We start from the raw sequence: 144,179 nt of genomic DNA, 5'->3' as shown, positions 1-144,179 counted from the left end.
ATCCTCCTTTAGCAATCACATCTTTCCTTTATCACCCAATGGTTTAATTGCCTCACTCGGTTGGTTACCACATAATGTATTTAAAGAAACATTTGGATTTTTTTAAAGGAATCAGTGAAGAGAATGTTTGCACTCCAGCTCCTTGACATCCTGCACTTTCTGATGTATAAATAGTTTACCTGCCTGTATTTTTCAAGGTTTGAGAAAAACAGAACGTAAATATTTCTGACTTACAACTCAGAGTTCCACTCTAGCAGCTGTCTTCAAATGCTTGTGCTCTTTCAATAAACATTTCAGCTGGTCAAAGAGTTACACGAGTTACAAAGGAATTCTTTATATTAAAAAAACTAAAAAGACAAGCCTCAGTTGTAGCTTGTTACAGCTTGTACAAGGCATATCACTGTGTTTACCAAGTTCTTAGGAGAGGAACACCAAACCTGTCTATTTTAAAAGAACCTTAATCACCAGTGCACCACCCCAAAGAGGTTTCCATCATTCTTCTCTCCTCCAGTTTATCCTCACAGCAACCCTGGGAGGTGAGTCGAACTGAGTGTGTGTGACTGGCCCAAGGTCACCAAGCAAGGTTCTGTGGCAAAATAGAGATTCAAACCAGGGTCTCCTATACCCTAGTCCAACACTCCAACTATTACATCATGTGGGACACGTTTTATTCTTGGATAATACTATAAGCAGTCACACCCTTCTCTCACATTTGAAGGGCAGTTTATGGATATAGAATATCATAACCCTCTTGCCAGCAATTCCAGACACTGTCCATCAAGGCAGCATGGATGCCAAGTGGCCTGGAGACTGGAAAGTTACCAAGTTACAAGTCATAGGAAGATTACTGACTAAATGGCCCTACACCCTAGAGGACAACAGAGATAATGAGGCTTCCTAAGAAAACTCCCTGCCTAATCCAGTCAACACCTTTCCTCTCCCACTTACCTAATCAAGGTTATTCAACACATTCGATAGCCTCCCTATTACCAGGTCATCAAGCAATATTTTTATCTATAGTTCAGCCCAAGATAATCATATTACACTTATTCCAACTTATTGTCTTACCTTCGGACAGCAATCAAGCCATTGGCCTGGAGGCAAGACACCAGTCTTGCTCCAGGGTACATTTTATACTACAACTGGGCTGTTCAGTCCCATGCACAGTGTGTGTGTCCCTTGGTACCCATCCACATGCCCTCAAGTTCATTTGAGCCTCCTTCTCACTGTGAACTGCAGGTCTCTTTGCTCCTCCTCTGCAGATCTCCTCCTCCTTCTCTCCGAGATCCCAACTATTCTCTCTCCCATTTTCTTCCCAGATTTCTTAGTTAGATCCGTGTGTGTGTTTTCTGTGTGTTTGCCTTTTATTGCTGTGTTAATAAAGAACCCTTTCCTGTTGTACACCTGCCTGTTTATTTCAGCATTCTCTACAGGAAAGATCCTGGTATACATTGGTAGAAATCCCTAGTTACCCCCCTCTCACTGCATCTCCTTAATGCTAATTCTCCCAACTCACAAGGAGACCCCTCCATTTGGGTAACAATACAACTTACTTTACTGCCAGTTTTCTATCTGACTTTATAGAAGATGTTGATTTATAGATAATCAAAAATTATCAGGATCCACGAGTCACATTTTTGAAAAAATATTTTATTGCATTCTCTCATCTACTCTTCACATACTAGGTATCTTCTACCTATAAGTAGTTCCCTAGATTGGCATCAGAATTATAAAGCCTTTGTCTGTTGAAATTTCAACACACTCGTGCATGCTAAGAATCACAAATTATGCCAGAAATTGACGGTTATAAATGTTCTCTGTTTGCTGTAACTCAACGGTACAAGGCCGTGTCAATCCATATGAACAGGTAGTGTCAGGAAAGGCATTACCTTCTGGATTTCAGCCTAGCATTTAATTTATTTACTGACCACATTTATTTCCCCCTTTTCCCCAGTGGGAACCCAAAGCAGCTTAAATCATTCTCCTCTCCTCCATATTATCCTGACAACAACCCTGTAAGCTAGCTTCAGCTAAGGGCGTGTGTCAGGTCCAAGGAAGCTTTCTGGCAGAGCAGGGCTTCAAACCTGCATCTCCCATATGTTCATCCAACGTTCTTTTTTTTAAATGTGTGTGTCCCATCCTATAGGAGCAAAACCATTCTGGTTGGCAGTCAGTTCTCCCCCTGAAACAGCTGCTGCTACGGGGACCAGAGGATAGGTAAACAGCAAACTTAGTGCTAGGGATGGAGCTGAAGGGGTCATCCACTCCAACAAACCCCAACCCTTTCCTACAGCCTTTGTGGATGAGTTCCAGCACAGGGGCAGCTGCCAGAGAGCAAGCTGGCTGTAGAGAAGAGAGAGTACAATCACCACCATGGCAGCTACCCCAGAAAACAGCTAACTATCCACAGTGGGGTGGTAGTAGGTTTACCTCTCATTCCCTATGACCAACCAGCTTGCTCTCCTCTGCGTTCCTTGTCCCTCATTGAAGGCAGTGATACTCACTCAGAGGCTCAACAGCCACCTGTGGGGTTCTTCTGCACGCTGCTCTCCAATATGTCACCTGCCCCATGTTTCAGGAAAGTTGGCAAGGTCCTTGCCTTGTGGTTAGCAGGTGGTCCCCACCTTGAAACAGTTGCCATCAGATGAATAAGTAAGTGGTGAGCCTCTCTGAGGTGCCGGCTTTCTGCCAGGGATGGAAGTAAATGTGGCCGTGTTGGTTGAAGGCTCTCCAAGTTGATGACGGATATGACTCTGCACAAGCCACAGTATCATATCTTTTGTTCTCAAAGTGTGTCAGGGCTTGCCGTCGCTGCCGCTGGGCGTGGCACTGGGCGGTCTGCTCCTGACGTCACAGGGGGGCCAGGGAATCTGCAGGACCCTGCTCTGTGGAAGGAGGGGCGGTATACCTCACCCAGACTCCCTCTCAGTCCACTCGCTGGCCTGCTCAACCTGGCCTGCTTACCCTCTGCGCCCTCCTTCATCTTCTCCTTCCAGGACTCTCCTCCAAGCCTCCACCCTTGCATCTTACTGCTCTCACTCCACATCATCACTCCTCACTCACACCCACCACCACAGGGCTCTTCCCAGCCAGCTTTTATAGGGCTTCCTCCTACTGCCCCACCCCTCTTCCAGCCTGGCCTTTGGCTGCACCAAGCAGTTGCAGCTGGGGTAGCTGATCTGGCCCCACTGACCAGCACCAGCTGTGCCTTGTTCTCTGGCTGCCCAGCCTCCCTGCCTTGGCTGATTGCTGAAGGCATGTCCAGCTGCAGTCCCCTGGCTAGCAGCCCAGCCTCCCTGGCTGAGCTGATGGCTGAAGGTGGGTCCAGCTGTGGCTCCTTGGCTGGTTGCCCAGGGCTTCCTGCAGAGTGCCTCCAATAGCCCCACCTGGAGTGGCTTGGTTTTTGGCAACTCCTGGGCCAGGCTACTATTTTCTAGCTGGGGCGTGGCTTTGGGTTGTTGGGGCTGCTGCTGCTTCTCCTCCTCAGGTAAGGTCTTTGGGTGGGTGACTGCTGAGCTTCCAATCCCTCTGCCCTTGCCCCCTTCCACCTTGCTTAGTCCCCTTTCCTTCCCCAGGGGAGAGGGACTCGCTGGCCTCTCTCTGTCTCCCCCTGTCTCCTGAGGCCCTGGGCCTTTGCCCCTTGTCTCTGGCACTGACAGGTTCTGGCCCCATTTGCCCATGGGAGGGGTTGGCCTGCTGTCCCCCGGCTGCCCCCTCTGCCTGCCAGTCAGACCGGTTGACCTGCTGTCAGCTGGCCGACCAGTTGACCTGCTGTCAGCTGGCTGACCAGTTGGCCTGCTGTCTGCTGGCTGCCCCCTCTGTTTGCCCATCAGCCCGGCTGACCTGCTGTTCCCTCCTACCAAGTCTGGGGGCTGGGACCCAGACCCCGGACAAGTGTCCAGAATAATTCCTGTTCCGTTCATGCAAAGCCTTTAAATACAATCTATTAAGCATAATTAAAACTGCTGAGTCTTTGATAGACTACCAAGGAGGAAGTTGTGCAGATTTCCATAAACTGGCATTTCAGTTTCGTGTTCCATGCAATCCAGACATAGACATTGGCTGCAATTCCATTTTAACTATTTCAGAACCACAGGTCAGATTTTTTTAAAATTGGGCAAATGGCTTCTTTTAATGTATACTAGTTCCACCCTCCCTCCCAAATTTATTTTTGATCCTTCCAAATAACCTGGGTGGGTACTTTGATATTTCCACAGTACATGTTTAGCAAGAGACAACTTGCCTTTCACAATTCCATATTGATGTTCCCTTTTAGCATAACTTCAGAAAGATGCTGACATGGACACACCCGGCCAATGTATGGGCGGATAATTAAGAAACAACAACAAAAATTCTGGTGATGTTCTGTTCATACATGCCTTTGCTATAAAAAAAAATCAAGTCCAAGATTTCCATAGAATATCAAAAGTGTTTTTTAAAGGTATTATTTGCTGTAAATGGTTCTGCTTCAGTTTTAACACACTAGTGAATGAAATGGACTTCAAGGAATACGTAGTATTTCTTTCAAAGCATTTCTTATGGGAAAAAATATATACCAGAAGGGTAGTCTGTCGAAGTTATCGAAGGTTATCCAAGGCTTGTGCTGCAGTAGAACTGTATGGTCTTGGTGGTGGTGCTGGACTCTTTTTGATTTTGCTACTACAGACTAACACGGCAAACTCCTTTGAACCTTTACACAAGCAAACTGATCCCCACATCAAAAGGAGCTGTTTGCATCTCCATATCAAAGGAGTTGTTTACATCCCTCCTCTCCTCCTCCCCTCCCCTCTCCTCCTCTATATTTGACCAGTTTCTTTCTGCCCTCCATGCATCTGACGAAGAGAGCTGTGGTTCTCGAAAGCTTATGCTACAATAAAATTGGTTAGTCTTAAAGGTGCTACTGGACTCTTTTTGATTTTTCATGACCAGAGCTCACTTTTCCAGGTGCAAAATTGTAGCCGAGTTCTGCTAGAATAAAAACTGTGTTTGTCTTTAAGATGTTGCACGATGGCTGTTTTTGCTCATGAAAGAGCAGCAAATATTAGCAACTTTTAAATCAATATGGACAAATCTGACAAACTGGGTGTTTAGCATTGCCCTTGAGTTCAGTTTATTGCAGCTGGTGTCTACAAGCCCCTCAGGGGCGTTCTGTTCTCATTCCAGGGCAGTTCTAGTACAAACAGGCAGCTCTGCTGAGTGTAAATCTCCATAAAGGATTAGAACAAAGGGCTGCAGGCCATGAAGCTGCTGGAGAAAGCCGTATGGGGAGCAATAATTTCAGCACACCAGTTGACTAATTATTGTTGTGAACTTGTGGGCAGTGCATTGTTAGAAGTATTTAGAAGATGGTGCGGGAGACTTTGCAGACCGTGGTAAGTGGGAAAGCAGGTGAGATAGCTAACATTCAGCTGATATTATTTCTTTGCTGTCTCAAGGAACCGGTCCAGTCAAGGTCCACTTCTCTGCAGGACTCATAACGTTTAAATCAAATAATTGGCTATCCTGAGAATCCTGCACAAAAGTCCGGAGACTTTTGCTGCAGTAACAGAAAAGAGTCCAGTTGCACCTTTAAGACCAACCAACTTTACTGTGGCGTAAGCTTTTGAGAATCACAGTTCTCTTCTTCAGCTGCAGTGGCTCCTTTCTGAAACTCAGATGTCCCTAAGGATGTCTTCGATCAAGTGTCTCTGAGAGGGGCTCAGGGCAACATTGGTGATAGAAGGTGCCAAATCACAGGTGTCTCACAGCAACCGCTGCACAGTTTTCAAAGCAAAGAGACTAACAGAGTGCCTGCCTCAGCGTAAGAAGTCTGGACTCCCTTGGTGAGCTCCCATCCAAGTAGTTATCAGGGCTGACCCTGCTTGGCTTCCAAGAGCAGGCTAGCCAAGGCCATCACATCATTAACTGTAAGCAAATCATATGTTCATTTTAAGAACAGGAGGCTGGCTTTCATACAATGCGTACCATCTTGGCCATCAATCAAGGTAAGAGGGCTCACCTGTGCTCATGTTCTCCTCTTACCCAGCCAACCTGCTATGGTTGCCAATCTTCAAGTACAGCCTGGAGATCCCCCAGAATCACAACTGATCACCAGACTACGTCATAACCTGTTGATGTCCTTCTGTTGGACTAAGCAATGCCAGGTGCGCTTAAGAAGAGAAGATGGCCCTGCATGGGGAAGCAGAAGAAAAAGCCTGTCAGATAAGAAAGTGGGATCGGTACCTTCTTCTATTGATAGTGCCATTCCTTGTCTGTCTCCAGCTTGTTACCCTTAGGTCCAGGGCTTTTTTTCAGGGGGAACGCGGGGGAAAGGAGTTCTGGAACCTCTTGAAAATGGTCACATGGCTGGTGGCCCTGCCCCCTGATCTCCAGACAGAGGGGAGTTTAGATTGCCCTCCATGCCGGGCAATCTCAACTTCCCTCTGTCTGGAGATCAGGGGGCGGGGCCACCAGCCATGTGACCATTTTCTCTGAGGGCAACCCACTGAGTTCCACCACCTCTTTTCCCAGAAAAAAAAGCCCTGCTTAGGTCTGTATCCAACTTCTTCTCGGAACTTCAACAGAACTCTCTCTTGTTTTATCCGCAAGGTAGCTAGGACCCTAGTTCTGACTCTCTTTTTTACTATCAAGTTCCTGAATAAAACTTTCTTTGCTGTTTAATCAGTTTGCATGATCATTCTGCTAAGGTTATTGGGCTCCAAAGCATGTGCATATAGGGAGATTGATGGAAAAGTTGGTCTGTTAACATTTATATATAGAAAGATTGATGTAATTATCATATATTTATTCTTGCTTTGAGGAAGGGGAATCCGGAAACGGGAACCTCTTGCTGGTGAACCCGTCAGCAGTTACACTTTTAATTTTTATATGAAAATAATTTTGCCATGAAAGTATTCTTTGTATTGGGTAACACTTCGTATAGTGTACCTGTATGTGCAATGAGCAAGTCTGTCAGGAACTCATTGATGTAAACCCCCTTCAGTTGGGGCTTTATATATTTGTTGATTGTATTCACACCTTTTGTAATATACTTTGTCAAATTTGTTTGCCATTGGGCACATGTATATCGTTTGGTTTTGACTCTGGGGGCAAAACAACTAGCACAGGGACCTCCGCGGACTTCTCCTCCCCTGGGTGGGGAGCTGCGGAGGTTCCGTTTGTGCTTTTGAGCCTTTACAAGCCGTTTGCTTCACTAGGAGTTTTGTTTAAATAAATTTCACTGTACATTTGATATACTTTTATTTTTTCACATATTCTTTAGTTAGTAGGTCACGGTTTTTTGTTTTTTGAAGTGTTTTCCGTGTCCCTCTCTTTGGTTGGTTCTCTACATGAGACATCTGAGATGTGAAGAACATGTGTTGGGAGATGCAATGGTAGCCAGGAATGGTAGTTTAAAAAGACAGAGCCAGCGGCAGGGCAAAGCTTTGCTATACACTGGAACTGTGTGAAGGGGCTGTGAAATGCCAGAAGGGAAACTTCAGCCTATTATAACATCTCCAGGACCAAGCCCGGCTCTGGAAGGCAGCTCCAGCCCATTTCCATTCCTCGCTGCCCTCTGGTTGCACCACAGTTTTGGACTGGACAGGTGAAATTAACACTTTGGGGAGGTGAAGGTGAAATTAACAAACCCTCTGAGGAGCAATCTCTGCAGGCTCTGTCTTTTTTAAACTATGCTTCCTGGCTAACAGACTCTGAGAAAAAGAGTGAGACAAGAGCAAAGAATCAAAGACAGCAGCTGCCTGTAGAGCACAGTATGGCCATGGGATAATAATACCTGTGATTATACACTGTTCTTCTAGAAAGATTAGCGGTGAACAAAGTCAGTGTTATTATTATCCCCACAGTACAGCTAGGGAACTGGGGTTGAGAGGAGCGGCTCATCCAAGGCCGCCTGCTAAGCTCATGACAGTCACAGCATTCGAAACAGCAGGATGTTCATTTGCAGTCCAACCACCGAACCCCTCTGCTGCAGCAGGCTCGGCTCATGGGTCATAATGATCAAATCTGAAGTGAAAGAACCCATTTAAAGCAAAGAGCTCTGCGGGGTGCCACGCGGACTGGGAGACCTTCAGCTGGCTAAGTGCACAGTGGCTAAAAGTGGGATCGAGCCAGCCGTGAGGCACATTCTGCTACTGTCTCAGCCCTAACAGATACTTCCAGCCAAGCTACAAGTGACAAATGACACTTGAACGGCAAGTGAACAGACTCACGTGTATTCCTCCCTGTTCGCTTGAATGGCACTTGGCCCTTAGCTATTAAGGCTTCTTGATATGCAAGCGGCTATGGAAGTGTGGGAGGGATTACCGAGTCCACATGTGGAAATCCTCTTTGAAATGCTAAATGTATATTCAGAAATGCTTGTTCAGATTAAGAATGAACATAACCAGGGCTTTTTTTCAGGGGGAACGCGGGGGAATGGAGTTCCGGAACCTCTTGAAAATGGTCACATGGCTGGTGGCCCCGCCTCCTGATCTCCAGACAGAGGGGAGCTTAGATTGACCTCTGTGGAGTTCCGGAACCCCTTGAAAATGATCACATGGCTAGTGGCCCTGCCCCCTGATCTCCAGACAGAGGGGAGTTTAGATTGACCTCTGCGCCAATCTCAACTCCCCTCCGTCTGGAGATCAGGGCACGGGGCCACCGGCCATGTGACCATTTTCGCCGAGGGCAACCCACTGAGTTCCACCACCTCTTTTCCCAGAAAAAAAAGCCCTGAACATAACAATGACACTTGGGGACGAAATCCTGAATTTAGCCAAAAGCTCCAGGAAAGAAAGTCCCAGATCTCGGTATGATTTTTTTTAGAAATTATAAACCTGCTAGAATCTTTCGAAAATGCGATTCATGTAATAGAATCTAGAGATCATCTGTCCCTAAGGGGGGTTTATTGGTCAACTAGAAGAGGAACAAGCAGGCAGAGACCACGAAAGAACCAAGGCAGGTCACTCAGCTACGAATGTGAATAACATTCGTTATTCTTGCGGGATACAAGAATCAGATGAAATTCCTCTTCAAGTAATTGCCAAATTAAACCCTTTCCCAAGCAGCAAGGGAAACAAAAGAGCTCCATTTAAAGCTAAAGGAGTCCAGTAGCACCTTTAAGACTAACCAATTTTATTGTAGCATAAGCTTTCGAGAATCACAGCTCTCTTTGTCAGATGCATCTGACGAAGAGAACTGTGATTCTCGAAAGCTTATGCTACAATAAAATTGGTTAGTCTTAAAGGTGCTACTGGACTCTTTTTGATTTTGCTACTACAGACTAACACGGCTAACTCCTCTGGATCTATGACCATTTAAAGCTAACGAGCAGTCAACAAAGAAAAACCAGATATTGTCACAAGGGAATAAAACTTAAAAGACAGTCATTGACACATTGATTTGGGAGCAACTGCACATATGTGTAATGACCAAAGCTTCTTTGAAAAGTTAGACAAGGAAAAGAAAGAAAAATTGTATTTAGCAGATGTGAAAATCCTTCTCTGAAGGCATTGGATCTGGGACATTGTATTGCAAACTTCCAACAGGTGGCACCAGAGAAGTGTTTGGAACCAACTTGTTTTCTATCTGGAGAAAAATCTTTTTTCTGTAAGAACATTGGGGTAAAGGGGGGTAAGGCAAATTTTGATGGAAAGAGATGTTTTATCAGAGAGGTAATTGCAAAAGGTAACGTGAGTGATGATTTGTATAGACTTAAATGTCACAAGAAGAAAGGAAATTTCCCATACAGCAGTACAAGAACTGCACCAAATGGTGGCAAAGATCCCCAGAACACAGAGAAAATGATGCAGTACAGCAATTGGAAATGAAGAACTTAACAAAAGGCATGCAGAGAAGTGTATGCGCTGTAATAAAGCAAAGGGTTCCAGACCAAGTTTTAACAGACGTGGTACAAGTGAAACTAAGCACCCCTAGAGCTGATACACTGTGATATCTACAGACCCATTGCCAAGTGGAAATAAATACGTGCTAACCTTCATTGATGATTATTCAAAATTCACTGTGATCTATTATAACCAGCTACAAATTAATATGCGGAGCTTTTCATCTTTGCACTTGGATGATAAGGAAGCATTGGTGGTAAGTAAGAACTGGAAACATACCACAGTTAGATTAGTTTGCTGTGATACTGTTTTCTAATGTTGCCAACTTCCTGGTGGGAGTAACTAAACAGTACAATGTATCCAAATGAAGCAATAAACAAATAATAAAGAAAACAATCTTATACGGTGTAAGACATATATTGTGGCTCCCAAACTCTGAGGCTAAAGTACAGCAAGAAAGGTCAAAAGCTTATATAACTATCCTGTGCAAATACAATAATAAAGTGCAAATGCTTCAAGTACAATCAATATCAATAAATATAAGCTGGGAAGTCATCAATGCTTACAGATATAAAGTGACAGTGCCTCGAATTATACCAAAAACAATGAGAGTTGAATGTCTTCAGAAGAAAATGTCCATCACATTTAAAGGAGGAAATGTTCCAAAGTTGAGGTGTGACTGCAACGGGGGTACTAGTGTTGCCTTCCCATTTCTGTATTCCTTCTTCTGGCAGTTACCATTGTTGGAATATATGTGTGTTGCAAGGTCTGAGATTCAGTCATTATGGGGTTAATGTATTTACCTACCATGCTATTGTTTAGATTGACCTGGAAAGGGAACCTGGCTCAAAGCCAATAATCTGCAAGCCCGGGAAACTTGAGAGTGTTTGTAAACTGTTATTGGTCAACAGGTCAGGTGACTGTCCTTTCAGGGTCAAGAAGAAGGAGGAAGAAGAAGATTCTCCACTTCCATTATCCCAGCTCTTTGTTGTAAACAGTAGTGAGAAATGTAGCTCCAGGTGTTTTTGTTTTGTAGGCAACCTGTGACCCTTTTCCCTTTAGAAGTAAATGTTTTTTAAAAGCTAAACTCGTGTGCTGACTCTCTATTGATTCAAGATCCATTGCACCTATGATTTAAAGCTATTTTTAACCTTTTTTCCCAACAAAGTGGTAGCAGAGAGGATGGTTGATTTTGGCGATTTTGTTTTTTTTTTTGAAAAATTTTTTATTGGGTTAGAATCCATTATTTTTACATTTACATTCAATTTTCCCCAATTTTTTCATCTCTAACCCCCTCCCTTTCCCCCCCTTTTTGTTGACTTCCAACAGCTTTCCAACCCTTTGTCCCCTTTCCCTTACTTTTATTAGCTTCCTCTATCTAAAACAAATATATATTCTCCGTTATTCTAAGCAGTACATCCTTAACTATTTTTAACATTGTATGCCCAAACTGTAAGTCTTTGTTTCCATCTTAGATAAACAATTTATCCCATTTTTCAATTTCAAATGATTTTGGCGATTTTGGTTGGTGATTTTGTTATGGTGGTTTGTTTTGCCAAACAAGCAAACAATTTTGAAATGGATCTTTAAAGAGAGACTAAGCTAGATAGGCACAAAGGCTCAGATTTTTTCTCTACCAAACCTTTTGCTGCATTCAGTTGTAACTGGGAAAAGGAGACTATTTTAAAGATCTTGTTGTCTTTAAAAGTTTCTTAAAACCGGTCTGCACTGAGGAAACTGCAGCTGAGAACTATTTGGAAGTTTTTCTTTACCCTCGGAGCGGAGCAGAGATGGCAGAGAGAACAAAGGAGATCGTTAACTCCACGTGTGCCTGAATCTTCACAGCTGAAAAATGAGTTCCTCTGACCAGGGAGTCGTGAGTAATCCAAAGCCATTTCAAATTAGCCAAGGAAATTTCAATATGCCCCTTTTAAATAAAAACAACTTTACTTCGTGGCTGGCATTATTAAAAAGCCAACTTGAAATGCATAATGCTGAGGACATTCTAACTGCAAACGTACCAGATGATCCTCAAATAAAGCTTGAATTTACCAGGAAAAATGCTCTAGCCAAAACATTAATTATGACCTCAGTATCTCATTATGAAGTCCAGGACTTGCATACCTTTGATACTGCAAAAGAGATGCTTGAAGCTTTAAAGAAGCGTTTTGAAAAACAGACATGCACCAAAATAATCTATCTTAAAACAGAATTGTTTGATTTTAAAATTAAAGAAGGGGATTCCATACCAGCCCAATTGCAAAGATTTATGAAATTGTATAGAGAGTTGGAAGAACTCGGAGAGGCTCCAAAAGAGCGGGATGTTGTTGTTGCCTTGCTGAAAAGTTTACCAAGTAGCTATGAAAATTTAGCACTTCTCTTGAGACATAAAGAGAATTTAACACTGGAGCAATTGTTGACAAGTTTAAGAGAGGAACTGGATTCAAGAGAGGGAAGGAATTTGCAGGCTGTGTCTGATGGAATGACTGTTTTGAATTTGGGAAATGGATATAGAGGCAGACAGACTAACTGCTTTTCTTGTGGTGGAAGGAGCCACATGGCCAGAGACTGTGCATTAAACCGAATGAATAATGGAGTGGCCATTGCTAGCCAATCAAATGCACGTTACCCTAGTACAGAGACTCATGTTGAAAGAGCGTCTTCTCGTGGCAGAAGAGATTATAGCAGAAAAGGGAATTTCAGAGCCAGAAGCAGAGGGAGTGTGTCTAGAGGCAGATTTCAGAGAAATGGCAGGAGCGATTGTACACAAAGAGTTTTTGATGATGAAGATATTCAGGATAGGAAATTATTCCTCATCGATTCAGGAAGCTGCTGGCATATCTGCAAATATCGTGAATTGTTTTCTGAAATTGATACTGATGATAAACCCAGACTGTTCCAAGCAAATAAACAACCACTTAATGTGCTAGGAACTGGAAAGGTGCCAATTAAGCTATGCACAACAAGAGGGGAAATAGTAAATGTTACCCTTCAGGATGTGGCACTTGTTCCTGAAGCAGCAGAGAATTTAATCTCAACTAAGAAACTTGTGGAAAAGGACTGTGTGGTGGTTCTTCAGAAGATAATGGGTAGTAGAAGTGTAATTGTTGAAAAGAAATCTGGAGTTAAGTTTGCTGTTGAAGAGAGAAATGGACTGCATTATTTTGTGGATGTTAGTGAAAGACTAGAAGTTGCTGATGCTGGTGAAGGACAGATTTATCAAACTAGCCAAGGTGCTTGTGATCATAGGAAATGTTTACATTCATGGCATGTAAGAACAGGCCATAGAGGCATACAAAGTGTTGAAAAGTTGTTAAAGGACTGTGAAATTTTTGTTCCTGTTTGTGACAAAGCAAGAGAGAAATGCGAAACCTGTCTTAAAGCAAAGGGAACTAGCCCAAGCTACACAGGAAAGTCCACTACTCATAATGAGGAACTTCTAGAGACTGTATACTCTGATCTTGTTGGTCCACTAGCGCCATCTCTTGGCGGCAACAGATATTTTGCAACTTTTACTGAAAGCAAAACGGGGTATAGCATTGTATATCTGATGAAGAGCAAAGATGAAACACTTGAGAAATTTAAATCTTTTGTTGCCACAGTTAAGAATAAGTTTGGAAAAGCTCCTCAAAGCCTACGTACTGATGGTGGTGGAGAATATTGCAATGCAGAATTTAAGAAATTTTTACAATTTGAAGGCATTGAACATAAAGTCACTATACATCACTCTCCACAACAAAATGGTTGTTCTGAGAGACTGAATCGGACTATACAGGAAATGTGCAGATCTATGCTTATACATTCTGGATTACCCAATGCATTATGGGCCGAAGCTGTGAACACAGCAGTTTATCTACACAACAGAGTATCTTCAAAGGTGACAGGCATTACTCCATTTGAAGCCTGGTTTGGCAAGAAGCCAGCTCTGAAGCACATCAAAGCATTTGGTTCCAAGGCCTATGCTTTTATACCAAAGGAAAGGAGAGGAAAGCTTGATCCTCGAGCTGAAGTTGGACTAATTGTAGGGTATGCCACTGGTGGAAGAGGATACAGAATTTACAATCCTCAAGAGCACAGAGTCAAAGAACAGAACGTGGTGTATGTGGATGAGAGCCATTTATTACATGCTTCTAATGCAACTGAATCCATAGTGACAACTGATCCAAGTGATACAGAAACTGCTCCTGTAGAATTGGTCGATTGGTTACCTGCAGTGACACCCGGGAAACCGGCAAGTCCACCTTCTCAAGAGATTACCCAAACAGAAGGGGAAGCAGGGACTGGACCAGAGGAGACAGAAGCAGCAACCACTGTGAGACGATCGGAAAGAAGCAACAAAGGAAACCCACCAAAGAAGTATGGATTCTGTGAAACTGTACAACTTATCCAAGAACCTAAGAACTGGAAAGATATATGCAAACTACCTGCAGATGAAAGAGACAAATGGATTGAAGCAATGGAAGAACTGCAATCCTTAAATACAAAACAAGTATGGACTCTCACAAATTTACCCCCAGACAGAAGACCTGTTGGATGCAAATGGGTGTTCAAAATCAAGCACAATGCTGATGGAACTGTTGAGAAATACAAAGCACGTTTAGTAGCTAAAGGATTCTCCCAGGAATATGGAACTGACTACTTTGAGACTTTTGCACCAGTTATCAACCATGCAACGTTCAGGACACTACTCAGCGTTGCAGCATCAAGAAACATGATAGTAGAGCATCTGGATATAAAGACAGCCTTTCTCAATGGAGAATTATCTGAGGAAATCTATATGGAGCAACCTGAAGGATTCCAGATCAAGGGAATGGAAGATCATGTGTACAAGCTCAACAAAGGTCTATATGGCTTAAAGCAAGCAGCAAAAGCCTGGTATGACAAAATATCAGGGCTACTACAAAAGCAAGGATTCAAGCAAGGAAAAGCTGAACCATGTCTGTACACCAGAGTTAAAAATGGACAATACCAGTACATTCTTGTTTATGTTGATGACTTGATAATATCTTGCCAAGACAGACAAGACATCAAAGAAATAGTTGATGGACTGAACAAAGAGGTAGAGGTGAAGCAACTTGGAGATGCACAACATTACCTCGGAATACAGCTAGAAAGACTTGAAGATGGAACCTTTCTTCTAAGACAGAAAAGAAAAACATTGGACTTTATAGAATCTATTGGCATGAAAAACTGCAATGCGACAAGTATACCACTTGAACATGATTACTTGAGAGAAAGAGATGGAAAACCACTTAGGAATATTGGTGAATACAGAGAAGCAATTGGAAAACTTCTGTACTTGAGCAAAACCACAAGACCTGATATAGCAGTAGCTGTTAGCATCTTATGCAGAAAAGTAAGTTCTCCTAATCATCATGACTGGAACGCGATAAAGAAAATAGCAAGATACCTGAAAGGAACAGCAGACCTAAAGCTGAGAATCTCGCCATCTGAGAAACCAAGACTGGTTGGATATATGGACGCCAATTGGGGAGAAGAATCAAGTGACTACAGATCAACCAGCGGATATCTATTCTTTTATGGAAATGGACTGATAGACTGGATTAGTAGAAAACAAACCATTGTAGCACAATCTACAGCAGAAGCTGAATGTGTGTCAGCGGCGAGTGCCTGCAGTGAACTAGAGTGGATCTTCAACCTGCTAAAAGACTTTGGAATAAATGAACCTATACCTGTAGTTATGTTTGAGGACAATCAAGCGTGTATTACTATATGCCAAGGAGAAAGTACTAAAGCAAGAAGCAGATCTATTGGACTTAAATGTGAACTTGTGAAAGATATGTACCAGAAGGGACTAATAGAAATTGAACATTGTCGTACTGAAGAAATGGTGGCTGATATTCTGACTAACCCATTGTCTAAAACTAAGTTTGAGTATCTTCATGAAATGTTGAATATGTTTGATCCTAATGCTGAAAGTTGAATGATGTTTGTTAAATATGAATGCATAATGACTTCCATGCTAGACCTTGAGAAGGGGTGTTGGAATATATGTGTGTTGCAAGGTCTGAGATTCAGTCATTATGGGGTTAATGTGTTTACCTACCATGCTATTGTTTAGATTGACCTGGAAAGGGAACCTGGCTCAAAGCCAATAATCTGCAAGCCCGGGAAACTTGAGAGTGTTTGTAAACTGTTATTGGTCAACAGGTCAGGTGACTGTCCTTTCAGGGTCAAGAAGAAGGAGGAAGAAGAAGATTCTCCACTTCCATTATCCCAGCTCTTTGTTGTAAACAGTAGTGAGAAAATGTAGCTCCAGGTGTTTTTGTTTTGTAGGCAACCTGTGACCCTTTTCCCTTTAGAAGTAAATGTTTTTAAAAAGCTAAACTCGTGTGCTGACTCTCTATTGATTCAAGATCCATTGCACCTATGATTTAAAGCTATTTTTAACCTTTTTTTCCCAACAACCATGAACAAATTCTCAATACAGAGAACATTTCCAGTACATCTCAGGCAGGGACCATTTTGTAGAAAAAGAGCTGGAGGAATTCATTAGCATAACATATTATCATATGCCACACCCCTTGACATCACCAGAAGTGTGTCATTGGCACAACTGATTTGCATATGCCACACCCCCTGACATCCCCTATCCTGTCTGTTTTGGACCCAATCCTGGCCATTCAGGGCTGAAATTGGGCCCAAAATGGCAAAAAGGGGCAGAAAATGTCCAAAAAGGGGCCCAAAATGGTCAGGATTGGTCTGCTGCTGAGCGGGAGAGTGATCCACCACCCGTCAGAGGCCTGATCTGGGCCGTTTCGGCCCCAATCCAAGCCAAAATGGGCCTAAATGGCCAAGAGTCAGGTGGGTGGGGCCACCTGACCTGTGGCCTCTTTGGGGAACTGCTGGAACTGCGTTCCTGCACGTTCCCCCTCAAAATGAGCCCTGATCTCAGGCAAAATTCATGGCAGCTAAACTGGTGGGGTTTTCATGACAAGAGACTAACGGAGATGGTAGGCCATTACCTGCCTCTGCAATCTCGGTCTTCACTGGAGGTCTCCCATCGAATTACTAACCAAGACTGACTGACCCTGCTTAGCGTCTGAGACCTGACGAGATCAGGCTCACCTGGGCTATCCGGGTCAGGGCTGTAACAGGAATGCACAGATTAAAATAATAATTTAGGGGGTCTTGCAACACCATTATAAAAATCACAGAGATAAGAGGCTAGAAAATATATTTATTATTTATTTACATGATTATACCTCACCTTTCTGCCCTCATCAGGGCCAATGAGTTCACCAACAGATTACAAGCATATGCAATAAAAAGGTAAGGTAAAGGTAGACCCCTGTGCAAGTACCAAGTCATTACTGACCCAAGGGGGGACGTCGCATCATGACATTTTTTTGGCAGACTTTTGTTACGGGGTGGTTTGCCATTGCCTTCCCCAGTCATCTACACTTTACTCCCAGGAACCTGGGTACTCATTTTACCGACCTCAGAAGGATGGAAGGCAGAGTCAACCTTGAGCCAGCTACCTGAACCCAGCTTCTGCTGAGATCGAACTCAGGTCGTGGGCAGAGCTTGGGCTGCAGTACTGCAGCTTACCACTCTGCGCCACAGGGCTCAATAAAAACATCTTAAAAACCCTTAAAACCAAACAAAAACTCGTAATTCCAACAAAACCAAGCTAAAACATTAAAATCAAGCTAAAACACACATGCAATACAATAAAATACACAAACAAAAACAATTAAAAACACAAGGGCTCATTAAGGGAATACCTGACAAAACAAAAATAGCTCACCTGTCAGTGGAAGATAGCAATGGAAGGAGGCAGGCAGGTCTTTGTGGGGAGAGAGTCCCAGAATGTCTGTGTTGCTACCAAGAAGGCATTCTCCCAGGTTGCCACTGGACTGCTATCAGGTGGGGATACCCAAACTAAGGCCGCAGAAGATGGCCGTAATGGCTGGGTAGGTTCGTAAGGGAGTCGGACACCCAAGTATCTCCTGCCAAAGCTGAGATGCTAAAGCTGCACAGATAATATTCAAGCAATGCCAAGTGCACACAGAACCCTAGTGGTGCTAGCAGCTTGGAATGCAACCAAAGGAGTGGTTGCGGTTCGGTGCCTGAGTGCCCGCCTTATAACCAAAGGGTTCAGTCCCATGCAGCTCCACTGAAAGGATCTTAGAGAGCACAAAGGCAAGCCCTTTCAAGTTTGAGCTTTGGGGATGGTGGGGAGGGGAGACCACACACTAGAGAAGACATCACATAGACAAAGACAGAGGTACAGGGCAGCTTCATATGTACAGCTCCAGATAGCAAGCTATTTACAAAGAGTGACTCTTTCCCCATACCTCTGCAAATCTTCATTTTTTTTGTTTCATAGGCCTTTGCAGGAAAGCTTGCCATGTTTACAGCTTCCACGCAGAGTATTTTAACAAGCAGCCTCAGGCTTGGGTGCAAAAAAAACTATAGGCAATAGGGGCAAGACAAAATATAATATTGCTGCTTTTCGGGTGCAAAGTCAATGTCTTCTTGAGCTGATGTGCAGAAAGTATTGAAATTTGATTGTCTTTGAACTTGGTGGTCATTGTAGTATCCCACAGGGTACCCATCTGCCAAAAACAGCCAGCCAGTGTGGCATAGTGGCGAGAATGACTGGCTAAGATCTGGCGACCCCAGGTTCAAGTCCCCACTCTGCCAAAGATGGTCACGGGGTGACCTTGGACCAGTTGCACTCTCTCGGCCTAACTTACCTCACAGGGTTTTTGTGAAAAGGGAGGAGAGTGATGTACGCCACCTTGGGGAGAAAGACAGGGTATTAATGAAGAAAAATAAAACTTTAAAAATTAAATTACTCATTGCAACCTGTGAGGAAGATTCACAGAGGGGGGCACACAGGCCGATGAAGCAGAGTTACAGAGACAGCACAGAAATAGATTTTAATGCCCCCGGGGCTAAAATTCTCTTCATGGATATACATTATCCATCAGAGAGAGATTGGATAACTGTGCGGTACAGCAAATGTGATGTGCATAAAACTCCAGCCAGTTGTCCAGGTGTAGGAGCTTGTGTTGGCACAAGGAAAGCCAGGTAGGCAGGCTGCAGGACAGAGCAGGCACTTGGCTGCCCCATAAAAGCAAGCAGCTGAGTTTGAAGCAGTAGAATACAACCCCCTGCCTATGTCTCAATTGTTCAGTAGTGCTACCCATACATTTTGAACCTGCATTTGAGATGGACACGAACTGTGCTGTTCGTGGTTTGTCACCATTTCATGAACTACGAACTTTCATGGCCTCCAGTTATGGCCTCCAGTTATGGTATTTCCCCAAAAATGAAAATTCCGAACTGTGCTGTTCGTGGTTCGTCATGTTTCATGAACCATGAACTTTCATGAACTTGCTCCAGTTCATGAACTGGTTTGTTTGGTTCATAAAAATTTCACTTCCTGGTCAGCAGAAGGTCTGCAGAGAGGCCATCCCCCCCCCCCCCGTTGCCTAGGAAACTGATTGATCGGCACCAGGCTGTCTGCAGAGACGAACCAAAATATGAACCAAACAAACCGGTCTAAAGTTCGTGGCGGTTTGTCAGAAATGGGCCCTGAAGAACCAGCAGCCCGCGAACTATGAACTGGCCTGGTTTGTGATGAACTTTGGTTTGTATTTCGGTTCATACCTGCCTCTAGCCTGCATACATTCCTGCCTGCCGTGGAAAAGGATTTTAGGCCAAGCCTTTAAACTTGCTGTATATCCTTAACAGATATAAATGCTACTGTCCAGAACATGAGAGTTTTACCAATTCAAAAAGAATACTTCTTGCACAGCAGCTCAAGAAGTAGGTCAGGGATCTTATGAAAAGCATGCAGGATTGCTTCGTTTCTGCCCACTAATATGAGTGCCTGAACTGAAAGTACTCAATAAACTTGCTGTACACTAATTAACTAACCTGTCACCACCTTTGCTTAAGGCGTATTCATTGCAAATCAAGTAGAAATCATTTCAGAGAGGGCTCCTGGAAGGCAGCCCTCTCGATTGGGCCACAGTTGAGTTCAAAGATGGTGAGATTGTTTCTTGGGCAGGGTTCCAAATCGTAATACCTGTAACTCGAGGTTAACACTTTCCAACCTGAGGAGAAAGTACATTCTGGCAGCCTGGGAGGTGCTATTGTAAAGCCAAACCAGACAAGACACTAAAAGCTCTTCAATTGGAGCTCCCAGGATTTTAAAGTGGGGCTCAGGGCAGAGAGCTGCCAGGGCCCCCCTCCCTCCTCTGTCCAACTCCACCCCCCCCCACACACACTCATGCCCTTTCCCTCCTACTCCCGAGAAATCTATCATAGAATCATAGGATCATCTAGTCTAACCCCTTGCACGATGCAGGAAATTCACAAATACCTCCCCTCCACACACACACCCAGTGACCCCTGCTCCATGGCCATAAGATGGCAAAACACCATCAGGATCCCTAGCCAAACGGGCCTGTGGAAAATTGCTACCTGACCCCAAGGACGCAATTGGCAGTACCCTGGCATGTAAGGAGGGGCCACGAGAACTAAGTGCTGAACTTTCCCTGGTCTGCTTGTGAGCTCTCCCATCACATACGTTAACAGCTGCCTGCAGCCCTTTCCCTGGGGGCACAAGCAGTGCATGCAGTTGGGAGCATGGGTGGTGGCGTGCTAGCAATTGTGTATTTGGAGAGGTCAGCGACAGAAGCCCTGAGGTCTGACCATTCTCCTCCTCAAGGCATGTTGATGCCGGTCTTGGCTGGGATGCAGAAACTTTGCCTGCGAAAAAACCTGAGAGCTCTGATCACACAGTCCCCAGCATCTGCTTTGGCCTCCAGTTATGGTATTTCCCCAAGATTTAATACTTTCAAGTGCCAAAATGATTTCTAGATCTTATTTTTCCCTAGTACCTGAGGACTACATCATATTTATTTATCTGGCTCTGAGCAAGCGGGCTCAGAGCAGGTTACAACTGGTATAAATACATTTTTAAATCACAATTAAAACCACATCATAGTTTTCATAAAATACAGTTCCCAAGGTAGCAACAAATACAACCCATCCCTGCCAATAGTGCACAGGGCAGGGGGAGGAGAGGGAATAGTCGTTGCTGTCCACACTGTGACCCATGTGGGGGGCTGAGATGACTATAAAGCCCCCCTAACAAAAGACCAATAGAGAGGCTCACCAGATCAATGCAAGGCTGGCTTCAACCATATGCCTGGCGGAACATCTCCGTCTTACAGGCCCAGCAAAACAAGATCTTGGCAGGCCCGAGTATTGACAGAGAGTTCCACCAGGTTGGAGCCAGGACCAAAAAGGCCCTGTCTCTAGATGAGGCCAGTCGAGCCTCCATGGGGCCAGGGACCACCAGTAAATGTTTATTAGCTGATCTAAGCAATTTGGATAAGCTTCAAGTGTTGGCTGAAGTAAAAGAGCAAGATTCAACCAATAGCACCTTAAAAACCAGTAAGATTTTCAAGCTATAACTCTCAAAAGTTTATACGCTGGAAATAATTGGACTTGAATCTCGCTCTTATTCATTTGGATGTTACCTTTTTCTGTACAGAAGAGATAAGGAAGACCCTAATTTTCTCAAACATGTAATGACCAAGCTGTACAGAATGGGCCTTATTCCTTGGTGCAGAACGGAGGCATGATTGTGAAGTGGGGGAAAGGGCGAGTTCGTAAATTTCAAGCAATTTCCTCCATAGTTACGTTTTCTGCATGTGGGCAGCCATGGACCAATTTCTGGCATATGGCTGTACCAGCACTCCCTGGTTGGTTTCTCTTATCTCTGGCTGTTACAAGGGCATGATCAATAACACACTGTTAGACTGAGACTTTCCCTTTCCACGTTTCCTATCTACTGACCGAGTGGCTTGATCCCAACGAGCGGGCTATCACCATGCTGTGCTAGCACCAGCAATGTGCTGGATAGAGATGTGTACTTCAAGCTATTTCATAATTATTTCAGGATCACATTTCCAGTCGGGGGCTCTTTTTGTTATTCGGATTTTCTGGACACATTTTAACTGGTTTGCGATTTTTTCCCCAGGTAATTGTTCAGACCCTGGGGGTATTTTTGTCACTCCCTACCCCACCTCCCCTGAGACAGCAGTAGCTGAGAGAGAGCCAAGCCAGTCTTACCATGCCAGCGTTGTCCCTACTGTAGGCTTCTTTCTGCTGTGGCATAAGGAGCAACAGAGCCCACCCCACACCCTGAAAATGGTGGGCTTTGGGACTCCCGCAGGGCTCAGCAGTTGCAGCAGCCATTTCCTCGCCCACCCTAAGGGGATTTTTTTATTTCTCTAATCAGCAGTTGAATAGTGTTATATCGCTATAACAATATAGCAATATGTGTTGTGGAGAAACACCCTTTTCTTTGTGGAGTTAACTTTCTATGGGCTGCAGAGGGGAGGGGCCAGTTCTGGAGTGGAATGTGATTGGAGGGAGAGCGAGTCAGTCAGTGGTGGGAGTTGGAAGTGGACAGTTGGCGGCTGGAGAGTGGAGGGAGAGATGGCTCTGAGGGGAGAGGTAGAGCTAATGTAACCCCAGGTATCAAAGGATTGGCCCTGCCCTACACAACATCTAATTAGGGCATGAGGGAGATAGAGTAAGGGGTTCTGTTTATGTTTTATTATTCCTTCCGTTCACTGTATATTGGCCTGTGTATAGTTAGAAGTTAAATAAATGAGTTTTGGAATTTATGAAGGAAGAAAGCTCTTCTGTTCCACATAGTCCCCCAACCACTTGGGCCCACTAGCAGAGGAGGGGGGTTAGGAGGCTGTCCCACCTAACCAGGACCCCATACACGGACAGTGGTGGCAGCAACTACCCAGAGACAGGAAAGGGAGACAGCCCCTTCAGGTGCCTGGCCAGAGGCAGAAAGGGAGGGGTAGGCAGAGCGGGGTCTACCAGTGGGAGGAAAAGCCCCGTTTTGCCACATGTGTACCAACCAGGTTCTCTGAATTCCCACCTTTCACTTTAAAAAAAATAGTAAGAGCTCCTTCTGTTATGGAGATGGAAGGGAAAAAGCATATCTTCACAATAAATCTTGTAACGGCATTGGACCCTCATATCTGCAGACTACCTCTCCAGCTATCTGTGTCATGATAAGCTTTGTTCATCTGAGCAAAGCCTTTAGAAAGTGCCACCATGCAACTGGGTAAGATTAGGACTTCAGAAATATTCCTCTTACGTATTCTGTTTGTGCTTTCCCTTTCGTAAATAGCCAGCATGCTGGACTAGGATATGGGAGGCCCAGATTCACGCAGCGAACTTCCCACTCCGCCAGGGAAGCTTGTTGGGTGATCTTGGGCCAGTCACACACTCTTAGCCTAACCTACCTCACAAAGTTGTTGTGAGGATAAGAGAACAGCTTAAACCATTTTGGGTCCTAACTGGGGAGAAAGGTGGTGGGGAAGGTATAAATGAAGTTACATAAATAAATAGATAAATAAAATTTGAAAGCAAAGTTTTATTCTTAAATGAACTCCAATACAGGGAGAGGAGAAATTGCATTCAATTATCCTTTATATATATTTTTTGCCAGAAAAACAAATGCAAAATAAACAGAAAAATAAACTTTATTTCACACCTTCCACAGTTGCACTGTCAAGCAAATAAAATACAGCAACTAGAAGACATTAAATCTTTTTTTTTTTTACTGCTGGTGTAACAAGCCACACAATTGAGATTTTGATGAGCAGCTTCTTGGTTCAAAGAATAAAATTTTAAAATCCTGGCTATAAAAGTTATATGAGAACTGCATAAGAAATGTTAATGTAAGAATAATTTGCAACCAATACTTCTTTATAAAAACTCAATAAATTATATATATATATATATATAAATGTGTGTGTGGGTTTGTGCAGCACATGCGCACATACATTTATAATATCGAATTAACTTAGGCACGCATTTGTACATAATTCTGGATAGAAATAGCAATTTTCAGATTCTCGGAATGTACTCAAATAACAGACATGGTAAGAAAAATATCAGAATTATCTCAGAAAGTTTTTTTTTCAAAGAACGCCTCTTTGACACTTCTAAACTATAAATTAAGTATATTGATAAAAACCCTTATGGTGTTTAAAAAGTCAACCCAACACTGGAATGGGGGTCACGGCAACCCTTTCATTCTGATAAAATAACTGATCAGTAGAGGAAAGAGAAAAGACCACTTGAGGCCACTACACCAAGATGCAGTAAGAACTGAAAGCTTCTTCCGAACACAATTCCCTTAGTCCTCTTACCCTCAATAAATTCAGGACATAGAATGGAGTACTTTGATAGAACTTACTGGGCACATAAAACCAAAGAATAATTTTCTAGCCTGAAGCTGGCATTCTTCCAAAGAAAATGCAGGCCTCAAAAAACTGCACAAACCAGCCCTGCCATCAAACTTAAATATTATTTTACTGAGTTATAATTTCTCCAACATAAAACACAAGTGGACTGGCAAGAGAAAAGTTCAACTGTACACTCATCATTTCCAGTGAATATTCAGTTCTTGTTGCATATTTATTAACCACAAAGAATACTTGCATTTAAAAAAATGGAAAAAAGGCACTCACGCCACCTTAATGCACAATGGTAAAGGTGACAGAAGTTTTCTTGGCACTTACACAGAAGTTAAAATAATTTCTGCTGCCATTTGTTCAGACTTTTCCGCTAATGTATTGTAGGCTGAATTTTCACTGCAATCTAGAATTAACTTTCCTTTGTTAAAAAAAGAATACACAGCATTGAATATTGTTAAGTGATTGTACAGCTAGCTATACATTCTCTTAATATTTCCTGTAAACTCAAAAGAAAAAAAAATCTTGATTAATATATCTTCTCCCACTTTCAATAAGTTAAAACTTCGAATGGCAAAAAAATTAATGTATACATTAATGCTAAACCATTTAAACCAAACAGATGTTAATATCTATAAATAATTTTACAAATATACATCACATTACTATATAATTTAAAAAAACAGGCAAGGTATAAAGAAAATCTCTTTGCCCAAATCAGTATATCCTAGATTAGGAGGCTTCGTACTGGCAGAATCTCTCTTTCGGTCTTGCTGTCAGCTGCATTAACATTATAGACTCCTATACACACACACTCACACTCATATTTATAGTTATATACACAATTCTAGTGAATAAACCTTTTTGATATGTAAAGACGATTGCCTACAGGTACCCGTAATCACTTCCTCCTAGTATTGGTTGGTAGGTGGGGAAATCAGTAGATTTCAAGGGATCTTTTGTGGGGACCTTTTAGGCCCCAAATCCTGCAGTTTTCTAAACAGTGGCAGATATAAACATAGGAGCTAGCCAAGATTTGAGTCCCGTTTATGAATTTTGAACAATTACCCTGGAAGAATTTAGAGTTAACCACAAAATGCTGGTATACAAAAACATTCCACCCCCATTTACTAAGCCCTGAAAAGCCCTAATACTTCGCACTTTCCCACCTGCATATTTTCATTTATTCCATTCCTGCCTCTAGCGCAAGAATTGGCTCTTCTCTGCCATGTGAAAACCAAAGCAACTTTTAAAAGATGAATGTTTTGCCGAAGTGACTAACTTCAGAATGGCTGTAACGTCCCTCCTAAACTGACAGCGAATATATTGAAAATTCGACTTATACAAGTGTATGAATCCCTGCAAGCAACGTGGCTTTTGATCTCCACCAAAAAGGTTCATGTACTCATTGCATAATGAAAAGAAGGCTACATTCTTCACAAACATTACTTGTAAAAGGCAGACAAACAATTTCCCCCTTCTTTCTCCCCTAGCGCAGGCACAGAAAGGCGACTAAGGCACTCAGGCTAGAGCCTGAAGGCTCAGCAGCCATTAGGACATAGCACTCCATTTGCTTGAAGACAACTCTCTTGGCAAAAGAGAAATGGCTTCTTCAGGACAAACCATGCTTCTTCACTATTTTAATAACACAACCGGAGAATATGTGCTCAATGGCTCCTTGGGGCTTGTTCCTGGCCTCACCAAAGGATACATTCAAGAGTCTCTTTTTTCCCAGATTTGTTTGTCATCATGTTAGGATGGTGCCATTTGCTTGCTGTTTTGGTGGGCAGGGCTCATCGGTCAGAAGATCATGATCGAAGACAGAGTCGTCTCCTGAAGAGCAGGCACTGGGTGTGTCCTGGCCAACGGGGGAATACTGCTCAAAAGGCACCGATAGGTCAAGATACTCCTGTAAGAACAAGTAGATGGTCGATAGAGAGGAAGGCGACAACTCGCTAACATTGCAGGAGTGATACCTAATTCCCATTCTATTAAGGTAGATCTCGAAATTCCACCTATAGATTAACTTCTTTGCCTATGATCGTGTTTGTTCCACAAAGAGAACACTGGTATTCCTAGTTAAACAATTTCCAAACAAAACAAAACATAAATCAATTGGCACCTTTAATACTAACGAAGTTTATTTCAACATAAAACTTTTGTGAGTCAGATCTGACAATGAGATCCCCAGTGTTAGGATGGTGCAATTTAATGACAGAATGCCAAGTCTTATATGAACCCGAAGATCATCAAAGGTCTCTATGCATTATGGAACAGATTCCCAGCTGCCAATTTTCACTTCCCACTATGTCCCATTTATAGTTCATTAGAAGCAAAAAACGAACAACTGAAAACGTTAAAACTCTATTTTTTGTCTATGCCGGTGTATGCTGTTGTGGGCCACAGTTTCCTTTGTGTTTGATTCATGCAGCCTACAGTATTGTGAAGTCTTGGCAGAAGTGAGAGTTAAGCATCAGCAAAAATTTTAGGTAAGAGTTATCAAGTCCAAAGCAGAGCCTAGTCCCTTCCCAGTGAGAACAGAAGATATACTCACGTCAGTTGAGGTCACTATTAAGATTCTATCCAGGTCTTCAACTAGCTGCTTAAAAGTGGGCCTCTGCGAAGGCACTGCATGCCAACATTCCCTCATGATCATGTACCTGTGGGGAGGGGAGGAGATACAGAATCCTGAAGAGTTTTTATTTGTAAAGTATACGGAGAGGCTTTAGTGGCACTGGTGGACAATCTTCATTTAAGCCGGTGTGGTGTAGTGGCTAGAGTGCTGAACCCTGGTTCGAATTCCCACTCTGCCATGGAAGCTCACTAGGTGACCTCAGGCCTGTCACAAACTCTCACCCTAACCTACTTCACAGGGTTTGTTGTGAAGAAAAATGGAAGGACAGGAGAAGTCCCGTTAGGCAGGGTATAAATGAAGAAAAATAGAAATAAATTAAAACCTGGACAGGGGGACATGGGCTGAATCCCACACCCTCGGAGCGTCCCGGCGTTGCGCTAAATGTTTGCTAAACACACGGAAGTATAGCATCTTTCTCGCACAATTTCTAAATCGCGCTAGAAATATGCTGCACTTCCAGGTGTTTAGCGAACATTTAGCGCAACGCCGGGACACTCCGCGGGTGTGTGGATTCAGCCATGGTTGCTTCTGTCAGTGGCTGTTGATACAGCTCACCTCATTGGCTGGACTGTACAGCTAGTGTTAAGGGACTAGCCCTTTGGTGGTTTTGCTCTTCTTCTTTTAATCAGACACAAGGAGTTTCCACCAGAGGAGCAGAATCAACTGAGTAGGATTTCTCCTGTGCGGTGCCATGGGGTGCTATTCTCTCATCTATGCTAGTGCTGCTACTACTACTACTACTAATAATAATAATAATAACAACATTCGATTTATATACCGCCCTTCAGGATGAATTAACACCCACTCAGAGCAGTTTACAAAGTATGTTGTTATTATCCCCACAACAAAACACCTTGTGAGGTGGGTGGGGCTGAGAGAGCTAGAAGCTGCGACTGACCCAAGGTCACCCAGCTGGCTTCAAGTGGAGGAGTGGGGAATCAAACTCAGTTCTCCAGATTAGAGTCCTGTGCTCTTAACCACTACAACAAACTATTAGAAAAGCAAGTTAAGGTAGCCGCAAAAAATGTTTTCTACAACCTCACTCTAGCCTAGAAGATGGCTTCTTACTTCGAAATGGCTGACCTGGCCACCTGGATCCATGTTATGGTAACTTCAAGGCTTGACTATTGTAATGCTCTATACATTGGTCTCCCATCTAAGTTAACTAGGAGGCTCCAATTAGTGCAAAATGCTGCGGCACAACTGCTATCAGGAGTGAGCAGGCGCATGAACATCACTCCCATCCTGCAGTCACTCCACTGACTCCCTCTCCATTACCAGGTGTCAGTCTCTGGCAGTTGGGTCCCTTCAAGTTCTCCACAGTTAACACACATGTGTTCCAGTTGTAGGGAGGGGTCTCAGATGCTTCGCTAATGAGTTGAGGACTACAGACTTCACCACTATGCTCCCTTACGTACTATCTGTTGCTTTAAATATATGCTCCTATGAGCTACCTGTGCTTCATATTGTCTCATGTCAGCCCTTGAATTGCTTATGTTCTGTTTCAGCATTTCTTCAACTCTGTATTGGATTCTTGCTAATCTTATGTCTTTGCAAACGTGTATTTATTTACCATATAGCACTGTTTATGAAAAGGCCCTTGATATTGACTGTACTAATCTCGCATTGCGTAATTTGCCTTGAGTCTCAGTGAGAAAGGCAGGCTATAAATGACATTAAATAAATAAAGGAAGGACGGATGGACAGAGAAAGAAAGAAAGAAAGAAAGAAAGAAAGAAAGAAAGAAAGAAAGAAAGAAAGAAATGAAATGAACGAACAAACGAAATGAACGAACGAACGGATTCACTATCACCCAATACTTCAAGGCTGGGTATTATGAATAGTGCAGATGAAACTCAACTCTATATTTCATCATCCCAGCTTCCAGATGTGTCCATCTTGGCTCTGAACTAGTGCTCTGAAGCTGTGGTGTGGTAACTAAGGCAAAACAAGTTGAAGCTGAATCCAGACAAGACTGAGGCAAGGCTGGTCAGGAAGGCACATGCTTTGGAATGTCTTGGATGGAGCGCAGTTGGTATTTGCAGAGCAGGTTAAGAGCTTGGGGTTACTCACGGACCAAGCCTTGTTGCTTAAGAAGCAGGGTGATGTAGTCGCCAAGAGAGCCTCTTTGCTAGTTACATTTGGTTTGCCAACGCTCCCCTCTCTCAGACTCAGCTGACCCGGCCACACTAATCTATACTATTATAAACTTCAGGGTTGGATTACTGTAATGTGCTCTACGTTGGGCTGCCCTTGGAGCAAGCAAGCACCTTCACAGCAGGAGAATTCACAGACAGAGATGGCTAAGCGTTAGTCAACAGAAGCGGAACGACAGATGGTCACAGATACTTAGACATACAGACGGCAAAGAAACTACAGCAAAAGACCAAGCCCTTTTCATTCTCCCACGCCTCCCAAGACTGCTGATACTTCCCCATTACTCGCAACTTACAAATCATGAGTACAGTTGGCTGGTTTGTCCATCCGATGGCCTTCCTTTAAGAGTTTAAACAGTTCTTCAACTGGAATTCCTGGGTACGGAGACCCTCCTAAAGTAAAGATCTCCCAAAGCAGCACTCCAAAAGACCATCTGGGAACCAAAAGAAGATTTACAATCCCATGAATTTTGGACACACAAAGTGAAAGGGGCCTGCTTGTTTCTGTGCGGCCGTCCGTCTTTAAGAATAAAAAGCAGAGTCCATCCCTTTCTCCGTGGCACACGCAACTGATAGGAAAAAGCTCGGAATCTCAAAACTGGGTGATTGTGGGAATGGCAGCACCAAACAGAGAACTGGAGCCTCCTTCCCACATTGGTTCCAGAATCCCACCCACTCCCCCATACGATAATAACAGAACCTATTATTGTCTGTTTGTGGCAGACACTTATCAGAAAACAGCGTTCCGAGTCTCAAAATTGGCCCCAGCTTCTGGATGATGATGGGAGCTGTGGTGCCGAAAATGAGGGGAGCATTTGGCAGAGATTAGTCCCAGAACACCTCTTTCCTCTTTGCAATGGAAGCAAAGGCGAGAAGCCAGACAGGAGCAGGCAGTACAGACAGGGAGGGTGGAAAATATCCCCTCCTTTACAAAACAAAGTGGGTTTAACAACTTCCCTGAGATATCCAAGCCTATGCGGTGTAGCATAGAGTGTCAGACTAGGATCTAAAATACTCATGTTCGAATCCCCAATCTGCCACAGAAGCTTACAGGGTAACATTGGAACAGTCATGGTCTCTTAAACGCTGGGGCCCAAGCTCTGCTCATGACCTGAGTTTGATCCTGGCGGAAGCTGGGTTCAAGTAGCCGGCTCAAGGTTGACTCAGCCTTCCAACCTTCTGAGGTCGGTAAAATGAGTACCCAGTTTCCTGGGAGTAAAGTGAAGATGACTGGGGGAGGCAAAGGCAAACCACCTCGTAAAAAGTCTGCCAAGAAAACATTGGGATGCGACGTCCCCCCCATGGGTCAGTAATGACTTGGTGCTTGCACAGGGGACTACCTTTGCCTTTTTTTTACTGTCAGGATAAAATGAAGGACACGACACCAATGTGAGCTACTTTGGGTCCACGTTAAGAAAGGAAGCACAGATAGGGATGGTGGAAAAATCTCCTCCTTTACAAAAGAAGAGGGGTTTAGAACTCCCCTGGCATATCAGAGCCTGTGTGTATACAACGGTTAGAATGCTGGACTGTGATCAAGGAAATCCAATTCAAATCCCCACTCTGCCACAGAAGGCTGCTAGCTAAACTGGGTCCAGACACACGTTCTCCATTTAGCATACCTCACAAGATTGTGGTGAGAAGAGAATAATACAAAAGTTGGTTTAGGTCCCCCTTGTGGAGAAAGGCAGGGCATGACTTTCGTTACCAAAATCTCTAATTCTCAACACGATCCCAGGTGCAGATACTTAAATTCCCAGATTGGGGCCGTGATGAATTAGGGGGAGATGTTTCTCCCAAATTAACCCCCATGTTTGCAGAGAGTTTGGAGAGAGAGAAAGACTGGGACAGAGGATGGGGGGGGGAGAAGTAGAGAAAACAAAAGTGGGAGAATGAGACGCATCCCCCCTGCAAGATCTTTGAGGATCACTACTTAGAAATCTAATTTTGGCTACAGTTTGCAAAAAAGGGTGATTGCGCTTGCTGTTGCTTCATGCAGTACTGCTACAACTCTTTTTGCAGGAGGTAGAATTGCTCGTTCAGTATTCAAACTACTGTTGTTAAATATCCTGAGCACAGCAAACTATGGGATTGGTGAGTGGAGCAAGCAACATCTGGTAGCTAATAAAGTCATCAATATCATAACTCATTGGTCATCTTTAAGAGGCACTAGCAAACCTCCGCGGAACCAGTTCAACAGAAATTCTGGGCATCAAGTCTGAAAACAATATTACTATGCAATTCAACAGCTGTCCTCCCCTCTATTACCCTTCACTGTTTGAGAAGACTTTCATGAGCTCTAGTGAACAGAACAAGTCTATTACTGTACAGACTGACATTTGCACGATTCCATTTGCGTATGACACTGCAATTGTTTTCACAGATCTCCACACGTTGCTTTAAAAAACCACTTCTATTGTTAAAAGCTATGGGTAATGCTTACACATCACTCTGATGAGTGTAGACCCGATCAAACAATGCTTCTGGTGCCATCCATTTCACAGGAAGCCGACCCTGTAATTAGAGAGATAAAAAGGAAATCTTCATCAGCAATTTCACTCAGCCACTCTGGCACCACCTGAACCTTAGTTTACAGTCTGAAATTTTTCATTACTGGCCGGGTCAAACAGATGGAATTGTTACATAAACTCACAATGACTGTGAGTAAATGGATTATACCATCTGGCCATGCAGTCCACAAAAAGGATCCCATAAACTTCTTCAGTCTAGAAGGATATCATCACCTTGGGTGATTAATACCAACACCCACAGTACCTCCCCAGTCAATGGATCACAAGAAAATGCCTTCAATTCTTTGTTGTCGCCACTGCCATTCCTCTCCTCATCCTTGAAATAGGCACCCATGATGGCAAAGAGCAGTAACAGTGCTTCTTGGACCTCCAAAACCCTTTTGACAAAGGACCTCACCAAAAGCTCCTGAATACCTTTATCACCTATGTGATAAGAGATCGGGTCTTCTCATCGATTAGATATTGGCAGGGCTTTTTTTCTGGGAAAAGAGGTGGTGGAACTCAGTGGGTTGCCCTCGGAGAAAATGGTCACATGGCTGGTGGCCCCGCCCCCTGATCTCCAGACAAAGGGGAGTTTAGATTGCCCTCTGTGCTGCTTGGCGGCGCAGAGGTCAATCTCAACTCCCCTCTGTCTGGAGATCAGGGGGTGGGGTCACCAGCCATGTGATCATTTTCAAGAGGTTCCGGAACTCTGTTCCACCGCGTTCCAGCTGAAAAAAAGCCCTAGATATTGGTACAAACCACAGAAAGCAGATGGTAGGAGTAGATGGACAGTTCTCACAATGCGGGAGCAGCGGGGAGACAGAGTAAGCAGTGGGGTTCCACAGAGATAGCAACTGGCATTGGTGTTATTTAATTAAAGTAATCTCATTCATCTCCCATGCGGGACTGCACGAAGACACAATGATGAAAACATGGGTGCACTTACGAGTGTTCTGTGAAGCACAAACAGGAACTGCATATGCACAGGTCTGCTGTGGACATTATAAAAGACTCTGACGGTGCAAGGCATGCTCCCACCATTTGGTGCTGTTTCCCTCCCTAAGTGGCTATAAAAAGGAGGAAGTCCCCCCACAAGCCTTTTTAGTAAGGCAGCTGCTAGAGAACTGGATCCAAAGGGAATCCCAGAAGAGCTCTCAAAGAGTAAGAGAACAAGGAAGCCGGAAGAAAAGGGTTACCTTATTTTACCTTCGACAGTGGATACAGCAGTAAGATTTTATGTAAACGTTAGCGTCTTATGAGGAAAAAGGCTGGTCTAGATTACTGTATTTTCTAGTGTTGTAATTTTATATTTTTAATGTATATATATGTACTCTTAGATTTTTTAGAACTGCATTATGGATATGGATAGTGGGTTTTGTATATTTGCATAAATTTATTATTTATTTTAAAAAGAGCTCAAAGAACACTGAACGAACACTCATTACAGGGAAGCGCGGCAATATTTTCTCCTTGTGTCTTCTGCACAGGTCCACATGGAACGTGAGTGAGCTTAATTTCGAGGGGTACTGAGGGAGAGAGCGAGCGAGCGAGCGACACTTCCACCCCAGTGCCTGACAGGCCACCCTCACTCCCTTCTCAGGCAAACAACTCTCAAGCAAGCGAGGCCCATCCAGGGCACAGAAGCTAGGGAGGAAGTCGCCTTGGTGAGGGAACCCATTCATCCCAGCAGGAATCCCTTGCGGCTCCTCAATTCCCTCTTACACGCCTTTCCCTTTGGCTGGCTGCCATCACTCCTTGACCCCATGAAAGGAAGCTCTGAATGGCTGAATCTTGCTTACTGTCCTGGTCAATGTAACGGCCCCCAGAAAGGCAGTCTTGGCAGAAAGGAGTTGCAGGGAACAGGCAGTTAAAAGCTAAAAAAGGTTTACCGATGATTTGGAGACTACCAAGAATAATCTCCGCAAAGGGTGCGGGGTAGAGGTTGGCCAACTCTTTGAGGGGAGTTTTAGATGCTTCCTGAGCAAAGAGAAACTTCCTGTGAAAGGGGGCACAGGCTGCTGAAATAGCCACCAAGCGGTTTTTGATGGGAGACTGCACAGAAGGCACAACAATGAACAAGTTGGGTGACGAAACCAAATTATTCAGGATTGTGAGGATCTCTCTGTAACAATTTCAAGTAAATGGGTGCATGTGCCTTTAAATGCTTGGTGTGAGATAGGTGACGAGTGAGGGGTGAAAGAGAGGGATGAGTGAGTGAGATGATTGGTTGATGACTGAGAGCGGGACCACAAGTGACAAAAGGCACAGGTTGGACACTAGTCAGCTTCCCTCAAGTTTTGATGGGAAAGGTAGGCGTCCTGGTCTTGCAGCTTGGCTCTCCAACTGCTATCGAATGGACTTTTCAACTGTCACTTGCCCAACATTCCGCCAAGCTGCCTACATTTCCCATCAAAACTTGAGGGAAGCTGGCAAGTGTCCAACCTGTGTCAGGAGTCACTTGTAGTTTGGCCCTGAGAGTGTGGGCGGAGTGAACTGCAGTTTAGACTGAGAGCGGAGAAAGAACATTCAGTCAGAGAAAGAGGGGCAAGCTGTGTGCTGCCTGAGCAGGTTTAAGCATTATTGAGAGAAAAATAACCTGTGAGGAAACCTGAACTGAGTATGTTTGTGAAAGAACACTCAGTCAGGGAAAGAGAGGCCAGCCGTGTGCTGCCCGAGCAGTTTTAAGCATTTCTGTGAGAGAAATATTGAGTCAGAAGAAAGCAGGCAAGCTGTGTGCCGCCTGAGTAACTTTAAGCACGTCTGTGAGAGAAATATTGAGTCAGAGAAAGAGGCTGTGTGTGAAGCCTTAGAAGAGATCTGTGTGAATGAGTTTATAGGAAGTAACTTTAAGAACCGACAACTACGTTTATGAAACCCATATGCGTCTTGAAAAAATAAAAGTTTATTTTGTTTTTGTTCTCTCTCAGAGTAGTTGTCGTTGCTATATCCCATTCCTATCCTCAGGGCCACACAGAACCACGAAGGAGCCTGATGCTTAGGCACGTTACCAAAGGGAAAATTTAAAAAAAAATCTTGGAATATAATATTCCTGGTGGCAACAATCTACCCAGAGGGTGTAAGGGAAAGATTAAAGGCAAAATCTACCCAAGAGAAGAAAAGGGTCGTAACACTCTCCAAACTGCGTGAGTGGATGACCATATGACAAAGGAAGTTAAGTGTAAAATGATGCGCTCCTGACTTTACATATATACTGAAGAAGCTAGACCCAGCCATGATGGAGCAGAAAACAGATCTTGGAGTTGTGCTGGATCACCTGATGAGGATCACACACACACACATACACACACACACACTTTACCTTCTAACTCACAAAGATGTAAAATAGACTCCAGAATTTATACTTTTACGTCTTGTGGGAGAGGGATTACTTCCAAGAAGCGTTAAGAGCTGTTATCCAGTTGCACTGCACTTGTTTTTTTCCCCTTCTAGTAGAATATTGGGGTGCTCTCTTAGCTTCTGAGAAGTTGTTACTAGGTAAACTTTTCTTAAGGTTTTTACTGTAGGCAAGGTGTAGGTCCTATTTTTTTCAAAAAGTATCGCACACACTCTATTTATCAAATATTATTTAACCGTGTTCAAAGTGCAATGTGCTTCTAATAAATAGTACAAAATACATCCACTTTCAGTAGTCAATGGCTGTAATAGCGTTGACAGAAATGGCATCCGTCAGTGGAAACAGGAGGTACGTTTGGTGCATGACTGAAAGTTACAATGATATAATTGCCCTTGAAAAAGCCCTGCGAGCAAAACAAACGTGGCTAGCAGTTTGTTGGGCAGAGCCTTCACTGGGAGCATCCAGCATCTTGACATCTACTCGGAAACCTGAGGAAATAAGAAATTGCTATTACAGCCAGGGCTCATTTTGAGGGGGAACGTGCAGGAGCGCAGTTCTGGTAGTTCCCCAAAGAGGTCACGTGACAGATGGCCCCGCCCACCTGACTCTCAGCCATTTTGGGCCCATTTCGGCCTGGATTGGGGCCGAAATGGCCTGGATCGGGCCTCTGATAGGTGGTGGATCATTCTCCTGCTCAGCAGTGGCCCCATCATGACCATTTTGGGCCTGTTTTCAGCCATTTTCAGCCCCTTTTTGCTATTTTGGGCCCAATTTTGGCCCTGAATGGCCAGACTGGGTTCAAAACAGCCAGGATAGGTGTTGTCGGGGGTGTGGCATATGCAAATCAGTTATGCTAATGACACACTTCTGACGATGGCAAGGGGCATGGCATATGCGGATGAGTTATGCTAATGTTATGCTAATGAGTTCAGCTCTTTTTCTACGAACTGACCCCTGATTACAGCCATTGACTACTGAAAGACTATTGACCATTGAATTAGAATCTGGGAGCTACGGGAAGAAGTAGCAAGGAATGACCATTGTAATCTACTTGGATTGAGTTTAACCTCAAGCTTTTATGCAATGGATGAATTGGTGGAAATTTATTGGATGTATTTCGTACTATTTATTAGAAGCACTTTGCAGTATGAACAATAATATTTGATAAATAGAATGTGTGGAAAAAATTTTTCCTAGTAGCATAGCAGCATTATCTCCTCTAGACGAGCCTCTGGGTTGAGTACCTATTTTTAAAAAAACCAAATTAACTTTCAGCGTAGGGATCAACAGCGGCCTGTGAAGGCACAAGGGTTTAGGCGTTGCAACTTCCTGTCAAACAGATAAATAGGGCTCCATCGTTTAAAAAAAGATTAGCTAGACTGCTCACCTAATTGCTCTTGGTCTATTGGCTTCAGCGGAGTCACGCCAGGCATTTTAGAAAAGACGTGTTTGTAGAGCCGTAGGCTGACCTGTAGTAGTCTGGGTTACAAGAAGGAAGTTGCTGGATTCTCGAAGAAGAATCAAGCTTCTCGCTAGTGCAGTTTGGGTTAATGCCGCATAACCTAAATAAGACTTTTTAGTAAGAGAACATTTTTCCATGTCTAGGTGAAACTCACAATAATTAGCCAGCTTTTAGAGTGGGCACTCAGTTGCGTGTGTGTGTGTGTTTTAAATAAAAAAAAACTTTTATATTTGGCTAGATGTGAAAATCAAATGTGGCAGGGTTGGAAAAATCTGTGTTAGTGAGAGTAGTGTAGGTCAGCCAGGCTGAGAAGTCCAGGGAGGCCTTGAGCGGAAGGCAAACATGAAAACTATGAGGGGAGCGGAAGGGAAGAGCTGTGGCACTCCCTCCACCTATGCAGCAGAGGCCCGGCTCGGCTGATCACAGCAAGAGAGCTCGAAGGGTCCGCTTTCCTGAGGCAGCTGCAGGAGTGCCGTCTCCACAGGTGCCTGAGACAGCATCTGGCACAGGGCAGGGACTCGCTGCTGAAGCTCCTCCTCTTCCAGCTGTTGAGACACCACAGCAGGAGGAGGAGCATGAGAAGTCCTTTGGGGTAGGCTTGGGGGACACGAGTCTTCCAGTCCTCGAGCTCAACCCCAGGGACCCAGGGGATGTTGGAGGAGAGAATCACCACCGGTGAGCCTTCCCCAGTTTCCTCTGAGGCCAGCAGCAGGCCTCTGAAGGAGAGGTAGGAGGAGCGGATGGAGGCAGAAGAGGAAGCGATGGAGGAAGTGCTCCCAGGATACTGCCATCTCACCCCCTTCACCCTCAGCCATCTCCTTCTGCCTCCCCCTCCCAGACAAAGTGCGTCTGCCCCGAGAGCTTCACAGGAGATGGCTCCACGGGTGCCCATGGTTCCAGGGCAGCATGGGCCCTCCATCTGGGAGCACTTTCAGAAGACAGAGGACACTCACTACGCACGGTGCCAGCTATGTAGGGCCCAGACCAGCTGAGGGGAAATACTGGCTCGTCTCTTGACTAGCGGGCTCAGAAACTCCTTCAAGCACCACTAGATGATGCTTCTTCAGGCCAGGAGGAAAGGCTGGTGCTACAGGACTGCCAGCAAGACAAGAAGGGGGCGTCCCGCAGCCATCTCTGGTGCTTTCCCCCCCAGGTCCCCTGTAGGGAAGGAATACCAAGCAGCTCTAATGGAGATGTTTGGCGGCGCTGGCACAAACGTGCCAGGAAGGATAATCCAGAGGGCAGAGAACAGGGCCACTCGCCTCAACAGCAGAATGATTGCTCTACACGGATGTCCCTTTCCCATGGTTGTGGATGTCAGCTTCCTCAGGCTGCTCCAAGAAGTCTGTCCTTGGTACGCAACCCCTGCTCCCACCGTACTGGGCAGGGCCATGGTGCCCTCCCTTTACAGGGCTGCAAAGAAACATGTGTAGGCACAATTGCCCTGTGCGGCTGGAAGAATTGTCCACTTCACATCTGACACTAGTCACACCATGGGTACCTCTCACTGACAGCAACAACCTCCCAGGTGGGGATGGGACAAGGAGAGGTGGAGGGCTGCCGGGCCAGCTACTGCAAGGCTTTGTTCCATGCCAAGGCTCTCAATGAGGTGCATCTCTGCAACCATTGAGGAAATGAGAAAAGTGGGTTAGCAGGGACAACACCAGGAGATACATGGTGACCGATAGTGGCAATACCATCTTGGCAGTGAAAGTGGGCCTTGATCACATGCATTTTGTGGCCCACAAACTTCCATTCATGGTGAGGGATTCTGAGGATCCCAGACTGGACACTGCAGTTCATGAGCTCCAGTGTCTCATGAGGAGATGCTGGCACATTAAAGCCCACTTCTAGCACTGTGTGAAAGGTACTCATCAAATGCACCAGAAGCACGTCTGGGCAGGCTTGCCAGAACATTGCCCGACAGACGATGTTAGCACTCACTGGAACTCCACCCAAGCCACGCTTGAGCGTTTGGCGGAGCAGCAAGCCAACCTCACAATGTGGCTCTTAGAGAGCGACGCTTGGAGGGGGAAGATTCGGTTCAGCCGAGAGGACTGGCTGACCATCCCCCAGACTGTGGAGGCCCTTTCAGGAGGTCACAGTCTCATCTGACATGGCAACCCCAGGCGTGATCATTCCTCTGCTCCCGTTGCTTCAGAGAAAGATGGCCTCCCTTGTGGCCCCAGGCCCCAGACACGCTAGCATTGTTCCAGCGGTGCGTGTGCTCATGAGAAGGCTGCAGGACAGCATCGAGTCCCAACTGCAACCTCTCTCCAAGAACAAGTTGCCTATGTTGGAAATCATGTACAACCCACGCATCGAGGGCAGGCTCACCGAGTGTGCTGGGAAGCTCATCAGCTTGACAGACAAGCTCTGTGGGTGGGTGCTGTGGGATCAGGCCAGGAGGGGAGGAGGGGGAGACCAGCTCTGCTGTCACCTGTGCCTCCCCTTCTCAGAAGTGATCCCCCATAGCCAGTACCTGTAAGTCCAGGGAGATGGTGGCCATTGGGGAGGTACTCGGCCCCTCTGGAAATGTGAGGCGTGTAAGACATGATGTGGTGGAGGCAACAGTTAGGGACTACTTTTCAGAGCCCTGCAAGTTGTGCACCATCTGTCCTCCAAGCTATTGAGCCAAAGAAGAGGCGGCCTGGCTAGACCTCCGTCTCGTGGCTCAAAGGGTCCTCTCGTGCCCTCCAACAAGCAAGCAGTGTAAGCATGTCTTCTCCCATGCAGGTGACACAGTCAGCCTTCATCGCACTTGCCTGGTCCCATGGAGAGTTAAGCAGTTGGTCTTCCTAAAATCAACTTGCTCCTTTTCAATTTCCCAGCTCTGGACTTTCAGAGTGAGTGAAGTGAACATAGACTGAGCCTGCATCCTCTGTCAGTCTGTGTTGGGGAGCTAGGGATAAGTGTTCTTCCCAGAGTTAACGTGGGTAGAAAATGAGCAAGACACTTCATCCAGTTGGCATACCCTATGAAACACACGTTCCAGCTTGGAATCTCACTCTCACCAAACATACACACACACCAGCCCAGCCGGCACACGCCTTAGACCCTGGCACAATTTTGTGCAGGAATTGGAATGCATTTATTTACGTATTTGTAGTCTGCCTTTCTCACTGAGATCGAAGGTGGATTACACACTGCAAGGGAATACAATATAATCAATCGCTAGGACATTCGCTGAGCAAAATACAACGTGACCAGCAGCTAGGACAGTCAATGAAAGTAGATGCAATAGGGCATGGGAGCAAAAAATCTGACAACTAACACAAAGCTGAACACAGAGATTAGACCTTCCTGAAATAAAGCCTAAATAATTAATATGACATCTTCAGCAACTTGGAGCTACCCAGTAGGAGCATATCTCATCAGCAGACAGTTCACAACAGCCTAGTCTATAGTCCCTGTCTCTTATCAAGGCATCTCTGAGCTAATTCTTATGACGCAGCCCTATAATCTGACTAGAAAGCCCTCCTGAATAATTCAGTTTTGCAGCTGAGCGGCACCAAAAATGTGCTTTTGCCACTGGAACAGGACGACTCAGAGAGCTATTAGGGGAAAGAGAGAGAGAGAGACCACGCTGCCAATGCCAGTGTTTTAAAACCAAAGCCAAACTCACAGAGGCAGGCACCCAAAACAAAACTAGTGAATGCTGTTGTGTGGACCTCGTGTGCAGGGCTAGTGATGAAGGGCAGTTTCTGCAGCTCTGTCTTGAGGCTCTTCTGAGCCAGTGAAGGCTGCGCACAACAGAGAGAGGAGAATGTGGATTGCCCAAAATTACCCCTCCCTCTCACTTTCTGAGGCCCTCTTTGGGAGAATTCACGGATCTTCTTCCAAGAAACAGACTAGATTAAGAATACTTCTCAGGTGAGTCAACCTTGTAGCTCAAGGAGCTCCTGCTCAGAAAATTACACTTCGATCCATGATCTGTTTCGAAAGCTCAATTTAATCTCCATTTTTGTCAGGACTGTTTTTTCCTGAAAGCCCGACAATTTTAGAGTTCTTACTCTTGTGTTTTATTTCTTGCCTGTCCCCATAGGCTGGCTGGGCTAGAAGATGCCGGAATGTGCATGCCGAAATCTATGGGCACCACTTAAAATTCAACAGGCATTCTGCGTTCAGAGAATTATGAACGTGGAAGTAAAACCAATTTGCTTGGTCATCTTTTTCCTACGAAGGAGAACAATCTTTAAGAAGTGGTTTCTTCCCAAGATGGCAAAATTCTCGGGAGGCAAGAATGCTCTCACTTGGGAATTGCATACTCACATTGGTTGTTTTCTTGTAATAATCGATGTTGTGAACATCTCTAGCAAGGCCAAAATCAGCAATTTTCATGACATTATCTTCAGTGACTAAGACATTTCGAGCTGCCAAGTCCCGATGAATACACTGAAAAAGGAGGTACAAATCAACAAGTGACGAGAATGTGAGCTAACAGCCAGGATGTAACAAGGACACAGAGCGTAGTACACTGCCTTGTCATATACGCCGGTGGTACCAAACGGTCCTCAGCAATATTGTTACACCATGGAGCTCTCACATCTTTGCAGCAGCAGCAGCTCAGCATGTGTCCATCATGGCTAATCAGCAGCATGCATGCACACATACTCGCTAGTTGCTGGCACAAAGCAAAAGGAAATATAAGGCTTCTGAAGCAAATATGAGATCAATCTGAATTAAGTATTCCGTAGTTACAATACATTGTGCATGGGGGGGGGGGTGTTGGTGGTTACAACAGCGTAACTCCAGAATATGCTGAGTCAGCTTCCAGGGCACTTACACCCCCACCAGGACTGCATTGCCCATTGGTATCCCAATTTTATTCAGGATTCTCTAAAGTACCGGATAATACCGAATGGGCAATTATTCGGTATATATTCAATATACCAATACCGAATCACACACCATTAAGTCCCAACACTGAGACTGCATGTGGCCTGAAGAAGTTGGGCAACTTCCTTCTGTAGAAAAGCAAAGGGTGTGTTCCAGGACAACATCTGCCTAGTTTTAGGGAACATTCTGCAAGACAGAAGTTTGTGAAGAAGGCTTCAGCACAAGAATCTCATTCATGTTTGCTAGTCACAATCATGACTGGGTACCTCCTTAGTTCCTTCAAAAATATGGAGCAGAACCACGGTGCAACAAGTAGTGTTACATGCTCCCCACTTCTCCCAGTGGTGTACAATCTGGGTCCGGAAACTGAGAAGAAAGCCAGATTTTTTGCCAATCCAGCTAAATCCAGCTTTATGAGATCAAATTAGAAAATCCCGGATCCAATCCAGGAACTCGGATCATGATCCCCAGATAAATCTGGGCTAATCCAGGAAACACATCTTCAGCCTCTTGGCTGGGTGTTTTCCTGTCTTCTCCCACGTTTTTTGTCCATGAGGGGAGGAGGCAAAAGCAGGAGGGAGGGAGGAATGAGGCAGGGAGGGGCGAGTAAGTGTCCGATCCATGCAGGAGCTCTCCTTATCTGCCTGCCTTCTGTGAGTGACACTGGTTCAGTAGGGCTAATTTGCAGGAGTGTCCTTTGCTTCAGTTTGGTTTGGGTGGAATTATCTGTTTTGATATGATTCTCTGGTTTGATGTTGGTCCCCTTGTTTCACTTTAGTTCTGGGGGATTCCATTCCCTTGCTTCAGTTTGGTTCTGTTGGACTTTCTCTGTGTTGAAGTTGCATTTGGGACTGGCCAGTAGCAATCTTGTCCCTGCGTGTTTCTGCCTGCAAGCCATCTTGGAAATTTTCCCACCATAGGAAACAGCGGAGAGTGGCTGTGGGCAGCTTGCTCAAGGAGCACTTGTGGCGGGGGGGAGGCAGAGGGGCTTCAGTTTGGTTTTGTTGGGCTTTCTGTGTATTGAGCTTCCGTTTGGGAGTGTGCCGTGGCACTGGCAGCCTTGGCCTAGAGTGTTTCTGCAGTGGGAGTCTCAGCGTTGACTTTTCCCCCCATAGGAAGCAACGGAGAGTGGCTCGGGGCACCTTGTTCAGGGGCCCACAGAACTGGACCCCGGGGTTCAATCTTCCGGAAATTTGGGGGGTTCTTAGAGAACAATCAGGAGTTCGTTCTCTGCAAATTTGGTGGTGTTTGCTTGAAAAATGACTCCCCACCCCGCCCCAATAGTTTCCCCATAGAAAATAATGGCCAAATCTGGGATTCTCTACTCTTGCTGAACCGGACTAGAGAATCTTACCTGGATTTCAGGGAACCAGGATTTTTTTTTAAATTCCCTGAAACCTGGATTCAGATCACCTTGGAGTTTTTTTTTTCAGTGCACATGCCTAGTGAGAAGCAGCCAGTGGCAGGGATAACCTGGGATAGTTACCCTTCAAGGGGAGAGCATTGAAGACTTGTGACTCTGTTAACACAAGAGTGGCACAGGCGGAGGCAAAAAAGGCACTCCTATAAGGTGGCAAGTCCTGTATCGCACATCAGATCCCACAGAGAAAGATCTCACACCCTCAAGGTGCTTCAGCAAGTTGCTGCAGTATTTGCTCTGTCGCTGTCTTCCAAATGTAGACCTGATCAGACTGGGGAGAGAGGGAGAGGGAGAGGTAGAGAGGGAGAGGGGGAGGGAGAGGGAGAGGGGGAGGGGGAGGGGGAGGGGGAGAGAGAGAGAGAGAGAGAGAGAGACCTGTACCCTCCTCCTCTCATTTGGGAAAATCTCCTTCTTTAAGCTCTTATGAATACTATAGAGCAATGGGAGGGGGGACCAATCTCCTAATAATTGGCATCCCCTGGGGAAACACCAGTGAACCATTCTAAGCCATTAACCTAACAAAGGAAAAGTCACTTAAGGAGCAGTAGATTTTTCCCCTTCGGTCCATTGCTGACAATCTTCTGCTGTTTGCCCTTGACTAGGAAGATGCCTGTCTGTGTCAGAAGTGAGTTTCGGCAGAAGACAGGTGACTCTACACTTTATACTAATATTATACAGAGCCCCTTCAAGAGGGATGCATTTCAGAAAGAAGCGGATTGAGTTTATCCTAGCAAAGCACAGTGGAAATGAAACATGTATTTATTTTTCTCCAAAAGATACGATTGCCCTCGTTCTGCATCTATTTAGAAATAGGAGGAAAAGAAAGCATTAACAAGGATTTCTAAAACACTTGTACTATTTAGCTTCAGAACAAAATTGGGTGTTGGTTGTTGTGGGTTTTCTGGGCTGTATTGCCGTGGTCTTGGCATTGTAGTTTCTGACGTTTCGCCAGCAGCTGTGGCTGGCATCTTCAGAGGTGTAGCACCAAAAGACAGAGATCTCTCAGTGTTAGCGTGTCAGCCAAGACCACGGCAATACAGCCCGGAAAACCCACAACAACCATCGTTCACCGGCTGTGAAAGCCTTCGACAATACAAAATTGGGTGTCCTTAATACCATGGAGACATTTTCCTTGGTAAGTTGCTCGCTACTCACTTTCTGCGATGCCAGGTACTCCATCCCACGAGCCACCTGGTAGGCGCAAGAGACTAAGTCTTTAAATGTTAACTGCTCTTTGGGCAGCTTGCAAGTATCAAAGGAGTAGTCCATGCCGGGGGGACGACGAGCTCTGAGGTATTCCCGTAAATTCCCCTTGGATGCGTATTCCACCAGTACATAGAGAGGGCCTGAAGTAAACACAAACAGCAATAAGCCATCCTAAAAAGGGAATTTCTCGTATGTGCAAGGATCCTCTTTTGCTGATTGGCAAAATCACATTTGGTGATGGGAGAATGGGGTGGTCTGTGATATCCCCCCGGAGTGCAAGAATAGGCATGTGAAGGTTTAATACTGTACAGGAAATACCATCAATGAAGCAGCCAAAGAAGACACAGAGGGATCAACCCAAGAACCCCTGAACGTTTCCAAAGTTTGAACCAGACAGGTCAGAATGTTTTCATGCCACTCAACATAAAGGCAAGAGAAATGCTCTTTTCCCAGGCAGCGATTGGAGGACATCGAGAAACAGCCAGGAACCCTTCAAGAGGAGGACAAGCCAGTCAGATGCATAACCACTAAGGGGCAACATATCAGTTTTGACGATTCTTTCTTTTAGAAGCAAGCACTGATGCTCCCTCACTTAATAAGCGTCCAGAAACCTGCTCAGTCCTTCCTCTTCAGTCTCCAGTCACCCACAAGTACCACATCAAGATGAAAGAAATGGAGAAAAACAAGAGGGCTGCACCAATCACAGAGATTTAGAAAGCAGGTTCAAAAAACACTGGTGCAAGTAAGGAAAAACTACATGGTTCATTCAAAATAAAATTCCCTATGCATTTCCCCAACAAGGGTTCCTCAGGGGAAACTTGCATTTCAGATTCTTGACTTGCACCATTAGCTTTTTGGCTGTTTTTTTATCAAGTAAAAGACATACCAAGAGGGTCTCTGGGATAACGAAACTGCTTCCTATCATCTGTGCTCTTTGGTTTAATATAATCTATCAACCGCTCTACACATGAATGGGTAGAACTGGGGCTGCTCTCGGATGGGCAAGAGAATGTCTCACACAGAGAGGTGTGTTGCCCCTTGCCCTGAGGGCTCCTAGCTGTTCAAGTTGTGCCACACAATCCCAACATATCCCTAATGGGTTCACAGTCTAATTGTGTCAGGCAAGGTAAGTGTACCTATTGAACAGGTCTGCTGAGAAATTCATGGTATCCCTTAACGCCACCAGAAAAACTAGGCAGACCTGGCCAAGGCAGTTTGGATCCAAAAGTCCCAGGACATTTCAATCAGATTGGTTATCCTTCCAAGATGAGTGAACAGGGTATACTCAGATGTGATGATGATTAAATCCAATGTAATGTAGGGGTTGGTGTTGGATTAAGATTAGAGAGAAAAGTGAAATCCTGCCCGCAAGCCATAGTTGACTTATGGTGACCCCTGGTGGGGTTTTCATGGCAAAAGACTAACAGACATGGTTAGCCATTACCTGCATTTGCAACCTTGATCTTTGATGGAGGTCTCCCATCCAATTACTAACCGAGGCTGACCCTGCTTAGCTTCTGAGATCTGACAAGAGCAGGATCTCCTGGGCTATCCAGATCAGGGCAAGACCTGGGTTCAAATCCTCACTCAGAGATGAAGCTCACTGGGTCACCTTGGGCCAGTTTCTCTCTGGCAAACTTGTTAGCACAATCCTTAGCAGGTCTATTCAGAACCTACTCAATGGGGCTTACCCGTGAGCAGAAGACAGAGAAGAGCAGACCCCTGACCAAATCTCCTTGTATGAAAAATGGGGTTCAAAAGAAGATGGATGAGTGTGGCTGGGTTATCTTGGGGTTGGCTCTATCATGTATTCCTATCCCTAGTTCACACTTTAACCTGTTCAAAAGCCTGGAAAGACAGCAAAAAGGGAACTCCTCTGTGCATGTACGCCTGGCCTTAATTCTGCTCGCACCACTGAAATGGTTAATCGATGAACTACTGTTTATTGTCAACAACATGGAAAACTACCACCTAGCCCCCCAACATCCCCTTTCACAAAGAGCTCTGGGGACTTACCGTCCTGGGTGCAGGCCCCCAATAGATTAATGATATTCTTGTGTTTGCCAATCATTTTCATCATTTCCATTTCCGAGACCAAGTCAGAAAGATCTTTATCTGTGGCATCATCTGAAGAACACGCAGAGAATAAGCAGTCAGAAAACAGCGGCTAATTTACTGTTTGTCAAGCGACAGACCTAGGAGAGCCTCAGACAGCAGGCGGACGGACTCAGGCTGCGGAGCACCTGCCTCCGGAGCATCCTGTTATTATTTGCTTGCCGTTCCTTTTTTCCAGACTCTGCTACTGGCTGTGTGTGAGAGAAACTTAAATTCTCCTCCCCTTTGTCGCAAGAGGCATCTCCCACCAAACCAAAGCTCCAGCTTGACGTAAGGAAGAGAGCTGCTGTAGCACAGTGGTTAAGTGGTTGGACTGTGAATCAGTACTCTGCTGGTTCGAATCCCACTGCTGCCATGAGCTCAGTAGGTGGCCTTGGGTCAGCCACTCCTCTCAGCCCCGGCTCCCCAGCTCTATTGTGGGGATAATAACAACATTAACTTGTTCACTGCTCTGGGTGAGGCGCTAATCTGTCTAGAAGAGTGGTATATAAGCACAGTTATTACTACTACTACTACTACTTTCATAGATCCAGAGGAGTAAGCTGTGTTAATCTGTAGTCGCAAAATAGTATCCTATCTAAGATTGCTGCCTCTTCTTTGACTTCCCTTGGCTATGCATTCTACCCACAGCTATGACTTATGCAGGCCTTTCATTAGTATCCAAAGTAGCCTATGTATAATGGTGCCGGAGTATTTTAATATAAGTTTTTAAGTATGTTTTTAAAGTTGACTATTAATTTATTGTGTTTTAATGATGATGTGAGCTGCCCTAAGCCCATTTGTGGGGAGGGCGGGATATAAGTCAAATAAAATAAATAAAATAAATAATAAAGAGTCCAGTAGCACCTTTAAGACTAACCAACTTATAGTAGTATAAGCTTTCAAGAACCACAGCTCTCTTTGTCAGATGCATCTGATGAAGAGAGCTGTGGTTCTCGAAAGCTTATGCTACGATAATGTTGGTTAGTCTTAAAGGCGCTAACTGGACTCTTTACTATTTTACTACTACTTTACTCCACCATCAGATGATCATCAGCATTCAACACTGATTGCCAGCTCATGTGGGGAAAGAGAGTAATGCCCTTTCAAATCATTACCAGCCCACATGGGCAGCTGGGATTAGCACAGAGGGTAAGTTTATCGCCGGGCCTCAATTTCAAAACAGCCACACAAACAGGAATTTTGTCAGTTTTGAAGTCACATCCGCAAACCACCTGTTTGAACTTGGGATTCAGCCGATCTCTTTTCAGCAGCTTCCAAAAAAAGAAAAAGAAAACCCAGAATGGAAAGAGCAGTAGCCTCTTAAGTCCATGCTTTTAAAAAAGGATTTCAATGATGGAAGCAGCACGGTTGAACTGGAGTGCCGGATCCAGGTGACCTGGTAGAATAGCTGAGAAGGCTTAGGAAAGGGATGAATAAACCTCTGTTAACTCTGGTGTACTGAACACAGGTTAGTATTAGTCCACATCGTTATGATGGTGCTCTCTCTATATTTTTGAAAATATACAATGCTAAAAACAATCAAAGAGGTGGGCAAGCTAAAAAGGGTCCAGAAAGCCTGGGGACATCAGAGAAGACAGATAAAGTCTAGGAAAGACCGATAATGTTGGAGAGTGCAGACAGCGTGTATATTCTAAGCAGTCCCTCTCCTGTGAGCTTCTGTTCTCGTCACCTTTAAGCATCTTGACAGCTACAGTTACAGGTTTGTTTGGTTTCTCCTTATCGATGCCGATAGCTTCCGCCATCACTACCTGACCAAAACAGCCTTCACCCAGCGGCTTTCCTAGCGTCAGTCTGAAACGACAACCAGAAGAAAGGCATCAACAGTCATCCACTGGTGTGACATGAATGATAAACAGCCCGCTCAGCTCGGAATACTTCTTGCTGCACACTTCACTTACCGTGATCGTGCTAATTCCCACTTGGGATCAGCAGGCAGTTCGAGTTCTGAAACGTGCGCCAGCATTGGGCCGTCACTGGAGGACAGACGGGTTACCCGGACTAGTGGAGTATTGGAATTCATGGAAGAGTTGGATTCCAAAGACACCTGCTTGAATAGAACATATGAAGCGTTATTGCCATCAGCTTCCGTAGCAAGCCACAGAAAGGAACTAGCTAAAGGGAATTCGATGAAGATCTGAACTACTAACAAAGAAACTAAACAGAAGGTTACTCTTCTCTAAAGTATATAAGATTTTTCTTTAAGCCAGCAAAGCAAACCACATTTCAGCTGTATGGGTTGTTTTGTGAAGGGGAGAACCTGAAATACACATTTAATGTGCAGATATATAACCAACAGAATCTAGCTAGGGGTTCACAATAAAAAATGAAGGAATTGCTCCCTCGCTACCATAACTGGACACCAGAGAAGGCATTTTAATTTAAGTCATTTCCATCCCCTGATAGCTATAAAGTTCTAGAGACAGGGCAGAAAGATAAAATTCACAAAGTTACTAATAAAATCAGCATAAAAACCACATACAAAGAGCAGGACTAAAAGCGCTAAGAAACAGTAAAAGTAGCAATAATAAAAAATTTAAAATATAAAACTCTGATGCAAAAAATGAGAGCCAGTTTGTAGTAGTTAAGAGCAGTGGGGCTCTAAACTGGGGAGCCAGGATTGATTCCCCACTCCTCCACTTGAAGCCAGCTGGGCGACCTTGGATCAGTCACAGCTCTCTTGGAGCTCTCTCAGCCCCACCCACCTCACAGGGTGATTGTTGTGAGGATAATAATAACATACTTTATAAACCACTCTGAGTGGGTGTTAAGTTGTCCTGAAGGGTGGTATATAAATCAAATATTATTATTCAATAATTTTACCACAATTGCCAGATTGTTATAGGAAAAAGGGCAGAGGGAGCCCCCCCCCCCAATCCATGATTAGCTCTCAGGGGATCCCATTACTGGCCCCCCATAGGACCTGCTCTGAGAGCCACCAACTTTGGACTTCAACAACTGGATCCAAAACAGAGGAGGAGGAAAACATTTCCCGCAAACCGAACACTACCCCTTCATAGTCTGACCACCATGTTGTTCCTACACTCCTGGTGTTTGCCCCTTGGTTAACAGCCTGTGCCTCTAGCTCCTCTGCTGCAAAAAGGAATCCCCACCACATGGCAGCCATTGCAACACTAGGTTTGTTGTCCGTCAATCTTGATCTGCTGCCTTCTGCCAGGCCTGACCGTCACTGAGCCCCTTCGCAGGACTTCTGGGAAGAAAGAAGGTCCTGTATTCAGGTTACATCAGGTGACGCAGGAGCCAACTGTGCCCTCCTTTGTTTAATGCCTTCCTGAAGGCTGTCCTTGTGTCTAGAAACATATCCCAGTCTCTGAGAAGTTTATGTTCTTTCTCAGCACCACAGAGATTAGCTAGGAGGTCTGTTGCTCACACTAGTGCTTGTCAGGAGTGAACCGTTTTCACTAGAAGGGAGACAATAAAGATAAACCATAATACCTGAGGGACCGTCTCTCCCCGTATATTCCCCAGAGGACCCTCCAATCAGGAGAAAAGAAATGGTTATCAGTCCCTGGCTCCAAGGAGGCCTGCCTGGCCTCGACTAGAGCCAGAGCTTTCTCAGTCCTGGCTCCTACCTGGTGGAATGCTCTGTCTACCGAGACCAGGGCCTGAAAGGATCAACTATCTTTCCGCCGGGCCTGCAAGACAGAGTTGTTCTGCCAGGCTTATGGCTGAGGCTGGGCCTTCACTGGCTAGAGGATATAACATCTACCCCGCCCCCCATGAGAGCCACCCACCACTGTTCTTAAGATGCTGCTACGTTCAACTGTACTGTTGCACTGTTTGTTATTAACTGTATTGCCGCTATCAAGAAAAAGAGCGCTGCTATTTTTATATTTTTGTGTGATGCTTTTAAACGTTTTATATGGAATGTTTTAAATGTTTTTAATGCTGTTATCCACCCTGAGCCTGCTCGCGGGGAGGGCAGAATACAAATACGATAAAATAAAATAAATAAATAAATATTCTAAATCACCAGGAGAGTAATACCATGATATACATAATATTTCTTTAGATGGTTTTCAGCGAAAGTTGCTGATAAGACCATCTCCTTCACAATCAGTACACAAAACATACTCATGATATCCGTGGGCATAAATTACCAGGCCTTGAAATAAGATAGCAAAGGTGAAAAGGGGGCATAAGGAGGGTAGGAATCTTGTATCTACTTTCTGTTACCTGTCTCTTGAGTGGGAATTTGGAGACTTTCTGAATGGTCGCGACGTTCATGGCTTTTTTGGTTGGCCTTTTAATTCTATAAATAATCACCACCACGGCCACCAGTATGAAAAGAACAAAACCCGTCCCGTAGCTCAGGATGCCTGCGTAAACAGAGCTGGACTCATCCACTGCCACTCGCTCCTCTGCTGTGGGGTAACAGAAGTACATTAGGAGCTGGAATAGGCGAGGTCTTCCTACAGCAATGTAACTGGCTCAGATGCCTATATAAGATTGTGTCAGGTGGGTAGCCACGTTGGTCTGTAGTAGAAGACCAAGATTTGGGTCCAATAGCACCTTAAAGACCAACTAGATTTCCAAGGAGATAGATCAAGATGGGTAGCCGTGTTGGTCTGCCTGTAGCAGTAGAAAAGAGCAAGAGTCCAGTAGCACCTATAAGACTAACAAAATTTGTGGTAGGGGTATGGAGCTTTTGAGAGTCACAGCTCACTTCTTCAAATATCTGAAAGTTCCTGAAAGGTATCTGAAGAAGTGAGCTGCAGCTCACAAAAGCTCATACCCTACCACAAACTTTGTTAGTCTTACAGGTGCTACTGGACTCTTGCTAAATTTCCAAGGTATGAGCTTTCGAGAGTCAGCGCTCCCTTTGTTAGACAAAGGTATTTGATGAAGGCAGCTCTGATTCCTGAAAGCTCACTCCCTGGAAATCTAGTGGAAGGTGCTACTGGATCTGAATCTTGCTCTTCTACATAAAATTGTGTGCAGTCAATATCAATAGATTATTGATACGGTCAATGGCCAGCATAGAACATCCAAAACGGTACTTTTCAATAAGGGACATAAAATGCAACACAGTCAAGTCGCAACTGACTTATGGAGACCACAGGACCATGCTGTTTTCAAGGCAAGAGATAAGCAGAGATGGTTTGGCTTCCTCTGCATAGCAACACCAGCTTTCCTCAGCAGTACTAATTGTGGCCAACCCTGCTTAACTTCCACCATCTAAAGAGGTCGGACTAGTTTGGGCTATTAGCTGTTCATGTCTTAAGATATATATTATATCTGGGCTTGAATTAGTGTTTTAAATAGTTTCCAGGCATCTTGGAGATATCTGATGCTCTTAATTCTCCCTTTCAACTTCCTTCTGAATAGTCCCTTCATTTTTGCAATGTCTCCCTTTTGCAATTAAAAGTGATTGCTTATATAATTATAGATATAGATATATAGTTATATATACAGTCAGGGCTTTTTTTCAGCGACAACACAGTGGAATGGAGTTCCGGAACCTCTTGAAAACGGTCACACAGCTGGTGGCCCCGCCCCCTGATCTCCAGACAGAGGGGAGTTGAGATTGCCCTCCGCGCCATGCAGCACAGAGGGCAATCTCAACTCCCCTCTGTCTGGAGATCAGGGGACGGGGCCACCAGCCATGTGACCGTTTTCTCCGAGGGCAACCCACTGAGTTCCACCACCTCTTTTCCCAGAAAAAAACCCCTGTATACAGTTATATGCAGAGTCTCTGCTGTCATACAACAGAAACAGACAAGAAGAATAAGAGAAACACTGAATGCTCTGGATCACCAGAGCTTTGTTTTCTAAAAAGTAGGACTGAGTTCTAGGCCCATCAGAAAACAATTTCTTTCTCATGCTGTACTGCTGAAGAGGGAGTTAAAGAATATCCTACTATCTCTGCAAAGCCAACACAGGCAAGATTAGAACATGAAGAATGAATTCCTATCGGTGCCATGATAACACAAGGTACCAACATTCCTGTCCGACAGAAACTCAAAGATGTTGAAAAAGCTGGCATCTTCTTATTTTATTTTTATTTATTTATTATTAAATTTATAGTCCGCTCTCTTAGATTCATCAACACCAAACAGCCTGCAACTCTTATGGGAGAGAGGCTGGTGAAGTCAGGCCGTATTGAGTCTAGGGCATAACCTTTGCCTGGTGTTTTCTAGTACAAAAAACCAAAACCAAAGAAGCACTTTCAACCCAATTCAGTGATATGAAATACCACACCACTCACTTAAAATGGTTAGAAATATTTGAGCTGCACACAGCATGGGAAAAGGAGAAGTTCTCACATGATTTGATATATAATCTGCATTTCAAGTATCCCTGAATCCACAGCACTGCATCTATTCAGTGCACTTAAGAAGCAAGGCTTGTTAAAATGTTGAATCACATCTATTAAATGGCTGCCACCAGAGACTGCTCAGGCAGAATATCTGCTACCTAGAATGCAGCCTGTACACTGGATTGAGAAATAAAATATTTCCTGCCGCCTGGATATTAAGTTGCAAACGTCAAGAACAGGGAACTTTACTTTTAGAGTAGGAAGAGAATCACCTTCAACCACAACCAAGTGGCTGAACAAAACTCATTTAGGGACGCTCAAGAGTTTCTCAAGTAGCCACTGAGACTACTTCAAGAGGGAAATGAAAAGCGTCAGAGCAGAAGTACCTGGTAATATCGTCAGCCAAGCAGAATGGTGCGTATACCCAATAGAATTCCCAGCAAGACAAGTGTACTCCCCAGCGTCATCAAAAGTAACATTGTGCAAGAACAGAATTTCTAGCTCCTTATCCGTTGTGTTAACACCTGCTGTCTACAGAGGGGGGAAAAACAAAGAGAGAAAGGAAGGGAGAAGGGAAAGACACCAGATAAGCCAAATTCCCAGAGAAGACAGACGCTCAGGCAAATTTCAAAAGCAGACTATCACGAATTTGGAGGCGCCACGGGCTTGCCCTCATTCCCTACCGCAACTAGTTGTGTAGAAAGAAAAAAGTTCCCTTCACCAGGCTCTTACTCTGTCCCACGAATGACGCATGCAAGCAAAAGCATCGGGATGAAAAATCACCTCCACAGTATGACTGTCTCTCAGTTAGTACGGCAGCGGCAAGGAGAGAAGAGGAGAAGGCGAGGATTAAAGTGTAGCTGATGTCAGAGAGGAATTAACAGAGCAAAAGAGGGTGAACGTTTCCCTCCATCAACAAACCACCAGGATTTTTATAAAATCAGCAGCGGTTTTTTTTTTCTTTTTATGCAGGTTCTGATGGTTTCAGGGCATCACAACTGCTAAAAGATGCCTGATGCGCAAGCACCCCGTAGGGTCAGGCTCTTGCAACTATGTGAAAAAGTTGTTCTTTGATGATATGAAAGACGTGTCTGATTCCTAACATCTGATCTACCAAGAGAGGCTTGGTTGGACGAGCACCCATATGAGGAAAATCTACTTCTAAGGATTACGAACAGTCAAAAGTCATCAGCATGCAACGTGTGTTACGAGCGCTAAAATGCAAAAGATGAAAAAGCAAACTTGACAGTCATCGATGTGGGGATTTTTCAATGCAACTAATTTTAAGCGTTTTAAATATGATTAAAACGAGCAAAGGAGCACAATCAAGACACACAGCATCAGTTGACAGGATGGAAAAGAAAAGCAACAACGGTTGTAATTTCTAGCACCTTAACAACGTTACAGCTCATTCTTGCCCATGCTAAGCCTTTGGGACAGAGTCTAGGGTTTACCTGGGTTTGATTTGCGAATGTGGAGCCAAAATGATTTTTCGGCTCTGCCTACGAAATTGTTGGCTCTACATAGATATTCGCCTTCATCTTGTTCTGTCACACTGAACAGATTTAGGTTAGCATCGGCTTCAGCGTTTTTACTGATCCAAGACTGCAGAATAGACAGAAACTTCAGTAAACCAAACAACACGTCTCCATCACTCGTAGACAGACAGGACTGGAATTTGTTACTATACCTTGCATTTTCTTTCAGAATACAAAGATTATCCATAAATAAACCCAAGGAGACAAGCAAGCTTCAAGCACATTAACAGGAGTCAGATTTTACAGAGAAGTTGTGTCCAACCTTCACCCCCTTTTCTTCTGAAGTTGCTTGTTTGAATGTGACGTTCTAATACTGTTTAGGTGTGATTCTATTTCAATTTCTGCATTTTTAGAGTTCGCATGTGTTAACTAGTTTCTAACTGAGATTTCTTGTCAAGCTTATGCTGGGCAAGCAGTTTCCCCAGAAGGACGATCTGTCTTATTAATCTACCATATGAGTGATAAACTTACTAGCTTTATCACTAGCGATAAGCTTATCCTAGCCCAGGGTAATGGTGATCGCCACTTTGCGGTCAGGTAGCAATTTTCCACAGGACAGTTTCGCTAGGGATCCTGGAGATGTTTTGCCATCTTCTGGGCATGGAGCAGGGGTCACTGGGGCAGTTGGGGGGGGGGCAGTCATGAATTTCATGCATTGTGTAGGGGGTTGGACTAGATGACCCAAGAGGTCACTTCCAACCCTACGATTCTATGATTTTTAGCAGTAATTATTCAACACTAATCTCAGCTATAAGGGGTTTTTTTTGCTGTTCACTGAAATGTGGCTCAGTGGTAGAGCATCTGTTTTGCACACACAAGGTCCTGGGGTCAATCCCAAACAACATCCTCCAAGTTACACACACACACACACACACACACACACACACACACACACACACACACACACACACACACACACACAAAGGGATCAGGTAGTAGGTGATATGAAGGCCCTCCACCAGAGGCCTTGGTGATCTGCTTCCAGTCAGCTGAAACAACACTGATGTTAATAAACCAAGTGTCTAACTTGGTAAATGGCAGCTTCCCATGTTCCTATTTAGTAAAGAACTTGATTTTGGTCACTTACACTACAGTGCACAAGTTCCCATGATGGGGTATAAAATTATGGGACCAAAGGACTGTTAAAACCAGAATTCTCATTCACAGCAAGAGGTGTTCATTTGCACTGTGCAAAGCCCAACATTTCTAAGAGCTTTGGGGGAAACCAGGTTTTGCTCAGGGTCTTCCATAAGAAGCTTCTACCGGGGATATGGGGGGTGGTTAGTGAGTAGAAGAGAAAGATCTCTTTTTCAATTTGTACAAAGTGTCCAGGATGTTAACCCAAACTTCCTCAGCTTCCTGAGAAAGAGCTAAAAGAATGTGCATTAGGGTAGCACTGCCACAGCACACACTGGACTCTGTCAGGCTGCACAACTGCCTCTAAGCAGATGCTGAATCTGCCCCTAGTGATAGATCCAGAGGAGTTAGCCGTGTTAGTCTGTAGCAGCAAAATCAAAAAGAGTCCAGTAGCACCTTTAAGACTAACCAACTTTACTGTAGCATAAGCTTTCGAGAATCACAGTTCTCTTTGTCAGAGCACTGTGATTCTCGAAAGCTTATGCTACAGTAAAGTTGGTTAGTCTTAAAGGTGCTACTGGACTTTTTGATTTTGCCCCTAGTGAGGCAATGCCACTCACTCTACCCTCTCAGCTGGTGTCCTGAGGACTGGCGGAGCTACCTATAATTTTGAGGGGAGGGAGTTTAGATTACAGGTTGTGATGCTGGGAGTTGGTTTAATACGCCCGTTACACACACCACGGGCACTCAGGGCTGGTTGCAGATTAAGAAAACAAAGTTCAAAAGTTCTAGAGGTTGCGGCAATAAGAACAGGTGTTTTGTCCAATTATATGGATCCAGTATGACTTGAAGATTGAACACAGACTGCCATAATACACCTTTCACTGATAAAGAAGTTTGTTTCAAAACTGAGTAGTGCTAGCGTTCCCGTTATGTGCAATCGAGCATTTACGAGTGCTGCTTACGAGTATATGTTTCAACACAAGGCCAACTGGCGCTAGTGTAATTTATGAGCACACAATCCCACATTGTATTTTGCTCTGTGAATTTCTGTAATCGTATTATCAAATGTACAATACTATTCTCTGTAGTCACTTTTGTAAGGGCTAAAGAGCATTGGATCTGTGTACATTTCACAGCACACCTATTTTTATTGTTACAACCTCTTGTACTTTGTTTTGTTTGTCTACGGTTGGCCTTTATACTTTTCTGAGTTGCAAATCAGCCCCAAACCAGCTCTCGGACTAGCAAAGAACAAGATATATCTGGATTTTGGCTCAGCAAAATCCTGCTTAGAGACCAGATATAGAAGTATTAAGTGACACCCTAACACGGATTTGATATTTCACTAACGTTAAATCAGATCTGGTGAACTCTTTTGTTACTGGCTGAACTCAGATTCCTAAATAAACATGCAAGAAGAAGCAAGATTGCTCTATACTGGTTGCCCAAACGTTTCTTCTAATAATGTTAATCAATTGAGATAACAGGAAAGGATTTGGTAATGCTAATGATGATTGGGATTTCATGTAAAATAATATTTTTTCTGCTGAAAAAGGACCTTTGCACGGCAAACCCCCCGAATGTTAGACATTTCAAAGGAGATATTCCATTCATTTTATTGATGTTATTATCTTCTTACTGTTCTCAAATCATGTGGAAAAATAATGTAAGATCACTTCCTAAGGTAAAAAAAATTAGCATTTACCCTATGATATTTTTAGATACGTGCAGTTATTAATCAGCTGAATTCCAGATATTTAAAGTCTGTTTAGATAAAGCTTATTGTCCGTGGAAGCAGAGGAGAATTATAAAGGTGAATGTATGCAACCAACCAACTATTTTGGAAAGGATGAAGGAAGAAAGGCTGTCTTCTTATACAACTGAGAACATAACATGGATGCTGCTAGTGTCCGAAAGTCTGCTGCCGTACTTGACACGGTCATTTGCACAGTGCCCATAAGCCAAATTCATAAGCCATGAATTCCATAAACCAATCATCTTATGGGGGGATGGAAATCAAATGGATTCTGTTTTTCACCTGTCAGCACTCTTACGCTGCTCGTCATGAATGCTGGACACCAAATTCTGCACCCTTTCAGTACGGCTTCCAAACTGCACTTTGATAGTAACATAATGACCGTTAAAGGCAGTAACTAATATTCTCAAGGCACTCGCAGGTTTTAGGCTGATGGGTGTCAAATCCGAAATTCATAATTCCAAAGTGGACATCTTTCAAACAAGCAATAAAACCTTCAATTTCATCTCCTTCACTATTAACTCACATGTCATCACCAAACCCGAATTCACTGTTGGTAATACTGTCATCCTATATTAGCATCATCTTTTCGAATGGAGAGTCGTGTGGAACTCAATAGTGATAGTAAATAGGGTGCTGGCAAAATGTTTTGTGTTACTTTCTGCAGAGTAAAGCATGCACCTTTAAAGTCAATATGCTCTGGATACTCCCGAAATATCTCAACAATACAGGTCCAACCTCTAGGGTGCAGCAGTTGTAAATGAGATGTTACTATGTACCAACCTTTAAGACGGTGACATAAGGAGTCCCATCTGGCCCGTATTTGCTGCCATTCACCTCCACGTGTTTCAGCCATTGGATGTGGGGCTGGGCGTCACTGTACACTTTGCAGTGGAATTCAACATCGCTTCCCACCACCACGGTCTGGTTGGCAGGCAGTCCAGCCTGAAGGATAGGACGATGGGGTGATCTCTCTACATCAGAAAAAGAAGGGAAAGGGAGGCTCACTCTTCCCTAAAACTGAATGAGAAACTGCCCGTGGTGGACAGAAGAAGGATCCGCCCCGTGTTCTCCATGGTAAGAGCAGACCAACCAGATTCAAAAAGTGAATGGAACTCTCAAGTGAAGAGAAAGGGGGTGCGGGCCTGGACAGTTTAACTGCCAACAGGAAACTGACAGTTGGACTTTGGAGGAAGAAGCGATAGGAGGTATCCTGGGCTAAGTAGAGAGTGTAGCGATGCATTCAGACAGCAGCTGTTCCCAGATAAAAAGAGCAAAAAGTGCCAAGCTGTGTAGTTGCTGTTGTTACATTAAAAGCCGCTGAAAGAATAAACACTGTAAACTCTTAAGTAAATGAAGACAGATCAAGATGGGTAGCCGTGTGATTCTGTCTGTAGCAGCAGAAAAGAGCAAGAGTCTAGTAGCACCTATAAGACTTAACAAAATGTGTGGTAGGGTACGAGCTTTCGTGAGCCACAGCTCACTTCTTCAGAGCTGTGGCTCACAAAAGCTCAGACCCTACCACAAATTTTGTTATTCTTATAGGTGCTACTGGACTCTGGCTCTCTTAAGTAAATGCACCTTCTAACTCTAGGACTGTGTCAGTTAACAAGCTGGAGTGGAAAGGAATTACAAGTCACCCTTGTGTGTATGTCATGTGCCATCAAGTCGCTTCCAACTCATGGTAACCTAGACCAAGGCTCAACCGTCTTCTGATTTCTTGGTTGCACTCGTCCTTTTGGTTGATGATTGAGCCAAGGAACAGAAAAACATGAACAATTTCAATTTCTTCACTGACAACCTTAAAACTCCTTAATTTCTCGATAGCCATTACTTTTGTCTTCTTGATGTTCAGCTGTAATCCTGCTTTGGAATTTTCTCCTTTAATCTTCATCAGTAGTCAGATCAAGTCTTCACTATTTTCTGTCAGTAATGTAGTGTCACCTGCATATCTGAAATTGTTAATGTTCCAGCTTTTCTTATATGTTCTGCGTATGGGTTGAACAGACAGGGAGATAAGATACATCCTTGACTGACACTTTTGCTAATTGGAAACCATTCTGGTTCCCCATAACCTGTCCTAACAGCAGTCTCTTATTCAGGGTACAGGTTGCAAATCAACACAATCAGATGTTGTAGCACTTCCATTGCTTTTAACACCATCCCTAGCTTTTTATGATCCACACCATTAAAAGCTTTGCTATACTCTCGAAAACGCAGGCTGATTTTCTTCTGAAATTGTCTGATGTGCTCCATTAACCATGGTAAATTTGCAATATGATCTCTAGTGCCTCTTCCTCTTCTGGATCCAGCTTGAACATTTGGCATTTCTAGTTCCATATATGGTAAGTGTCTTGATTGTAGAATTTTGAACATTACTGCACTTACTGTCTTCATAAAAGTTGTTTGTTTTGTTCTATAAGACTTCGGGGTTGTCCTCAGCCCAGATTTCCCCACTACACTTTCTGGAGGAGCCAAAGAAAAAGGGTCTGGATTTATTTGTGACATGCTCTGGGGTACAGGATTCCATAATCCTGTCTATGGCTGATTCCGCACACCTTGGATAATGCACTTTCAATGCACTTTATCAATCGTTTGAGGTGGATTTTTTGTTCCGCACACAAAAAATCCATTCCAAATGATCTATAAAGAGGATTGGAAGTGCATTATCCAACATGTGCAGAATCACTCAATGTGTCAAATTAGATACACTCAGTAAAAGCGCATCCACTTTGCCTCACACACTTAAAGAGGACCGTGAACCCGGTATTAAGTAAATACAGGGGAAGTTGTGAGTGGTATAATCTCCAGCAAGAGAGACTTATTAGTGCTAAAAAGAGGTATAAAATACCATAACAAGAGAAGGGCATCCTTCAAGTAAACGTAGTGTCTGTGTACTTAAGAATGCTGCAGGGTGAATAGTAACAGGAGAAAGATATCACACAATTCTGGAACTCTGACCAGATAACATTTCTACTTTAACACGCCTGCTTTCCAATCCCATAAGTGGCTGGAGCTAGTTTCCAACTGGGACAGCCTTCTGTGTAGGGAGCACTCCCCCCCAAAATGTAAATTCTATGAAAGGAAATACCAAAGCATGAAGTTAGGATTCACTGAAGAAATAGTAAAGAGTTCAGTAGCACCTTTAAGATTAACAAACTTTATCGTAGCATAAGCTTTCGAGAACCACAGCTCTCTTTGTCAGATGCATCATTCTTTCGAGAACCACTGCTCTCTTTGTCAGATGCGTCAGGCATCCGACGAAGAGAGCTGTGGTTCTCGAAAGCTTATGCTACAATAAAGTTGGTTAGTCTTAAAGATGCTACTGGACTCTTTCCTATTTTGCAACTACAGACTAACACGGCTAACTCCTCGGGATCTATGACTGTAGAAATAAGATCTGTGAGTAAATACTAGTTTACTCACTTTATTTTTTCTTGATTTTCAGCCCCCAGTAATCCAAGGTTTGATTTTTCTTTAAAGTAAAGAATGAGGGCAAAGATACAAGATAATCAGGATTGGACTGGCTGGCTGCAGGTGCAGGGAATAACCATCACCATGGGAGAAGAAAGGAGTACAGGACATAGTCCAGTCCAGCCCTCCCCCAAGTCCTGAGCTCTCACACCACCATCTTTGATTTTGCCCTCTTGCTCCTTCCCCATCTCTTGACTCTTAAGAAGAGAATCATCCTTGTCTCTCTCTCATATTTGGGCTTAAAGCAGCCCAAGCAGGCCTCACAAGTCCCACCTATCTCCCTTTTCTGGGTTTCCAGCCCTGGCTGGATTGCTACAGTGTCTGGCCCACTGCCTTCCAAGGCCACTTACTAAAGGGACGGGATCCATACATTTTCTGGCTTTTCCTGCATATCTTTACGGGATAGTGATCAGTGTAAATGAACCTGCTCCACCTTAAATGCACACTGATCACCGAGAGCAAACAGAGAGGAAAGTGCACTCACCCAGAACATCAAGTTGATAAGTATGCTGAATGCGGCCATATTTGTTCTGCACAACACAAGTGTAGTTGCCTCGGTCAGATGGAACCACGCTCTCCATGACGAGGCTCCACTGCTGGTGCCGCAGCTGCAAAGGGAAACAACCCCCCAAAGTTACGCAATGATGCAGATTTGCAGCACTCATCCCAAGAAAAGAACAAAGAGGGGGAAATCCGATCGCCCTCACTACTCTTAAACAAAGGTATTTTGCAGCAAACTGGAGTAACTCTGGTTGATATTTTCTGGGTGTTAAGAAATGTGCTAATCACGTGTACCTTGAATTAGTATACACTTAGGATAAGGAACAGTGTTATTTGTTTTGATTTAGTATTCACTTGTGGGAAGTGCGGATTAGAAATGTAATAGGTTAGATTACTGTAACTCGCTCTAGGTTAGATTACTGTAACTCATTCTACGCGGGCCTATCCTTGGGCACCAAGAAAGCACCAAATAGGGCACATATTACACCAATATTGTGCGAACTGCATTGGTTGCCAGTGGAGTATCAGATCAGGTTCAAGGTCCTGGTATTGACCTATAAGGCCCTGTGCCAACTGGGGCCAGCATACCTGAGGGACCGTCTCTCCCTGTATATTCCCCAGAGGACCCTCCGATCGGGAGGAAAGCAATTGTTATCCGTCCCTGACTCTAAGGAGGCCTGCCTGGCTTCAACTAGAGCCAGAGCTTTCTCAGTCCTGGCTCCTACCTGGTGGAACGCTCTGTCTCTTAAGACCAGGGCCCGGCAGGATCTACTATCTTTCCACCGGGCCTGTAAGACAGAGTTGTTCCACCAGGCTTTATGGTTGAGGCTGGGCCTCCGCTGGCTAGAGGATATAACATCTACCCCCCTCCCTATGAGAGCTGCCCACCACTGTTCTTAAGCTGCTGCTATATTCAGTTGTACTGTTGCATTATTTGTTATTAATTGTATTGCCGCCATCAGGAAAAAGAGTGCTGCTATTTTTTATGATATTTTTGTATGATGCTTTTAAATGTTTTATATTTAATGTTTTAAATGTCCTTAATGCTGTTATCCACCCTGAGCCTGCTCGCGGGGAGGGCAGAATACAAATACAATAAAATAAATAAAAATAAATAATAAGAAATGTAATAATATTTGCTTAGGATAGGTTCCCCACTCCTACTATTGTACCATATCCCTCAAACTTCATAGCTCTTGTTAAACCTTTAGATCTGTTTCTGTTGTCCTTTTCCTACTGAAACCCGCTCCTCATAGCTACTCATAGCCCACCTCTTTAGATAAAAGATCCCTGTTTCAACTCCCTGCATAAATACTCAAGCTAATTCCCCTTGTCAATCTGAACACATGTTTGGGGAGGGATGGTAAAAAGAATAACGGTGTGAATAAAAGGAACTTCATAAAGACAAGATGGAAATTGTAATTAGGAATGTGTGATGTGGAATATCCTGTTCAAAAATATACCCGAAAAATATCTATTCAATGTTATTTGGGTATATATGGCTATATCTGTCTTTATTTAGATAAACCAGTATTCACATTCCCGAATTATCTGGATATATTCAGAAATATCCAAGAATCACATTTTAAAGGTTGCAGCAGCTTGTTACAGGTTTCCCAGGCTATAGGAGGAGGGAGGGGAGGAACTATTACTGTGAGTGTGTCTGCATAAGTATTGCTTGCTTTCGATATGCCACTACCAGGTCTGGCTAGCTGCTTGCCTTGTGACTAATGACTTGCCAGTTTGAGTGCTGGGACTCTCTGGTTTGATGTTGGTTCTGTTGGGCTTCGTTGGTTCTGTTTGCATCGGGAGGCTTGGCCAGTGTGGTTGTTCTTGTGTGTTTGGCAAAGACAGTTTTTTAGGTTTCTATCTTTGTCCCGAAGAAAGCATTGGATAACGTTTTTCCCCATAGGTAATAATGGAGAGTGGCTAGGGGGCATCTTTTAGGGGCTCATAGAACTGGTCCCCTTCACCTAATCGATTTGAAACTTGGAGAAGGGGAGGTTTAATGGTCAGGCAGGAGTAGATTCCCTGTAATTTTGGTGTAGTTTGCTTGAAAAATAGCTCCTCCAGCTCCCTTCCCTGAAAGAGTCCCCCGTATAGAAAACGGAGGTTAATACATTCAGAATTCCAAATAAAGCCCAAATCCGAATACCTTACCAGTATTTTTGGACCCAAATATTGGGAATACCAAATATATATATAGTATCCTGGATATCCAAATGCTAGGTTTTTTACTGCACACCCCTAGTTGTAATGTTCTACCATATAAATAGTTTGTGTAGTTTGCGACTGCTGATCAATGTGGGATTTTGAATATGCACTGCAAAAGAAAGAAGAGGGGGGCTGGACGGAAGAGTGAAACACGCTGTGTTTGGATGGTAGCTGTACCCTGGGGGCAGACTGAACTGCAGTTGTAGTTAAAACGCAGAGGGAAGGTTTAGTCTGTCAGTCAGGAGAGAGTCATTGAGTCTGTGTGAAAACCTATGCAGATAAGAAGATTGTTATTGTGTTAGTGAACTGCAGAGGAAAGAAGCCTGCGTACTTGACTTTGTGGCAACTGAGGGAAATAAGTCTTCATGATTGTTTATTGTTTTCACCTAATTGGCAACTATGTGGAAAAACTGTCTTTGTGACTGAGTCTGTGGAGAAACGTTTAAAGATCTGTACCTGTTTTGAAATCACCAAGGTTATGAAGCATTCTGAAACTAGTAACACTTTAAATTACTCTGAAACCATTATGCATATGAAATAAATTATGCATACGAAATAAATAAATAATGTTTCTGGTTAAATAAAACACCTGTTTCATCTAAAACAAAGGATTCCTTTCTTACCACACAGTCACTCCCATATGCTGACTTTCTGACATTTTACCAACTTAAGCCTTCCTATAATGCAAGCCCAGCTGAGAGAGAACTAAAATGAAAGCCTCTAGTGGCAGCAAAAATCTAAGAGAACATGAACGAAATCAAGGAAGAAGCACTATACAGGTCACAAAGAAGGGTCAAAATGCTGCAGAAGTGCTGTGGGATGCAGGAACAGAGGGTCCGTCTCTTCCGGACAGGTCCACTCTGGACCACTTCTGGCTTCCTCACTGTCCAGGAAGAGAGAAGGGCAGCAGTAGCAAGGGTACCTTCCACCAGCTCAGGCTAGTACACCAGGGGTGGCTTTCCTGCAGAAAACAAATCTGAGGGCCTCAGCCACACATGCCACAGTAACGTCCAGACTGGATGTTTAAAGCTTGGAATGACTCAGGGCCAAGCTACAAGTGATGAATGACACTTGAACAGCAAGTGAACAGACTCACATGCATTCCTCCCTGTTCACTTGCCCTCCTCTTGCCCTCCACTTGATCACTACATGATCGAGTGGAGGGCAAGTGAACATTCCTCCTTGTTCACTTGCCCTCCACTTGATCACTACAAGATCAAGTGGAGGGCAAGTGAATAGGGTCGCACTACAAGTGACAAATGACACTTGCTTGGCAAGTGAACAGACTCACGTGTATTCCTCCCTGTGCAAGCACCGAGTCATTACTGACCCATGGGGGGACATTGCATCACGACATTTTCTTGGCAGACTTTTTACGGGGTGGTTTGCCATTGCCTTCCCCAGTCATCTACACTTTACCCCCAGGAAACTGGGGACTCAATTTACCAATCTTGGAAGGATGGAAGGCTGAGTCAACCTTGAGCTGGCTACCTGAACCTGGCTTCCGCCAGGATCGAACTCAGGTCGTGAGCAGAGCTTGGGCTGCAGTACTGTAGCTTACCACTCTGCGCCATGGGGCTCTACCTTTACAGTCTATCAGTAAGATTACAAAATATAACATTAGAATCTAACAGCAAAGTCTCGTAAAGACTCCTAGAAAGATAAAATAATGCACTTGGGCGGGGATTGCAGAATGGGGGAAAGAAGATGACCCCATAGCAATATATCTATTTAAGGCAGCCAGACAATCAATGTAGAAAAATCTTTATCCCTAATAAAAGCACCCCTTGAGCTGATCCATTCTACCACAGTTGCTGCATGTTAGACTCTGACAATATGAAAAAACTTCCCAAAGAGTATCAGTAGAAATGTGCAAACTGAACTTAAGAATGTAACAATGATACTGAAAATACAGCTATTTTGCTGCCCTTACAATTAATACCCATTGTGTATCCAATATATGACAGAATCAGGAAAAATTAACATTTTGAATTCTGAAGATAGTAAATGGAATGCTCAAGAATGGAATGCTGAGATTAGTTGATAGGTATTGGAGATCTCCTAGGTCCAGGGCAGGCTTCTTTAAAAGCGGATGCACCACGGCTGGGGTCACCTCTCTCTCTCTCTCTCTCTCTCTCTCTCTCTCTCTCTCTCTCTCTCTCTCTTGGAGGCATGGGTTATACCTGCAATTCGCCTTAACCTGGGACCTTCCATGAGCAAAGCATGCATGCTTTCCTTTGAACAAAGGCCTTCTTGTAAAGACTTTGGTGTGTCAGTTCTACAGGTTAATGAAGCAAGAAATTAAAGAATGGTCCAACATTAAGGCTTGCCTTACTTTGATGCCCCCAATGCGGTGTTCTCCTCTGAATTCTTTGCCATTTTTCAACCAGTGTATTGAAGGAGAAGGATTGCCTGCAGCTGGGCAGCGAAAACGAACTGTGTTTGCAGCAGGTACGGCCAGAAGCTTCCGTTCCATCCTTTCCTGCCGAGTCCAGTAAGGGGCAGCTGTAGGTATGAAACAAAGAGAGCTGTTGCAGAAACACACCATGTCAGCTATCTATTGGATGTCGCTGTTGCTAAATCATATATATATTTATTATGGAGCGGACACATGTACATCAATTAAAAATTGAAAAAGTCTAGAGATCAGACTGCATAACAAATACATACAATAATAAAATATTTCATACAGTGACCAATAAAGTACATTCAGATTTAAAATATCCCATAGATAATGGATGGACTACCAAAACCAGATAGACCAAACGCGTTTCGGCCCCTAAAGGCCTTCTTCAGTGGGCCGAAACGCGTTTAAGATTTTAATTGATGTACATGTGTACAGGGCTGGATCGACAGGGGGTGGGTGGGGGTAGTCTGCTCCCGGTGCCGCCAAAGAGGGGGTGCTGGGGGCAGCTGCCGCCCGCCGAGGGGGTGCTGGGGGCAGCTGCGCCAGTGGCAGCGCAGGCAGCTGATCAGAGGGGGGGAGGCCACTCGCGCCATTCGCCTGCCTTGCAGGACAGGGAGTGAGCGGCAAGCTGGCCACCCCCTCAGCGGGGCAGGTGAATGGCACGGGTGGCCTCCCCCCCAGCTGCCCGCGCTACCACCGCCAGCTCCGCAGCGCACCGTACGCTGGGACAGCCGGCTTGCCGAACTGGTGGCACGCTCCGCCCTGCGTGATGACATCACAGAAATGATGTCATCATGCAGCACCGGGAGCGTGCACACAGCATGCACGCCCACGGGGCCGGACTCGGGTTGCCCTGGGCACCGGCAACTCTAGATCCGGCCCTGCATCTGTACACTCTATAATAAATATATGTAATTTTGTAACACTTTTGTATAGTTATCTTGACCCTCCTATTTCACCCTTTTTTTCCTTCTTGCTAAATCACTACTGCCAAAATGATTTTAGCAAATGACCTGTATGCATAAATATAACCTGATTCTGAGCGGCTTCCTTGTTTTCAGGAAAAACTAATCTGTTTCTCAAGTCATCTCTGTGAATATTACACAGAAGAGTTATGCAAGATCAATAGGAGGGGCCTCAGACTCTCAGAATGCTGATGTCCAGTCTCCAGCTTCCACAAAAGGCTGCAGTTTGCAACCAAGAAATAGGGAAGGCAAAAAGATGTCAGAACAGAAAAGAGAGGGAGCAAGAGAACATGGTGGTCAAGCAACTCCTTGCTTGGGGTGGGGGCTGGGGTGGGTCCCCGCCCCACCCCAAGCAATTCTTAAGAGGTCCTCCAGTATGTGAATGCAACAAAGTACTTCAAAGAAAGTTCCTTCCTACTGGACAAGACAAAGCATTGGAGGGTGGTTTGCTACCTCCGTCAATACACTGCACATGAGCTGATCCTGCTAATCTGGTTTAGTGGCAATGTGGGGGGGCGGGGAGGCGCACAACTATGCGAGGGTCAGAAGCGTCAATTCCATCTGTTTGATGCTGCCTAACTGCTTCGTCTAAAGTGTTCCAACGAACTCTAGCCCATAAAAAGGGGGAAAGCAAACTAGGCATCTATGTTTACATTCTTCGTTTATCTTCACTCCACAGGTTCATGAAACCTTTGAACCCAACTAGGTAAAAGTTTAAAATCGCTAGTGGGGAATACGGATTGAATCCCTGTTTTCTATTAAAAGCTCATTCGTGTTCTTTGATGATACATTATTCTTCACCACTCAAGAGACAGGTATAGGTTTCATTTTCAGAACGTACACATTACATTCTAAATCAGCGATTTATTTTGGATTTTTTCCCCCTCAATCAGTTTTGTGCAAGGTTCAGGAAACTAAATGGCAATTTGGTTGTTTTATTTATTATTTTATTTATTTATTTGATTCGATTTATACCCCGCCCTCCCCACAGATGGGCTCAGGGGGGCTAACAACATTAAAAAACATTAAAATCACAAAAACATAAAATCAATAATATATATTTTTTTAATCATTAAAATAGTCCAGGAGCAGGCTATTTAAACAAATATTGGGAGCCCATATACGGGCATTATTTTAGGGAATTATTTTCAAAGCTGTGAAACAGTCTAAGGTGCCAGAATTTCTATTTCGTGTTTCTTTTACACCCATCATTCCATGACTTCCTGGTCAAACCTCGCTTTCTCTGTTGGGAGCAGCGTTAACAGCAGCAATGTCAGGCAACCGTGCACATACAAATGATCCACACACAGCTGTAATAAGGCTAAAACAGCCCCAAACAAGCTCCTTTCCATTTGAAAAGGCTTCCCTTCTTTTGCATTCTTAAGAACATACAAACCGTACAACAGTCTCCTCTTGAGACTATGAATTCTGATGCTTTTATAGTTCAACCCATCCTCCTTCCAAAGGGAGGAAAAACTGCAATACCAGAGCCAAGCCAAATGGGCTGAAAGGCCCTCTTATGTAGGGCTGGCTATGGAAGAAGGTTTTAAAGGGACGAACTGTTTTCTGGCACACTAAAAAGGAGGGGGAAATGGCGATTCCTGTTCTCTTGGCTTTCAAGTCTTTCAGGCTATTAACAGGAGGGTATCATAAATGACTGAGAGCCAAGCTACAAGTGACGCCTGACACAGGTTGGACACTTGTCAGCTTCCCTCAAGTTTTGATGGGAAATGTAGGCATCCTGGTCTTGCAGCTGTAATGGAGAGCCAAGCTGTAAAACCAGGACGCCTACATTTCCCATCAAAACTTGAGGGAAGCTGACAAGTGTCCAACCTGTGTAAGGCGTCACTTGTAGCTTGGCTCTGAGAAGCCATTTCTCTCTCCCCTCGCACTGCCCTTAAGAGAAGGATCCTTCTCCAAAGTCAGAACAAAGTCATAAACTAGAAGATCACCTTCCCGAAAGGTTTTTTTTTTTTTTTTTTATTAAATTTTTATTGTAACATCAGATGTAACTAATAACCTTCAAGTAACAAACAACATTTCAAATTTGAATGAAACAAAAACCAATATACAATACGCAGTTAGACTTACATCCTTAATAATTAACGTAAAGAAAAAGTAATTCCATGTAATTACACAGTTATACTATCAGCTTAATAGAAGGAGAGGTATCCATTGTTTGTTACAACTTGTAGTATTTTCGAGTTGGGCTGCATATTATTCTTTTCTATGTATTCCAGAAATGGGAGCCACTTTTCAATAAAATTAGTATTTTCTGTGAGTTGTACTGCATTTTGCATATCATTGCTTACTTTTTCTAAAATAAAATGATTCCAAACTTTAGAGAACCAGTTTTCGATTGTTGGTAGTCTTTTTGATTTCCATACTGTCGCTATGGCACTCTTAGCTGCTACAAATAAAGAGGCAATGAGCTCCTTTCTGATTTTGGGGACGTGTGAGTTTTCCCACAAGTCTAAAAAAATCATTTTTGGGTCAAAGGGGAGGTCGTGGTTTGTGATATCTTTAATTTTCATTAATATCTCTTCCCAAAATTGTCTAATTCCTTTACATTCCCACCAACAGTGGGCGAAGGTTCCCTCCCCGCCACAATTTTTCCAACATTTTGGGGATGATCTAGCTGATATGTGTGCTAATTTTTTGGGTGTTAGGTACCATCTGTGAATCACTTTAAACGTTTGTAATTTAGTTATGTTGACTTTCGAGGTGAATATTCCAGATGTCCATATTTTTTTCCAAATCTCTGGGGACTGTTCAATTGCACAGTCCTTACCCCAACTAGATTGACAACTTAGCTGCTTGTTCTCAGTGATGTTTAGCAGAAGGTTATATAGTTTAGCTATCATGCCTTTTTTTTGTTGTACTGGTGAGTCTAGAAATTGTTCGAATTCTGTCAGAGGTTCTTTCATGATGTTCCTTAGCCTTATTTTTTCTGCCATGTGTGAGAGTTGTAAGTAATTAAACCAATGTAGTTTTTGTTCTAATTTATTCTCTATATCTACTTTCTCTAGGAGACCTGATTTTGTGGATATGTCAACTAGTCTAGTTATTTTTGCTTGATGTAATGATAGGATAAGTGATCGATCCCACTCTGGTAGAAACCATTCTTGATTTAGAAAGGTAGAGAATCTAGATATTTTGGGAACAATTTTGATCCTGATTTGGTCCCATGTCTTTAAGATAGATGGTATCAGGAAGCTTTTTTTGATGCTTTGTGGCCTATTACTTGGTTTGTTCCAAATTGTGTCTGTTATGTCACTGAATTTTGAAGATGGTTGTATGATCGTAACCCAATCTGGCTGAGGGGAATTTGAAGTCATTTGCAAGAGGTTAGCCAGTCTTGTCGCTGATTGATATAGGTATAAATCTGGATAATTAAAACCACCGTTTGCTGATTTCCTCCTCATAGTAGTGAATGCAATTCTCGGGTGCTTGTTTTGCCATAGAAATTTATTAATTAATATTTGCCATTGAGCTATTTGTGATCTATTTATAGTAAGAGGGATCGCTCTAAACATAAAAATAAATTTTGGTAATATAAAAGCTTTTATTAAATGAAATCTATCATACCACGTGAGCTTTAATTTATTCCATTTGATAATATCTAATTTAATTTGATTTATCAATTTGAGGTGATTCAATTTTATAAGGTCTTTCAGGTTGGGGGTGATTTCAACTCCTAGGTATGTAAGATTTGATGGGGACCATTGAAAGCTATATATTGTACTAATTTGTTGGACCGTTTTGTTATGGGTGTTGATGGCAAGATAGTAAGATTTTGTTTGGTTAATTAATAGTCCTGATATTGCACCAAATTTTGTAAGTAGAGATGAAAGATGGGACAGTGAACTTAATGGTTTGGTCAAATAAATCATCATATCGTCCGCAAACAAGCTAATTTTAAATTCTGTGGAGTTAACATTTATTCCCTTTATCTGTTTGTGTTCTCTAAGGGCAGTCGCAAAGGGTTCTAGGGCGATTGCAAATAGAAGAGGGGATAGGGGGCAACCTTGTCTTGTACCTCTTTTAACGTAAATGTTTTCTGAGTACTTAGCGTTTACTTTGATGTTTGCTATAGGTTGGTGGTATATAGCTTCAATTGTGTTTAAGAATTTTTCTCCAAATTCCATATGCCTCAGTGTTTTTAGTAGGTATGATATTTCTACCGAATCGAAAGCTTTTTCGACATCTAGTGATAAAAAGATGGCTTCCGTATTGTTTTGGGTGCAATGGTCTATTAAGTTTAATGATTTATAAATGTTATCTGTAATGTCTCTTTTTGGTATAAATCCTGATTGGTCTGTATGAATGTAGTTAGAAATGAATGTATTTAGTCGATTTACCATAATAGAAGCAAAAATTTTATAATCGTGGTTGAGTAATGAAATAGGACGGTAGGATGCTGCTTTTAGGGGATCTTTTCCCTGTTTATGGATCACTATGATGTCGGCTCTCTCCCATGTGGGTGGCATTACCCCCTTTTCCAGAATCGAGTTGGCTAAATCAGTTAGATGTGTTGCTAACAAGCTCGTAAACTTTTTATAAAATTCTGCCGGGTATCCGTCCGGCCCTGTGGCTTTATTATTTTTAGCTGCTTTTATTGCATCCATTGTTTCTTGGATAGTGATGGGTTTTTCTAGGAATGTTCGGTGTTTTTCCTCTAATTTCTTGAAGTGTTTTAGTGAATTTAAAAAGTGGGATATTTTAGTTTGGTCCGGATTTTTTGATGAGTATAGTTGAGTGTAAAAGTCTTTAAAGACTTTAAGGATTGATTCCGGTTTGTACTGCATTATATTTTTACTGTTATGAATTCTGTTGACTGTGTTTTGTATTCTCTTTTGTTTTACTTTATTTGCCAGAATGCGTAAAGTTTTAGGTGTATTGGTCCAATGTGACTGTTTGATAGCAATCAGATTTTTGTATATCGTATGACTTTCCAAGGTTTCTAATATTTTCCTTTGTGTTAAGAGATCCCTGTATATTTTTTTGCTGCCTGTTAATTTATGTTTATTTTCTAGTGCTTTTATATTGCTTATTAATTCACGTTTTTGTTTCAATTTTTCTTTGTTGATTTTAGCAGTAAGGGCTATTAAATGTCCTCTGGTCACTGTTTTTATCGTATCCCAAAATATGTGTATCCCAATTTCTTTTGAGAAGTTGTCTGTAATAGCTGTTTCAATTATTTTGCCAACTTCTTTAATTGCATATTGATTGTATAATAAATGTTTCGGTAAGCGCCATTGAGTACTGCTTTGTGTTTTAGCACCGAGATTAAGTGTCATGGATACCCAAGCATGGTCTGAGATTGTGTTACTTCCTATTTCTGTTTTCTCTATTTTATCAATTATGTCATTAGAGCTGAGAAGATAATCAATTCTTGTGTATGTGTTGTGTCTTTGTGAGAAGTATGTGTAATCCTTTTCTCCCTCGTGATAATGTCTCCATGTGTCAATTAAGTGGTATTTCTGTAGTATAGCTGCTAGTTTTGTTATTTTGGTTTTTTTTGTTGTGTGTACTTTGTTAAAATTTGATTTGTCCAGTTGATGATTTATTATGTAATTTAGGTCTCCTCCAATTATCAAATATCCTTCCTGAAATGAAATCAATTTTTGTATTACTTCCTCTATAAATTCTAATTGGTTTGCGTTTGGAGCATATACTGAGGCTAGTGTGAGCGTGTGCTCCCCTACTTTCCCTTTAACGAAGATAAATCTGCCTTTTTTATCCTTAAGTGTTTTTGTTTGTTGAAATTGTAGGTCCTTTGCAATTAGGATGGCTACTCCTCTTGATTTGGAGTTTCCAGTTGCATGATACTGGGTTTGCAGCCACCTAGCTTTTAGCGAATCTGTATTATTATGTCGTAGATGGGTTTCCTGCAGAAATATAATTTGAGGTCTGGTTTGGGCTAAGTTCGACATCACTCTCTTTCTTTTGATTGGATTACCTAATCCTCTAACATTGAAAGTTAAAACTTTGATTTTAGAGCTCATTGTCTGTTTTGATTATAACAATTACTTGTGCCTTTCTTTTTTTTTTTCCTTTTTCTCCACCTGTATATATTCCGAATTCACTATATATCTTAACTGTTGATTAATATACAATCCTAGTCTAAATTGAATCCTTACAACTATATGCGATTGTTCATCTCTATACCAGCACTTTTGATTAAGAGACAGCAAGAGAAAGAAAAAAAAATGATAGTATCTGGTTCACTGTTTCTTTCTTTCTTTCTTTCTTTTTTTTTTTGAGTGAATTGTATGGTTATAACATCAGACTTATCAAACAAACAGTATTCCAATCTTGTAACTTCTGCTTATAGTTCTCAACTAGGTATAACAATATAACTATCAATATAGTTGTTTTAATATCACAATAATCTTATTTACTATGTTATTTCTTAATGTCTATATTTAAATTACTCTCTTTGGGTCGATATATAGAAATTAAAGTTGCAAGATTTCTCTTATTTTCTGCACGATAAACCTTCCCTGATTCCTTAGAATTCAATCCAGTCAAGTGTTTACCAGTTATACCCCTCTAACTCCTTATGTTGAATTGACTTCTTCCTATGTTTGTACTCTGTATTATTGTTCTTTCCCCTCTCTTTCCTTTTCCTGTATATATATATATATATATATATTTTCTTTCTATGATATTTAGTCTTTGTTACGAACTGTAAACTACTCCTATTATTTTCCTATTCCCCTCCCACTCCCTATGCTCTCCCTAACCCTCTTCCTTTTTCTTACCCTCCCCTTCCCTTTTTTATACTTATAGATTATAGTAATAATATATATATAACAATTTTTTTGAGATTTTTAATTATTTTATTGTATTTTTTTATTATTATTTTTATTATTTTTTAATATCCTTTTTCTTTCCTTTTTTTTTTTTCCTCCCTCCCTTACTATCAGGTTTTTTCCCAAAATTTTGTGTTACTATTTACTGAGCTTATATAACTAACTAACTGTCCCTGTACCTTCCCCTTACCACCCTCCCTCCCTCCCCTCAACCACCTTTGTGTCTTAGTAAGCTGTAAATTCCACTTGGATATTATTAGTATTCTATGCTACTGTAATAAAGTGTTCAAGTTTAGCTCTCTCAAACTGCTGAGTTACCTTCACTCACCAGTTGTGGAAGTCTATCTCACTCCCCTTCCACTTATGAGAGCTAAAAAAAAAACCCACGTGAGCTATGTTGAAAGCCCTTCCCCCCTTCCCCAAAACCTCTATAGTTACATCTCTATTTTCAAGTACTACAACTTGATAAACAGTCAAACCGAAGTATATTTATCCAGTTTTACCAGTTTGTGGTGTGGTAAAAATAAGAAGATTTAAGTGTCTCTGATGGGGATCTTACTCCCTTTCTGAGGAGATAGTAAGTCTGAAGATTTTCTTTTCTGATTTTGTTTGCTCATCTCCATTGGTGTTTCTAACCCGACTGCATTCAATAGCTCTAGTCCCGTATCGATATCAGTTGCAATATATCTTTTGCCATGATGGATGACCATAAGTTTGCTTTGATCCTGCCATTTGTATCTCATGTTCGCTTTTTGCAGGGTCTCAGAGATTGGTTTAAGTTCCCTTCTTTTAGCAAGCACTTCTTTTGGGAGATCAGCAAAAATATATATATGTTTGCCTTCGCATTTAAGTGATCCCCTTGCTCTAGCTTCTTCCATTATCTTCTTTCTTGTCCTCTGGTCGGGTACCTCTATGATTATATCTCTCGGGCGTTCTTTGTTTTTGTTTTGTTGAAAAGGTCCCACTCGGTAGGCTGTTGTGATGTAGGGGAAGACTCCTTCCTCAAGCCTTAGTTGTTTAGCTAGCCAGTTAGCAATGAAGCTTATGAGATCTATATTGTGTGTATACTGTTCGTCTATTCCTCGTATCTTAACATGATTTTGCCTGGCATTGATTTCTAGCTTTGTTAGTCTGTCTTGCTGCTCCGTAATTATTCTTTGCATGTCTGTGACGTTTTGCTGAGCCTGCACACTCACGTCCAGAGCTTTTTCAGCTTTTTGATTAGTTGTTTGTAAGTCACGTTTTATGTCCATGAGTTGTGCAGTGATAGGGTTAATAAGTTTAGCCATTTGGTCTACAATGTCTTGTCGTAGTTTTTCGAGTTGGGGATCTAGGTATTTTTCTGTAGCAATTACCTTTCTCACATCGTCGTTTGCAGCGAGTTCCGCCATTTTGTTTCTCTCCACGCCGCTGCGTTCTGTCTCCACCGATCCTCCTGAAGCCGCGAAAAACGTCTGTAAGTTTTTAACTGCCTTTGGATCGTTTTTCTTTTTCTTAGTGGAGTTTGTGTACATTATTTTCCTGCAAATTTTCCTTCGTTGTAGCGAGTAAGGGCGAGATTTGGGTTCGGGGGGATTGGAGCGCTCTCAACATGCGTCCATTCCTCTCCTCTACGACGCCACGCCCCCCACCTTCCCGAAAGGTTAAAAAAAAACTCCAAATGAGCTGCCTGGCTAACATGGATAAACGTGGCAACAGGAAACCCAGGTTAGAGAACAAGCAACTGGAAGCCAGAAAGAATGACCAGGGGTGGGGGGCAACAAGACTTTTGCCAACACAGCAGAAAGCAAATCATGGCCCTAAACTCTCCAGGCAATTAACAAGGAGAGGTCAAGATGCCCTCCCATAGCCAACTAGAACACAGAGGTAAGAGACCAAAACTCTATTTCTCAGAATTAGGATCAGGAGTATGTCTAGAAGAACTGGAATGGTGACAAGGTCCCGCAAGAAGACTATCTAAAATGACAGGATAAGCATCTGACCCAAAGTTGCACCTACAGGACCTGACCTAATTACAGATTAGTGCTCCATGAAGGTGTGGAAGGTCGATCATGTGGCAACTTTGCACTTATTCATTACAGTAGTTACACTCACTCTGGCCCGTGAACAACAACATCCACAGTTCCCACCAACCAAAAGACTACTGTAAGCCATGAATCCCGCTGAACACAAACACTAATATTTAATGTATTAGTCAGGGCTTTTTTTCTGGGGAAAGAGGTGGTGGAACTCCGTGGGTTGCCCTCGGAGAAAATGGTCACATAGCTGGTGGCCCCGCCCCCTGATCTCCAGACAGAGGGGAGCTGAGATTGCCCTCCACGCTGCTGGAGCGGCACGGAGGGCAATCTCAACTCCCCTCTCTCTGGAGATCAGGGGGCGGGGCCACTGGCCATTTTCAAGAGGTTCCGGAACTTCATTTCCCCGCGTTCCTGCTGAAAAAAAGCCCTGATATTAGTGTTTGTGTATTAAGACAGAAGCATTAATATAAAATACATAACTATAAGCCCAACCCTGTTAATTTACCAAGTACCTCTGCACATGTAGAGCTGTCTTTCTTCATTACTATTGAATCTTATCCAGCCTGTATGTATCTGGAGTGAGGGGAAATGCTTGGAGATCAGGAAATGCCTCTTTTAATTCCATCCCCAGCACAAGGCCCACAGTTCAGGTAGGCTTACAGCTCCAGGCCCAGTGGCAGTGCTGATTCAGGAACCATTTACCAACCACAACCACTGCTGGGCAATGCCCCCTCCGCACACACTTTCATGTTACACACAGCAAGTGCCATATTAGGGAATGGTGGTCAAGAAAAGCTGTGGCATGTTAACACTTGTGACTCCCGTGCCAGAGAGTGAGTATCCCTGAGGTACAGGCTCTTGCAAATAAGAATGAACAGACAGTAGTTTGACAAATCACAAGGACAGCATCTCTTTACCCCAAATCAGGTTACCGGTTCAGGTATCCAGGTATCCTGGTGGTCCCCAGCCCAAGGGACATCCGTCTGGCCGCAACCAGGGCCAGGGCTTTTTCTGCCCTGGCCCCGGCCTGGTAGAACGCCCTCCTGCTGGAGATTCAGGCCCTGTGGGACCTACTGCACTTCCACAGGGCCTGTAAAATGGAGATGTTCCGCCGGGCCTTTGGTTGAGGACCAGCGGCTGTCCCCTCTTATTCCACCTAAGACCACCTCCTCTTCTGTGATTGCCCTCGGCCATGTGTGCTGCCTATATGCTATGGCGTATATGCAGTTTTTTTACTATTATCTAAAGTAGCCTGTGCATAAGGTGCCTGAACTATTTTAATGACTGTTTTAATGACTGTTTTTATAGTTTATAACTTATAGTATTTTATGGATGTTGTGAGCCACCCTGAGCCCATTTGTGGGGAGGGCGGGGTACAAAGCAAAGCAAAGCAAATAAATAAATATTCAATGTGGCATCAGATATAACACCCTATCACTATGAGTAATTTGTAAATCAAGAGAGCATGGGTCCTCTTCCTTTGTGCCTCAAAAAGTTTTACGAAGTATCAACATCCTGTCAGCCTCCCCCCTTCTCCCCCCCCCCCCCACTTGTCTTTATCACAAAGACAAATGATCACTTCATCTCTGTTGTAGGTCAAGTGGGAAAAGGTCAGAAATAGGTCTCTCATGCTCCTCTGAAGAAAACTCCAAGCTAACATTTTCACAAAAAGGACCCACAAAAATATTAGAAATGTTTTTCAACACTGCCTGCATTATATTACAACACAATGTTAGCCAAAAAAAAACCCCTAACCCATTCAACCCACAGCATTCTAAAAGTTTAAAGTAATAATCTACACTTTTTTAAAAAGTCTGTGTCAGTACAAATCCTGAGCATTAAATCCAGGATTCAATTCTTACAAACATTGTTGAGGGTCAACCGCAGGCATATCCCAAACCCAAGGCATTTACCTCCATCTTCAGCCTCATCGTCGTCATCTTCATCGTCACCCGATGATGGAGGATCTTGAGGAGGGGGACGGAGAAAGGGAAAATATACATTGTGAATGTAATAATACTCTGTTCATGCAAACTGACATAAGTTTAATGAAGCCCTTTTCAATCGTCATGATTTCGGCACTCCTGCCTTGAAGACTTGGGGACTGTGTGCTACACATTATCATACATAAGTCTGCCATTTTGTGTGAATGACACATTTTCCAGCAGGATCGGAGTCCAACGGCACCTTAGAGACCAACAAGATTTCCACGGTATGAGCTTTTGAGAGTCAGAGCGCCCTTCTTCGGGTGCAGATATCTGAAGAAGGGAGCTCTCTCTCAAAAGCTCATATCCTGAAAATCTTGTTGGTCTCTAAGGTGCCACTGGACTCAAATCCTACTGTTTTACTGCAAACCGACTACCCAACTAAAACGATTTTCCAGCTTTGGTCCATGCAAGCACGCCTCCACAAGAAAAAGGTCTCCTATTGTACACATTGAAACTGGAACAAACTTGTGTGGAAATGGGTTACTGGAATTTTTCAGAGCTAAGAAGTAAATAGCACCACAGGTAAATAACATTCCGGTAAGGTTCTGTTTAAAGAGGCTGGACATTTTTTCTCCAGGTTGTTTGCAACCCAAGTCCCAAGTATTCTTCTCTCTCTTCAAGAACAGAATCATGATATTCTCTCACTTCTCTCTACTTTTATTCAAACTGTTGCAAAAACTCTTTTCCAAATTTTTAGATGCTGCTAAAATATTGTTTGCGGTTTGCTTCAACTGCAAAGAAAATCTCAGCCTATTACAGTGACCCTCTTCTAGATTTGCCCTCCTCCCAGCTTCTCTCTTTCCTCCCTGCATCTCATTTTGTTCACATCTCATGTATTATACTCTCTTCCCTTACTTCCCTTACTTCAATGCACTGTTTCCTGGTTTTAATGTTTTGGCCCTGTCTTATCGCTTTTCGTTCTCTTTCGTGGTTCTCGACCAATAGCTTCTGCATAGTTAAGTCTCGAGTTGCTACTTCTATTTTATGCCTTTAACATTTCCTCTGGATGCTCCTTTTCTCTGGAACTCGCTGCCCATCCTGACCTCTCCCTTACAACTGTTTAAATAATGCTTGAAGATATAACTCTTCTCTGCAGAGCCGGTGCGGTAGTCATTGGACTAGGAGAACCAGGTTCAAATCCTTGCTCTGCTATGTGACCTTGGCCAATCAACCTACCTCACAGGGTTGTTGTTGTAAGTATAAACAGGACAAGAAGAACAATGCTGGCTAGCACGTTGGGTCCCCAGTGCAGAGAAAAGGGGCATAAATAAACTAAAGTTAACTAAAATGTTCCTAGGACAGCTTAGATAATATAAACCAATCCCAATCAATTAGTGATTCCGCACACGTTGGATAATGTACTTCCAAATCCTCTTTATAAATTATTTGGAACAGATTTTTTTGTGTGTGGAACAAAAAATCCACCTTAAACTATTGATAATGTGCATTGAATGTGCATTATCCAACGTGTGCGGAATCAGGAACATTAGGAATCAAGAACAACAAAACAAAGCTCTTCAACAGAAGGACATTACCCAAATGCCAAAACAGCAGTCAGTCATTCGGTAAAGGAACCCACAGAAGCGGCAGAATCTTAAACAATTACAGCAGAGCAATACTAGCAAATAGTAAAAATAGCATGAAAAAGACATACACAAAGTAAAATAAAGACACCGTTCACTGTGCAAAACCCTGTGGGAGCTGGGCTATCTGCCCACACTGGTGCAAAACTCCTCTATTAGGCCGAGAGCATTCTCAAGTGTAGTCCCCCTCAACTCCCCCCCCCCAAAGGGCTCCCCACCAGTTTTGTCTATATTGTATACTGTATTGTGGGGACAGCGGACTACAAATCGAATGATTGTTGTTGTTATTGATGATGATGATGTTTACCTTGATATGCTTTTAATGATGCAGTAATTTTGAAACAGAATTAGATGTTAGTTGCCTTGCACGTATTAGGGTGTAAATCTATAGAAATCTTAAAATCAGTGGGGCATACAAAGCCAGAAACGATCTACAAGAGAAGGACAAAGAAAGGGGGAAAACTGCAAAAGCCTGGCCTTCAGCGCGTACTTTGAGGCTGAAGGGCTCAGCTGCAGGAAGGCTTCCAGATTTGGGCATCACAATTGAGAAAGTCCTGTTCCTTCTACCAACACACCTGACTTCTAAAAGCAAAATAGGCTGGTAGCTCCACTGAAAACAAGCACACTCAAGTGACATGGAACCAGTTCCAATGTCTGGACTTTTGTTATTTTGAAGACCAAATTGCTCCAACGGGTCCTGGCATGCTCAGATGTCGTTCGTACCCATAAGCGCCTAGAGGCCTCCCTGCCTCAATGGTTCCACAGCACAGACTGAGCTCTGCCTATCATTCCTATGAAGTCACTTCTGTGTGCGCGTATTTGTCAAGACCTATCTGCATGGTGAAGACTGCAATCAGCAAAAAAAAAGCCTGGATTAAAAGATCAGTTGACAAAACATTCCTGTTCAGGATAATCTCTCTATTTAACAGCACAGCGCAACAACTGGGAGAAAAATGGCATGTATAGCTAAGTCAGCTCAATTACATGCAAATTACAGTTTGCTAAGAATAAACAGGAAAAGAAACAGCATGCACAACTGTTACCCTAATGGGGGGTCTCCTTGTGATTTGGGGAAATTAGCATTGAAGGAGATGCAGCAAGAGGGGGTAACTGGGAAATCTCCACCTATATATACCAAGATCGATCCCTTAGAGAACTCTCAAATAGGCAGGTGTTTCTTTTATTAACAGAGAAATAAAAGGCAAGTGTACAGAAAACACACACAGGTAACTAACAGAGCTAACTAAGAAAACAGTGAGGAAATAGGAAAGCAATTTGAGGGGGAAGGGTGATATTTAAGTCTTGAAGAGGAAAAGAGGCCCGTGGAGGTACAGCATTTCACGGAGATCTGACACGAGGCCATGATCTGGTAGCTTATTACAGAGTAAATAGAAGCTGAATCCAGGCATGACAGAAGCAATGCTGGTCAAGAAGGCTAATGCATTGGAGGGAAGGGGCCATTTGTGGTGGACGGACTGAACATGGCATTTTCACAGCAATTTACGATCTTGGGGTACTCCTGGAACTAGCTTTGCTCTTTGAGAAGCAGGTTGGTAGGGTAGGCCAGAGTACTTCTTATCAACTGTATCTAGTTTGACACATCTCACCTTTCTTAGACTCAGATAACCTATCTATGCTAACCCGTGCTTTTGTAACCTTACTGTTGGACTACTTCAACACACTGTACGTGCGACTTCCCTTGAAGACAGCCCAGAAACAATTTGTTCAGATTGATTCTTGTGAGGGGTAGATGATAGGATCACCCTGACCTAGATGGCCCCAAATAGTCCAAACTAGTCAGCTCCAGCTAAGCAGGAACAGCGCTGCTTAGTGCTTGGATGGGAGAACAGAAGAGAAGCCATGTTGGATCAGGCCAATGGCCCATCCAGTCCAACACTCTGTGTCACACAGTGGCCAAAAACCAGGTCTGCCAGTGGGGAAGGGACACTAGAAGTCCTCCTACTGATTGCCCCCCCAAACACCAAGAATACAGACCACAGCAGGAGTCCAGGGTAGCTCCACATAGACAGGCAATGGCAAATCACCATCTCATGCCCTGGAAACCCTACGAGGTTGCCGTGAGTTTGCTGAGGCTTCACAGCGCTTTACACACAGAGATGAGAGGAATACATCTTTCCTATTTTAAAACAGCTACACGGGCTGCCAGAAACTGAGTTCAATTTAACATGCTAGCTTTGGCCTTTAAAGCTCTTCATGACGTAGGACCCACATGCCTGAAGGATCTTCTCACCTCATATGTGTTCCAAGTACAGTCCTCTAACTGCCACCTTCTTATTGCCTCTCACTTATTGTCCCTATTTACTTATACCCCAATTTAATTCCTGACAGGGACCCAAAAGAGGCTGTCCGGGCGCAGAAGCCCCCCCACGCCCCGATGAGGTCCGCCAGTGGGACCCAGACAGAGGAGGCAGCCGCGGCAGCGTGTGGAAAGACTCCCCATGACACCTCCCCCCCACGACAACAGCGGCCGAGACGAGGCCAGGGCTGAGCCCCAGAGGCTCAAAGCAGCAGGATGGGCACTGGACCTTGCCGGCACTGCAACGCCGCCGCCAGCAGCAGGAGGAGCCACAGCGCCAAGCAAGGAAGCACCTACCCGCCCCAACATGCGGCGGGCCGACGCCCGGCCCAGCCCAAGAGGCGAGGCCCGTGGCCGATGGATGGGACGCCACCCTTGAGCGGGGCCAGCCAGCCCCGTGTTGCACCCGGACGTGGCGGAGTTGGGGCGGGGCACTGATGAGCGCGGCCCGCACGGCAGTCCTCTGGACGGCCAGAAGGGCTGCCCATTAGAGGAGGGGGGAGGGAGAACGATGGGGATAGGAGCAGCGGGGAGGGAAAGGCGGGAGAGCGGGAGGAGAGGGGAGGATAAAAGGGAGGAAACGGGAGCACGCAGGGTGGTGAAGCAGAGAGAGAGAAATGACAGGGAAAGCGAGCAGAGGGAATACTAAGTGATAGGGAAAGAAGGAGAGAATAGAGACGCGGAGTGGGATTGCATGGGGATACGAAGGGGGGGAGAGCAGAAGTGGGGGGACAGGGGGAATTAGAGGGAGAGGGACAAGGGTGAGGCTAACCCCCCTCCCCTTTTTGAAGGCCAGCTGCGGAGAGTCGGAGGGGCTCCTCCACCCTCCGAGGCCTTAAAGGGAACCCCCCCAGGGCCCTCCAGCCGGGCAGGAAGGCAACCCTGGCCGCAGCGCCCCCCTCTGGCCCAGACGCCCTCACTGGCGAGGCTCACAGAGGCTTACACCCTACTTCTCCATTTTATCCTCATAAGTAAACCTGTGAAGTAGGTTAGCTTGAGAGCGTGTAACTAGCCCAAGGTCACCCAGCCAGCTTTCATGGCAGAGTGGGGATTCAAACCTGGCCCTCCCAGATCTTAGTGCAACACTTTAACCACTACACTATGCTCTGGCTCACCTGTTAAGACTGATCGCTTGGAATCTACTAGAGCCTAGCCTTTTTCAGAAGTGGCTCCCCCCTTGCGGAACAAACTCTCCAAGGAGGTGGAGAGACCACTCTCAGAAGCTGCAAGGCGATATGAAGCTGTTTTACATCCTCAAGTTTTTACTAATATTTGAGCCACAAGCATCTGTGGAGGACGGGATTGTATTATACTTTTTAGGTTTTTAAATTTGGAATTGTAAGCTGCCTTGAGCTTACAAAGGAAAAGTCATAGTAAAAATATTTTAATAAATAATCCTTTAGGAGGCAATCCTGCAATCAAACAACACAAAAAGAATATTTTTTTTAAAAAACCCACTATTATTTAGTGCACAAATGACAAATAAACGATGTAGCCCTCAAAATATTTTTTTAAAAATTCTCTTTAGCTTCAAGGCCATCCAAAGTCAAAAAGAAACAGCCTATAACTCTTACTTGCCTCTTCTCACCCGTTCTGTTCTCTACAACTGTCATGTCTAAGCCCCATCCATGCCAATTTTAATGATCCTTTTGTTCTGAACCAATGTATCCTGCTGTAACTCGATGTCATTTTACCAATGCCATAACTATTTCTTTCACATGTTTTCACAGGTGTTTATCTAATGAACTGCAACAGCTTCTAGTGTTTCTGACCGTGTATGCTCCTGCCTCTCAGACTTTGCTATGTCTTGTTTTCTAGTGACTCAACTTGATATTACAAATATGTGAAATGTTCTCATACAAGAAGAGCGCCAAAATCTTGTTTATGATTGGGAGGGGGGAAAAGAGCAGACTTGAATGTTAAAAGAGAAGTCTCTCTCACATGATGTCATTCCTGTTAACTTTTACTCTTGCTGCTTAGATGCATACCTTGCTTCTGAGTAGTTCTAGGGACATATATATGGAAATGATCTGATTTCTGAATAAAAGCCATTTAACCAAGAACCTGTGTCTTGCTGCAATGGTCCAGGGATCTGTCTACCATATCCTGTCATCCATAGCCTGACAACAACGCTTGCAGAATCATTCAATGAATGAAATTATAATGGGACCACCCCCTTTCCCAGACTCCGTACGACAGGATGTGGCATACACAGAGGCGTTCTGCCAACTTACAGGCCCTTCACCTGTGATAGCACCATTAGCCTATGTCATAGATTAACTGCAACTGGGCCGCTGTATACAGGAGAGGACCAGATATTCCACCTGGAGCTCCTTGGAGAAAGAGCATGATAAAAGTTAACAACTAACGGTCACAAGACCACTAAAAAGTTAAGAATGCAGCCTGCATTTGCTCTCTCCCTTACTCTCTCTGTATGAATGTGTGTGCATATGAATTTATGGTTTTAATTTTGCCAGATGAGATTAACTGCTATTTTTATGCAGGCCTACAGGTTCCATGCTTTGATTCGATATTTTATTCATATGCACACCACCGGGTTTCCTGTGCATTTCTCTTTCAGCGGGACCCCACAAATCTTCTGAAAACTGAGACCTCCAAGGAGCCGTGCAAGAATCAGACAGGAATTTACCTGCTGAAAAGGAAATGACACTGTACACACTGAGGGGTGTTTGTCCCTCCCTGATTCAGGGTCCCGTAGAAGACCAGCTCCAGGGTTAGGATAAGAAAGCTCGTTCCTGAATTCTGAAAGTGTGCCCTGTCTGAAGGAACTCTCCCTCTGCTTGCCAAATGTACGGGCCGAGCTACACGTGACGAATGACACTTGAACGGCAAGTGGATTGAGTGGAGGGCAAGTGAACAGGGAGAAATACACTTGCTGTTCAAGTGTCATTCGTCACGTGTAGCTTGGCCCTAAGAGACACATTTAACTGGAGGAAAGTAGTCTCTATAATGACATACGCATGATACAGAACTTTCGCTGAGCATTTCTGCTCAACGTCTCTAACATTAATGACACGAATGAACAAACAGATTAATTGCCACAAGTATTCTACAAGCAATGTTTCCCGAGATGGATGAAGAAGGCTGGGGAAAGGTTCTGATCGCTTGGCAGATTAGCCTGCTAGGAACTGTATGACGAACAAGGGAGAAGGACAGAAGCTGCCAATAAAACAGAATCCTCCACCAGAACCATCACCAGCCGGGGACAGCCGTATGGCTTATTACCAGCTTGGAGCTTGTACCTGAGGGTCTGTTGAGGCATACGTTGTTTTGCAAATTGCATTTTTGTTTCGAAACAACTACTTTGAATCCCCAGTACAGGAGAAAAGCAAGATTAAAATATCGTAAATAAACAGCTACAGGTAAATAAATTACCGAATTGATAGCTTAGTCAAATTGGAAGTCCTGCTGAAAATGAATGTTTGGCCGTTGGCATGTGTCAGGGTATGGCGGGGCCCCAACCAGTGCCATAGACATCCCTGCCATACCCTGACACATGCCAAGGGCCAAACATTCATTTTCATCAAGACTTCATCCAATCTTATTAACTCTTTTAATTTCCCTTAATAAATAAAATTTACTTTAAAAAAAAGGCACTAACAATGAAATCCTAAGCAGAGTTATTCCAGTCTAAACCCACTGAAATCAATGGAGTAACTCTGTTTAGGATTTCACTGTAAGTGCATTGGGCTCCTATACTCCTATGTAAACCGGCTGACAGGGATTGAACATCCGCCTACAAGGGCAAAGAAATCATCCAATAACTTTTAAACTAATATTTAAATAGTCTCTATTAAGTTCACATTGTGTGTTCTTGTCATTTTTATTTTCCTATTTTTAACTGGGATAAGCTATACAGATGATTTTTTTTTTTAAAGTAACCCAGTCCCCCAAAAAATTTGCTTAGAAAATTATTAGCCTTATTTGGAAAAAGGGAATTTTAAAAGTGTATTCTTATCATGGTATCTGAGCACGGCCTCTGCCGCCCCAGCCCCTGCCTCGAACGAGCGGCAGCGTCCCGTCCCCCCCGCTCACCAGCTGAGAGGTGGCGTTGGAGGGTTCCAGCTGGGATGCGGCTCACCCGGCTGGTGCCCAAGGACAGGGAAGAGCGGCAGCGCAGCAGCCAGAGGAATAGGTGGCAGGAGAGGCATGCCCTCGGTGCCACAACCACACCGGCCTCCCTGACAGCCTCAGCAGCCGCACCGGAGACCCGCGAAGCAGAAAGCAGGCCCAGAAGATGTGGCTGCACTGCAGAGCTCCCTGCTGGCTCCCCAGACCCAAGGATGCTGCCACCATGCCACCAGAAATGGCTCCGCCCCAACCCAGGCCAGGAAAGCCCACTTCCATGGCCAGTCTGTCCACAGAGCCCATCTGGTGGCTGGTGATTCGCTGGGGGCTTGGCTGGCTCAGGAGGGCATTGGCAGGGGGAGGGAGCAGCATGGAAGTGCAAGAGGCGGCCTCTATCGGCAGCCCCTACTGGGGCAGGGCCATGGATTGTTGCCACACCTGGTCCAGGTGTTGGGCCTGATCTTGGGGGGGGGCATGGGAACTGGGGTGGGGATGACATTAGGGGAGGGATAAAAGGGCTTCAGACCCCAGTCAGGAAGGAGAGAGAGGAAGTCTACCCCTCACGTAAGAGGCAGCTTCCCAGGAGGCCTAGTCCCAGGGCTCACCAATTCTGAGGCACGTGGGGGAGCCCCTCTCTCGCCCCCAGGAGCTTCAATACAGGCCGAACAGGCAGCCAAAGTCAGAGAAGGCAGGACGGACCCACAAACCTGGGTCAGTGCGGACAACCCCCCCCCCCCGCCCAACCAACCAACGCCATTGACAGCCCTGCCATACCCTAACACAAGCCAAGGGCCAAACATATTCATTTTCAGCAGGACTTCCAATGAAAACACAAGCAGGATCTTGTTTATTGCCCCATTACAACAACCTGGACTCAATATTTCCGTCTGTTGTAACATGAAAATGTCTTCAGGTATTTTTGCTGTTTCATCTCTGAATTTTCTCCTCCTCTCATGGACTGCCCAACATTCAAATTTCTTTAGAAACCACAAATGAACACAGCATTCCAGTCAAGGGCTGGGCACTGAAGACATGTTATATTGCATCAATGTATTATTTTTGGTATCCATTTCTCCTCTTTACTTTACACTGTTCAATATAATTGCCACGGTACAGAGAGGAGATGTTTTCACAGAGCTATTTTTGGCTAACAGTGTAATCCTAAAAAGAGTTACTCCAGTCTAAACCCATTGAAATCAAAGGGCTTAGAGTGGTCTAACTCTTCTTAGGATTGCACTGTAAGCAGGGCTTTTTTTTCTGAGAAAAGAGGTGGTGGAACTCAGTGGGTTGCCCTTGGAGAAAATGGTCACATGGCTGGTGGCCCCGCCCCCTGATCTCCAGGCAGAAGGGAGTTGAGATCGCCCTCTGAGGGCAACCTCAACTCCCCTCTGTCTGGAGATCAGGGGGCGGGGCCACCAGCCATGTGACCATTTTCAAGAGGTTCCGGAACTCCGTTCCACCACGTTCCTGCTGAAAAAAAGCCCTGACTGAAATCTGAAATGTATTTATTTGACAGTTGCTCCTTTTTTCCCCCTTGAGGATGCGGCCTAAGGAGGAGGAAATTAAAGCAACATCACAGACAAGCAAGGAGTGTAAAATTCTCCCTACAATACGGCTTAACAGATGCAATCCATTTACAGATCGGCCAGTTTGTTTTTAATTTCCACGTAAGGATCTATTTGGGCGAAAAGGCTTACACAGGAAAACTTGAGAGTTGCTTACTTCAGAGAAATATCTACTCTGTCCTAAAGAGATCAAGAACGCGATGAAATGACACTTCTCCCAGGTATCAATGCAAGATGTACACTGTGAATACTGGCTGATTCCACACACGTTGGATAATGCACTTTCAACGCACTTTATCAATCGTTTGAGGCGGATTTTTTGTTCCGCACACAAAAAAAATCTGTTCCAAATGATCTATAAAGAGGATTGGAAGTGCATTATTCAACGTGTGCAGAATCACTCAATGTTTGGTGTTATGGGGAGCTTTGGTTCAGGGCTATTACATCATCAAGCAGCCGTAACGGTGAGACAGGAGAAGCTTCAGAAATAGCTTATTTTTATTATGTTTTGTTCTTTTTCTTCCATACTATCTTGTGTTGTTTGTTATATGCCAATAACGGCTGAATGAACTGAAGTGAGACAGTTACGGCTACAGTCATTAGAGCAAGTGTTCTGCCTTGCAAAAACTTATAGCCAATCACAATTTATGCCCAATATACTTGTTCCTACTTTGCCGCATAAGGTAATGTAAGTGCCTATAAAAGCTTTGTAACTTTGCATCAGTACGGGGTCTTTGGACTTTGGTTCTGAGACTTATGCATGTATATAAAACTGGTTTTGGTTGAAGAAATTCTTCCGGACTTTGAATCTCTGGTCTAGGGTGTCCGCTGTTTCCAGGTTCAGCCAACTGGGATAGCCCAGCGTGCTTTCAAATTCTCAGAATATTGGTTTAACTGCGTGAATGCTCAGGGGTTAAATTCAAACTGCCTGTACGGGTAGTCTGGCCAATAGAAAAAGCTAGTTCTGTGCCCTGTGCCCTTTTTCTTAATTCTTTCTGCAGAGTTTGGGGAAGTAAAACATGTAACCTACGATGTAACCTACAATGACAGACAGAGGCTCTGGACCCTTCGGCCTCTGAAGTATCAGTATCTGACAAAGGCAGCTCTGGCTCTCGAAAGCGAATTGGTGTTTAAGGTGCTACTGGACCCAATTTCTTCTGCCCTGGTGAACTGCTAAAGGGAGGGATTTTGAGGACCACATTTCCTCCTGGGAGGGAAGCTGTCGTTTTAGAGAGCAGGCGTGCTCGAGACACATGGAGACTCCGAAGGGCCCACTGAGACACAGGGTCTGAAGTAGGTTTGCAAACCCCCCCCAACCCCAATACACCTGGCTCACCTGGCTGGCAGGGAGGGAAAGGCACCGGGGGGGGGGACACATGCATGAGCTCCAATACTCGCCCATCTTGCCACCAACAGAGGAATCCTGGTGCGTGCTGAAGTTAAGCCAAGTGAAAACTGCCCCCAAAGGAGCAGCTTTCACTCCGCTCCACTTCAGCGTACACCAGGATTCCTCCACCATGCCGGAAAATGACATCATGTTGTGTGTTCATGGGAGGTGAATACCCCCACTGTTCCTTGCCCCCCCCAGCCCCCTGCATTCCCGCTTGGGCCCCACACAACCCTAGTCTGAAGAGAGGCGACCAGCCAAATGAAAAGCAAGGTAACCTAATCTGATTTGAGTCTGAACAACAAACTGGAACCCGTGAGTGTTTCCCAACCTTTTTTCCATTAGGAACCCCTAAGTTAATTTTTCAAATCCCAAGAAACAGGGCAGAAAAGTTGATGCCAGTTGATGGGGTCCTCTCACAGAAAAAAAAATGCTGTCCTTTTTGTATAATAGCCAGGGAAGAGGAGCCCAGTGGGGAGGTAAGGAGAAACTGACTGGTCTCCCATTGTCCTAAGAAACTACTGACCAGAAAGGCAAACGAGGCCTTTGCATGGTGCCACTCAGCCAGCGCCCGGAGGATGAGTGTAATCTGGCTTGGCTTCCAGAGCAGTTCCTTCTCCTTCCCGCATGAGGAGCAAGCTCCCTTCTCCTCAGAGAAAAGGCCTACTGCTCTGGCGAAGATGGAAGAAGAAAGGGGGAGCTTGGTCTTCTTCTCTCTGTGGAGTTTGGGTACGTCTCCTGATTGCTGTTCACCAGGTCCCGTCAAGCCACAGAGGGCAAACGCACCACAGAATGCGGCAATGTAGGCAGCTTGGCGGAATGTTGGACAAGTGACAGTTGAAAAGTCCATTGGACAGCAGTCAGAGAGCAAAGCTGCGAGACCAGGATGCCTACATTTCCCATCAAAATTTGAGGGAAGCTGACAAGTGTCCAATCTGTGCCTTTTGTCACTTGTGGTTCTGCTCTCATTTTACCGACCTTGGAAGGAAGGAAGGCTGAGTCAACCTTGAGCCGGCTACCTGAACCTGGCTTCTGCCAGGATCGAACTCAGGTTGTGAGCAGAGCTTGGGCTGCAGTACTGCAGCTTACCACTCAGCGCCACGGGGCTCTTAACAAGATTGGCTTTTGGCTTTGCCGAAGAAGAGAATAGGCACCAGGAAACATATTGGTGGACACTATGCTGGGGATCACCAACTGAGATCTTTACAACAGCACTGAAAAAAGTGAAGAAGCAGAATAAATTTCATCATTGCACTTACCATTTACTCTAACTGTGAAGTTCCGGAGCATTTCAAGGGAGTGCCTCATCTTGCAGCTGTACAGGCCAGCATCATCATAGGACACATTGATAATCCTCAACAATTTTTGTCCAATATGAGTTCGATTAGTAGGCGAAATCCCAATGCCATCTTTATACCAGAAGACAGACATAGAAGAACCTGGAGTATCGCAAAGAAGCTCAACGGTGTCTCCACTGCCGAACACTAGTTCTTCAAGGAAATCAGTTTCACTCCGTAAGTAATCTATGGAGAGAGAAATTGAGAAGGCATTTATTTATTTATTCAGAATGTTTCCTATATGATTTCTTCATGAAGGATTCAAAGTGGGCCACGAGAAAAAACACAGTTCAACAGTTTAAACCCAACTAAAAGATTACCAAAACACTGACACAATGATCCATAAAACTAGGTAAATTCAACATTGCTAAATACCTGAGTAAATAACATTTTCAACTGGCATCTAGAACTCAGAAGTGGTGCTGGTTAAATGGAAGTACGGCAGCCTTTCTCACTGATGGGGTGCTACCCCTGAAAAGGCTCTGTCTCTAGTTCTGCCTGGCTACAGAAGATGAGAGAAGGCCTCTGCTGAAGTTCTTAACTACTAGACGGGTTCATGAGGTACAGCCTGGTCTCCAACCATTTATGGCTGTAGAAGTAATAACCAGCATAGAATCATAGGGCTGGAAGGGACCTCCAAGGTTATCTAGTCCAACGCCCCACATAATGCAGAAAACTCACAAATACCTCCCCCCCTCCCACACACACACACAGTGTGACCCTTACTCCATGCCCAGAAGATGGCAAAACACCTCCAGGATCCCTAGCCAAACTGGCCTGGGGAAAATTGCTCCCTGATCCCAAGGTGGCGATCGGCCTTACCCTGGGCATGTAAGAAGGGGCTACGACTACGAGAACTAAGCACTGATGTAACCCTTCTTGCCCTCCCTCTCCTGATCTTCCCAGGTTCACAGGATCAGCATTGCTGTCAGATGGCCATCTAGCCTCTGCTTAAAAACCTCCAAAAGAGGAGAGTAGTGCCAATAGTTCCTGGAACTACGAAGTCTAAATAATTATAAATAGTTCATGCAGTCAATAAATATCTAATAAACAATACATATAAACTCGCCACCATTTAAAGATACATCAACAGTTATTAAAAGGTACAGTCCATTTAAATCTCAGATGAGAGTTCTTAATACTTTATCTCTGTAGGTTCCAGAAAAAAATCCAGCAGGAGTTCCCAACAGGTTCTATGGTAAGTCTTAATCTCTCAGCATCTGTAAACATCTGTAAACTCTCGTGAGATTTAAATGGACTATACCTTTTAATAAATGTTGATGTATTTTTAAATGGTGACAGGTTTATATGTATTCTAGTTATTAGATATTTATTGACCGTGTGAACTATTTACAATTATTTATACCTTGTATTTATGACACTATATGCACTTAGCACTTTAATCAAGTGTAAAATAGAATCTTTGATGTTTAGTGAAAATAACTGGTGTTAATTTGCTGGTGGGAGAACTGTTGTTTAGCTTTTGAGCATTTTCTCCCACTGGAACCTCTTTGTTGTAGCACCATAAGACTAACAAAATTTGTGGTAGGGTCTGAGCTTTCGTTAGTTACAGTTCATTGACTGAAGAAGTGAGTTGTGACTCTCAAAAGCTCAGACCCTACCAAAAATTGTATTAGTCTTATAGGTGCTACTGAACTCTTGCTCTTTTCTATTGCTACAGACAGGCTAACACGGCTACCCATCTTGATCTATCTCAATAAGGTTTATAAGTCAAAGTACAAATAATCATAGCCAAACCTTGCTTTTGCAGAACAGGATGTATATGCTGAACTAACCACAGCTGCTTAAGAGTGTTACACACCACAGACCTGAGCTGCCACCTGCAGATATTAATCTCAAAGCACCCTTCCCAAGAGGCAAACCTACTCTTTCAGGGGAAACGTAATTCTCTCTAGAACAGAAAACACCCGTTTCCCTGAGCTGGCTCCCTATTGACCTACACTCCTCTCTCATCACTTGAACTGTGCGCTTTTAATACAAGATCTAATCCTGCCCACTTCATCAATTTATCCCTTCCCCCAAATAACTACATCTGGTTGGATGGTACCATTGTGAAAACCTGGAGGAAAAAATTAGTAAAACACCACCATCACCTCCAACCTCCAATTCTTGCAAGAAAATACCTGGTCAGAATGCATCTTATCAGGTAGCCTGGATGGACAGAAACACTTCAAAACTTATCACACACACTCAAAGACAGCAGAAGGCATCAGTCCTAGGAAGACCATCTTATGCTATGCAAAAGGTTGGTGGGGTGGGGGCGAAAGCAGCATTATCTAAGGCTACTACCATGAGAGGGGAGATGCTACCCCAAAAAGGCCAAAGGTGAAGAAATACTTCAGACTACTACCTAGAAAAACAAATTACTATAACGTATGATATGCCCAATGCATTTTTAAAATGATGTTGAGAGGCAAGAGGCATCTGCTAACACAGTGACAACATTCTACATCAGCTGCTACAAACAGAATATGATAGGACAAGACTAGAGATGGGCGTGAACTGAAATATGAATCAAAGTTACTCACAAACCAGGCTGTTTTTTGGTTTGTGAACTGGCAGTTCGTCGGAGCTCATTTCTCACGAACCGCGATGAACCACCATGATTTTAGAGTCGTTTGTATGGTTCGTTTTTCGGTTCGTCACTGCAGACAGCCTGGTGCTGATCAATCTATTACCTAGGCAACAGGGGGATATGCTTTCTGCAGACTTCTGCAGCCCCGGAAGTGACGAACCGACAAACTAAACAAACTGGTTCGTCAACCAGGCAAGTTCATGACAGTTCATGTTTTGTGAAATGTGACAAACCATGAACCACAACGAGCCACCATTTTCCCAGTTCATGTCCGCTTCTAGTCAAGACTTCTTTCACTCTCCCTAGTCGTGAGGCTGATGGTTGCCATAAGAATAAAAAGCAAAGTATGCCTGTCTTAACCTCCTCGAAGGAAGCACAGGATGATGAATAGTAACTTAACATTTTCACTACTGCATACCAATTTAAGGCTTTGTCTGCATCTCGGCTTTCGGGTTTTTTGGCCAAGTTAGCACCCCCCACCCTAGATCTTTAAGAAAAAAGTAAATGGGTACCAGCCAGGGATTATTACAGGGAAACAGGATAAGTGGAAGAAGAGGGTTGTTGATCAAGGCTTCATTCTTATTATAAGGCACTATTTCAAGAAGACAAATGCCATGATATCAGAGTAAAAGGGCTGAAGATTGTGACTAATTTCAGAGCATGGGGGGGGGGATATGTGGTCCTTTTCCCCTCAACCCCACCATCATTTGCCTCCCAGCCCTCAAAATTCAGTTATATAGAGAAAGGAGAACCATGGAAACAAGCGCAGATAACAAGGGGGAAGATTTTCACTGTTGATTGTCTAACTACAAGCTTTTGGACTAAACTATTGCAATATTGATCCTTTATGGGCTTACCTATGATATCTTCAATGAATTATGTCAATTGATTACTAATGGTCTTACCTTTTGGTGGTTTGATTGCACCATATCAGGTCCATGTGATGGTCTGGACAGTATTACCTGGTCTGGACAGTATTACCTATTTATGTATTATTACCTATTTAGGTAAAGGTAGTTCCCTGTGCAAGCACCAAGTCATTACTGACCCATAGGGGGACGTCACATCCTGTCGTTTTCTTGGCAGACTTTTTGTTACGGGGTGGTTTGCCATTGCCTTCCTCAGTAATCTACATTTTACCCCCAGGAAACTGGGTACTCATTTTACTGACCACAGAAGGATGGAAGGCTGAGTCAACCTTGAGCTGGCTACCTGAACCCGGCTTCCGCCGGGATCGAACTCAGGCTATGAGCAGAGCTTGGGCTGCAGTACTGCAGCTTACCACTCTGAATTATATATCGTTAATTTAGTTTTTTAGATGGAACTTGTATGAAAGAAAATACGTGGAACTAGTTTGTTTGCTGAGATGCCTGAGGCCCCCCCTTGCCCGGCCCTCATTGGTGGCTGTGATGCATTTTTCATGAGCCCTGAAAGATTTCGTTGAAATTTAGCAAGGTGGTATTAACCTTGCTGGTGAAAGGCTACCCAACCCATCCTCGACATAACATTTAAAAACTCCTCTACCTTGCCTGGGCTGCAGTACTGCAGCTTACTACTCTGTATTAACATATTTATTCACTGAGCACTTTAAATCAGCACTTTAGGAGTATTTATGAAGGTTGACTACTATGGAAACTTTTGAGCTCTTAGATAAATATTAATAATTGTATACATCTGCCTTTGAAATGTGATTTGTGAATAAGATATTGTGTGATCAAATTTCTTACTGTTTGTAGTTAGACAATCACGGTCGAATTTTTTCCCCTTGTTACCAGTGCTCAAAATTCAGTTGGCATTTCCAAATAAACTGAATGTTACTTCTCCCAGCAGGGACGACAAAACACAGATTTCCACCCAACTGCCGTCTATTAAGAACAGAAATGGAGAAGGAGTGAGAGGCGAGGCACACCTTTCTAAAGTGCACACAGACAAAGCCATGCCCCATTACAAACATTTGCCTCCCAGCCCAAACCACCCAGTTTCAGCAAGAAGATCTGCCGATAAAGGAATGGGGAACTTTTCTCATACACGTTCCACCTCTTAGATTAAAATCTTCACAATGCAGAGAGCCAGTGGCCAAAACTTAGTTTTATGAATCCTAAAGGCATCTTGTTTCCTAAGGGGACAAAAAACAAAACAGGCAAAAAGATAGAAGGAACTAAATTTCACTTTGCTTTCTAATTAAGAGCAGAAGTCACCAAACTCCAGAGCCGGTATAGGGTCTAAACCAACACAGGGATGTGGACGGGGAGGGGGACATGTTGCAAGTTTTTCACTATTCAGAATCCAGCGTCCAGCTGGGATCACGCTCACTCCATGTTAATTGTCATTCCAGCTACAACCGCCCTAGTTTCAAAGCAAAACTCACTCACCGTTCCAACTGGTAAAAACTAACACCCGTTTCACTGCATTCAAGAGTTGCCTTATCCCTGCCTTCCAGTTAAAGCTTCAAAACCCTAGCCTGAAAAGTTCTTCTAATTCCAAATCCTTTTTTAAAAGAAAATCACAGATCATGTAAACTTCATGCTAATTTTTTTTTTATAAAGCCAGCAAGTGTCCTTAATTCAGATCTATATTTTAAGGTACATTTTCCTCAAACGTAACGACGATTGTGTTAAGAGCATGTCTATTGCTCCTGGTGTATATTTGGAGCGTCCATTGTTATATTAAAATCAATTGCAGGTACACCTAAACATACACTTAAAATTCTTAAAGTAGAAAATATAATTGGATATGTTTAATTGGAAAAAAAATCCCAGAAATCTGAGTCAAAGACACCAAAAAAATGGCCTAGCGGGCTTCTTTTTTACTGGATGGAGGAAGTTTGGATGTGTCTTTCAAAAATTCCCCCCGTTGGCAGCTGTGTACCCAGGAGACTGGGAAGAGACGAGTCCTGGGCAGCCCTGGCATGAAGAACGGGGACTCCATTCACCAGATCTACCATAGAGAGCTGAAAGGAATAGGCCCTTCAGAATGGACTTGGAAACAGGACAGCAGAAGGTCCCCCCACCTCCGATGCTGCACCCCTCGCTACTGAAGGAAATCCATGTTGCTTGGAAGGTCCAAAATGAGCCCCCCCCCCAACTCAGCCCTCCTCAAGTCTGAACAATGGATCGGATGCAGACTAGCCCGGTCATTGTTCCCCCATCGTGTCCCTTTGCTCTATCCAACTTTGGCTCCGCACCAAAAGAGCAGCTGCACAGTGCAGTGTGCACATCAGAGATCTGCAACAGGAGCTCATGGGCCACCTCAATCCAATCTCTGTCCACTGTGCTGTCACAACACATCATTGCGCCGGCATGAAAGGGAGTCTCAGTAATGCAACAGAAGGACAGTTGTTGCGTTGCATTTGAAATATTGGCTGAAACATCAAAGCGTGGGAGTCTTTTTAATCCAGCTTTTAGGACCGATTTATATTATTTCTGACTAATTTAACTATTTAAACAATTGCTTGCCAAGCACAGCAGACCCAAGATGGGGTGGGTGAGACTCAATTGGCTTGTGCAAGAAAGCACATACACAAAAAGCTATTTGTCCTGTACTTTACTGTTGGGAAGGGATACAGCCAACTATCCAGGGACAGGCCGACAAACAGGTGAACAGTCCATTCAAAAATTCACTTCCTGTCTGAGACCAGCAAGCAGAACATGAACGGAACAGGCAGGTGTGTGAGCACCCCTAGCAGAAGTTAGCCATGTGTGCCAGAGTGAGAAAGACTTCGGAGAAAGACACAGCAGCCAAGTTTAGCATGACTGAGGTCTCTGGTCCGTGCCTGGCATGTGGACAGACTCAGTCTCCAAGAATGGGGGGGGGGCTCATGCCGATGGGCTGCCCCAGATGACACATCACTGTGTTAACGCTTCACATGCGATCCTTTCTCCCACTGCTGCTTTCACAAGTTCCATTAGAACTGCCGGACGCCACTCATCCTAAAGGGTGGATGGGCCATTAAGGCCACCATGAAAAGCCCTGGGGGGACTGATAGCCTAAGGGGTCAACCCCCCCCCCCCATGGGGGCCTCCCCAGTGCCGAGCAAACTAGTGGCCCTTGCCCTGTGCAGACAAGTGAGAACTGCCATCATGACCCAATGGCCCTTGGCTGGAGCAAGGCAAGCTGCCGCTAAGGGCCAAGCTACAAGTGATGAATGACACTTGAACGGCAAGTGAACAGACTCACATGTATTCTTCCCTGTTCACTTGCGCACTATGTGATCAAGTGGAGCGCAAGTGAACAGGGAGGAATACACGTGAGTCTGTTCACTTGCCGTTCAAGTGTCATTCGTCACTTGTAGCTTGGCTCTGAGAGCCAGTGCTCCTGGCCATGTGCACAATGGGTGCCATGAACCAGAGGCCACAGCAGTTGGTGGGGAGGACAAGAACCACTGTCGGGGGCTAGCCATCTTAGCCCCATACTGGCCAGGTGATAGTCTCCTCTTTCTCCCTTCCCCCCCCCCTAGTCAAGAGGGCAGGCTGAATGGCAGGGCCATTTCCCAGGCCAGTGTTTGAATCTCAGCAAACCCCCACACACACACCTGTTCAGGGGTGTGGGGGGGTGAAACTCAAACAGCCTGCCCCTCCCTCTTGCCAGAGCACAGCAGTACAGATTCCTTATTCACCAAGCCCCATAAAAACCAGGCAATGGTAAAAGTGCTTATTCATTGAAGAGCAATGGGAACAGAGAGGTGAACATAAGATAGATAATGGGGTTGTCAACAGTCTTGACCTAGTAAGGCTCCTGTGCCTTTGAAAGATGCACAACTGCCAGAGAACCAGCATAGTACAGTGGTTAGTGTGTTAGACTAGAATACAGGAGACCCAGGTTCGAATCCCCAGTCGGCCACAAAAGCTTGGATTCATCACACTTTCAGACCAACCTACCTCACAGGGTTGTTGCAAGGATAAAATGGAGGGGAGGAGAACGACGTACGCCACTTTGGTTCCTTACTGGGGAGAATGCGGGGAGTAAAATGAAGTAAATAGGTAAATAAATCAGCCTGTCAGGGTGCACGGACTAATCCCAAAGCAGCGAGATGCACCCGGGTCACTGCAGCCGCTGGTCATGCTTTAAGCATAGCTGGTGCTTGGCACTGCACTGTGAACAGGGACCCATCCTGGCACGTGCCCTGCTGGGGGCTGCGTCCAAAGTACCAAAAGACGCAGCTGCAAGCAAAATGCCAAAAGAGACGGTAACAAGCAACGTCCAGCCTTCTCAAGAAAGAGCAAGTCAGCTCAAGCTCTCTGCGCAAGGCGTCTGGCTATGAATCAGAGAGGGGGCGGCCACAGAAGGGCTCCACCCTCCACCTCCCTCTTCCTCGTGAAACTTGTCACACTTTGAGCTTCATGAGAGGGCACAAGAGAATAACAGGGCAAATAGTTATCCTTGCAGAGAGTTAGAACTTCAGAAAAACGAGGGCTTTTTTTCAGCTGGAACGCGGGGGAACGGAGTTCCGGAACCTCTTGAAAATGGTCACATGGCCGGTGGCCCCGCCCCCTGATCTCCAGACAGAGGGGAGTTGAGATTGCCCTCTGCGCCACTGAGCGGCGCAGAGGGCAATCTCAACTCCCCTCTGTCTGGAGATCGGGGGCGGGGCCACCAGCCATGTGACCATTTTCTCTGAGGGCAACCCACTGAGTTCCGCCACCTCTTTCCCCAGAAAAAAAGCCCTGAGAAAAACTGCCACTAAATTAAATAGGAAACTTTAGCAAAAGAAGAGGAAAGAAAGTACGCCAACAGCAGCAGGGTTGGATCCTTACACATGAGTTTCAATTCGCTCCAAACTATAATGCAAATAAAACGAATATCCGATACTTCACAACAGCAATCGCTAACGGCAACTGACAAGAATAAGCAACAGTGTCTCTCCTTGTTCGCAAGTATTTTACTGGGTTACTTAAAAAAAAATAGGAATACCAAACAAGGAGCAATCAAGTAAATGATTAAACGATGGAGTCCATGATAATTAAACCTGAAAAATGCCAAAAAAGGAAGAGAATATGGAAGAAGAAAAAGTGTAAGTTGCAATTTTATTTTATTTTTTTGAGAAAAAGTAACGTTCACCAACAACAGGCTTAACTGACTGCATGACATAATAATGAAATCCAACCAAAGAGCCTTTGGTCTTTTCTAATGTAAACTCTCCAAGTCTGCGAAGTGATCAAAGAAAGTAGGACACAGCAGCCCTCTTAGCACTTATTTACGGTCCAAATTCTCAACAAGATAATCTACTGGGTAATACTTTTAACAGAGACTAAACTACACTGGAATGTTGATGCTTTCATAATGATCGTTCTCCTGGGAGGGAAAACACAGATGACCAAAATGCACCAGAAAAGCTGATATAATCAGCTTATCAATAAACCACCTCCTTGCACCCAGTTGCCCTGCCTTTCTCCACTCTTCTTGGCCCCGTCAAATGGGTGCAGTTAACATGATTACGATACCTTCATCAACTAAACCAGGAGGCATTGGCTTGGGACAGACTGGACAGACGCAAATCAAGCCGATTTAAACAGCCAAGGAAAAGAGCCGATTTAACAGTGCAACCCTAAACAGAAGACCATTTCCATACACCCTTTTTTTCTTTTTAAAAAAATGTTATCAAGGACAAAGGTATTTACAAAAGCAATTCTTAAAATTATTTATTTATTTATTTTATTCGATGTATACCCACCCTCCCCACAGATGGGCTCAGGGCAGCTAACAACATTAAAAGTTACAAAAACATAAAATCAATAATAATTTTTTAAAAGTCATTAAAATAGTCCAGGAGCAGGCATTTGAAACAAAACTGGGACAAAATAAGTGTCAAAACATCTCTACATAGAATGTTTTACAAATTCAACACTCTCGCTGGAAAAAGAGTTTCCAAACGCCCTTAAAGGGCTGGGCCATCCACCAAACACTGGCAGCTTTCCCCCAGGAATCCAGATGTCTCCATTTGCAAAATGGTTGTGGGCCATTTGGCTTCTGGGGTTTTTTTGGGGGGGGGGTGCCTTTTCTGGGGTCAAAAAGGTGCCCAAAAAAGGAAGCCGGATGGCCCGCAAACATTTTGCAAACAGAGACGTCACCAGCGGTCCATAAGTGGGCCGTCCCTTTAAGGGCATGTGGAAATGGCCAGAGTTATACCCCTCAAAACCCACTGATTTCAGTTAAGGTAGAAAGGGGCAACTCTGTTTAGGATTGCATTGTACATTACTGGTTTAAATCAAGCTTACTATTAATACTTTATCACATAAACAATATGCAAATCTGATCAGCAACATGCACTAATTTATAACTAAAGCTTTTGGTCCAAAGCGTAAGTTGCACAATCATCTTCTCTTCACGCCTTGTTTGGAACACCCAGGTGTGAGGCTTCCTTTGATCCTTCTTTTACAAGCAGGTATGAAACAGTCAGCAACTCTGACTTGGTCTGCTGCCGTAAGATTTAGATTATTTTTACTCGTTTTGGATTCCCCACCCCCTTTATCGGAATCATTATGTTCTTATTCTTTAGTTAGTACATAGAGTTCGGTGGTGGGTGGGAACCAAAGTTGATGAGCCAGGCTCTTCAATACCAGGTTTTGCTGTTCTAGGGCTTAAAATCAGCTTGTGCCTTGGTGAAAAGTCAGCTTGAAACACTGGACTAGCAACTACACATTTCTCTGTTATACTATCAAGCTGAAGCCGATTTATGGTGACCCCCATTTCAAGGTGAGAAAGATGAGCAGAGATGGTTTGCTATTGCCTGTCTCTGCATAGTGACCCCGGACTTTCTTGGAGGTGTCCCATCCAAGTACTAACTAGAGCTCGCCCTTTTTCGCTTCCAAGAGCTAGCCTGGGTGAGAACCAAGCTACAAGTGATGCCTGACACAGGTTGGACACTTTTCAGCTTCCCTCAAGTTTTGATGGGAAATGTAGGCATCCTGGTCTTGCAGCTGTAATGGAGAGCCAAGCTGTAAAATCAGGACACCTACATTTCCCATCAAAACTTGAGGGAAGCTGACAAGTGTCCAACCTGTGTCAGGTATCACTTGTAGCTTGGCTCTGAGTTATATCAGATGCTAATGCACCCCATTACATTTGGGTTTTCTGCCCTCATCATCTTTTCTAGGTAACAGGTATCTATACTTTCTCACAGTCCCTTTGTATTAAGGCCTTTTCCTCCGGCTCCATTTAATGTGTTACCAATTGCTGATTTATTTGGCTGATTTTCTATATCCCATGGGATCAAAGGGTACAGCCTTGAGAGCCCGAAACTTTGTAATGTTATCTTTTCTCATACAAACTTTATCGCAGATTGAGAAACTCTGAATATTCTTTTCCTTTTAGCATCCTGAGGGTTGTTGCATTTTTGTAATGTCAGCACTCTATGAGCCTTTTTATCTGAATTTGATACCTTATGTAGTGACTGGTTTTGTGTGTATCAACTGTACGTTAACTTTGTTGTGAACTGCCTGAACCCGCTTGTGGGGAGGGCAGTATATAAGTATAATAAAGTGAACTGAACTGTCCATTCCTAAACTTGTAATATTTCCAAGAATTTTTTAAAGGAAATTTTGGGAGAAATTGAAATATATGCAACACCTACCTACCTATCAAACCTCAGCTTCTTTTACTGAATGAACATAAAACGTACCACCTCTAACCCAGTCAACAAATAAAACTATACTATTTGGCATTTTTATGGAATTTAAAAATATAGATGCGTTCATTTTCAATAAGAAAAATTGCAAGTAAAAAAGTTACAAACTGCTGCATACTGTGTTACCATACAACATGTCACTGATTTTTGCCATCTGAGAAGTAGGGGAAAAAACAGAAGTTGAACCTAGAAAACAAATTCTGTAGTTAACAAAAAAGAGTATTATTTGGAGAAACTCTCAAAAGAATCACAATAGGAAGGACAAGTAGCATGTCTGCATTTTAAGTTAAACTTTATAACACAGAAAATACTGAACTCTAATAATGTGTTACCATTAAACACAGCGTTGCATATTGTTGCCAAAATTATTTACATTCAAACAAAAAAATATTTTAAATGTAACCCACGTCTACAATATACGAAGTATTTGTTTTTCCCATTGTATTTGCATTGTATTATATTTCTCAATTTCCCATTGGAAAGACTGGAAAGTCCTCAAACTTCTTCATGGTGTACATTTGGAACGAGAAAGATACTTTGCAATGCAAGGTTTTTCTCACTCAAAATAGAAAAACTTTCAGTGCTACGCATTCCCCCCACCCCCATTTTTCCTGGTGTTTTTTCCACCCCAGGCCTTCATATCTCTAACTGTCGCTATGACTATCATATCATTAATCTTTTATCTGAAAACAACAGGTGGATTACTCTGACTGTTCCCAAATTTCTTTCAACAGTGTTTAAAGTCCATGCAATTACTGTTAACTCCGAGATACAGTAAATCTCTGGCAGGTCTATCCTACCTTTGATTAACAAAGATATCTTCTCTGCAGTTCTGCTTTATGGGCAATAATCCAATCTTAAACTATATTCTAAATTGCTAGCGACCCTTGTGTTCACACGATTTTTAAACTCTGTAATCATGTAATTTTTAATCGATGACTGTTTTGCCTATATATCTTAAATAAATTGATTTCTCCTATGTGTCTAAAATTCAAAATGCTAAATACACTTCCTAGCAGAAAGTAAGAGGGGTAATTAAGGTTTTATTACATGGTTGAGTGACCTCAACCTCTAATGCAACACTACTGCAATTTATAACTAAATGGAATATATACACCATCCCTCTAGACTCCAGTCTGACACTGCTCGATGCTGGCTTTTCAAAGGGAAAAGTGAAAGGTGTTTCAGGGTACAGGAACCCTAATAATGGAGTTTAAAAAGCACCGCAAATGCAAAAAGTTCGAAATGACGCCAAATGCTATTGGCAGCGATATTTATCTGAACAGAGCCCTGGGGGAGAAAGCCACAGAGCAGACGCTCGATACTGAACCCAATCCAGACTGCCACCCAAACATCCAGAAACTTAAGTCACTTGATTGGAACTGCAGACTGGTGAAACACATCCAGAAACACTGGAAACCAAGCCTCAGAATATAATATCAAATGAAGAGCATTGTGTAAGTGCAGTCACTATGTGAAGCTGTCCATGGCCAGCTGCAACCAATTGTATCATACCATGCAATACAAGAGAGAAGAGCATCAGGAGCATTTTTATATTGGTTTCTGGAAGTGTGGGTGTGTTTGTTTATCATAAATATTGCACAATTGACCACTGAGGAAGGCCCTGGGGCCAAAACGCATACGGTCTGTTTTTGTGTTGGTCATTTGACTGCGTCATCATCTGTGTATGGAGAACAGTTTACTTATTTTTAACATATGTATGTATGTTTTTTAACATATGTATGTGGAAGGAGCCCCGTAGCACAGAGTGGTAAGCTGCAGTACTGCAGCCCACGCTCTGCTCACAACCTGAGTTCGATCCTGGAGGAAGCCGGGTTCAGGTAGCCAGCTCAAAGTTGACTCAGCCTTCCATCCTTCCAAGGTCGGTAAAATGAGTCCCCAGTTTCCTGGGGGTAAAATGTAGATGACTGGGGAAGGCAATGGCAAACCACCCCATAACAAAGTCTGCCAAGAAAACGTCGTGATGCAACGTCCCCCCCATGGGTCAGTAATGACTCGATGCTTGCAAAGGGGACTACTTTTACCTTTACCTAACGTATGTATATAGCCTGCTATTCAGGCCCTATGTTTTTAACCTGAACTTTGTGTGCACTGATAATACCTATTTTGAATATATTTTAATATTTTACTTTGTAACTTGACCCCTGTATTTTCCCCTGCTTGTTTGGGTTGAGTCTGTGGGACTTCCCCGCACACCCTTCTCCTCTTCGTTGTTTGGGCATAGAGATCTCCTAGAATTACAACCGATTTCCAGATGAGAGAGATCAGTTCCCCCGAAGAAAATGGCTGCTTTGCAGGCTAGACTCTAGGGCATTATACCCAGTTAAGGCCCCTCCGTTTACCAAACCCCAACCTCTACAGGTCTACCTGCAAATCTCCAGGGATTTCCCAACCCAGAGCTGGCAGCCCCATGTGTGAAAGGCACCATCTTCACATTAATCTTGCCCCACGTGAAAGAACTTCTGAAATTATCAACAAGTAGGGCCAGTCATATGACTTGCATTTACATGAAGGCTGGGTGGTTATTTGAGAGGGTGTAGGTGGCTCTCAGTAGCTCCAGTCCAGACCACCCTTACCTTAAAATAATAGAAACCAAAAAACTTCCACCCGTCGCAGCCCGTGTGTGTGTGTGTGTGTGAGAGTGAGTGCACACATGTGCATACGCATGCGTGCACATGTGATTTTGCTTGCCTAAAACAAACAACTTTTTGTTTTCTAACAGCTTTCCAAACTTTTTCCAGGAGTAAGAGCTGGTTGTTATCCCGGCAGACTGAAACTGTTTTCATGGGTGGATTGATTTTCATGAGTTGAAAAAGGAAATGGCTGTGCTTGATTGCTAGGTAAAGGGTAAATAATGTGAGAACAGAGTAAATTGGTTTTTCATTTTACATAGAAAAGCAAAGACTGGATAGAACCCCAGTCTCTGATTCATTGTTAAAAAGTGTAGGTTTAGCATGCTATTTTCAGGTTTAATTTTAACTGGGTCATCTTTAAAATCAGAAACCTAATATTTGATTTTTAAGCAAAAAAAAAAATCAAATGAAAATCTGATTTAAAAAAAAAAATCACTTCTGTTTATCCGCTCTGGTTCAGAATGGTAAATGAGCCATCAGAAATCCATGATCAAAGAAACAAAAGTATTATTCAAGTGAATCATCAGCTGTTCCACTCCCCAATCTTTAGTCACACCTTTGATAAGGTGTGACTATCACTGATACTAGTCACTGATAATATTAGTAACATGTGTCCTTTTTAACAATGCCAGCCTCCCGCCCCATCTCCTCAGCTCCACAACAGGGTGAAACCTGGGGAAAAGATCGGCCCCTGGGATGTTTTCCCCATCGAAGTGGGAGACAGGAATTCAGCTAAGCCCTTTCACGACAGCCCATATTACCCCAGCCTATAATCTCCTGTAGAAGGAGTGGTGCTAAAAGTCTTTGGAGAAGAAAAGACGGGGCCACATCACACAACAAGGTGGATGCTACACCATGCTGGATCAGAGGAGCAAGATGAAGAAAGCATCGAAAGCATGCACACACACCACAACACCCATAAACTCTTCCTTTTAATTATGACCCATAGTCTTTGCCAGGGCTTTTTTTCAGCTGGAACATAGTGGAACGGAGTTCTGGAACCTCTTGAAAATGGTCACATGGCCAGTGGCCCCGCCTCCTGATCTCCAGACAGAGGGAAGTTGAGATTGCCCTCCGCGCCGCTCAGCGGCGCGGAGGGCAATCTAAACTCCGCTCTGTCTGGAGATCAGGGGGCAGGGCCACCGGCCATGTGACCATTTTCTCCGAGGGCAACCCCCTGAATTCCGCCTCCTCTTTTCCCAGAAAAAAAGCCCTGGTCTTTGCCAAAGTTGTTCACTAGAGTGCACGAACTTGAAGATTACCATTCTGTTGTGCCTTCCTTTCCCTACACTCTCCGTGTCAAGGCAGCTCCTCCACTGAGAGCTAAGCTACAAGTGACGCTTGACACAGGTGGGACACTTGTCAGCTTCCCTCAAGTTTTGATGGGAAATGTAGGCATCCTGGTCTTGCAGCTGTAATGGAGAGAGCCAAGCTTTAAAACCAGGATGCCTACATTTCCCATCAAAACTTGAGGGAAGCTGACAAGTGTCCAACCTGTGTAAGGCGTCACTTGTAGCTTGGCTCTCAGTCCTACAATAGTACTTTCAGCACCTACCAGTACCACAGCAGTGACTTGAACAAGGGCATAGGAGCCAATAAGGGGACTGAAAGTTTCATCCGAGTACGCTCACACTCAGCAGCAGTTAAGACCGTCCTTCCCAAAATTTGGCTTCCCTCTGAACTCTCCCTCTCCCCTTTAACAAGATAAAAGATTCCCATTTTGACTTGCTACCATTATTTGAACATAGATGCAGAGGAGTTAGCCGTGTTAGTCTGTAGAAGCAAAACCAAAAAGAGTCCAGTAGCACCTTTAAGACTAACCAACTTTATTGTAGCATAAGCTTTCGAGAACCACAGAGTTCTCTTCGTCAGATGCATGCATTATTTGAACATTTACATTGTTTTTTCAGGACACACTGTGCACTGAAATAAAACACTCAATGTTAATGTTTTTTTTTAAAAACAAACTAAACCTTGAAAAAAGTGACACCCTCCCCCCATCTTGATCCACACAGGTTTATTTGCAAAGGTTTGCAAATACTTGCAAAGGTTTTCCTCTCCAAGTACGCCATGTACTAGGGACTCTCTTTTGTATCACAGTGTATGCTTTGTTGAAAGCACAGAATGTTACCAACATTCACTGAAGGCCCCTGCCCGCTATTCCTATGCAAATTGCCACAGTATTGTCAGACCCCACAGTTATGGCAACAGTGGCCAGCCTTCTTCCTCCAAGCATAGACGCAGCCAAGGGAGAGCCTGCGCTTCGACTGAGCTACACCCCCTGAATGGGAAGCTCTGCGTGTTCTGCTCAGTCCATGGATGGCAGTCCCGAATGCTAAAGCTGTGACATGCTGATAACGTCCAACATGAGTGTCTTGCTAAGACAACAACTGACGCAAAGCAGGTACTCTGCCCCTCCACCTCAAGCATGCCAGTCAAAACAGACACCCCACTGCCTTGGCTCTGACAGTCAGAACGCAGAAAACTAGATGGTGGATCTGACATCTATACGCAACAGGGCAAGGGAAATAGTGTCCAAAGAGAACCCTCCCACCCAAGTTTAAGAATACTTAAAACCTGGGGGAAATATACTCCAAACATCTTTTGAAGTGAACCTCCCCAAAGCCATCAAGGTCACCTTAGATCAGCCATCTATGACGTAATATTAAAGAGTCCTGTAGCACCTTTAAGACTAACCAAGTTTATTGTAGCATAAGCTTTCGAGAATCACAGCTCTCTTCGTCAGATGCATCTGTTGCATCTGTCGAAGAGAGCTGTGATTCTCAAAAGCTTATGCTACAATAAACTTGGTTAGTCTTAAAGGTGCTACAGGACTCTTTACTATTTTGCAACTACAGACTAACACGGCTAACTCCTCTGGATCTATCACGTGGTGTTTGTGGGCTCCATGGTGCCCACCTCTGACGAAACCTGTCTCTTCCCACATCTATTTGAGAGGCTTTGCATTTTCAACACTACTTGATATTCTGAAGGAGGCAGAACAGGAGGCTATTTATGGAGAGCCAAGCCATGGCATCCTTCCTAGGAACTTGTTGATCTTAAGAAAGGTACCCAGGGGTATTGTACTCTTTTCATCAGGGTTTCCTGTAATACTCTGCATTGGTTCAAGAGTGCGCAGCTCACACATTACTTAAGGAGAACTACTGGCATTGAATCAGTGACTTAAACTAATATACTCCCCACATCCACCCTCTCTACCCACCAACCAAGTTATTTCAGGATATCCAATGAGCATGTTCAAAATTTCTTACATTGGAAGTTACACCACCTGAACACCCTGAATAAGATTGGTGGGGGGCGGTGTCCTGTCCTTTCTGTTTGAGAATAAAATATGCATTAGACTGTTTTCTCTGCTTTGGAATTCTCTCTCCCACCAGATTTTCTACAGGCTAATTCTACTAACAATGTAATACGAAGACTGGATCCAGATGAAATTGGGCATTTCCACCAATTTCCCCCTAACGGCAAGCTCCTCTCTCTCAGAAGCAGCATTTTGGGAATATCAGTAGGCTGCAATGGGATGGGGAGGCAGGAAAGTTCTAGTCTTCCATCAGGAAATGTTAATTTTTGGAAGAAAATCCTCGCTTCGATTAAAGACATCACTAACTACACAATCCCTGAATTAATCTTTTTGGATCGATGGGACGACCTACTCATTCCCAAAATAAGAAAGGACCTTATAACAAGCCTGCTAACAGCTGCAAAGAGCATTATTGCAACTTATTGGAAAAGTAATAGTGTTCCAACATTATCTGTCTGGCATAACAAGATCTGGGATCATTTCATTACAGAAAAATTGAGTGACAAAATTTATCAAGCCAAGCACTTCCCCAAAAGCACTAATTTTCAGGAGAAATGGTCTCTGTTCTTTGAATATCTGGGCTGTATCAAAGTTTCACAAATCTGTTTTTGAATTGCTATTAATGTCGTTCTTAGAATTTAAGCTTTATCACCGTTACTTTACATTGTATATAGTATTGTTATTTGGTTATTGGTTGTGTTTTAGTTACCAACTGTTACTTGTTAATCTATGCTATCTTGTAATTTATTGTATGCTTTTTATTAATAAAATTTTGTTTAATTAAAAAAAAAACGTAGGCTAGATCCAACTCTGAATCTCCAACACACACACACACACACACACACACACAAAGAGACAGAGACAGAAAGAGGGGGGGGGGGGGTTCCAGTTCTATCGCTTTGTCTATATTCTACACCCATTACCTATGTGGCAAACACCCTCAGACATTTGGCACTTTGGGCACTTTTATTCCAAATATCTTCTAAAGATGTTTGCAAAATGCAACTGCCTACAAGGTAACTGGAAATGAGGTTTATGTCATGTCAAAGCTAAGGGGGAGATCTTTATTTCCAAGGTTCCATCTTCAAATTTCTGCTTCCCTATTTGCCAAAATTATTTAATGACAAAATTTACATAGCTGACAATAGCTCACTGGACATGGGCAGAAGTTTTGGGCTGATGCACCCCAACCCCAACTGCTCAGATTCCGCGTTTTGCAAAACACGAATTGGCCCGATTCGTCACAAAATGTGATTCGTATTTCGATTCGTACCCATGTCTAGTCGCTAATATGCAGAAGCAGACCATGGCAAGATACCTCTGGATGTCTCTTGCCCGGAATCCACTGTGGGGTCACCCAGAGGCCGCTGCAGCTTGACAGTACTTTCTATACAAAAATGCTTGCCATCCTCAGAAGCCACACCGGTCACTTCAAGGTTGCATCCTTACTAAAGATACACTCTGAAGGAGTTGGCACTGGGGGGGGGGAAGCTTTCATTTGTATACCACACAACGTCTATCTTTTGTGCCAAGGGGAATAAAGCCGGTCATAGTCTGAAAATGCCCACACAAACGAAGGCATCAAAAACTGAGAGGCACATTCAAAACAACAAAACCCATCGCTTTTCTGAACGAAGTCAAGAGTGAAAGGGAACTGAAGGTTGGATCTTTCAGATACTGAGAGTCTCTCTACATGAGACGCCTCGGTGCATGTTCATCCAGTGTAGGGAGACGCATATTAGCCGAGAAGTATAGTTTAAAAAGACAGAGCTGGCAGAGATCGCTCCTCAGAGGGTGTGTCAATTTCACCTTTCCAATGTAAAACTGTGTGGGATTGTAACCAGAGGAATGGAAGGGAAAGGAAATAGGCTGGAGCTGCCTTCCAGAGCCAGGCTTGGACCTGGGGAGGTTATAATGGGCTGAAGTTTCCCTTCTGGCCTTTCACAGCCCCTTCACACAGCTCCAGGGAATAGCAAAGCCTTTGCCCTGCCACCAGCTGCTGTTTTAAACTACGCTTCCCAGCTAACATTGCATCTCCCAACATGTGTTCTTCACATGTCAGATGTCTCATGTAGAGAGACTCTGATTCTGACTGGAGAAATAAATTTGAGTTATAACAGTATTTTCAATGAGATAGATCATCTACTGGAATGGAATAGCCTGATCTTTATACATGTTTACTCAGTTCTCATGGAATTCACTGAGTTTACTTCCATGTAAATATGCACTGAATCACAGCCTATGTATGATGATGGTATATTATCAGAGAATCTGATATCCAAATTTATTGCTATTCATATAGAGATTATTTTTAAAGCATTTTTCATAAAAATAGGAGTCTTTGGGATCAGCATGATAATAATATCTACATATTGGTTTGGCCAGGATCCAAAGAGTTACTTTAGATCTACAGAAAGCTTTTGACTTTTCCTCTCTGATTGGCAGATCCCTGCACACATACACAGACCATATAAAAAAATCACACCCACAATTTACTACAAGAAGCGCACATTGCTCTCGGCAAGACATAAATCTCAGCCTCAGCAGAGCGCACAAAATGGGTTGTACCATTCTCTTGATACAGAGGATTGTTTCAAAGCCCACACAACAAAACCGGATTGTTTAATAAAATCAGCAGTTTCTATTTTCAACTTTTATTTTCCCAGCGTTCCTGACAGGCTAAAGCTAATATACACGCATTAGAGAATAGAAGCTTGCACTTCTGTGTATTAATAAAAGGAAAGCACTTGGGGCTTCCCTATATTTATGAAAACGAAAACTAAGATGTATGCACCAATTCTAAAGAATGCATTCGATGTTCTCAAAGTATGGAAGTATGATAATAAACTGAGTATAGCATATATTTCCATTTCCCCCAACATTTCCAGGCATTTTTAAAAATGGAAACACATTTTCCAAAAGCTTCAACATTTCCAGAAATTCGACTGGGATTGGGTATTGCCTTCAACTCTTCCTCCCTTTCAGCAGCCCCAAATGGTCAGACAGAAATTATCTCACCTTCCCTATTTACTTCTAAAAACAAATTGCCCCCAGAATGGTGGGAAAGTAGTTTCAATTTAGGCTGTCTGAGCTCGCCTGAAAATTCCTCCACTGCTCCCCCAAAGTGAACTGGTGAGTGCAGAAGCTTAAAGGATGTGAGAATAGCAGTCTCACTGCCGAGATGTCTACCCTTTTACTCTTAATGAGTTTCCAAAACTTCCCAGATGACTCTCCATGCCCAATCCGCCCTCTTTTCCAGAACCCCACTTTTTTTTTCTTATTTTCCTACATTATCCAGCTGCCAAACGAAACTCTTCCTTTCGCTTAACTTTTCCAATGGCAAATTTGCCTCCGCGCCGCTATCACCCCCTGATGAGAGAGGATGAAAAACAGATTCCCCCCCCCCCGCCCCCCCCAAACAACAGGGATAATGATAGCACTAGAGATCAACTAACCCTACTCCTTACCGTAAATTAAGGTAATTATTTCTCTACACTGGAGATCAATTAAGAACATAACATAAGCAAAGCCATGTTGGATCAGGCCAGTGGCCCATCCAGTCCAACATTCTGTCACACACAGTGGCTAGAAATCCAGTGCCATCTAAAGGACTGTCAGTGAGGCCAGGACACCAGAAGCCCTCCCACTGCCTTCCTTCCAGCACCAAGACAACAGAGCACCACCTCCCCACAAAGAGAATACCATCTATCTCCTGTGGCTAATAGCCACTGATGGACCTCTGCTCCATATATTTGTCCAGTCCCCTCTTGAAGCTGGCAATGCTTGTAGCGATTAACCCTACCGCTTACCATAAATTAAAGTAATTATTTCTTTACACATGAAGAAATATTAACTCTTAGTGGTAAAGTCCAAGGGTGGGGGGGGGGGAATTTTTATCAAAAATAAATCTGTTCATGTAAATTATAGAATGATGAAAAAATTATGAAGAGTCCAGTAGCAAACCAGTTTCTGTACCATGCATCTGACGAAGAGAACTTGATTCTCGAAAGCTTATGCTACAATAAAATTGGTTAGTCTTAAAGGTGCTACTGGACTCTTTTTGATTTTGCTACCACAGACTAACACGGCTAACTCCTCTGCATCTGAGAAAATTATGATCACTAAAGGGTGTGCATAGTAAATCTCTTGAACAGAAGTAACAGTATGCTTAGAGAATCTGTTGTTACTGTTAATAACAATATTTTTGCTTTACGCTTCATTTTTTTTTTGTAGTTTTAGTTTTGTGATACGTTGTTGGACTTTACCACTGTCTTGTCTTGCTACATGGGACCAACAACAGATGGGCAGGGGGAGAGCTATGGCAAGGAAGGTGGGAGGAAGTGTGTTAAGTACACTGAGAAGATGGCAGGAGGGGAACCATGACGTCTATCAGGGTTGGTGGCTTCCAGCTGCCACTGTAACGAAGGGCTGCAAGAGCACTTCGCCAGGTGTGGGACAGGAGTCAAGGCTGCCATTTCAAATTCAAACAACAAGCTTGAACTGTTGCTGCTTGCGGACTCTGGGAAGAAGAAGCTGGATTGAGCTTCTCAAGAACAAACCTGAAACTGAGCACAGCAGTTGATGAAGAATGGCAGCAAATCAGCTAGTTCACTTTGAAGCAGCCGGCGGGAACCTTCCCCCACAAGGGCCTTTAATAATAATAACAACAACAACATTCGATTTATATAACAATCAAATTCTGGCTTCTCCTTCTATTTAACCCCGACTCAAATTCTTTTACTTTTCTAATGCTCTCAGATATAACAGGACAAGGGTGGGATAACGCCCACTCAGAGCGGTTTACAAAGTATGTTGTTATTATCCTCATGACAATCACCCTGTGAAGTGTGTGGGGCTGAGAGAGCTCTGAGAGAGCTGTGACTGACCCAAGGCCGCCCAGCTGGCTTCAAATGGGGAAGTCGGGAATCAAACCCGGTTGTCCGGATTAGAGTCCTGCCGCTCTTAACCCCTACACCAAACTGGCTTTCCTGCCGACTCCACCAGCAGATCTGTTGCTCCTATGAAGTCTGCTTACATATTATGGGAAAGCAAGCCCCTCACTCTCCCACAAAGCCAGAGGAAGAGCACATCACAGTGCCTCCACCTGGGATATGATGTATAATATCTTCAACTTTCTCCAGGACACAGTCCAGGAGAAACAGGATGGTGCCACCACACCCAGAATTTCTTACTAATGTTGGTGAAGCTCTTCTACACGACAGCACAGTCGTAAGACAAGGAAGCGCAACCACGCAGACCTCACCTCTGGATCTGGGCACACGGTGAAACACCGCCACATGCACAATCTTGCTCCGGGAGGAAAAGGCAGGTTTACGCAGATCACCTTTCACACTGATCTCCCAAGTTTACCCAAGGCTTTGCTCTTCTCATATCTCAAAACTGTTTGCTTTTGATATCACAAGCAAACAGGTGACTGAAAGCAAATTTTGCAAGGGCCGCCCAGGAGTATCAAGTTCACAGCATAAAGCTCTTCTGGCCTGACTCAGCGGCACATCCCGAATGGCTTCGCAGCCTTTGCGCGAACAGTTCATCGCACCCAGGTGTCTGCTACAGGCAGGCTGCTACAGTGCAGTGACAACAGCGCTGAAATAATGCAATGCACTGGAGTCTTTCCCTAAGGGAGAAATTCCACAGACAGATGGGCAGTAACAGCAACCTTAAGACATATATGGGTGAGCAGGCGATACCTGATGCCGGATTCACAGAGAGGCAGAACAACCTCGACTACAACAATACGTGACTTGAGCAGGTTCTGGAGAGAAATATCTAGCCAACATCTATAGGGCACTCTCAGTTTTCAAAGTCCGTAGTCATTACAACAGCCCTGTAAGGCAGATCAGCGTTATCATACCCATATTGGGGGGAGGAGGTTGACAGAGTGAAAAATTTGAACCCGAGACCAGGCAGCCCTCTCTTGTAGCCACTCTGCTATAGCAACTGCAAGGCTTAAAAGAAAAAAGGACTGCACCAAACAGATCTGAGAAAACTTGAAGTCTACAACCAGGTAAAGGTAAAGGTAGTCCCCTGTGCAAGCACCGAGTAATTACTGACCCATGGGGGGGACGTCACATAGAATCATAGAGTTGGAAGGGGCCATACAGACCATCTAGTCCAACCCCCTGCCCAGTGCAGGATCAGCCTAAAGCATCTCTGACAAGTATTCATCCAGCCTCTTCTTGAAAACGGCCAGTGAAGGGGAGCTCACCACCTCCCTAGGCAGCTGATTCCACTTTTGAACTACTCTGACTGTGAAAAAGTTTTTCCTAATATCCAGTCGGTACCTTTGTGCATGTAGTTTTAGCCCATTGCTTCGCATCCTACCCTCTGCTGCCAACTGGAACAGCTCCCTGCCCTCCTCCAAATGACAGCCTTTCAAATATTTAAAGAGAGCAATCATCTCCCCCCCTCAACCTCCTCTTCTCCAAACTAAACATTCCCAAGGCCCCCAGCCTTTCCTCGTAGGGCTCAGTCTCCAGACCCCTGATCATTCTCGTTGCTCTCCTCTGCACCCTCTCAATTTTGTCCACATCCTTTTTGAAGTGAGGCCTCCAGAACTGCACACAATACTCCAGGTGTGGCCTGACCAAGGCAGTATAGAGAGGGGCTATGACCTCCTGCGATTTCGATGCTATGGCCCCTTTGATGCAACCCAGGATTGAATTAGCCTTTTTTGCCACCGCATCACACTGACTGCTCATATTCAGTTTACAGTCCACTCTTACCCCAAGATCCCTTTCACATCACGTTTTCTTGGCAGACTTTTTACAGGGTGGTTTGCCATTGCCTTCCCCAGTCATCTATACTTTACCCCCAGGAAACTGGGTACTCATTTTACCGACCTCGGAAGGATGGAAGCCTGAGGGCCAAGCTACACATGACGAATGACACTTAAACGGCAAGTGGATTGAGTGGAGGGCAAGTGAACAGGGAGAAATACACTTGCCATTCAAGTGTCATTCGTCATGTGTAGCTTGGCCCTCAGTCAACCTTGAGCCGGCTACCTGAACCTGACTTCCACCAGGATCGAACTCAGTTCGTGAGCAGAGCTTGGGCTGCAATACTGCAGCGTATTAAGAAGCAAATCTAAAAAACCATCTCAGCCTGATTTTGTTCACTATGAACAGAAGAAAGCCAAACTCACGCATGCCCCACCCCAAGAACTAGAAATCCTCTTCAGTTGCTCTGACTCTGATTTGCTAGGATATCCTCTTAGGCATAACCATACATTTGCCATTCCTTTAATATAAAAGGCAAAAATACTCAATTCTGCACCCAGTATCACATCCCATACTTAAGCTGCATTTATGCTGGAATGGCCAATGCCATTCTCACCTCCCTTGTTGAAGAATTTGCTAGAAGAAATTACTGGGAAGAACACATGCAATGCACGAGTAAGTACTGAGAAAAGCACTCCTTCCGCTCTGTGGGTCCCAAGTTGCAAAGGTCAAAACAAACGCCATAACCTAAGCCTGGAAGCTAACAGTAACCTAGAACAGATCTTTCAGATGAGGCAATATGCAAGTAAAATGACTTATATAAGTTAATAAATGAACTGTAGCCTTTTGTACCATTCAAGTTTCCAACCCCACTGTAAACAGGGTTACAGTTTGAAATGTAAAGGCCAAGAAAAAAAACCCCACCTGGAACAATTCAGATATTTATTAACATTATTTATAGTCAGGGCTTTTTTTCAGCGGGAACACGGTAGAACAGAGTTCCAGCACCACTAAAAAATGGTCACATGGCCGGTGGCCCGGCCCCGTGAACTCCAGACAGAGGGGAGTTTAGATTGCGAGCAGCGCAGGGGGCGATCTAAACTCCTCTCTGTCTGGAGATCAGGGGGCGGGGCCACCAGCCATGTGACCATTTTCACCAAGGGCAATTTAAACTTTAAAAAACTCCCCCCTTGTTCCAGCTGACCCAAAGTGACGTCAATGTGCAGTCTTGAGTTCCACCACTTCTTTTCCCAGAAAAAAAGCCCTGTTTATAGTCCACCGTGTTCACTGAGACTCAAGATGGATTACAGTGCAAGTTAATTAAATTGACAGAACAGCCCATAAGCAATCTAATAGGATTAGGACTGTGGAAATCTGAAACAAATCGTAAGTACTAACTACCATGAAATGTGAAATAATACAAAGATTACATGGCAGGACCATACATAGATTAACGGAGAGTACATACTATATACAGTAGTATAGTCCACAATCCCTATCTGGCTATATACAATCCCTATATACAGTAGTATAGTCCATAATCCCTATCCCTTTACCAAAGCATCTTCCTGAGCCATTTCATTATAGTACTGGTATATTACCTGCGTAAAAATGCCCTCCTGAATAATTCAGTTTTGCATAGTTTGTAGGATCCCCCATCTTTTTTCCTTCTGGGAAATTTTTTCAATGTTTCCAGTAGAAAAAAAACTGGAAATTTGGGGGCGCACTTTGAAATGTTCTCTCATCTGAAATGATCAAAATGCTTTTTAAGACAAAATTTTACTCACAGTATGAAGATTTGTATGTAAAACAATCTTGAACATTAGATAAATATCAGTGGGCGTTTTCTGGAGAGATATTTTCAAGGATAGATTGTTCAAATGAGACACATGCTGTAATGTGTATGACAAAACACAGCTGAAGAAGTTTAGGCAGAAAGTAGGCACAGAATATATTTTAATTTTTCCCAAATTTCCATCCCCCTGAAATAAAAAACCCACAGTTAGTTTTTCTCATGGCTTCCGCATTTTCAGAAACTCCAGAAAGATCGCTAACGCTAAGAGGATTCAAATCATCATAAAAGTCCATAAGAACATAAAAAGTGCCCTTCTTGATCCAACCGGTGGTTCCTATAGTCCAACATCCTGGCTCACACAGTGGCCAACCAGCCCCTACAGAAGGAGGCTTGCCAGATCCCTCTATCCTCCCGCCGGGAGGTTTGGGACCTGCACTTACCTTCTCCCTTAGCGTTTTAAAGCCGTGTACACATGCGCACCGGTGGCAAAGTGATGACATCACTTCCATAAGTGACGTCACCACGCCGGCTGTGCAGCGATGTCACTTCTGTGAGTGACGTCGTCGCGCCGGCCGCATGTTTCCGCGCTTCGCATGGAGACGATTCTGCCACTTTGGGGCCCAAATCGGCTCCAAACGAAGCGCGGAAACACTCCCACAGGATGCACAATGACGTCACTTTTGCATCAGTAGGGAATGTGCGCACAGCGCACGCTCCTGAGGTGCGTGTGGGAACTCTGGGAGCTTGTCCCCTCCCACTGATCGTTGGGCGGGAGGGGGCAAATCCCTGAGAGTTTGCCTGCCACTGGCGGACACCTGGGAACTCTACACAGAGGGCCAACTACAGAGCATGGAGACTGAGGCCTTCCCTTGAAGTTGCCTCCTTGCACCGGTATTCAGAGGTCTACTGCCTCTGAATGTGGAGGCTCTTTTAGTCCACGAGGCTAGTAGCTACCTATCCTGTGTGAAGATGTCTAATCCCCTTTCAAAGCCGTCTATGCCTGTGGCTGTCACTACATCCTCTGGAAGCAAATTCCACATTTTAATCACTCATCCTGTAAAGAAGTATTTCTTTTTGTCTGTCCTGAATCTCCTCCCCATCAGCTTCATTCGATACCCTCAGGTTCTAGTATTATGGGAGAGGGAGAAAAGTTTTCTCTGCCTGCTCTCTACCCCACACGTAATTTATAAACCTCCATCACGTCCCCCCAGCAGCAGTCTCTTTGAGAGTCATAGACATCCCACATCCTACTCAAAGACAAATGCACTAAATGGCAGAAGTCATCCCAAAAACTTACTGGAAAGAAAGAGTTCTGCCAAGACAGCATTGCGACACTTCTAGTGGGCATAACCTAACAGAGTGCAAAGGTCCAAGCTCAATGTTCAAAACAAGAAGACAAGGGAGCAGATACGGTTTCAAGAAGGCAGTAATTCAACTTCCGAGGGAAGACCTCTCTGTGCAGCAGGCAGAGAGAAATGACCTTCTGTTGGTGAAAGCAAGGCTGCCTTCTGTTCCACAAGCTAGCAGCAAAAGTTTCTTCCTTCACTGACAGAATCCAAGACCTGCAAAACTTGACAGGAGACCTGGAGGGGAAACTTTTCCTAGCTGCAAGTCATCACATAAGCAGAAGCGCTTCAACAAGTTGTTGTTGTTTTAAACCTAGGTCAGCGGTACTCACTCCGTGGCTCATGAAGAGTCACGTTCACATTGACCATCAACCAAAAGAGTCCCGTGACTATGGTATGTGTTGCGCGCCACACCACCCAGCACACACAAAAGATGTAAATATTAAATATCTTACATATTAACAGCCAAGTGGCTGTGATCTGTGGATACTTAAATCCAGAGGTTGAAGCCATGAGCAGACAAGACAGATCTTCCTACAGGCCTAAAAAATGCCTCAAGTTTGCAAGGGGGGGGGGGGGGAAATCTGAAACCTAAAAAAAAAAAGATATGGGGGGAGGGGGTAAAAAAAAACCCAAAATGGTAAAAGGAGCAACTGCAGCCACCTCAGTGGCTGTTGCTAGGCAACCATAACAATTTAGCCAGTAAACAGCAGAGAGAGGAGGCAGGGCCCTTTCTAGGACTGTTTGGGCCTTTGAGGGAGGACTCAGCAGGGCCAGGCCCAGAAGCAACCCACATGGCTCACTCAGGCCTAGCTGCTTACTAGGGTTCAACAGCAGCCCCCCATCACCATGCTAGTGTAGTCTAGTAAAGAGTTTCGGAGTAGGATGCGGGAGACCCAGTTTGGAAGCTCACAGGGTGACTTTAATCCAGTCACACACTCTCAGCTTAACCTACCTCTCAAGGTTGTGAGGATAATACAGAGCCACAGAGAATGAGGTAAGCTGCTTTGGGTCCCCACTGTAGAGAAGGGCAGTATATATAAATAAACAAATAATAAATATAGATGAAGACGAGGGGCAAATAAAAGGTAAATTGTTTAGGTTTGAAGGAGAGAAGGAAGCAGGAAAAGGGGAAGAGGCTATGAGGGGCAGGGAAGGGAAAGAGGACATGGTGGGGGAGAGGAAAATGAGATGCCCCCCAGAAGTCCTTGCAGGTCCCCCCATTTGTATAATGATAATTGCATGAGGCGCAGTAGCTCAGGTGAGAGAGGGAGATCAAACCACCAATCAGAAGCTGCCAGGGAAACAAACCAAAAAGCTAGAAAGGTATCTCGCTCCCCACCCCCCACCCCTGCCGTGGTACTCAGTAAATCTCAATCTCAAGTCAATATATAAATAATTTCAATCAGTGCAAGAGAAAAGTGCAAATGTGCTAAAGTGCTACAAATACAATCAGTCTACTCACTACATATATAATGCTGCATACAATAAACAGATAATAAATTACGTAAGTTATGACGGCCAAGATACAAAATGTCAACACATTTGATAGCACGCCAGCCACAATCACAGCTGGTTAGCGAAATACAAAGTATGCTGGATAACTGTTGTATCATCTCTCCTACTACAGGATAGGAATATTCTTCAATCTCTTGTATCTTCCCGGACCCAAGTTAAGTAATAAGTCTTTTATTGTTTTGGCATTAACCATTTATATTTCTTATGTTTTTCAGAGTACCCAAGTCCTGGAGAAGCTATGGTATGTCAGACCGAATCAGACCATCAGTCCATCCAGGTGAGTATTATTTACTCAGACTGGTAGGCTCTCTCTAGCGTCTCAGGCTGAGTTTTTTCACATCACCTCCTACCTGGTCCTTTTAACTAGAGATGCTGGGGGTTGAACCTGTTGCCTTCCGTATACCAAGCAGATGCTCCACCAGGTGCCCAAAGGAGAGAAAACTGTGGGAAAAGGGAGTAAAACTACCACCAGTCCACTGTGGCCAACTTCCTCTTTTCATGGGTAGCTGTTGTAGTGGTAGTCTTAATGTCTCTTCTCTGTGGCCAACTTTCTCTCCTCTCAACTGCCAGTTGAGTGCTGGGATGAGAAGGTGACGGTGAGGTTCTTAAGAGCATGGGCCTGCCAGCTCAGGGAAGCTTGCAGCTTACCCATTCTCCAGTGCCTAAGGGAGCAACCACAAGCCCCTCCAGACAATGTCCTTATCTCACTTTCCAGAAACATGAGGTACATGCCACATTGGGGGATGGCGTTCAGAAGAACCACAGGCGGCACATCAAAGCAGCACAGGTGGCTCCCGAGCCACTGACTATCACTGACCTACATAAAAGATAACTGTAAACATGCCCGTGAGCGAAACCATCAACAACAGAAAACAGAGAAAGAGGGAGAAATTTAAAAAGGAGAGGCAGAAGGAAGCCCTTAAAGGTTCTTGACTAATAGCTTCACTGTGCAGAGGGAACATCAACGTCTTCACCAAAGGACCTTACCCTGTCCTGGATGCGGTAGCGTCTTCTGCTTGCGGAACAGTAAGGAACTGCATGTATGTGTACCTACCTATTCTCATTCAGCCAGCAAATACAGGTCCGCGAGCAGAGCTAGCATCCCAGGAAATGAGACCCGGTAGTCCACAAAACCTGGAGGAGGAGGACATGTCTTATCATAAGAGCACTTCTGGAGGCAAACGTGTCCATTCCATAGTACCTGAAGAAAGTGGATGAAATGGTCCAGGCGGCTACCTTAGAAGCACCCTCGGGAGAGGAAGAAGATTACGGCATACTCTGAGAGCGGAACCACAAGTGACAAAAGGCACAGGTTCAACACTTGTCAGCTTCCCTCAAGTTTTGATGGGAAACGTAGGCAGCTTGGCAGAATGTTGGACAAGTGACAGTTGAAAAGTCCATTGGACAGCAGTCAGAGAGCAAAGCTGCAAGGCTAGGATGCCTACATTTCCCATCAAAACTTGAGGGAAGCTGACAAGTGTCCAATCTGTGCCTTTTGTCACTTGTAGTTCTGCTCCCAGTGGGCTGTAATCCCTGAACAGACAGTACCCTTCGAGAGGTAGGCAAGGGTGATGCGTTCTAACTCCCATATGAGAAAATTGGACTGTACAATATACAGACACTGATTTCAGCATATAAAGATGATTTTTTTAAAAAAACTGGCCAGAATAAGTCAACATGGTGTAGTGGTTAGAGTTTTAGACTAGGATCTGAGAAACCCAGGTTCAAATCCCCACTCTGCCATAAAAGCTCACTGGGCGACTTTGGGCCAGCCACACACTCTCAGTCTAACCTTCCTCACAGGGTTGTTGTGGGGATAAAATGGAGAAGAGAACAGCATGAGCTGCTTTGGGTTCCCACTGGGAAGAAAAGTAGAGTATAAATGAAGCAATAAAATATATACAAATAACAAAAATTATAAACATTTCTCACAATGGCATGTTAAGAAAATGGCAGGGCCTGGTTACCATTTCAAAGTGATCCAGATTTAGAAATGATGAGACAACGCCTTTTATTTAACATTTCCAAAATACTGACTAAGTAACTGCATGTTACTTAGATGCAATGAGCTACCATCCGCCGAGACGAAGGGCCATTTTAGTAAAATTCCCCGTGAGAAATGTTATTGTACTTATTGTAAGCATCAAGTCAACCCAATGGTCCATATCCTTTTTAGCCACCCCCGTTATAATTCACTTTGCAACCAATACATGACTCCCAGGACTGAAGGTCCATTAAACACTTCTGAACAACAGAAACTAAAGATTTTACTATCAGACAAGATGAAAAAGTGTATGTATGTATGTGTATATATGTATACATGTATGTATATATGTATGTGTATCCATACATATCTATGCAGTTATAAATTACTTATAAAATATTTGTAGGCTTGTAGGCTGTTAAGTTACAGGGAAAGGAAAGATGAGACGACATCCAACAAATATTAACGCAGTCTGTTTTTGAAATTCCATGAAAACAGCAGCATCCACGACCCTCTAATATGACCACTAACAGGATTCCGGTTCCCCAGCAAAAATTCAACAGCCATTTCAATTCTTACAATTCTTCTGTCTTTTTACAGACAACAACAACAAACCACGATACATGAACACACTTGTGGCCTTATAGCGAATCAGTCCATCGTGGCCAGTGCTGTCTGCTTATATTGGTAGCAGCTCTCCACAGCTGGAGGCTTTCCGTATCACTTACTACTTGAACCTTTGAACTGGAGATGTTTGTGAAGACTGAACCTGGGACTTTCTCGGCATGCAAATCAGAAGTTCTTCCACTGAACCGAAGCCACTGCTACATACAAAATGTAGTATTTGACCTTCCAGTAGTATTCCTAGCTTATATTCTAGCACTCCGCTCAGAAAGTCTGTTGCTTTCCTCCACCAGAGGAGCAGCCATTTAATTTGGCCGAGTCCTCTTTAGGCTGGAAGACAGCTTCACACTTTGCTTAGTGGAGCGGTAGGACAGAAGCCAGAATTATTCTGAAGTTAAAGACGTCGATTGTTCAGTCCTGGGTAAGAGAGCTTTTGCTTCTTACAACTCCCAGTCACTGCAGCACAGCCACTATGCACTTCATACGGGGCTTGTGCAATAATAATATTATAATAACATTCGATTTATATCGCACAATCACAACCAGCATGCCTAGAAGAAACCCAGAAGTTTTTGCCTAAGTGAATCTGCATTGGGCAGCTCATCAGCTGCTACTCTTCATGACTGCAAGACTTATTCCAAACAAGAGACAGCAGCGAAACCGTAATAGCTCCACTTTCCTGGTGCAAAAATTCTGCGTGGGAACAGTGCCCAGACCCACTGGATTAACATGGGAGCTCCAAGCACTTCAGCTACTGCACTCAGCAAGAATAGAAGCTGTGTGGTGTGCTTGCAGATGATGCCACAGACCTCTAAAGTGACAGGACACCTCGATCTTCCCGCTCATGACTAGCTGGGCACAAGCAAATAGTCCTGCTGCATCAGACCAAAGGTCCAACTAGTCAACAACCTGCAGCCATTCAGATGCCACAGGAAAGCCCCACAACCAGGGCCTGTCTGGCAACAGCCCCTCCCCTTCTGACAGCTCCGCAGTATCTAACAATCAGGCACTAAGGCTTCCTTAGGCACTAAGGATGCCCTCTTCTGCTACCATGGCTAATTGCCAATGGCAAGACGACCCACCCTCTATAAATCTGCCCAACCCCTTTCCAAATTCATCTAAGCTAGGTTGACGTTCCCACTGAACTGAAAAGCCCCCCTGATATGTTAGCCATGCTTTACGGGGCAGGCGTTCCAACTTCTTGAGCATTCTGCTTAACCTTTTCTTTACTTTTCTCAGTACATCAACAGGCTGTTTGAGATGCAGCAACCAGAAAAGCACCACAGTACCCCAAACAAGAGCACACCAGGGACTTGTATACAGCATTCGCGATTTGTAAGGGTTTTTTTCCCACAATCCCTTTCCTGATGGATTCCCAGTATAGAACGGTCTTTTTATTACCACAGCACAATGAGCCAGCTATCCAGAATAACCCCAAGTTCTTTTTCCTGGGTCCGTCATGACCAGCTCAGACTCATTAACATAGATGTGATACTAGGAATTTTGTTTTGCTTCAATGTGTGTTATGTTGCATATACAACGAATTCCATTTGCCATTTCGTTTTCCATTTACCCAACGGGAAAAGGACCTTTTGGAGCTCTGCACCATCTTTGTCTTTTCTACCATCCTGAACAAATTGGTAGCATCCACAAACCTTGCTAACTCATGGTTCAGCCCTTCCCATTCCAGTTCAGGTATTATTAAGTACAACCCAACACAGATTGCCAAGGGACGCCCCCCCCTTCTGACATCCATCCACTATGAAAGCCATTCAATTCACTCCCACCACTCCCCTTCCTCTTTTCTAACCAGTTACCACTCCATGAAAGGACTGCTGGCAAGGTTCCTGTCACTTTTGGAAGTACACAGTACCTAATGGGTCATGCCTGTCTATGTGCTAGTCAAAACACTCAAAGAATTCTCAGGGGTTGGAGAGGCAGGGCTTTTCCTTTACAGAAGCCATGCTGATTTTTTTTTCAGACAGGCTTCTTGTCCTACGAGTTTAAAATTCTGCCTTTAACAACACTTTCTATCAAGTTCACAGAGTGGATGTTAAACTAACATCAATAATTTCCCAGCCCAACCCATCCCCCACGATGCCTTTCTAGTCAATATGAGATATTCTATCTGGGAAGAGAAAGATTTTATCTTGATTTTAATTTGGAAATGTTAAAATCCAGGGCTTTTTTTCTGGGAAAAGAGGTGGTGGAACTCAGTGGGTTGCCCTCGGAGGAAAATGGTCACATGGCTGGTGGCCCCGCCCCCTGATCTCCAGACAGAGGGGAGTTGAGATTGCCCTCCGCGCCGCTCAGCGGCGCAGAGGGCAATCTCAACTCCCTTCTGTCTGGAGATCAGGGGGTGGGGCCACCAGCCACGTGACCATTTTCAAGAGGTTCGGGAACTCCGTTCCACCGCATTCCCGCTGAAAAAAAGCCCTGTTAAAATCCATTTGTAAGCCACCTTGAACTATGTGGGATGGCAGGGTATAAATGCTCAAATAAATAAACAATGTTACTTTGGCTATAAATAATCTCTGAGGACTCTCAAAAGATTCAACTCTATCAACCTTTCCTTTCAAATTCCCTCTTAGCCGATTCCCCTCATCTTTGAAAGCGTGCCTCTTTTGAAGTTAAATGTACCTTTCACTCATATATTGAATTGGATCACTTTGTGGTGGTTAAATCGAAAAGAGCCCAGTAGCACCTTTAAGACTAACCAACTTTACTGTAGCATAAGCTTTCAAGAATCACAGCTCTCTTCATCAGATGCATGAAGGGTAAGAAGAAACTGGTCAGATATATAGGTGGAGAGGGGAGCAGATGCAATCAGTAGCTTCTGATAATGAAATCAGTTACTTCTGATAATGAAATAACCATTCATAGTCTCTATTCAATCCAAGCCTGACTGAATCAAATTTATCTTTTCGATTTTGCTACTACAGACTAACATGGTTAACTCCTCTAGATCTGTGGTGGTTGTTCCCTAGCAGCTCTGCCACGTCTACTTACCACACCAGATCCAGATACCACTCCACATCAAATCCAGGGCCACCTCACTCTGGTTGGTGCATAACTAACAGAGCAACCAAAAGCAGAATTACACCTTTTTTAAGTCCACTGACTTAACCATTGTAACTCTTCTAGGGCACGGACATTTGTTTTTACTTTACTTCATTTATACCCCACTTTTCTCCCAATGGGAACCCAGAGTAGCTTACATCAGTCTCCTTGCCTCCATATTATCGCAAAACCCCTGTGAGGCAGGTTAGGCTCAAGATCACCCAGTGAGCTTCCACGAGAATCAAACCCTGGTCACCCGGATCCTAGTCCATAGCGAGTACACTACATTTACTCGATTGTTAACAACCCTGAATATTCTGCATGTTACAGCCCAAAGGTGAATTATCTGTGCTCTGCTTTTCCCCTCTGGGGAGCTGATTTCCTATCCAAATCTGCTCTAGCGTATTTCTCATAGTTCTAAGACTCCGACATCCTCCATCCCCAGGTGTGTGGTGTTCCATACAGGTTACACACACTTAACAAGAAGTCCATCTCCAACTTTAAGAGTTAAGAAAAACTTTGTCTCTTTCCTGGACGAAGTAGCCTTTCTGTGCAAAAAAAAAAGACGTCGCAGCACGACTGTGTACGACTTAAAATTTACTGTTATTTCTATTTGCCTGCTTTCCAACAACCCAGTTAGCGCTACTTGACACTCCCCCAGTCGTACTCAGTAATATCTTTATCGGAACACTAATGCAAATCACAAGAGCTTTTCTTTTTTTAAAATCCCAACATCTATTCTGCAGCTGCTGAATAGAGTGACCACATGCTCAAGCCTGCGAAAGAGTTCACTGACCTCCCTAATCATCTCTGCCGGGAGCTAGTGAATGACTTACACGGCCAATTCTGCCCTGCCTCTCCACTTTCATTCATTAAAAAAAAATTGACATTGTTCTTCCGACAGCAGCCCTGAGAAAAGCAGGCGAGAGAAAGGCAAGCCCCGAGGAGGCCCACAATGTTTTCACTTCAGATTCTATTCAACATCATGCCACCATCTGCCTTCTTCCTGCTAGCGGCAGAACACCTCCCTGTAGAGATGTTAAAAATCTGCACTACCGCCACTAATAGCTAGTATTCATATTAGCAAACATACACATACCTCCTTTCAATGTGTGTTTTATGTAGCTGAGCCGAAGCACAAGGCAGTAGCTGTTACAACCTTTGCAGCTCCGCGTGGAATTAGATCACTGGGGGGGAATGCTTCCAAAGCCCTTTATGGAAAAATCAGGTTTTGGCCAGCAATACGTGAACACTGTCAAACAGCGAGGCTCAGTCACGAACCAAGACCCCGTGGCCCGCTCAGCCAGGAAAAAAGTGTTTGTTTGTGAATGTGCAATTTACAGATTTTAAAGTAAACGAGTATGTTTTGCTTGGCTCCCAATCTCTTTTATAGAAGCTGTTCAACAGAATCTTTTCTGAAAGGTAACTTTCATACAATTTCAGAAATGGAGAATGGCTAGTTAAACACCATGGGCTGGCTTTAAAAAAAAAATCTTATTAGCCCTTACTCTGTGTCAGAATACGCACATGCAAGAAAAATGAAGTTTTCTTAGCAGAGTGCAAAGTTGCCTGTATGTGCATTTCATTTAAGACTTCTTCCCCTTTCAGGAACTGGACCCATTTCTTGCTAAGCAAGCATTCTACCACTGAGCTATGATTTATTCCCTCGGGATCACACTGTTTATATGGCCCTATCAATAACATTCTGTTGCCACAAACTTAAGCACGCCCCTTCGAAATAAATGACGCTCTTTGCAGCCGATTTTGTTATAAGCAAATGTACATAAAATGGGACCCGGTGTAACAGTTGCAATCCAGCAAGACTTCCTCATGATGAGCCGCTTTACACATTACACAGTAGCAAACCCAAGTTTGCCAGATGACGAACCACGATCAGCTTCCCGCCGAGAGTACCTGGAGGGCATTTGTGCTTCTGGGTGTATTCTTTTAAAAAAAGAGCGAGGTACGTCACAGAGTGCATAAAGCCAGATAGATCTACTCATTAGGAAACGGGCAAAAAAATCCGTGGCCCATGAACTGGACATCGCATTGCTGGAAAAGGCTGATTATATAAGGAAAGGCCTATGTTCCACAATACAAAACTATCTTACCCTCTTAAGTACAAAATTACATACTTTGATGACAAAACTAAGATGTTGCTTTATAAAACGCCCTATCAGACGCATGTTTACTCACAAGACAGGGTTCTCCATGTAAATCGTTTGACTCGCTTGCCATGCCAACCAGGACAAGAGCTCAGGATCGGGTTCTTACCTGGTCATGACAAAACGAGCTAAATAACTTACATAAAGAAGTCAGTCTCTTATTAGGACCTTCTTGAAAACAAAATCTCATCTCTGTGTGATTTACAGCTTCAGCCAGAAGGGACACAGAAGTCATTCTCCCAGCTTGAGTCTCCCTGTCTCGTTCCCTGACTTGTTCAATATACTTCAACGTTTCCCCCAAGAAAACGTGGTGTGGAAGGAAGCTCTGTAAAAGACAGGGACCCTGCCTTCCCTTGCAAGCCCCCTCCCCACACACACCTGTGTAAATAAATAGGTTTACACAGAGCTTAGGACAAACCAGATTTTGTATTCTAATGTGGGTTTTTACTTAAAGACACCTCTTACAACTGTTACTATTTACTGTTTTAGGGAGCCAGCGATTAGCTCTGTCACTGTTTTCACATTTTAAACCATTTTCTACAACTCATCTGCCAGTTGAAAACTGAAATCAGAACAAACAGAAGTCCAGATCTCACTTATTTCAGTCTGTTGCTTTCCAAAGACCTGAACGCTAATTCAACATTAGATCAGAAAGTAAAAGTAAAAGGAGGTCTCAATTCCTCCCGGTCAGGATTTTCGTATTTTAGAAAGTGTATCTTGACAATCCTTTTGTGCGTCTTATTTTCAAGAGGCCAAGGACGCAAGTTACATTTTTATGGGCAACCACAAGTGACTGGGTGTGTTTGCATTAGTCCTCTACCGCTTCTTGGCTGCTGTTTCTACCAGTCGATGCGCTTCCCATATTTTCAAGCCCTGTCCTTGAGCAGCGGTAGTTTGGCACTGAAAAACTTCTTGAAGGTACAGCAGCAGTTTCAGACACCCCAAGGGAACCCGTAACAAGCAGAACTCTGAATAGGAGAGAATTCCTTCTGGTTCTTCGAAAAGAAAGCTGGACTTTTCAAGGGGAACGCTTTCCCGAAGAGTAGCTGCCGCCGCAAGGAACACAGAATTCTGCAGCCACAGAAGGTCTCACCCAGTTGTGGGGAGATTTTGTAGGCAGGAGGCTGCTTTGAAAACGGTATCATCCCATTGGTTTTGCAGGGGGAACGCACAGAGTTCTGGCACCTCTTGAAAAAACTCAGCAACAGTGCTTGGAAATAATATGATTTCAAAGAATCCCGTGTGTTTCTTCCTCATTTCCCCCTTGAGTGTGTTTCTTCCTCATGTCCCTCTTCTCCCAGGAAAAAAAAAAACCCGGTCCTATGTATCTCCCTCGGAACAAGGCACTTTGACCCCACTGCCATTAGCAAAACTTCACTGGGAATCCCGCTTCTGGAATGAATAAGTGCACAGCCTTCGCCCAGAACCGACACTTAACAGTGCAATCCCAAAGCAGGTCTACTCAGAAACCTACTCAGGTCTATGCAACGGGGCTTACTCCCAGGAAAGTGGTTTTTTTTTTAAGGCTAGCACCGCAAATCGGGCAAAGGGCAGCCGCCCCCTGGCTTGTCCAAGCGCTGCGCTCCAAGGTGGGAAAAGGACCCGAAGGGGGAATCGAGGAGGCGCGCGTTGCAGAAGGCAGGGAAAGTGGGGAAGCGGGGCTGGGAAATCGGGAGCCTCGATTATGGCACGAAGCAAGCGGGCAGGTCAGGGCTGCCCTTACCTGGCGGAGCCTGGGAAAGGGGGGGGGGAGTCCGGCAGGGGGGCCTCCTGCTGGGGTCCGGCGCACGAGCGAAGCCGCGGGGCGCGCCGTCCTTACCTGCCGGTGGTCTCGCCAAGCCGCCCTCCCGATCCGCGCCCGGCAGCCGCGCCGCGGGGAGGCTCCCGACGGCGCCCAGCAGCAGCAGCAGCAGCAGCAGCAAGCCCGAGCGCGCCACCATTCCTGCCGGCTCGCCCGGAGCGCCGCCGCGGCCGGACTCAGCCATCCCGCGCCCGCATGCTGGCCCCGGCCCGGCTCGCCTGCTCCGTCCCGGCCCTGCAAGAGAGAGAGACACACAGCGCCCGAGGGTCACCCACGGCCGTCCGGGACGCGCCCGCCGCGCCGCCCCGCCGCGCCGCTCCCGCACGACGCCCGCGAGGGCCGGAGGAGAGGCTGTGCCTGCCTGCCTACCTGCTGCGAGGCGGTCGGGGCGCTGCTCTGCGCGCAGGGAGGCGGCGGGGAAGCGGGCTGGGGCGCCCGCCTGGCTCGCTGGGTGGGGCGCGGCCCCCCGCGGCGAGGGCGAGGGCTGGCCCGCCAGGCAGGGGGCGGACCTCCGCCGCCAGGCGCCCCCCTCCGCCCGGCCCTCTCTCCTCCCAGGAGGCGGCCGGAGCCGGCGGGGGGCCGCGCCTCGCCTCGCCTCGCCTCTCCTCGTGGCTGGCGGGGGACCGCTTTGGCAGGCGGGCTGGAAAGGTGCCGCCCGCCCTGACAGCCGCCCGGGAGGAAGAGGCAGGATCGAGGCCTCGAGTCTCGTCCGTCCCCCCGTTGCCTCGCCGCAGAGACCGGCTCTGGACTCGGAATTGCGGGGACGGCTCCCGTTGGCTTGGGGATGGAAAGGAAATCGCGAGGGAAGAGGTCGCGTTTCTGCCGCCTCGCCGGCTCATTGGGGCACCCTGCAGCCCGGAGCAATGCAATAAAGGCAAATCCAGAACCGTCAGGTCCCAGCTTCAAGGTCGGTTGCCAGGTCCAGGTCGGGAAATGCCTGGAGATTTGGAGGGGTGGAGCCTCAGTGGAGTATAATGCCAGAGTTCACCTTTCAGAGTAGCCGTTTTCTCCGGGGAACTGGTCTCTGTTGCCTAGACAGAGATCAGTTGTAATTCAGGATCTCCAGCTACCACCTGGAGGCTGGCAACCCTAAATAAAAAAAACCCAGTGTATTTATACGCTTGCTCTGACCTGGATAGCCCAGGTGATCCTGAACTCATCAGATCTCAGAAGCTAAGCAGGGTCGGCCTTGGTTAGTAATTGGATGGGAGACCTGGAAAGAAGACCAGGATTGCAGAGGCAGGCAATGGCAAACTACCTCTGGTAGTCTCTTGCCATGAAAACCCCACCAGGATCACCATAAATCAGCTATGACTTGAGGGTACTCTCCACCACCACCATTTAAACTCTCACCAGTGCAAAAGGAACCCTTCCCCGCCCCCCCCCCCCCACACACACAAAACAAAACACAGATTCACCCCAAGAAGCCATAACCCCCACTTCCATCAAGGCATTTGGTGGCTTCAGTTCCATTGGATTTGGTAGATGTCAACTTGGTTGAGCTGGATCTCAGTTTGGTCACACTATTTGACACTATGCAACCTGGCTTAAGACTCCCAAAGGAAGGTGGGCTGTAAATAACAAAAGATAAATATACCTGTTGAACTTATGAAGAGAGGGTTGAGCTGCAAATGGGAGCCTCGTAGCTTGAGGAGGACCAGAGAGCACCGTCCCACAAGGGCTTCCCAGCTAGGGTCAGCAACTGCCTGTACAGAAGAAAAGTCAGTCTTGTTCCTTTAATAGAGGCTCAAGGAGACATGATTTACCTGACAATGTTCTTGACTTCCAGGCCTTGAAAAGTCTCAGCTGGCCATCTCCCCAAATTAGGCCTCTGTTAAAGGGGCAGGACATTTTTCTCCAGGTATCATCAGGCTATGGATGACCGGCTATGGCAGATAGATCCCTGTACCATTGCTGCAAGAATCCAGGCTCTTGGTTAAATGGTTTTATTCAGAAATCAAATCATTTCCACAGATATGTCCATAGGGTTACTCAGAAGCAAGGTAAGCTACTAAGCGGTAAGGATCAATTTGACAGGAACGGCAACATGTGAGAAAACCCGTTCTCTTAATTCACACATTTACTCCTTACCCCTCCCATCAGCCAAACAGGACTTTTGGCGCGATCGCATCCTGAGAACGTCTCACATATTTGCACTATCAAGCCCAGACACTGAGAAAGCAGGAGATTAAAGTTGTAACATTGTAAAGTTGTAAAGTTGTAAGTGAGCGGGGTACAAGGTCAGAAGCATTGAGAGTTTCTACAGTCTGTTAGATAAGACTGGAGCTTCAATAAGCCTATGAAAAGAAATTGTTATGGCATTGGCAATATGACATCAAGTTACAGCGTGACATGTGGTTCAGAACAGTATCACTGGTTCAGCGTGAAAATAATGGCATGGATGGGGCAGACATGACACCAGGCTTGGGGGCCACCTTCCTCCCAACCCAACCTTTAGCGCAGGCGGTATGCTTTCAGCTAGAAAGGCCTCATCCATTGATCTCGGGCTGGTCAGGGGGATAAGGATGGCGGCAGGCCTTTGGGCTTTGAACAGTCATTGTGGTGGAGGTTTGCAAAGTGTCTTCAAGAGCAGCCCCATGTCAAGTTTGTTACAATAGCCCTACACAAACCATATCTCTGCCAAAGAAAGGCCATTTGTGCCAGGATGAACCCACGAACCAGAACAGACCCTCACAGAGCACCCTCCCCATGAGATACGAAATATGTCACATTCCACTTCGTCCATTTCCACTATGGCTCTTCTATTTATTAGTTCATTTATAACCCACCTTTCTCCCCAATCATCATTCTCCCCTCTTCCATTTATCCCCACAATAACCCTGTGAGGTAGATCCAGAGGAGTTAGCTGTGTTAGTCTGCAGCAGCAAAATAGCAAAGAATCCAGTAGCACCTTTAAGACTAACCAACTTTATTGTAGCACAAGCTTTTGAGAGCCGCAGCTCTCTTGGTCAGATGCATGGAGGGTACGAAGAACCTGGCCAGATCCTAGTTGAGAAACCTAACCACCACTCCACACCGCCTCTTCTAGGCCTTTGGAATGAATTTCCCAAAGAAAGCAGGAAGATACTTGCATGGGCCTGTTTTGGGAAGTTGTGTAGGGCCACCCTATTTAAAAGGGTTCTTGGGAGCAAGTGATCTCCACGGCGCCTATTATAATCTGAATTCAGGCCTGTAAGCCTTGTTTTATCTGCTATCTGTGGTGTGTGTTTTAATTGCTATAGTGCCGAACTAGACTGTTTTTCTTTAAAACTGCCTTGAGTCTCTGTTGGTGGTATGACTAATGGGATATAAGTGTTTTCATAAATATATTAAAACTAGCAATAAGGTCATTTGTTTGGGAAAATACAACAAGCCCTAGCAGCGCCCTCCCCCGTGACCCCCCCCCCAGAATCAGTTGGGGGGGTCAAGGAAGAGATCAGGGGCTCCCTCTTCCTCCGGCCCCTCAGCTGCCGCTCAGCTTGTGTGCAGCCCTCCCAAGGCCCTGCAGGGGTGGCGGGAAGTCCCACCCCCAGACACTGTGAGACCGTGGGAGGGCCTCACCACCACGCTGAGCCTTCCCGAAGCGTGGCGGGCTCCTCGGGCACCACAGCTGCAATGGTGGCGGCAGGCTCCTCGGAAGCCCCGAGGCAATGGGGAGGCCCGGCATTGTACCTTCCTGTAGCCATGCTGGGCCTTTCCGGGCCACTGGAGGCCCCGAGGAGGCAGCGGGGATGCATACTGTTTTGCCCCTGACTGGCTTCTTATCCCTGAGTACTGCGCTTGTGCAGGCCTAAGAAGTGAGTTGTCGGGAACACAGTTTGCCTTTTATATTGTAGGATAGACTTATTTGGATGTAAGCTAGGGCAGCTTTCTTCAGGAATTAATAAAGTCAAGCAGCACAGTCCAGTGTGGGGGGGGGTCTTAAAGTGCTTAGGAAGCCAACTAGGAGGTTTAATGGTGTATACAGCTCCTTTGCCATCATAAATCCACTTATGTTGGCAGATCTATCTAGTACCTCTGCTCCCAGGTTCCCTGCTGGCCCTTGTCCACAGCAGCTGGACAAGGGTGGATCTGGGGTGTAACTCCTTGTCCCGGTGGGCTGGGGGGTAGGGCAAGGCACAAGTTAGTCAGCTCCCTAAGCCATTTCAGGCTTGGGAACACCCTTCGCCACAAAACAAAGTGGTGTAGCCCATAGGCACCCACGTTGCGGGAAAAGCCACCTCCCCCTCCTCCACGTGGCCCCGCCCAAATGGCCCAAAGGAGCAAAGGATGTCAAACTAAAGCCATGACCAATCTGCTCACTCCCTGGCAGCGGCTGAGCCGCATCACCAGTGCCCAATGACTGCCCCCTGCACATTACAAAAACTCCAGTCGTGGCACCCATTAATCCTAGGAAACCTTGCTGAGGGGCTGGAATGATGGCCCCCAAAGCAGTGTTTGTCTGGTCTCAGGGACCATCATGCCATTCCGGGGGCCATCATTGCAGCCCCAGTGCAAGATTCCCGAGGTCCATCCCCTATTTTCCTTGCATCTTTTCGGTGCAGTAATGTTTTCCAATGGAGGCAATACAAGTCAATGGGCATTCATGCCTCCCATCACATCCAATGGGCCGTCAAGCCTCTCCCATCATTTCTAAAGGGCGTTCTTGTCATTCGTTTCAGTGCCTACCCCTCTCTTGTCTTTAAGGAGCTGCCTCTTCAGGCTTTGAAACTTGGGGGCTGATCCTGAGTGCCAGGGGCTGTGGGTTTGCTGCTCGCTGAGTCCCTCTGCCTCTCTGGTTCTACTTTTCTCAGAAAGAGGTGGGCATTTCTTGGAGCCACAGCAGCGGGGAGGGGTCGTTTGCGAGTAGGCAGTCTTTCAGCTGCCAACCTGGCCTTTGCCAAGATATGGGAGTTCAGAGCCCTAACCCCACCTTCAGGGTAATTCCCGGGCAGGGCACCTCTTGAGTTGGGCACAGCGATTGCTACCACAGGGGGGTTGTGCCCAGGTTTGTGCCCACTTTCTGCAGGGCAGAGGAGTAGCATTGGCAGCCACCAGTGGCAACGGGGGTGGCAATCACAGCCAGCAGATTGGCTACACTTTTCCATGCCACTCACAATTGGTGGATGCTGCCAGGCTTGCCAGGGCAACTAGGGAGCGTGCTCTCCTAGCCAGGCCTCGCCAGGCTTGCAACGCCAGCGTAGCTTTGTCATGGACAAAGCTAGAACTGTAGGGAAACAATTGCTGGATCTGACCAAGAAAGTTGTTTCAAGACTCCTATGCACACAGAAACAGCTAGCCCAGCCCCATAACTAGATAGGTCACAAAGGGAGTCTAGAGGCCCAGAATAAAATAACCTTGGAGAGGGGCATAAAACAATAGTTACGTAGTAATATTGCTATGTGTAGGTTAAGAGAGCCATCTAACTCATACTAATGTATACAATGTGCCAAGCCCAGGTGCAGGGAGTATCTGAGAATGGAAGGAATATCTGACTTCATAGAAACTGGCAACATTATTTGAAGATAGTTACATTGGTGGAGGGCCAAAAGATATTCAGATGTATGAGAAATTTGTAATCACTTATTCTGCGTAGACTCTGTTAATACAAAAAGTAGCAAGAATGAACTAGCTATTATTATATTTTCAAGACGATGTTTCAAATAGGAATAATGTTGTTTGGTGTATGAAATCATAAAGATAATGTTAGCCAAGAATTTGAGTCTCTGAAGCAGCTGCGGTTAGGAAAAGGTTCTGAAACCCTATAAATATGACAAGCTAAACTGATAGCGAGCTTTTTTCTTAGAAGAGGATCTTTGCCTGTGACCTTTCTATCTTTGGGTAAGATACTTGTTTGGATTCATGTAATTGCTCTCCATTAATGATCCTTGTAGTTACAATGGATGGTATGATTTTCTGATGATTGAGTTGATACCAAGAATACTGAATAATTATTTTGTAATAAAAAAGGCTCTAAATGGAAGGAGATGCCCCATTATTGTATTTCTTGTATACAATACCTGGTAACGAACCTAAGATGTTATCTGTGGTGTACCTCTAGCCAGGAGGTAAATAGTTTGATATAGGAAAGCTAACTAGATGTCCAGGGCTTCTTAGTTGCATGGGGATGGGATGTAGGGGATCCCTTGCCATAGCAGGGAACCTAAACGCAAAGAGCTGAAACCAGCAGGGAACCAACGTAGTAACTTAAGTCACTCAAATACTACTTCAGTATAACCAAACTGTGTAATCAGTTGCCACATGAATAATGCAATTAACATAGTAAACAGCAATGAAAGAAATATTCATATTACAGTGAAAGATAATCAATCAAATATCCACACGAGACCGCGTACCCTCTACCAAGTCCCTGCAGTCTTTCATTCAAAGTCCAAACATTAAATAGTTTTCAATAATGTGACACACTGAGAAAGGGCAAGAGCGGTGAGGGTAAACAACGACGAACCAAGAGAGGTAAGTAGTCCCCAAAGGGGTTCAGTTCTGATGGTATGACGTTATATGGTGGAGTACAAAGAAAAGCGGGGGACCTCGAGGGCCCCCCCCGGCCCTACAAGCGTCCAGTGAACTCTGCTTGTTTCATGAGGTCCACTTCTTCAGGAGACGATATACAAACAACCACCAAATGTTTTTTCTCCCACTCTTAGTAAAGGAAAGCAATTTTCTCATGCATATATTTCAGCGCACAAACAGAAGCGGTCCAGGGAAACTGGCAATGCTGGATGTCACTTCTGGTGAATACCAGGAAGCAATGTCACCATGTTAGATTGCCCTCTGCTGCTGTGCGGAGGGCAATCTAAACTCCCCTCTGTCTGGAGATTAGGGGCGGGGCCACCAGCCATGTGACCATTTTCAAGAGGTGCTGGAACGCCTTTCCACTGCGTTCCAGCTGAAAAAAAGCCCTGACGTTGCCTAAGGTGAATACTGGGTACCACTCCCCCCAGGGTCCAGTTTGCAGGGGGAGACCACCTGGCATCCCTCGATGGAAGCCACGTTGCTGCTGCATGTTATCTTTGTCCATACCAGCAACGGGATAACCACAGCATCCTTTGCCCATGGGGAAAACAACCACTGTATGGCCCTTTTCACATGAACTCTTTAAACCCACTTTGGCTTCTGAAGCTAACAGATTTTTTAAAAAAAATTCACACACCTGAACACTCTTTGCCACAGATAAGACGAGAGACGCTCCCGTCACTTCTAATAGCAACCAAAACATCTATTGCTTCTTGTTGGAAATCTCCCTATCCACCTGATATAAATACATGGTACAATAAAGTGTGGGAATATATAGCAATGGAAAAAATAAATATCATACAACACTCAACAGATTATGCCCGAATGATAAATTTTACAAAAAATGGCTGCCTTTCTTAGACTATCTCGCCATGTAACGATCTACAAGGTGCAACAACTTTATACCAGAAATTTCTGAAATTAGAACTTTGATGCAATAGAACTATATTGTATGGATCTATATCACTTTTTAAGCTTTGAATACTCTAGTCTCACAATGGCTGAATCCACATTTTCTTTTTGTTTCTGTGCCTTTTTCGCAACCGTGGCACTGTTCAAGCAGATACTCACATGCTTTCCCATTCCATGTGTTCCCCGCCATCACCGTGCCACAATTGCGCCTCCTTTCCATACCACATGATAATGGCGGAAATCTGTTTTTGCCCGGCCCCCTTTTTTTTTTTAAAGGGCTTTCATAGCGCATTTGCACAATAAAGAAAGGTCGGTATACCGGAAAACCTTCTTTCTGAGCAACAGGGTTTCCAGAGAATGTTTTAATGTGACAAATTATTTTCAAATTTGCCCGCCATAACAACCAGCCAATTGTTAGAAAGTGGTCTGTGACGAGCAAAAAATGGGCTAATCAAAGTTGAGGGGGAGGGGACCTTGCCATTTCTTTAAAGTCGGAATATCAGTATAGCGCAAAATTAACTTTTTTAAAAAAGAAAAGGAAAGTGACATGCGCCGTCAACGCTGACGATGGAGGAGGGAACCGCCCACTATAACGCTTTGCTCAGTGGCATGTGGAGAACTGATTGCACCACGAAGACGTACTGGGAGGGTGAATGTGATGATGCACAGCATGGTAGCAGAATGAACCCAACTGCCATGACTGCGTAAGATAAGCAGATGGTGAGTGAGTGTGGATTTGGCCAATGATAAATATGTACACTTAAGGAAAGAAAAATGTCACAATACTGTAATATTTATGTTGTTCCGGTATAATAATGTTAATCACATGCATTGTTAAATTATGTGTTGTTATTGTACATATGTTTATTAGCCTGCCGAGAATAAAAATTTATTTAAAAAAAATTCACGCACCTTAAAGATAAAGTGCAACAATAACAACAAAACAGGTTTTGGAAACCCTAGATTAAGACTTCATTAAGTGCAGAAGGAGGGGATTTTATCGTTAAGATACGTGTAGGAAGAAATCAATTTGCGTTCAGAAACCAAACAGCATGTTTGAAAATGTTGAGTAGCCAAAACATTTTAGAACATGCTCTATGAGTTTACCTTATATAATGACTAAAAGTTTTTTTAAAGGTGCATTTTGCAAATGGTTTTGTTTTAAATTTGAACGATTTTTTCCCTTCTTTGCTCCCATCCCTGCAAGGAAGGAAAGGCGTATACACTGTCAAGTACACTTCATTACATGGCTTCTTATAATTCATCCTGGGCAGGGCTTTTTTCCGGGGAAAGAGGTGGTGGAACTCAGTGGTGGAACTCAGGACCGCACAATGACGTCACTTTGGGTCAGCTGGAACAAGGGGGGAGTTTTAAAAAGTTTAAATCACCCTCGCCGAAAATGGTCACATGGTCGGTGGCCCCGCCCCCTGATCTCCAGACAGAGGGCAATCTAAACCCCCCTCTGTCTGTAGATTTAATTTAAGTTAAGTTAAGTTATTATATTTATATTCCACCCTCCCCGCTTTCGCAGGCTCAGGTCAGATAACAAAATACAAACATCACCCACCATTAAAACATTTAAAAGCATTAAATAATTCATTTAAAAACATTAAATGTTACAGTTCATACTGCATAGCGGTTCATACATGCATCTGTGTTCGCATAGGGGCAATGGTTTAACCCCCCCTCCATGGGGGGGCACCGCCTGGCGTCAGCCATATGCCTGGCGGAATAGCTCTGTCTTACAGGCCCGGCGAAATGCAAGCAAATCTTGCCAGGCCCTTGTCGCGCAAGACAGAGCATTCCACCAGGCCGGGGCCAGGACCGAAAAGGCCCTGGCCCTGGTCGACGCCAGGCGGGCCTCCCTAGGGCCAGGGACGAGGCCACCAGCCATGTGACCATTTTCAAGAGGTGCTGGAACTCCATTCCACTGCGTTCCCGCTGAAAAAAAGCCCTGATCCTGGGAGAGGTGTGAATAGCGAATTCCAAAGGGACGCTGGCATCACAAGCAAGGGCAACTGGATCAGAGCATGAGTCCTGGCCGGTGATGGAATTCCTGCCATCTTGTTAAGGGATTTTTCTTATATCTTACATCGCTTTAGTCTTTTAGGATTGTTAACTTTGGTTCTCTCGAATAGAATTGTGGGATGAGCCTTGACTGCCTCCCTACTTTTTGTCCTCCTCCCTTACTTTCCTGTCAGGTTGTTTACCTCGGCTGTCTGCCTCTTATCATTAGGGCTGTTCGCCATGGTAAGTTTATCAATAATTTACAGGCTGTCTGCCTTTTAAGTTGTTTGTTATTGATTGTGGGGCAATCTGCCCAGTTTTTCTGGTTTTTGCTGTCCAGTGGGTTATTTCTCCACACTTTTTCTTTTTTCCTTAGGCTGTTCGCCTATTGTTGGGCTGTTTACAAAATTCTTCTTTCTCTCATTCTTCTTTCTTTTCCTTTCTCTTTTTCCTTCTTTTCTTTCTTTTTATATTATGGGTGCCCTGACCTGGATAGCTCAGGTGAGCCTGATCTCGTCATATCTCAGAAGCTAAGCAGGGTCAGCCTTGGTTAGTAACTGTTTATCTTTGTAAGGTTCGGTGGCCCCTTTATACCTGCCAAGTTTTGGTGGAAGAGAGGTGGCCTCAGGAGGGCAGGCACGCTTAATTGTGGTTCAACATCTAGTTGAGGCTTCTCATTTGTTACAAATGGCATATCTTAGTCAGCGGTTGGAGGAGGCTGCTGCGAGGCACCCCCCTACCTACCACCGCGCCTGCGATTGTATCGTCCTCTGCAAGGTTTGGTTCTATTCAAACCTGGCCCGATGGGCTTGCTATGACCAGGCAGAACAGGAAGGAAAAGTGTTTTCTTTCCCTCCTCCACCTACAGGTCTTGAATTGGATGAACTGTTATTGGTGACCAGCGTCCGGCAGAAGTCCGCTGGGGATAGGAACCTCCCATTGGGAGGTATCCTACCTGCAGAGCCTCCACAGAGCTCACTGCCACCACCCCCTTCTCTGGCTGAACCCAGATCACCGAAGCCAAAATCTCCAACACCTTCCCCTAAGTGGGATCAGTCTTCACCCCGCTGGGAGGAACACACTTCACCTCAGGGTCACTATGATCCCCAGGTGGATGAGGAGGAGGACAAAATGTTGCTTGTTGAGGAGCAGGATGGGGGGGTGGATTTGCCCCTGGAGAAGAAATTGGCTCTGATGCAAAAAGTTACAGGATGCTTTGATACCCCGCCTTAGCGGATATGAGGTTTTAAATTATAATTACAAAACCAATAAAAGTGTCTCTGTAGGGGTCTCTTGTGTCTAAATTATCTGATGCTTTTACTTCATTGGACCAACAGGCAGTCGAGTTGTTTCCAGTACGAACAGACCCAAATGTGGTTGATCCAGCAGCTGGACCTGTTCGTGTTTATGTTCCCTGGACTAATTCAGATTTGTTTTCCTTCCGGACTACGATGTGTAAACCCGGGGAGAATAGTGATGGCTTTATTAAGGACGTTAAGGATTTGATTACTGTTTATAATCCATTGCCAGCAGAATTGGAAAAGTTAATTAAAATTTGTGTGGAAGTGAACCATTTCATTCGCGTTATGAATGAGGCTTGCTCAGCTGATGGGAATGTATGGGGCACAGTTTGACATTCACATCTTTGGTGAATGTAACGTATGAAATGTTTGCTAACGTATGTATGTTAATGTTAGCGTAGGTAACTAGACACTAAAAATGTATTGTGAATTTCACTTTGAACATCTTTGTATAATTGTCCTGCTTTTTAATAATATATTTCATTATTTTTTAAGATGAGGTATTAATTATCTATTCACATCTTGTTTTACTAATAGATTCCCCCTGATTAAGCTGATGTGAAATGCGTAGAAGTTACTTTATAATTAAAGAATTCTTCCCTTTGCACCAATTGCTGTTCCTTCTTTGTTTTGCCTTGGTGCACGCCCCCCCCCTTCTTCATTGAGAGCATTGGGGTAGTGGTTAAGAGCACGGGACTCTAATCTGGAGAGCCGGGTTTGATTCCCCAATCCTCCACTTGAAGCCAGCTGGGTGACCTTGGGCTAGTCACGGCTCTCTGGAGCTCTCTCAGCCCCACCCACCTCACATGGTGTTTTGTTGTGGGGATAATAATGACATACTTTGTAAACTGCTCTGAGTGGGCATTAAGTTGTCCTGAAGGGCGGTATATAAATTGAATGTTGTTGTTGCTGTTGTTGTTGCTGTTGTTGTTGTTAGCATAGTTTGGCCAGCCGTAACTCCCTAGCCCGCAGAGCCTTACATAAGCCACTCACTTGCAGGAAACTTACTTTACTTTTATGATACTGCTCATGGGGCTTTTTTTCAGGTGGAACGCGGTGGAACGGAGTTCCAGCATCTCTTGAAAATGGTCACGTGGCAGGTGGCCCTGCCCCCTGATCTCCACACAGAGGGGAGTTTAGATTGCCCTCCGCGGCACAGAGGGTGATCTAAACTCTCCTCTGTCTGGAGATCAGGGGGCTGAGCCACCGGCCATGTGACCATTTTCGCCTAGGGCAATTTAAACTTAAAAAACTCCCCCCTTGTTCCAGCTGACCCAAAGTGATGTCATTGGGCAGTCCTGAGTTCCACCACTGAGTTCCACCACTTCTTTTCCCAGAATAAAAGCCCTGCTGCTCATACAACCAATTTGGCTCTGAACAGTGTCACACTAGAATTAAAATAAGGGAGAATGTATTAATACATAGATCTGTTTAATATAAAAATTTAATAGGCTTTAATCTTCATCAACTAAGAGAGGAACTTCGGAACTGCCAATGTAATGTTAAAATCCACTCATGCTAAAAGGAACCTCAAATTGTCCACCACACAGCTAGAGTCCTGGATCTAAGCTTTTATCCAACTATCTATTGCCATATTAAGCATCTCACAGTCGAATAGACGGTATCTATTTGGCAAGAGCCGTATTGGCACAGTCACTCAGAATAAGACACTTTATTTAAACGTCCCAGCAGCTTTCCTGACATAGGAAGCTATGTTAAGGGTTCTTGAAAAAGTTTTTACAAAATGAAAAAATTAGGGAAAGATTCAGGAAGCCCGTCAAGGGGGAGATGAGGCTCCTAGGGACTTTTATGAGTGGCTCTGTCTTTTGATTCAGCAGTATTCTCAATTGGATCCCATTAACCCAGAATCTGCTCTTCGGATTAGCCTGTTTCTCCTTGATGGATCGCTCCCCGAAATTACAAAACGAATAAAATGAGTACTGGAAGGCTTCCAGGCTATTGAAAAATGGTTAACAGCAGTTAACCAGTATTCGGAAATTAGGGATGAGAAAAAGTGCCGGGCGACTTCCGGTTTGGGATTCATGGAGGTCTAACGCAGCTCCATTTGCGGAGCTGACCGGACTGCCGTTTTAAGCGGCCGGCGGGGTGAAAATAGCCCGTGGCCGACTGCTCTCAGGCGGGGAGCAGGCAAAGAACGCTCAAGACCCTAGGGTGAGTTAGATCTCGGACGAGGGGGGGCTCTGCGCAACGGGTTCCCTCCCGATCCTTGAGGTCCCACCCTGCGACGGGTCGGCTACAATCTCTGCGGCAGTTTTGGGGCCAATTCGGCTGGCATAAGACCTACATACCCAAGCTTTGATTGGGGGAAGAAGTGGAAAGGAGAACTTGAAATCGAAACAGCGATTACAACCCGAGGAAAGTGAAGGGAAGGTAAAGATCACTATCTTCCGATACGGGACAGATTGATAAAAACAGAGAGGAAAAAAAGTAGATTTTTAAACTGCAACAGACTAGCGAAAAGGAGGGGAAGCTTCGGCAGGAGTTGTATTTGAAAAGAGACTAAGTTTAAAGAAGTTATTAATGAAATCGGACTATTGTTTTGAATACCTGTGGCTTTGGAGCTGTGAGAAAAAGACACCATAGCGAGATCTGCTGTGGGAAGACGGGAGACAGGAAGTGCGTAACAACAATAGAGCGGCTGGAGAGAAGCGGCCCTTGCTGGAGGGCAGGAAGAAGGGAATCGCCATCTTTGAGAGGGGAAGGGTCGCGGCCTCAGCGGAAAAGGAAGTAGGCCATTTTGGATTACAAAATCATAGAGAGACCATAGAGAAAAGACGCCCGACATTTTGGACTCTTTAAAATTAATTTATGCAAGAAGACCGGGACATTTGAAATAAAAAAAGGTACCAAATTTAACGCCACGGAGCTAAGGAAGAGAGCGGACTCGTGGGAGCGAGCTAAAGCAAGCCCCAAGATGTCGAAGAAAGAGTGGCAATCGGCAATAGAAAATCTGGACAAAAAACTTTTAGAGGTGATCAAGGAATTTAAAGACATGAAATTGGACCTGATCAAAGAGGTCAAACAGATAGTAAAATCAGAGCTGTCAGAAGTAAAATCGGAGCTGTCAGAAGTGAAGAAAGGTATGGAAACAATACAAAGTGAATTACAAGGGACGCAGCAGAGAGTTAAAACAGTAGAAGGAGCGATGGAGAACTTAGCAGATACGCAACAAACAGAGATGAGGCTGATGAGGGGAAGGATGGCGGTTGCGGAAAGTAGACACATGGAGAAGCAGCTGAGATTTCGCGGTCTGCCGGAAATGGAAGGAAAGACAGCGCAAGAACAGATGACGGAGGTGTTAGCTGAATACCTGGGGAAGGAGGAGGAGGAAGTTGTGGCTATCCTAGATGTGGCATATCGTGTGAATTCGAGAATTGCAACCCAGAGGAAAGTACCAAGAGACGTGATTGTACAATTTACAACAAGAAACATGAAAGAGAAGATTGTGACTAAACAGTTTCAAGATCCATTGGAGATCGATGGCAAGACAATTATCATAATGAAGGAATTACCCAGATCAGTGTTATTAGATCGGAAAAAATATAAAGCGCTAATCCAGATGTTGAAGGACATGAAAATCAGGTACAGATGGGAGCTCCCAGAGGGTTTGTCCTTCGAATTTGGAGGTGCCAAAAAGCGAATCAGATCTGAGCGGGAGATGGAGCGATTTATAAGGGACAATGAAAAAGACTTACCAACAAGACTATGAATATGGAGTGTAAAGTATTATCTTGGAATGTAAATGGACTAAATTCACCGAATAAGAGGAAAAATATCTTTCACTGGCTATTAAAACAAAAATGTGATATTGTTTGTTTGCAAGAGACTCATATTCGAAAACAGGATGTAAAATATTTAAAATTGGGAAAATTGGGCAAGGATTTTGTAGCGGCCTCAAGTAAGAAAAAAAGAGGAGTGGTGTTGTATGTAAAAGAGGAGCTACAACCAAAATTCATAATGAAAGATGTGGAAGCCAGATTTGTAGCAGTGGAATGTACTTGGAACTTAAAGAGAGTGTTGGTAGTCGGAATCTATGCACCTAATGGTGCAAAAGAGAGCTTCTTTGAGGATTTGAGGAAGCATTTAGACGATCTTTCATATGACCAGATAATTCTTGCTGGAGACTTCAATGGAGTGACAGACTTGGAACTGGATAAAAAGACTACAATGGCACAAAAGAAAAGAGGACTATTACCAAAGCTCTTTTTTGAGTTGATTCAACAAGAGACTCTTGAAGATGTATGGAGGAGAGAATATCCTAAAAGTAGACAGTTTACTTTTTATTCTGCAAGGCACTCCACACTATCAAGAATTGACATGATCTGGGCCTCAAAAGATTTGGCGTTATGGACTAAAGACGTAGAAATAATGCCGATGGTAGGCTCAGATCATAACCCAATTATGTGGAAATTAGGGAAAAGGAGAAAAAGGAAAGCATGGAGAATAAATGAGGACTTGCTACAGGAAAAAGAGAATATGGAAATATTGAGAAGAGAGACAAAGTTTTTCATACAATACAACGTGAATAAAGAAGTACCAACTGATAAAGTTTGGGATGCTTACAAGGCGGTTATAAGGGGCATACTAATGGACTTAAATGGTAGAGCAAGAAAGAAGAAAGAGGAGAAGAGACAAGAGATTGAGGAGAAAATAAAAGCCAAGGAAATACAGTTAAAAAAGAAACCAGGGAAAAAGAAATTATACCAGGAAATTAAAATACTTCAAGAACAGCTAACAGCAATGAGTAATAAAGAACTGGAGTGGAATCTCAAAAGGCTGAATCAGAAAGCGTTTGAGGGTGCAAACAAACCTGGGAAGTACCTGGCATGGCAACTGAAGAAGAGAAGGGAAAAGAAAACAATAAATAAAATTTGTGAAGATGACAAAACGTATTTGGAACAGACTACCATTAGTAGAGCCTTTTATAAATTCTACGCTAAACTGTACAATAAGAAAGAAGTAAATAAAGATTCAATAGCGTCATATTTGGAGAAAATGATACTTCCAGAAATCTCGGATGCTTGGAGAAATAAACTGAACAGTGAAGTAACGGATGAGGAAATAAGTAAGGCAATACAATCTGCAAATCTAGGAAAGGCGCCAGGGCCAGATGGACTTACAGCTAAATTTTATAAGACTATGGCCAATGAGCTGGCACCATTCCTAAAGGAGGTGATCAATGGAGTTCTAAGGGATCAAAGGATTCCAGACACTTGGTCTGAAGCGAACATATCATTGATCCCAAAAGAGGGCCAAGATTTGACTAATGTGAAAAATTACAGACCTATATCGTTACTCAACAATGACTATAAAATTTTTGCGAAGATACTGGCGGAGAGACTGAAGGGGTGGCTCTCGGAAGTTATAGAGGAGGAGCAAGCAGGCTTTTTGCCAGATAGACAAATAAGAGACAATTTAAGGACAGTGATTGATGCTATTGAATATTATGATAAGCGTTGTGATAAAGAGGTTGGTTTCTTCTTTGTTGACGCTGAAAAGGCATTTGACAATTTAAACTGGGACTTTATGTTTGCCACTATGGAAAAGCTACAATTAGGAGAAAGATTCATCAGAGCAATTAAGGAAATTTACAGAGACCAGACTGCAGCAATTGTGGTGAACGACGAACTTACTAAGAAATTGACTATAAGTAAAGGAACAAGACAAGGTTGCCCGTTGTCTCCACTGTTGTTCATTTTAGTATTGGAGATCCTGATGATACAAATACGACAAGACGAGGAAATTCGAGGAATAAAAATAAAGGACTATTCATACAAGGTCAGAGCATTTGCGGATGATATAATGTTAATCGTAGAGGACCCATTGGAGAACATGCCAAAAGTGATAGATAAGATCAAGGAGTTTGGAGACTTGGCAGGTTTCTATATTAATAAAAAGAAGTCAAAGATATTATGTAAAAATATGACTAAGCAGAAACAACAATTGTTAATGGAAACAACGGACTGTGAAGTAACAAGTAAGGTGAAATATTTGGGAATTGAACTGACTGCAAAGAATATAGATTTATTCAAGAACAATTATGAAAAACTATGGACTCAGATAGAGAGAGACTTGATTAAAT

General features: G+C 44.3%; 1 protein-coding gene across 7 annotated transcripts; it reads right to left on the bottom strand.

Moving 5' to 3' along the window:
- Positions 1 to 23,254: 23,254 nt before the first annotated feature.
- Positions 23,255 to 127,770, bottom strand: FGFR3 (fibroblast growth factor receptor 3). 7 transcript variants are annotated; one of them, XM_054982503.1, is made up of 18 exons: positions 127,713 to 127,770; positions 127,362 to 127,577; positions 89,041 to 89,304; positions 76,766 to 76,819; positions 64,980 to 65,149; positions 60,414 to 60,537; positions 57,239 to 57,429; positions 53,536 to 53,686; positions 49,993 to 50,186; positions 47,703 to 47,848; positions 47,474 to 47,595; positions 45,703 to 45,813; positions 43,636 to 43,826; positions 40,494 to 40,616; positions 31,335 to 31,405; positions 29,188 to 29,325; positions 26,655 to 26,760; positions 23,255 to 26,009 (listed from the first exon to the last, which is right to left on the bottom strand). In XM_054982503.1, exons 2-18 carry the CDS (start codon positions 127,525 to 127,527, stop codon positions 25,848 to 25,850), a joined length of 2,484 nt encoding a protein of 827 aa, XP_054838478.1. In that variant the 5' UTR covers positions 127,528 to 127,577; positions 127,713 to 127,770; the 3' UTR covers positions 23,255 to 25,847. The 7 variants fall into 7 exon arrangements, with proteins under 7 accessions (XP_054838478.1, XP_054838479.1, XP_054838480.1 ...); XM_054982504.1 differs by having other exon boundaries at positions 47,703 to 47,851; positions 49,999 to 50,186; XM_054982505.1 differs by having other exon boundaries at positions 49,999 to 50,186.
- Between the last annotated feature and the right edge of the window lie 16,409 nt (positions 127,771 to 144,179).

The sequence above is a fragment of the Eublepharis macularius genome, chromosome 6 (assembly GCF_028583425.1).
Source record: "Eublepharis macularius isolate TG4126 chromosome 6, MPM_Emac_v1.0, whole genome shotgun sequence".
Taxonomy (NCBI): domain Eukaryota; kingdom Metazoa; phylum Chordata; class Lepidosauria; order Squamata; family Eublepharidae; genus Eublepharis; species Eublepharis macularius.
This window is presented reverse-complemented; position numbering and strand designations above follow the sequence as displayed.

Bases quoted from the DNA above. Each gene is read 5' to 3' on its own strand.
- FGFR3 (XM_054982503.1), bottom strand. From the start codon at position 127,527: ATGGCTGAGTCCGGCCGCGGCGGCGCTCCGGGCGAGCCGGCAGGAATG. The intron at 76,820-89,040 runs GTAAGTGCAATG...CCCCTCCTCAAG, and splicing joins CTTCACAGTTAGAGTAAATG to ATCCTCCATCATCGGGTGAC. The intron at 40,617-43,635 runs GTGAGTAGCGAG...CTCCTTTTTCAG, and splicing joins AGTACCTGGCATCGCAGAAA to TGTATTCATCGGGACTTGGC.